The 141,884-nt window shown below is 45.4% G+C and overlaps 1 protein-coding gene across 5 annotated transcripts; it reads left to right on the top strand.

Annotated features, from left to right (window-relative positions):
* Positions 1-20,549: 20,549 nt before the first annotated feature.
* LOC141148874 (conserved oligomeric Golgi complex subunit 7-like) lies at positions 20,550-116,996 on the top strand. 5 transcript variants are annotated; one of them, XM_073636697.1, is made up of 8 exons: positions 20,550-20,838; positions 59,700-59,813; positions 61,708-61,724; positions 66,519-66,702; positions 81,176-81,316; positions 86,690-86,804; positions 102,099-102,222; positions 116,663-116,996. In XM_073636697.1, the coding sequence occupies exons 4-6, from the start codon at positions 66,580-66,582 to the stop codon at positions 86,756-86,758; spliced, it is 333 nt and encodes a 110-aa protein (XP_073492798.1). In that variant the 5' UTR covers positions 20,550-20,838; positions 59,700-59,813; positions 61,708-61,724; positions 66,519-66,579; the 3' UTR covers positions 86,759-86,804; positions 102,099-102,222; positions 116,663-116,996. The 5 variants fall into 5 exon arrangements, 4 of the variants coding, with proteins under 4 accessions (XP_073492798.1, XP_073492799.1, XP_073492801.1 ...); XM_073636698.1 differs by lacking the exon at positions 61,708-61,724; XM_073636700.1 differs by lacking the exon at positions 86,690-86,804.
* Positions 116,997-141,884: the final 24,888 nt, after the last annotated feature.

Below are 141,884 nucleotides of genomic sequence, written 5' to 3'. Positions count from 1 at the left end.
GATCTCTCTTTCTCTCTTTGTTTAGTGTCACCATCCCCCACACAGTTAGAAAGTACACATAGGGAACACATTTAACCCTTTGATTGCCCCTGATGTTAACCCCTTCCCTGTCAGTGTCATTTATACTGTGACAGTGCGTTTTTTTACCGCTGATCACTGTATTGGTGTCACTGGTCCCCAAAAAGTGTCACTTAGTGTTCAATTTGTCCACCGCAAGGTCATATTGGTTTTGGGGAGACCGTTAATTCCCTGTGCTGGGTGAGACTGTTATCAGCAGTCACAACTTTTTGGTAAGCAGGTTACCTTACAGTTTGGGTGTTGACTGAATACATGTCAGATTTTTTGGGAAGATTGGTGTCACAACTTTTCTCTCCTGCAATTCATCTTTTCCCCTTTGGAGGTTAACTTTGCACAGACTTTCACTGATCATTATTTTAATGGGACGCTGCTTTCGTTTTCTTTTTTCTTTTTCAAATATTTTTTCTTTTTTTTTAATATTAAAACCTTTTTTGCTTTTTACATATTAACTTTTTTCAAATAAATCTATTGTATTGATTATTCAATGTTTTATCACGTGTTGATATAATAATTAATTTCACATCATATCTAGCGATGCACTCACTCTGCTATTTATTCCGCTAAAAATGACTGATTGCCACCATTACTAGTCTTCCTTTCTCTCTCTCTCTTTATTTTTCTCTCTCTTTCTCCCTTTCTTTCTTTCTTTCTTTCTTTCTTTCTTTCTTTCTTTCTTTCTTTCTTTCTTTCTTTCTTTCTTTCTTTCTTTCTTTCTTTCTCTCTTTCTTTCTCTCTTTCTTTCTCTCTTTCTTTCTTTCTCTCTTTCTCTCTCTCTCTCTCCCTCTCTTTCTCTCTCTCTCTCTTTCTCTCTCTCTCTCTCTCTCTCTTTCTCTCTCTTTCTCTCTTTCTTTTTCTCTCTCTCTCTCTCTCTTTCTCTTTCTTTCTCTCGTTCTCCCTCTCTCTCTCTCCCCCCTCTCTCTCTCCTTTTGGTTTTTCCAATAAAAAAAAAAAAAACTTTATTAAAAGAACGTATACGGTACAAATACTTAGCATAGAAATATAAGGAGAGCACATACTGTACACATTGTGAATAAAGGCCATATATTCTCCAAGCATTGCACATTGAAGCTCATACATTATTATCATGCAGTAGACATACTATAGTGGAAGTTACATACAGTTATGAATCATAAGAGCAGGTCAAGTACGTAGAGGTAGTTAGATAATAACTTTGTGAATTGTAATAAGAGGTATTTGGTCAAGTGCAGGTTTCCCCATCGGATAACCATCTGTCCCATATTTTGGTATATTTAAGTGGGCACCTTCTGTGTGTATGGACCAGTTTCTTATATGGGAGGGTATCATTAATCTCCTTTTTCCAACACTTGAGCAAGGCCTGCATCCAAGTCCGGCCACTGTTTTCCATGCTGTTTTTCCTGGCCAGGAAAAGCATTTCATGCAAGAAAGTGGCAAGGTACTTGTCAATGTCCAGGTCTGGAAGTAGCCCAAGCAGACATAGTTTAGGCTCTAGGGCGATGTTTGAATAATCAGTAGAATAATAGTAGAAAGAGCCAGGTGCTGAGGCACATAACAGACACGTTGGGTTACGGGTAGGTTGGTATTGGACAATTCTCTGGGGAGTTAGGTATGCCCTATGTAATATATATATAATTGGGTTAAGCAGTCTGACAATTTGGGAAGACCGTTTTGACGTTATCTAAGATTTCCTCCCAATCAGTATCTTCCATAGCTCCAAGGTCAGATTCCCATCTAACGCTTTCTCTCTTTTTCTGTCTTTCTGCTTTTTTCTTTCTTTTTCTCTCTCTCTTTATCTTTCTTTTTCTCTCTCTCTTTATCTTTCTTTTTCTCTCCCTCTTTCTCTTTTTCTCTTTCTCGCTCTCTCTTTCTCTTTCTTTTTTCAGATGCTGATTAACAAGCTACAGGCTTGGGAACCAGCACTACTCGTTCATATAGGCAATGCACTGTCTTCTCATCCCAATGTGGTACAAGCAGGCAGAACCCACATGAGGCTGACAACTCTGAATTCAGGAGCATTACAGCAGCGTTGTCATCTCATCACAGGAAGCTGCATGAGTTGGACTTACTTGGCAGAAACTTACAGTTCCTTACAGTTAGTACACTAATGCCCCGTACAAATGATCGGACTTTCCGACAACAAAACTGTGGAATTTTGTTTGAAGGATGTTGGCTCCAACTTGTCTTGCATACATACGGTCACACAAATGTTGGCCAACAATGACAAACGTGGTGACGTACAAGATGTACGGGAGCCGATAAAAAGGAAGTTCAATAGTGGTGATATCACCATTACGAACGCTAGTTTTACAAGACCAAGCGCTTCCGGCTCGTACTTGATTTCGAGCATGCCTGGACTTTTGTGTGACGGACTTGTGTACACACGATTGGAAAGTCCGACAACAAAACTTTGTTGGCGGAAAATTTGAGAACCTGCTAGCCAACATTTGTTGTCGGAAATTCCGAAAACAAATGTTCAAAGAAGCATAAACACGGTCGGACTTTCCGCCAACAAGCTCACATCCAACATTTGTTGTTGGAAAATCTGATCGTGTGTACGGGGCATTACAGTTTGCTGCTGCAGCACATATTTTAAATATGTGATGTTTCATGCATAATGGCTTCCTCAGAGCACAAAGATCTGCTACACATGGATGTGCCTTATGGCTCACTATTTCTACAGCTACTCCATCATGCCTGAATTATAGTCCCTTAAAAACTAAAAGGCAACCCAGCCACATCTGTTAAAGCAGTAAAAGGTAGACCTGTTTCTTAGCATTATTCCTACTTCTCTTTATTGATCTTGGTCAGAGGATGAACAAAGTGTGTTGCTTAATTTTGCCTCTTAAGCCAATTGTTTTCCTTTTAAAATTGTACATGTAAAACACAGTGCCATAAAATGTTATTGCAGCAGATAAGATTGGAAATGTAGACTTATCCAGAAGTCTGTGGTTAGTCCTGGGGGCAGGGAAGGCACTTGGAAATATAATGCATGTGTGACAAAGCCTGTGCTTCGCTCCACTGCTTCCAAACATAGCTCAGTCTTGATGTGACCAAACGATAAGTTTTATGACCTGTCCACTGGGCACTTGCAGTTTGAACCTACTTTCTTAATTGATATTTCTTTTTCCTATCTGATGTAACTTCACGTTCCCATGGCCTATTTAGTTTGATACTCATTACCTTGCAGCACACTTTAAGTGCCATGTCCCACACACTCCGTGAATGTGGCTATTTTTGAGGCCTTGGCTGATCCTTGAGAGAATGCAGTTTCTCAGCTCAGTAGAAATTTGTGACCACACTGTCCAACCAGCATATCTAACTAAACCAGAGATGGCCTAATGTAGAATGGTGCCGCAGTCAAAGTAGCAGCTTTGGCCTCCTCATTATTTGGCATTAATAAGAATTGCAGTAGGCAAAAAGAATCTCCCTTTTTGCATTGTCTTTACTAGCAAGGCCTGGCCTCATCAGACACCAACTACCTACATATACATCATTCCTTGTGAAGGGATAGGTAGCTTTGACCAGTTGCATTTATTCACCTGGTTTATTGCAGGAGTATGAATGTCTATTACAGAGGTCTTCAAACTTCCTAAACAAAGAGCCAATTTACTGCCCTTTAGACTTTAGTGGAGGCCAGACTGTGGCCAGTGGGAGTAGTAAATGGTATCAGTGGGAAAAAAAAATCGCACCCCATCGATGGTATCAGTGGGAAGAATAGTGTCCCATCTTTGGTGTCAGTGGAAGAATTGTGCCTAATCATTGGTGTCAATAGAAGGAATAGTACCCCACTTTTGGTGTCAGTGGAACAATAGTGCCTCATCATTGGTGTCAGTGGGAGGAATAGTGCCTCGTATCTGTGTGCCAGGCAGAGGCAGCTCCTCAATTAGGCAAATTAGGCTGTCGCCTAAGGCCTCGGACTCACAGGGGCCTCGCAACTATCTAATTTGCCTAATTAAAGAGCTTGAGATGGGTAGAAATAGCAGCGCCCAGGTGGCTGGAGGACGGGGTGAGTAGCAGAGCTCCCGCCTCTACTGCACTAGCTGCTCTGTATCACATTCCCTGCCTGTGTGCTCGGCCGGTGATCACAGGCTAATCCTTCCCCATGCAGCACCGCATGGCCCAGAGTCATCCCCAGCCAGAGCTCCGCCCCCCAAGTCGGCTGCATCCATTCAGGAGCACTGTACACTTGTCCTGTGCAAAGTTTAACCACACCGGTGTAGCCGTATGAGAGCCGGAGGACACCGCATGCTTGTCTGCCAGCCCCCCTTCTCCCATCATACACAGATCTTCCTCACCTCGGAGATATGCTGATTGCCCTGTCTGTGCTACTGGAGGAAGTCCAGGCAGCCATGAAGCGTGCCCTTGCAGACTTGCTCAAGGTGAGTGAGACTCCATATCCCCCACAGACAATTCCATACCCCACTCCATCCCCCCATCTCCCATGGGGACCCCCATCTTAGCTAGGGACAGGGACCCCATCTCACCTAGGGACAGGGACCCCATCTCACCTAGGGACAGAGACCCCATCTCACCTAGGGACAGAGACCCCCATATCACCTTGGGACAGGGACTCTCATCTCACCTAAGGACAGGGACCCCTTCTCGCCTGGGGACAGGGACCCCATCATACCTGTGGACAGGGACCCCTATCTCACCTGGGGACAGGGACCCCATCTCACCTGGGGACAGGGACCCCCATCTTACCTTGGGACAGAGACACCCTACTTCCCTGGGGACAGGGACCCTTCTCACCTAGGGACAGGGACCCCTTCTCCCCTAGGGACAGGGACTCCTTCTCACCTTCTCACCTAGGTACAGCATTGATAGAGACAGAGCATTGACCCCCACTGAGAAAGAGGACACTGACACCAGCACCAAGACAGAGTGCACTGAGAAAAAGTGCCCTGACACCAGCACTGAGAGCACACTGACGCCAGTGCTCAGAGAGTGCACTGACACCTGCATTGAGATAGAGGACACTGAAACCAGAACTTTAAGGCTGTTAATATATGCAATTTATGCAGTTCATTTTTATCGCTTGAATTATTTTTTCCATTAGGGGCGTGAGTGGGGCCTCATGTCTATGTTATGCCTAAGGCCTCACAAAGTCTAGAGCCGCCTCTGGTGCCAGGGGCCGGATAAAGACAAGCAAAGGGCTGCATTTGGCCCCTGGGCCCAATTTTGGAGACCACTGGTCTATAATAATGGACAGTGAGCACTTTCTTCATACAACTGCACATGGGAATGCATTATATTTCTTTCTTAATTACACCCTACCACTTTGCCTAGGCAGCACAAAGTGACAGTATCTCTGTAAAGAGAACCTTGACCCCCTTAGGGATCATGTATCCAGGCATTGTTTTTTTAACGTTTGACGTGCATTTGAAATGCCATCGGACTCAGGTAGCAGATTCCGAATGACTACAATAGAGTAGTTCAGAGGCTGTTTGTCCTGTTTTGCATTGTGTTTCTGTGGAGGCAGCATTTTCTTTTGGAGGTGTGTTTGAAATACAGGCACAGCATTTTCTTGTCAAAACTGTATTCTGCTTCCCAACACATGCCCTTGAATAGAAAAGACTGAGTTTGGCAAAGGAGCCCCTCTACTTTAGCACTTATACTCCCTTGCTTGCGCTTCCTCGCCACTCCTTCCTCCATCAGGGCCATCTTAATAACACCATGGGTCCCTGGGCATTGTGATGCACTAGGGCCCCGACCAGGGAGATGGTGACCTGTGGCATGCTATGTGCATGGTGACAAGGAGAGGGTGTGGCTAAATAATGCTACATGTTGGGTGTGGCTTTTGAGTCTGATTAGAAACAAAAAATACACATAACCAGGGAATTATGCCAAATTAAATTCACCCCCAATACACACTGTCCCACCTTCTCTACACACTGCCCCCCCACCTCATATACACTGACCCTCTGCATACACTGACTCTTTTTCCCCGTACACACTGCTCCCTCTCCTTTTTGAAACTATCCCCTTCCCTGTACACACTGCCCCTCTCTCATAAATGCCTCTCCCAGCCTATCAGCGGCCTGTATTTATGTATGGCTGTACACAGTATGGGGGGGGGGGGCAGGAAGGCACAGTACAGAGGGGTTGGGGGTCACAGTAAAGGGAAGGTCAGGAGGGTACAGTATAGGGTGTAGTAATGAATAGTGGCAGGTTTGGGTAGTATAGGCGGTATAATGGAAGGTTTGGGTAGTATAGGGTGGTATAGTGGAAGGTTTGGGTAATATAGGTGGTATAGTGGGAGATTTGGGTAGTATAGGGTGGTATAGTGGAAGGTTTGGGTAGTATAGGGCAATATATTAGCAGGTATGGGTATTATAGGGTGGTATAGTGTCAGATGTGAGTAGCATAGGGTGGTATAGTGTCAGATGTGAGTAGCATAGGGTGGTATAGTGTCAGATGTGAGTAGCATAGGGTGGTATAGTGTCAGATGTGAGTAGCATAGGGTGGTATAGTGTCAGATGTGAGTAGCATAGGGTGGTATAGTGTCAGATGTGAGTAGTGTAGGGTGGTATAGTGTCAGATGTGAGTAGTATAGGGTGGTATAGTGTCAGATGTGAGTAGTATAGGGTGGTATAGTGTCAGATGTGAGTAGTATACGGTGGTATAGTGTCAGATGTGAGAAGTATAGGGTGGTATAGTGTCAGATGTGAGTAATATAGGGTGGTATAGTGTCAGATGTGAGTAGTATAGGGTGGTATAGTGTCAGATGTGGGTAGTATAGGATGGTTTAGTGTCAGATGTGAGTAGTATAGGGTGGTATAGTGTCAGATGTGAGTAGTATAGGGTTATATAGTGTCAGATGTAAGTAGTATAGGATTGTATAGTTGCAGATGTGAGTAGTATAGGGTGGTATAGTGTCAGATGTGAGTAGTATAGGGTGGTATAGTGTCAGATGTGAGTAGTATAGGGTGGTATAGTGTCAGTGGCAGATGTGAGTAGTATAGGGTGGTATAGTGTTAGTGGCAGATGTGAGTAGTATAGGGTGGCATAGTGGCTGCAGCCCCCTCCCCCCCGAAAGACAAGTGTAACATGTAGCATCTCACAGTGCCTTGTGATCTTTACGCCTCATGCACACCGGTGTTTTTTTTACTGCTTCCTAAACTTTTAGGATCTTTTAGTGGCAGGGGTGTTTACAAGCAGGAAAAAAAACCCAGGGCCAGTGTGTCAAGGAGCAGCAGCGTTTTGGCAGAAAAAATGCTTGACACGTGTAAATGTGGCGCTTGATAAATGTCTAATGCTTTTACAAGCGTTTAGGCACGTTTACAGGCGTTTAGTGCTTGAGTGTTAATTCATTTCAATGACCAGAATTAATTATTATTCTGGCCAATAAAATGAAGTAACGCCCATGTGCTTGACGCCTGTAAATGCATTGGACACTTTTACAAGTTTCAGGCTTTTTTCTGCCCTGAGGATACTACCAAGATTAGGAGCATTTTTTAGAAATCCTGTGTGCATTCGGTATTATAGCTTTAGGATAATCATCCACACAGGACAGCATGGTGCTCTATGACTTTGTCAAAGTGTGTCACACGTCTGTCGGGTGCTGACTTTGTTCATTTATAGCTGTGTTACAGATTGTACCCCACACTACATCCACAGAAAAGTCAGCACCCAACAGCCATGTGACCACACTTTGACAAAGTCATAGAGCACCATGCTGTCATGTGTGGATGATTATCCTGAAGCTATAAGATGTTAAAAGGCTCTGTGAGGACTTTGGGTGATTCTTTTAGGATATCACAACGGGTGTGACAGCTCACTCACTGTGTGCTGCCCAGTGCCTGCCGCGCTACCCGCCGCCAACGCCGCTCCGCTCATATTCGTTTTACCGCTCCCTCTGTGCCAGCTCCCTCACATCAGTCCCAACACCTGTGAGAGTAGAGCAGCTGCAGCACTTTACAGATCACTCCGCCAAACATCGATACCAGGGAAGAAAGATAGTAGCCGGCCGCAGGGCCGGATTAAGAGCATTATGGGCCCGGTACTGAGGATTTTGGTGGGCCTTGTTATGAAAATAAATAAATGAAAACACAAACATTTTTTGTTAAAACAAATTAAATTAAAGAGAGAGAGGGGTTGAGGGGGGCGGGGGGGGGGGGGGGTGATAGAGAGAGAGAGGGGGTGAAAGAGAGAGAGGGGTGAGAAAAAAGGGGAGTAGAGAGAGGGTAAAAGAGAGAGAGGGGAGACAGAGGGTGGTAGGATAGAGGGGATGAAGGGGGTGAGAGAGAGAGAGAGAGAGACTCTCCCACCATGTAATGTCCTGTGCCATGCAGTGCCCACCATGTAATGTGTTGCGCCCACCATGTAATGTGCTGTGCCATGCAGTGCCTACCATGTCATGCGCAGTGCCCACCATGTCATGTGCTGTACCATGCAGTGCCCACCATGTCATGTGCTGTACCATGCAGTGCCCACCATGTCATGTGCTGTGCCCACCATGTCATTTGCTGTGTTACGCCCACCATGTCATGTGCTGCGCCATGCAGTGCCTACCATGTAATGTGCTGTACACACCATGTCATGTGCCATGCAGTACCCACAATGGAGCATGCTGTGCAGTGCCCACCATTTAGTGTCCTGTGCCCACCATGTAATATGCTGTGCTGTCTTATGAAGTGCCCACCATGCCATGTGCTGTGCCATGCAGACTGCAGTGCCCACCATGTCATGTAGTGTCGTGCAGTGCCCACCATGTCATGTGCAGTACCCACTATATAATATGCTGTGCCCACCATATAATGTGCTGTGCCCACTTTTAATGTGCAGTACCCACCAGGTAATGTGCTCAGCTGTGCCTGCCATCTCATGTGATGTGCTCACCATGTGCATGTGCTGTGTCTTGCCCACCATGTAATGTGCTGTGTTGTGCAGTACCAACCATGTCATGTGCAATGTCAACTGTGTAATGTCCTGTGCCCACCATGTAATGTGCTGTGCCATGCTCACCATTGAACGTGCTGTGCAGTACCCACTGTCATGTGTTGTGCCCACCATGTAATGTGATATGCTTTGCCTTGCCCGCCATGTAATGTGCTACAGTTGCAATAAAAAGTATGTGAACCCTTTTGGAATGATATGGATTTCTGCACAAATTGGTCATAAAATGTGATCTGATCTTCATCTAAGTCACAACAATAGACAATCACAGTCTGCTTAAACTAATAACACACAAGGAATCAAATGTTATCATGTTTTTATTGAACACACCATGTAAACATTCACAGTGAAGGTGGAAAAAGTATGTGAACCCCTAGACTAATGAGATCTCCAAGAGCTAATTGGAGTGAGGTGTCAGCAAACTGGAGTCCAATCAATGAGATGAGATTGAGGTGTTAGTTACAGGTGCCCTGCCCTATAAAAAAAAACACACATCAGTTCTGGGTTTGCTTTTCACAAGAAGCATTGCCTGATGTGAATGATGCCTCGCATAAAAGAGCTCTCAGAAGACCTACGATTAAGAATTGTTGACTTGCATAAAGCTGGAAAGGGTTATAAAAGTATCTCCAAAAGCTTTGCTGTTCATCAGTCCACAGTAAGACAAATTGTCTATAAATGGAGAAAGTTCAGCACTGCTGCTACTCTCCCTAGGAGTGGGCGTCCTGTAAAGATGACTGCAAGAGCACAGCGCAGACTGCTCACTGAGGTGAAGAAGAATCCTACAGTGTCAGTTAAAGACTTACAAAAGTCTCTGGCATATGCTAACATTCCTGTTAGCGAATCTATGATACGTAAAACACTAAACAAGAATGGATTTCATGGGAGGATACCACAGAGGAAGCCACTGCTGTCCAAAAAAAACATTGCTGCATGTTTACAGTTTGCACAAGAGCACCTGGATGTTCCACAGCAGTACTGGCAAAATATTCTGTGGACAGATGAAACCAAAGTTGAGTTGTTTGGAAGAAACACACAACACTATGTGTGAAGAAAAAGAGGCACAGCACACCAACATCAAAACCTCATCCCAACTGTGAAGTATGGTGGTGGGGGCATCATGGTTTGGGGCTGCTTTGCTGCATCAGGGCCTGGACGGATTGCTATCATCGAACGAAAAATTAATTCCCAAGTATATCAAGACATTTTGCAGGAGAACTTAAGGCCATCTGTCCACCAGCTGAAGCTCAACAGAAGATGAGTGTTACAACAGGACAACGACCCAAAGCATAGAAGTAAATCAACAACAGAATGGCTTAAATACACCTTCTGGAGTGGCCCAGTCATAGTCCTGACCTCAACCCGATTGAGATGCTGTGGCATGACCTCAAGAAAGCGATTCACACCAGACATCTCAAGAATATTGCTGAACTGAAACAGGTCTGTAAAGAGGAATGGTTCAAGATTTACTCCTGACCGTTGTGCACGTCTGATCTGCAACTACAGGAAACGTTTGATTGAAGTTATTGCTGCCAAAGGAGGTTCAACCAGTTATTAAATCCAAGGGTTCACATTCTTTTTCCACCTGCACTGTGAATGTTTACATGGTGTGTTCAATAAAAACATGGTACATTTAATTCTTTGTGTGTTGTTAGTTTACGCAGACTGTGATTGTCTATTGTTGTGACTTAGATGAAGATCAGATCACATTTTATGACCAATTTGTGCAGAAATCCATATCATTCCAAAAGGGTTCACATACTTTTTATTGCAACTGTAGCACATTACATGGTGGGCAGGGCAAAGCACATCACATTACATGGTGGGCACAACACATGACAGTGGGCACTGCACAGCACGTTCAATGGTGAGCATGGCACAGCACATTACATGGTGGGCACAGGACATTACACAGTTGGCATTGCACATGACATGGTTGGTACTGCACAACACAGCACATTACATGGTGGGCAAGACACAGCAAATGCACATGGTGAGCACAGCACCTTATATGGTGGGCACATCACATGAGATGGCGGGCACAGCTGAGCACATTACCTGGTGAGCACTGCACTTTAAAAGTGGGCACTGCACAGCACATTATATGGTGGGCACAGCATATTATATAGTGGGTACTGCACATGACATGGTGGGCACTGCACGACACCACATGACATGGTGGGCATTGCATGGCACAGCACATGACATGGTGGGCGCTGCATAAGACAGCACAGCACATTACATGGTGGGCACAGGACACTAAATGGTGGGCACTGCACAGCATGCTCCATTGTGGGTACTGCATGGCACATGACATGGTGTGTACAGCACATTATATGGTAGGCACTGCATGGCGCAGCACATGACATGGTGGGCGTAACACAGCAAATGACATGGTGGGCACAGCACATGACATGGTGGGCACTGCATGGTACTTCACATGACATGGTAGGCACTGCATGGCACAGCACATTACATGGTGGGCACTGCATGGCACAGGACATTACATGGTGGGCACACCACATTACATGGTGGGCACTGCATGAAATAGCACATTACATGGTGGGCAATGCACATGGCATAGTGGGCACTGCACATGACATGGTAGGAACTGCACATGACATAGTGGGCACTGCATATGACATAGTGGGCACTCCATGGCACAGCACTTGACATAGTGGGCACAAGAGAGCACATTACATGGGGGGGGCAGCAGTCTGTCCCCTAGCACAATCATTACACCCCCCAGGTCAGTTTCTACACAATCCTCCCTCCCTAAAAAGGATGAGCTCAGGTGTGTTCGCAAGCCACACGAGCAGAGCCCGCCAGGAAGTCAGCACTACACCGCGCTAATCACAGGCAGTGAGACATTTCCCGATCTCTGCAGCCGCGCATCGGGTCAATGTCTCACTGCTTGTGATTAGCGCTGTGCTGTGCCGATTTCCTGGCGGGCTCTGCACATGCGGCTTACGAACACGCCTGAGCTCATCCTTACTCCCTAAAAGGATAACTAACCTCATTTCAACAGCATGGGAGATTTCCTTCCCCCCGGGCTCCTGCTGGCTAGGATGACATCAGCTCCCCTCCCCTGTGGGAGTAGAACAGATCCTGTGATAGGAGACATCGGCAGAGACAAAGGGAGGGGCCTGGAGCTGCAGCTCCAATAGCTCTGCAGCCAGTAACTCTAGAGCATGCGGCTGGGCAAAAATGAAAAAATAATCCCTCAGCTCCCACCTTCTGGGCCCCTCTATTTGAACTGATGGGGCCCAGAAAATATATATTTATTCACCCCTTGAGCAAGAAGGTGCTTGGGAAGGAGCAGTACATGTTTACAAGGGGACAGGTAAAGTGCAGGGGCCCCCATGCAGCTGGGGCCCCTGGGCAGTGCCCAGGGGTGCCCGCTCATTAAGACGGCCCTATCCTCCATCACAGACACAACTAAAATCCGCATTGCTGCTTTGGTCATGTGGTAATGTTTAGCAATTAGCTGCTAGATTCAAGCAATCACAGGTCATATGGCCCACCATTCATGGAAGTTGCATGGAGGCAGGGCTGGTGCTACTGAAGTAGGAACGGGGGTCAGTTTATATGGCCATGGTTATGTGTGCAGTAAGGCTGATTTAGAATTTCAGCTAAGAAGCCATTCCTGTATATACTATGCTAAGAACAGTTTATGAGGTCTGTAAAATATGTTACAGGCTGTGGTTAAAGACACTGAATTCACCCTTTCACCCCCCCTTAACACAGACACCTGGGTTTAGCACACTGACGTACACTTTCCTTTAAGTTAGCAAATGTCAAGCTGATTAGTAAGTAAGATAAGGAAACCGCAAACGCAAGAATCTGCAAACTGCAAGAGTACAAAAGGAATTTGCTTTGCTAACTGCTTTGCACCCATAAGAGTAGGTTAACTGCTTACAAGGGTTAAGAGGTTAAAAATGTCTTATAACGGAAATGTATTGTCTGTACGCTTGTGACGTAATGTAATGGAAGTTATATGTACAACTGAATGGTCTGTATCGGGAGCTCTTGGCGTGTAGACATTAGTCGGGCCAGGAGTGTCCATTCTGGCTAGCTAGAAGAATGGAATAAAAAATCTCGCATACCAGAAGTTCATTATTGTCCAGCAGTCATTACTGTTATTCTTCTACTTCATTTGGTGCATTGGCCGTATTGGGGAATATCGGTGTGACCTGTTGAGGCAGGTGGCACTGTTTTCCACCAGACCTACAAGGAATGGTCCGAGAGGCCAGCCCTGTGGGTTATATCGTAGTCTCAAAAGGCGCCTTCTAGAACTGTTATCTAGGAGACTGCGCTGTGTCCCATTTGGTGGCCTGCTGTGGACGACCTTCGTAGCGTCAAAAGGACCTGGGAATCCGAGCAGTAGATAGCTGGAGCTCCAACGGGAACAGGTGAGAGCTTTTTACTTTTGGTTTTGGGATAACTGTCAGACAGCCAGTCGGCCTCTCGACGGATCGAGAGAAGGGAAGCCTGATCACCTTCCGAGAAGAGACCTCCGTTTAGATGATTGTGCATCTTTCGGACGAATTCTCAGTCAGTCAGTAATTTTTGGGTGGGAGTGTCTGGTATGATTGATGTGTGTATGAGACATCACTTTGTGGTGAAGTGACCGTGTCCTCTTTTAAGTGCGTTTTCTGGCTGGGAGACCACGTCCAGGCCACTGACCGAGGGAAGCGTTGTCTATTGTCCCTACCTGTGTCGAGGATTCAGACCCCTTACTGAATTCTCATCATTTACCCTACCCTCTGTGTCTGTCTTGGTGTCTGTTAGGTTATAAGAATGGGTGGGAAACATAGTGTTGAATCTCCCCTACAAACCATGATCTCCAACTTTAAGAAGGGATTTTCTAAGAACTGTAATTTAAAACTTAGTCCTGAGAAATTGATAGCATTGTGTGAGAAAGATTGGCCCCGTTATGGAACGCGGTGGCCCCCACAGGGAACCTTTGACCTGGAGACCATTGACAGATTATTTGAGAATATTAGGTCAGACTCACAGAAATATGACCAGATCCCGTACATAGACTGTTGGAGAAAAGTTATAGACAGAGACCCGCAGTGGATACAAGCCGCAAAAGAGGAACAGTGCAGAATTATGGTTATGACAAGAGTAGTGCCACTGACAAAACAAACAAACCATATATATTCTCAACCCGAAGAGACAGATCAGCCTCCCCCGTATGTAGATGAACGGACCTCAGATAGAGACAGGTCAGAGCCATGTCCAAATGCCCCGTCCAGTAGACAAGAGGACTCAAGTTGTTGTCCACCTACATCAGATTCAGTCAGTATTTCAATGCCAAATCTCAGTAAATATACTCCTGACCGTCACACTCTGAGTATGAGTAGGACAGAAATAGGGAACTCAGTAGTAGTCAATGGGCTCCCTAATCAAGTGTTCACTTCCACTCCGAGAAATCCCGATATGAATGGCCGAACTCTTGCCCCGTCCTTCAACATACCTCTGCAAATGCCCCTAAGAGAACAAGCGGTGGGGGGATCCCAGACTCTAGTTTACACTCCATTTACCACAACAGATTTACTGAACTGGAAGACCCATAACCCTGCTTACTCTGAGAAGCCCCAAGCTATGACAGATTTACTCCGGTCAATAATTCAGACCCATAATCCTACTTGGTCTGACTGTCAGCAACTCCTACTGACCCTTTTTAATACTGAGGAGAGACATAGAATTAACCAAGCAGCGCATAAATATATGGAAGAATTGGGGAAGAATCAATGTGACCCACCGGCATGGCTTGGGGACCATTATCCGCGAACAGATCCCCAGTGGGACCCAAATGATAAAGGGGATATGGATAAACTTCACCTTTACCGGACAGCAATTATAGAGGGGATGAAGTCAGCCGGCAAGAGACCCACAAATCTCTCTAAAACTAGTGAGGTCCTCCAACAACCCAATGAAAGTCCAGGACAGTTCTATGAGCGACTGTGTGAAGCTTTCAGACTGTATACCCCCTTTGATCCAGAGGCAGATGATAATAAGAATTTGGTAAATACAGCATTTGTCAGCCAGTCGACAAGAGACATTAAAAGAAAATTGCAAAAGCAGGAGGGATTTGCAGGAATGAACATTTCCCAACTGTTGGACATAGCCACAAAAGTGTTTGTGAATAGGGACATAGAGACGAGGCGAGAAGATGACCGAAGAATGAAAAAGAAAGTTGAATTACTAGCTGAAGCGTTGTCTGAAAAAGCTCAAAGAAACAAGGAGCGCTCCAATGGAGGTTCAAAGGGAGGAAGGGGAAATTATGTGCAGAAGTTAGGGAAGAATCAGTGTGCATATTGCAAAAAGGAGGGACACTGGCAGCAAGACTGCCCCCAAAAGGGACCTAGGAGAGGGGGACCAGACCCAACGAGAAGAGAAATACGGGGAGGACAAGTCCAGAATGGACGCTATGAGAGGAACAGGCAGGAAGATACCGACTTTGTGGGGTTGGCAGGCTCAGTGTATCCCGATGAAGAACAATACTGACGCCAATCGGGCCCCATCCCATTAGGCCCCCAAGAACCAGTAGTGACCGCTAATGTAGGGGGCTTCAAGACCACCTTTATGATTGACACGGGGGCCCAACACAGTGTAATGACCCAACAAATAGCCCCCCTCTCCGACAAACAGATTACCGTTATTGGAGCCACGGGAAATAAAGTAAAAAGACCCTTCCTAACAGAAAGACTTTGCAGTTTGGGAGGGCATCAGGTCCAACATCAATTTCTATACATGCCGGATTGTCCTATTCCTTTGTTGGGCAGAGACTTGCTTGCTAAACTCAGAGCACACATATACTTCCAATCCGACGGTCAGGCTATTCTAAAATTGCCCCATCCCTCTGAAGCTCGTATTATGGTCATCAGTGTACCGAAGGAGGAGGAATGGAGGATGTTTGCCCTTTCGGAAGAACCACTTCCTACCCCTAGGGGACTACAAGACATTCCGGGAGTATGGGCGGAAGGTAATCCACCTGGATTAGCCAGACATATTCCCCCAATACTTATTGAATTAAAACCAGGAGCCGCTCCAGTCAGCCTGAAACAGTACCCAGTCCCTCGAAAAGCCCTAATAGGAATACAAAAGTACTTAAACAAATTTCTACACTATGGAATTCTGAAACCTTGTCAGTCTCCTTGGAATACACCTTTACTCCCAGTACAGAAACCCGGAACAGCAGATTATCGTCCTGTGCAGGACCTCCGAGCGGTCAATCAGGCTGTGATGACCATCCACCCAGCGGTCCCGAACCCTTACAACCTATTGGGATTAATACCGGGGGAGGCCACTTATTTCACAGTTCTGGACTTAAAAGATGCCTTCTTCTGTCTCAGAGTAGCAGAACAATCCCAGCGTATTTTTGCGTTCCAGTGGGAGGATCCGGAGACGGGGGGGAAAGAGCAACTGACATGGACACGTTTACCACAAGGATTCAAAAATTCTCCCACACTATTCGGAACTGCCCTGACCCAAGACCTGAAATCTTTCAAGTCTGACCCTGAGAATAGAGTCCTACTCCAGTATGTGGATGACCTATTGATCGCCGCCAAGAATAGAGAAGAGTGCCTTCAAGCTACTAATGAACTGTTACAATTACTGTGGGAGGCGGGTTATAAGGTGTCCCGAAGAAAAGCGCAGTTATGTCAAGAGACTGTGAAGTACCTGGGATTCAGAGTATCACAAGGACAGAGACAATTGGGAGAAGGCAGGAAAGAAGCTGTTTGTCAGATTCCCACCCCAACTACCAGACGGCAAGTACGTGAATTCCTGGGGGCGGCAGGATTCTGCCGGATCTGGATACCAGACTTTGCCACAAAAGCCAGACCCCTCTATGAATCCACAAAGGGGGGAGAAAAGGAACCCTTCAAATGGGGAGAACAGCAAAACAGAGCGTTTCAAGACATTAAGGTCTCCCTAATGCAGGCTCCTGCGCTGGGATTGCCGGATAGCCAAAAAGTCTTCTATTTGTATGTTAGTGAAAAACAAGGAACTAATTTACGTGCCCATGTGTATCAGAATAGACTTGCCTTAGACTATCTGTTAGCTACTGAGGGTGGTGTCTGTGGAAAATTTAATCTGAGTAATTGTTGTTTAGAAGTGGACAACACAGGAAAAGTAGTTGAGGAAATCACGGGTAGAATGAAAAAGTTAGCTCATGTGCCAGTCCAAACATGGGATGGTTTCAACGCTGGTAGCTGGTACGGGGATTGGGGTTTCCCCAGTGCATATGGGGTGAAGGCTATATTGGGGATCGTTGTAGTAATACTTGTAGCATGTCTGCTGCTACCCTGTCTGATTCCCCTTGGGACTAGAATGATCCAGAGTTTCATTGAGGCCACCGTAGAAAGAAAGGCTGCGACCCATATTATGGCTATGTGGAAATACCAGCCATTAACTCCCCAAGACTCAATAAAAAAAATCTCAGTAACATTGGGCTCTAATCCATTAGAAAGCAGAACGGTATGTTATTTAATGATGCTTAATCTCGCTCATATTAATCGCTATGATTATGATCAAAGGGGGGAATGAAGTAGGAACGGGGGTCAGTTTATATGGCCATGGTTATGTGTGCAGTAAGGCTGATTTAGAATTTCAGCTAAGAAGCCATTCCTGTATATACTATGCTAAGAACAGTTTATGAGGTCTGTAAAATATGTTACAGGCTGTGGTTAAAGACACTGAATTCACCCTTTCACCCCCCCTTAACACAGACACCTGGGTTTAGCACACTGACGTACACTTTCCTATAAGTTAGCAAATGTCAAGCTGATTAGTAAGTAAGATAAGGAAACCGCAAACGCAAGAATCTGCAAACTGCAAGAGTACAAAAGGAATTTGCTTTGCTAACTGCTTTGCACCCATAAGAGTAGGTTAACTGCTTACAAGGGTTAAGAGGTTAAAAATGTCTTATAACGGAAATGTATTGTCTGTACGCTTGTGACGTAATGTAATGGAAGTTATATGTACAACTGAATGGTCTGTATCGGGAGCTCTTGGCGTGTAGACATTAGTCGGGCCAGGAGTGTCCATTCTGGCTAGCTAGAAGAATGGAATAAAAAATCTCGCATACCAGAAGTTCATTATTGTCCAGCAGTCATTACCAATATCCTACCTGCTACCTCACTACCACTAGGCAAACTAGGCAGCCGCCTAGGGCACACTGCTGCCTAGGGTCGCCCAGCCACTGGTTTCCATCCGTGTCTGCAGGCTGCAGCATGTAACTAACTCAGTTTCAGGCAGCTGCTCCATCTGACCGGTAGTGTAATTAGAGGTGCAGCGCAGCACTGGAGCCAGCACTAGAGGAAGCAAAGCCGATGCTTCCTGTATAGTGGTGCCTTCTGTCACATGGGCAGGGCAAAGAGGGTGGAGTCAGGGGTGGAGCCAATGGGGGTGGCAAAATTAGGTTTCGCCTAGAGTGTCAAAAATCCTTGCACCAGCCCTGCATGGAGGTGTCACTGACTGTAATAAAGGAAGAAGCAGTGAGGGAAAGTAGGCAACTTAAGTATAAGGCTCCGTTCACATATATGTTCATTTTATGTGTTTTGAACCGTATCCAATTCGCATGACATGTGACTAAAACTGGCTTTCTATGGAGCTAGTTCACATATGTGGTGCAGCGGCTGTGCGAATTTGCTGCAAGTTTTAAAAGATTCCTGTGCGTTTTCTGAGCACTGCGATTCAGATGCAAATTTCAGGCTCATTGCCTTCTATGGGAATGCATTTGAATCGCACACCAGATCAGTTTTGAACACAAATTTAATCCGAAAAACAAACTGTGTGCGCCCCCCCCAATCCATACCTGGCCCTTTTGGGTCTGGTACGCATTTTAAGGGGAACCCCACGTCAAAATGAAAAAAAAAAGTCCATACCAGATCCTTATCAGAGTATGCAGCCGGGCAAGCCAGGAAAAGAGGGGGGGTGGGGGCGAGTGAGCGCCCTCTCAACTGAATCATACCAGGCCACATGCCCCGGTTGGTGACGTAACAAGGGGGTGGTGCCACCAGGTGATGTCACTGGGTGGCCCCGCCATTTAGCTATTTAAGAACTAAGGATATGGATTTGGGGGGGACCTCATGTGTTTTATTTTATTTTTTGGTGTGGGGTTCCCCTGAAAGGGCCTGGTATAGATTGGGAAGGGGACCCCCATGCGTTTTTTTTTTTTTACATTTAGCCGTCAATGGGGAACCCCGCTGGCAGCAGATGAGTCATCTGATTTGGCGTCCAGCTTCCCGGCCCGCTCCTTAAAGAGGAACTGCAGTCTGTTCACATAATTTGTAATAAAAACATTTTTGCCATTCTGAAGCTTCCCTCCAACCACTTTGCATATTATTTTATATATACTGTGATTCTGTACTTGCCAAATATGCTGCAGAAATCTCCATCCACTGAGATGGGCTGCAACCATTTTAACTGTGAGCAGCTGAAGCTGCTGCCTGTTCACTTCCTGGATTTACACAGAGACACAGAGGCACATCTCCAGCTCTGCAGCTCTCATTGGCCCTCTTATGACTCATCCCCCCTCCCTTCCTGGCAAACTTTAACTAGAGTGAGAGAGAGAGAGCTGTGCATGATGTCATAAGCCTAGGCTAATGACCTGACAAGAAACAGGAAGTGGGCTGTATAAGGTATTTACTGTCAGAAAAAAAAAATGTTTTACTATCCAAAGTTAAAACAACAAGGGCAGAAGATTTAATAGATGGAAAGATGAAAAAATGATCTGTTCTGCTTTAACAACCTGCTAATGTTAAAGACACCGGTGGCCACCGGCTCCAAAAATTTGCATCTGAAATGTATCAAAATCACATCTGAACCGCTGCTTTGGAAATTCACTGTGAAAAAAGGGGAAATTTGCACTGGACATCTGTGAATGTAGCCTAATGCGTCGTACACACGATCGGATTGTTGGCCAACAAAACCGTGGCCTTTTCTCCGAAGGGCGTTGGCCCAAACTTGTCTTGCATACACACGGCCACATAATTGTTGGCCAAAAAATATGAACGTAGTGACATACTACGTGGTTTTTCAGCTCTTTAGCGCCACCCTTTGGGCTCCTTCTGCTAATTTCGTGTTAGTAGAGGTTTGGTGAGTGTTGATTTGCGCTTTTCTTTTCGCATTTTTCATTTAGCGCTTTTTAGTTTGCGCTTTTCATTTCGTGCTTTTCAGTTTGTTTCTGAACGGCCATTCGTCAACCAGACATGTTACGGAATCGGAGGAAATAACGTGTTATGTATTTTTGGCCTTGGAGTTATTGCTTTGACATTATTTTTTTGGTTGAATAATGATTTGATTTGGTATATTTTCTATATTTTTGGATGCATAGAATGCACTTTTTGGTTAAGTTCTATTGGCAGGTAGCATATCTAATTTTATTTGTTTTCTATTTTAATGTGCAATAAAATAAATTGTGTAGAATAATTCTTGGCTGTGTGTTTTACTTCAAATGACAGTTTGGGAGTAGGCAGTTACATTTAAAAATATACAATGTAAAATTAACAAGGGACACCAACATAGTTGTATCTTTGATCTTAACCACTTTGCGCCCGCGCTATAGCCAACAGACAGCTACAGCGCAGACGCCAATTGCTGGAAGGGCGTCCCTGGACATCCTCCTGTTTACTTCCGCAATGCGAGCTCCCCCGGGCGCGCATCAGTGAAATTCTGTGCTGGCTGTGTTCCTTGGACACAGCCAGTCACAGATCACTGTAAATGGCCAATCACAGTGGCCGTTTACAGCACGATCGGAGCTTCCAATGAGAGATGATCTCATATGTAAACATATGAGATCATCTCTCATCACCGTCTCTCCTTCCTCACACAGAGACAGCGTGTGAGGAGGGAGAGCTACTGGCTGCAGCGGTGAGTGTCAGGAAAAAAAAAAACTGAAAATAAAGTGACCACAGTACCTGTCAGTGCCATCTGTCCCCGCTGCCATCTGTCCCCGCTGCCATCTGTCCCCATTGCCATCTGTCAGTGCCATCTGTCCCCACTGCCATCTGTCCCCACTGTCATCTGTCAGTGCTATCTGCCCCCACTGCCATCTGTCCCCACTGTCATCTGTCAGTGCCATCTGTCCCCACTGCCATCTGTCAGTGCCATCTGTCCCCACTGCCATCTGTCCCCACTGCCATCTGTCAGTGCCATCTGTCCCCACTGCCATCTGTCCCTACTGTCATCTGTCCCCACTGCCATCTGTCAGTGCCATCTGTCCCCACTGCCATATGTCCCCACTGCCATCTGTCAGTGCCATCTGTCCCCACTGCCATCTGTCCCCACTGCCATCTGTCATTGTCATCTGTCCCCACTGCCATCTGTCCCATCTGCCACCTGTCAGTGCCATCTGTCCCCAGTGCCACGTATAAGTGCCATCTGTCATCAGTGCCACATATTAGTACCATCTGTCATCAGTGCCACATATCAGTGCCATCTATCATCAGTGCCACCTGTCAGTGTCACGTGCCATCTGTTATCAGTGTCACGTGTCATCAGTGCCATGTATCAGTGCCATCTGTCATCAGTGTCACGTGTCATCAGTGCCACGTATTAGTGCCATCTGTCATCAGTGCCACGTATTAGTGTTATCTGTCATCAGTGCCACGTATTAGTGCCCTTTGTCATCAGTGCCACGTATTAGTGCCATCTGTCATCATTGTCACGTATCATCAGTGCCACGTATTAGTGCCATCTGTCATCAGTGCCACATATTAGTGCCATCTGTCATCAGTGTCACGTGTCATCAGTGCCACGTATTAGTGCCATCTGTCATCAGTGCCACATATTAGTGCCATCTGTCATCAGTGTCACATGTCATTAGTGCCACGTATTAGTGCCATCTGTCATCAGTGCCACATCAGTGTCACGTGTCATTGTCCTAGTGCTCCAGGGCCTTCAAAAGTGTAATAGGTAGTCAACAAGTTAGATGTGTAATTTATTCTCCTAGAACACCTGATGGTGTTCCCTGCTAGGGATGAGCCGAACACCCCCGGTTCGGTTCGCACCAGAACCTGCGAACGGACCGATAATTTGCGCAAACTTTAGAACCCCATTGAAATCTATGGGACTCGAACGTTCGAAATCAAAAGTGTTAATTTTAAAGGCTAATTTGCATGGTATTGTCCTAAAAAGTGCTTGGGAACTCGGGTCTTGCCCCAGGGGACTTGTATCAATGCAAAAAAAAGTTTTAAAAATGGACGTTTTTTCGGGAGCAGTGATTTTAATGATGCTTAAAGTGAAAAAAAAAAAGTGAAATATTCCTTTAAATATCGTACCTGGTGGATCTCTATAGTATGCCTGTAAAGTGGCGCATGTTTCCCGTGCTTAGACCAGTCCCTGCACAAAATTACATTTTTAAAGGAATAAAAGTCATTTAAAACTGCTTACAGCTTTAATGTAATGTCCGGTCCCGGTAATATGGATGAAAATCAGTGAGACAAATGGCATGGGTACCCCCCAGTCCATTACCAGGCCCTTTGGGTCTTGTATGGATATTAAGGAAAACCCCGCACCCAAACTAAAAAAAGGAAAGACGTGGGGCCCCATTCCCTCATGAAAGGGACTGTAGGTTTGTTGTTAAGTAGAATCTGTTTGTAATTTTGAACTGCTACATTTTTAAAGTGTAGCTCCAGCCAAAAAATCTATTTTTAAGCTGCTTGGAAAACATAGGGAAGGGTTATCACCCCTGTGACATTAGTTTTGCTGTCTGTGCTCCTCTTCAGAAGATTTCACCTCACTTTCTGTCCCAATGACAAATGTTTTTTGACAATTTGGGGTTTTTAGTGAAACAAGGATTGGTGATAAAACATCAGTGGAAAGGAGACACGTTTTTCCCATATTAACTCTTACAGGAAAGAATTTCCCTTCCAAGGGGTAGATTTAATCTCAGTTCCTGTTGTCTCCTTCCGTTTGCAAGTAGGAGTTGTTTGTAAGTTGGATGATTGAAAGTAGGGGCCTGCCTTATATACTCTGCAGAAATTGGGGCCCTGCTGTGAAATATTAGATCAAGAATTGTAATTACATGCCCCTGTTGAACAGGGTCAGAAAAATTGGGCCTTTGGTGGTGGTGCTGGTGCCAGAACACTGTAAGTCCTCACAGTTACTCTTGGTGGGCGCAGAAACGGGCCCTGCTGTGAAATATTAGATCAAGAATTGTAATTACATGTCCCTGTTGAACAGGGGCAGAAAAATTGGGCCTTAGGCACTGGTGCCACAACACTGCAACCCCTCACAGATACTCTAGTTGGAGCACAGGAATGAGCCCTCCTGTAAAATATTGCATCAAAAATTGTAATTACACGCCCCTGCTAAACAGGGGATAAAAAATTGGGCCTTAGGCACTGGTGCTGGTGCCACAACACTGCAACCCCTCACAGATACTCTAGTTCAGTGGTTCTCAACCTCTGTAGTGCCGTGACCCCTTGATAAAATTTCCCAAGTTGTGGAGACCCCTAATCGTAAAATTAGTTTCATAGCGTGGGTTATCAGCTCCCAAGGCAAGGCAAGTAATTTGCGTCCCTAACCCATGGTCATTTAGCGCTCCCTTCCGCTCATACAGTATTAAAACCCCTTATCGTACATTTTAGGATGTACCACTCTTTCTCTTTGACCTCCTTTCTTTCCCTTTTACCTCTCTCTATCCTAAATTCTTGATTTTTTTCCCCCCCATCCCTCTTTCTAGCCGTATTTCTTGTTCTTTCTCTTATTCTTTCTCTCCCTTTTTCTTTGTTTTGCCCCCCTCTTTTCCTCTCCCTTCCATGTATTCTCTATTTTTATTCCTTCTCTTACTCCGTGGTGGGGGGGGGAGGGGAATGGGATGAGTGGCAGTGCTGGCGGGGAGTTCTGATCAGCCAATTTAGGTGATCTTGATCAAGGTCATCTGCTGATCTGAGAACTGTAGTGGGGACTTTAATGGCAACTATAATCACAGGTAGTGCTACTCACTGCGTCTCCGGCTTCACTGTGTCTCCAACTTTGTGGTGTCTCGTAGCAGTGACACCTATGCCGAAATCTGGGCTGGGAGAGCAGTACGGGCTTCAGGAACAGCCAAGAAATTGGTGACCCCTGGCAAATCATCATTTGACCCCCGAGGGGGTCCCGACCCCCAGGTTGAGAACCACTGCTCTAGTTGGAGCTCAGGAACGAGCCCTACTGCAGAGTATTGCATCAAAAATTGTAATTACACGCCCCTGTTAAACAGGGGCTGAAAAATTGGGCCTTAGGCACTGATGCCACAACACTGCTACCCCTCACAGATACTCTAATTGGAGCACAGGAACGAGCCCTGCTGCAAAGTATTGCATCAAAAATTGTAATTACACGCCCCTGTTAAAGAGGGGCTGAAAAATTGGGCCTTAGGCACTGGTACTGGTGCCACAACACTGCAACCCCTCACAGATACTCTAGTTGAGTGCAGCAACGAACCCTCCTTGCAAAATATTGCATAAAAAATTGTAATTACACGCCCCTGTTAAACAGGGGCTGAAAAATTGGGCCTTAGCCACTGGTGGCGGTGCCCAGAACAAAAAATATTCTTACAAGCTATCAGCATGATCATTGAGGAGGAAGATGATAGTCACTCAGCATAACAGGATAGTCACTCAGCATCAGCATAGGCAGTCTTGAAGGGATCTGACATTTCAAAAAAAATTATTCGGTTACATCAGCATCAGGTGCTGGCGTGGGGAAAAAAAACACAAGCTCTCCTGACCCTGCCCTGGTGCCATAGTCGCACAGGTACTCATTGATGGCCCTCTGCTGCGTGTGCAGCTGCTGCAGCATGGCCAACATTGAGTTCCACCTGGTGGGCATGTCACAGATTAGGGGGTTCTTGGGCAGGTTAAATTCCTTTTGGAGGTCAGCCAGCCAAGCACTGGCATTATATGACCGGCGGAAATGCACACAGACTTTCCTGGCCTGCCTCAGGACATCCTGTAAGCCCGGGTACCTGCCCAAGAACCGCTGCACCACCAAGTTAAGGACGTGAGCCAAACAGGGCACATGGGTCATTTGTCCCTGTCAGAGGGCTGAGAGGAGGTTGGTGCCATTGTCGCAAACCACCATTCCTGCCTTAAGTTGGCGTGGCGTCAACCACCTCTGAACCTGCCCCTGCAGAGCTGACAGAACCTCTGCCCCAGTGTGGCTCCTGTCCCCCAAGCACACCAGCTCAAGCACCATATGGCATCTTTTGGCCTGCGTACTTGCGTAGCCACTTGAACGCCTACGGAGCACCGCTGGTTCCGAGGACAAAGCACAGGAAGAGGCCATGGAGGAAGAAGAAGAGGAGGGGGTGGAGGAGAGAGGTGTGTCAGAATCACCAGTAGCAGCATTTTGGAGGCGTGGTGGCTGAACAACCTCCAACACTACTGCACCTTGTCCTGCATCCTTCCCAGCTGCCAGCAGAGTCACCCAATGCGCTGTGAAACTTAGGTAACGTCCCTCTCGATGCCTGCTGGACCGTGAGTCAGCGGTAATATGCACCTTACCACTGACTGCCCTGTCCAGCGAGGCATGGACATTGCCTTTCACATGCTGGTAGAGAGCCGGAATCGCCTTCCGTGAGAAAAAGTGGCGTTTGGGTACCTGCCACTGAGGAACTGCACATTCTACAAACTCACGGAAAGGGGCAGAGTCTACTAACTGAAAAGGTAGCAGTTGAAGTGCTAGCAATTTTGCCAAGCTAGCATTCAACCGCTGGGCATGTGGATGGCTGGGAGCAAACTTCTTTCGGCGGTGCAGCAGCTGGGGCAGGGAAATTTGCCTGGTACAATCTGACGTCGGTGTACCGATAGCTGATTGCCCACAAGTACTTGGCTGTGACACACCTAATTCTACACCTTCATTCCTCTCAGTGCAGGTCTCAGAGAGGACTGAAGGTATAGTGGGGTTGGAGATCTCAGCTGAGCAGGGAGCAAGGAGAGGTCCTCTTTGTTCTTTGGTGTGGGTCTTTTAGGTATGCTTGCCAATGAACTGCATGGCAGGTCAACATATGTCTTGTCAAGCATGTGGTGCCCAAGCGGGAGATGTTTTGGCCACGCGAGATACACTTGAGACATATGTTGCAAATAGCAGCGGTGCGATCTGATGCACTCGTCTCAAAAAAAGGCCCACACCAAAGAACTTTTGGAATAACGCGTGGAAACAGCAGCACCCTGCACATGCAGAGCTTTGTGGTGTGATGCAGTCAGTGTGCTGCCCTTAAGCTGGCCCCTGGAGGGCATCCTGCCTCATTGGTGATGTGCCTCCTCCTCTTCCTCCTCCTCTCTCCTATCAGGCACCCACGTGGAGTCAGTGACCTCATCATCCCCTCCCTCCTCATCACTGGAGCAAACCTGGCAGTATGCTGCAGCGGGGGCAACATGACTGCCAGATTGCTGTCCTTCTTGGGCACCCCCTCTGTCTGGGCTCACGTTACTGCCTTCCTCTAGCTGAGTACCATCATCAGAGCCTTCAGAAAGCTGGGCATCCTCCTGGAGCATGTACCCAACACTGTGTTCAAACAGTTCGGGGGACTCCTCAGGATGACATGGTGGGGCTAGGGAAGGAGTGACTCCATTGATTCCATTGAGCCAAGGGAAGAGGCTGGGTTGGCAGCTGCTTTGCCAGACAAAGTACCCTGAGCATGGGTGAGAGAGGATGAGGAGGATGAGGACTGCTTGGTCATCCACTCGACCAAGTCTTCTGCATGTTGCGGCTCAACACGGCCAGCTGCCGAAAAAAAGGCCAAGCGTGTCCCATGGCCACGTGCTGATGAGGATGCGCCGTTTCCTTGACCAGCACTATTGCCTCTAGACACAAATCCTGCTTGCCCTCTTTTATTGGCTTGTGACTGTCTGCCTCTCCTTGTTGGCCTTCCAGACATACTAATGGCCTACAGTGAGATGTAGCTGCACTAAGCTGGGATATATATATGTACTGATACTGCAGCTAGCAAAATCAACTGCCTGCCTGTAGTATTATTAGTATGAGAACACCACCAATCTTCTACAGTTAGCTTTAGCTGAACACTGTGCAGAGGTCGCACTACACTAACTTGTAGCTTTAGCTAAACACTGTGCAGAGGTCGCACTACACTAACTCGTGGCTTTAGCTGAACACTGTGCAGATGACGCACTACACTAACTCGTAGCTTTAGCTGAATACTGTGCAGAGGTCGCACTACACTAACTCGTAGCTTTAGCTGAACACTGTGCAGAGGACACACTACACTAACGTTTAAATAATGTAGCTGCCTGCGGTAGTGATAGGATCAGGAAAACACCACCAACCTTCTACAGGTAGCTTTAGATGAACACTGTGCAGAGGTCGCACTACACTAACTTGTATCTTTAGCTGAACACTGTGCAGAGGTCGCACTACACTAACTTGTATCTTTAGCTGAACACTGTGCAGAGGCTGCACTACACTAACTTGTAGCTTTAGCTGAATACTGTGCAGAGGTCACACTACACTAACTTGTAGCTTTAGCTGAACACTGTGCAGTGGTCGCACTACACTAACTCGTAGATTTAGCTGAACACTGTGCAGAGGACGCACTACACTAACTTGTGAATAATGTAGCTGCCTGCGGTAGTGATAGGATCAGGAAAACACCACCAACCTTCTACAGGTAGCTTTAGCTGAACACTGTGCAGAGCTCGCACTACACTAACTAGTATCTTTAGCTGAACACTGTGCAGAGGTCGCACTACACTAACTTGTATCTTTAGCTGAACACTGTGCAGAGGCTGCACTACACTAACTTGTAGCTTTAGCTGAACACTGTGCAGAGGTCGCACTACAATAACTTGTAGCTTTAGCTGAACACTGTGCAGAGGTCGCATTACACTAACTTGTAGCTTTAGCTAAACACTGTGCAGAGGTCGCATTACACTAACTCATGGCTTTAGCTGAACACTGTGCAGAGGACGCACTACACTAACTCGTAGCTTTAGCTGAACACTGTGCAGAGGTCGCACTACACTAACTCGTAGCTTTAGCGGAACACTGTGCAGAGGACGCACTACACTAACTTGTAACTTTAGCTGAACACTGTGCAGAGGTCGCACTACACTAACTCGTAGCTTTAGCTGAACACTGTGCAGAGGACGCACTACACTAACGTTTAAATAATGTAGCTGCCTGCGGTAGTGATAGGATCAGGAAAACACCACCAACCTTCTACAGGTAGCTTTAGCTGAACACCGTGCAGAGGTCGCACTACACTAATTATATCTTTAGCTGAACACTGTGCAGAGGTCGCACTACACTAACTTGAATCTTTAGCTGAACACTGTGCAGAGGCTGCACTACACTAACTTGTAGCTTTAGCTGAATACTGTGCAGAGGTCACACTACACTAACTTGTAGCTTTAGCTGAACACCGTGCAGAGGTCGCACTACACTAACTTGTATCTTTAGCTGAACACTGTGCAGAGGTCGCACTACACTAACTTGTATCTTTAGCTGAACACTGTGCAGAGGCTGCACTACACTAACTTGTAGCTTTAGCTGAATACTGTGCAGAGGTCACACTACACTAACTTGTAGCTTTAGCTGAACACTGTGCAGAGGTCGCACTACACTAACTTGTAGCTTTAGCTGAACACTGTGCAGAGGACGCACTACACTAACTTGTGAATAATGTAGCTGCCTGCGGTAGTGATAGGATCAGAAAAACACCACCAATCTTCTGCAGGTAGCTTTAGCTGAACACTGCGCAGAGGTTGTACTACACTAACTTGTAGCTTTAGCTGAACACTTTGCACAGGTCACACTACACTAACTGGTAGCTTTAGCTGAACACTGTGAAGAGGTCACACTACACTAACTTGTAGCTTTAGCTGAACACTGTGCAGAGGTCGCACTACACTAACTTGTAGCTTTAGCTGAACACTGTGCAGAGGTCGCACTACACTAACTCGTAGCTTTAGCTGGACACTGTGCAGAGGCCGCACTACACTAACTCGTAGCTTTAGCTGAACACTGTGCAGAGGTCACACTACACTAACTTGTATCTTTAGCTGAACACTGTGCAGAGGTCGCACTACACTAACTTGTAGCTTTAGCTGAACACTGTGCAGAGGTCGCACTACACTAACTTGTAGCTTTAGCTGAACACTGTGCAGAGGTCGCACTACACTAACTCGTAGCTTTAGCTGAACACTGTGCAGAGGACGCACTACACTAACTTGTGAATAATGTAGCTGCCTGCGGTAGTGATAGGATCAGGAAAACACCACCAACCTTCTACAGGTAGCTTTAGCTGAACACTGCAGAGCTCGCACTACACTAACTAGTATCTTTAGCTGAACACTGTGCAGAGGTTGCACTACACTAACTTGTAGCTTTAGCTGAACACTGTGCAGAGGTTGCACTACAATAACTTGTAGCTTTAGCTGAACACTGTGCAGAGGTCGCATTACACTAACTTGTAGCTTTAGCTAAACACTGTGCAGAGGTCGCACTACACTAACTCGTGGCTTTAGCTGAACACTGTGCAGAGGACGCACTACACTAACTCGTAGCTTTAGCTGAACACTGTGCAGAGGTCGCACTACACTAACTCGTAGCTTTAGCGGAACACTGTGCAGAGGACGCACTACACTAACTTGTAGCTTTAGCTGAACACTGTGCAGAGGTCGCACTACACTAACGTTTAAATAATGTAGCTGCCTGCGGTAGTGATAGCATCAGGAAAACACCACCAACCTTCTACAGGTAGCTTTAGCTGAACACCGTGCAGAGGTCGCACTACACTAACTTGTATCTTTAGCTGAACACTGTGCAGAGGTCGCACTACACTAACTTGTATCTTTAGCTGAACACTGTGCAGAGGCTGCACTACACTAACTTGTAGCTTTAGCTGAATACTGTGCAGAGGTCACACTACACTAACTTGTAGCTTTAGCTGAACACTGTGCAGAGGTCGCACTACACTAACTTGTAGCTTTAGCTGAACACTGTGCAGAGGACGCACTACACTAACTTGTGAATAATGTAGCTGCCTGCGGTAGTGATAGGATCAGAAAAACACCACCAATCTTCTGCAGGTAGCTTTAGCTGAACACTGTGCAGAGGTTGCACTACACTAACTTGTAGCTTTAGCTGAACACTTTGCACAGGTCACACTACACTAACTGGTAGCTTTAGCTGAACACTGTGAAGAGGTCGCACTACACTAACTTGTAGCTTTAGCTGAACACTGTGCAGAGGTCGCACTACACTAACTTGTAGCTTTAGCTGAACACTGTGCAGAGGTCGCACTACACTAAGTCGTAGCTTTAGCTGAACACTGTGCAGAGGCCGCACTACACTAACTCGTAGCTTTAGCTGAACACTGTGCAGAGGTCGCACTACACTAACTTGTATCTTTAGCTGAACACTGTGCAAAGGGCGCACTACACTAACTTGTAGCTTTAGCTGAACACTGTGCAGAGGTCGCACTACAATAACTTGTAGCTTTATCTGAACACTGTGCAGAGGTCGCACTACACTAACTCGTAGCTTTAGCTGAACACTGTGCAGAGGTCGCAATACACTAACTCGTAGCTTTAGCTGAACACTGTGCAGAGGTCCCAATACACTAACTTGTAGCTTTAGCTGAACACTGTGCAGAGGTCGCATTACACTAACTTGTAGCTTTAGCTGAACACTGTGCAGAGGTCGCACTACACTAACTTGTAGCTTTAGCTGAACTCTGTGCAGAGGTCGCACTACACTAACTTGTAGCTTTAGCTGAACACTGTGCAGAGGCTGCACTACACTAACTTGTAGCTTTAGCTGAATACTGTGCAGAGGTCACACTACACTAACTTGTAGCTTTAGCTGAACACTGTGCAGAGGTCGCACTACACTAACTTGTAGCTTTAGCTGAACACTGTGCAGAGGACGCACTACACTAACTTGTGAATAATGTAGCTGCCTGCGGTAGTGATAGGATCAGAAAAACACCACCAATCTTCTGCAGGTAGCTTTAGCTGAACACTGTGCAGAGGTTGCACTACACTAACTTGTAGCTTTAGCTGAACACTTTGCACAGGTCACACTACACTAACTGGTAGCTTTAGCTGAACACTGTGAAGAGGTCGCACTACACTAACTTGTAGCTTTAGCTGAACACTATGCAGAGGTCGCACTACACTAACTTGTAGCTTTAGCTGAACACTGTGCAGAGGTCGCACTACACTAACTCGTAGCTTTAGCTGAACACTGTGCAGAGGCCGCACTACACTAACTCGTAGCTTTAGCTGAACACTGTGCAGAGGTCGCACTACACTAACTTGTATCTTTAGCTGAACACTGTGCAAAGGGCGCACTACACTAACTTGTAGCTTTAGCTGAACACTGTGCAGAGGTCGCACTACACTAACTTGTAGCTTTAGCTGAACACTGTGCAGAGGTCGCACTACACTAACTCATAGCTTTAGCTGAACACTGTGCAGAGGTCGCAATACACTAACTCGTAGCTTTAGCTGAACACTGTGCAGAGGTCACAATACACTAACTTGTAGCTTTAGCTGAAAACTGTGCAGAGGTCGCATTAAACTAACTTGTAGCTTTAGCTGAACACTGTGCAGAGGTCGCACTACACTAACTTGTAGCTTTAGCTGAACTCTGTGCAGAGGTCGCACTACACTAACTTGTAGCTTTAGCTGAACACTGTGCAGAGGTTGCACTACACTAACTTGTAAATAATGTAGCTGCCTGCAGTAGTGATAGGTCAGAAAAACACCACCAATCTTCTACAGGTAGCTTTAGCTGAACACTGTGCAGAGGATGCACTACACTAACTGTAAATACTGTAGCTGCCTGACTGTGGTACTAATAGGATCAGAAGAACACCAGCAATTTTCTTCAGGTAGCTGTAAATACTGTAACAACACCTGCCTGCCTGCCTGTCAGTAGAAAGTGAATAACAAGAACAGATCTAGCTAAACTGAATACAGTATATATATATATATATATATATATATATATATATATATATATATATATATACAACACCTGGGATGCATATATATACACAATACACTGTAAGTGCAGCTAACTGACTGACTGTCCTGCCTAATCTATCTAACTTAAATCAAATGACACTGTCTCTCAACGCCGGAACACACTACACAGGGCCGCCGTGCAGGTGGCCTTATATAGCGTGGGGCGTGTACTAAACCCCCTGAGCCATAATTGGCCAAAGCCACCCTGGCTTTGGCCAATTACAGCTCTCTGTACGGACGGCGCTGTGATTGGCCAAGCATGCGGGTCATAGTGCATGCTTGGCCAATCATCAGCCAGCAATGCAAATGCACTGCGATGCCACAGTGAATTATTGGCCAGACGATGTTCGAGTCGAACATGGGTTCGACTTGAACACGAAGCTCATCCCTATTCCCTGCATGTTGGGCCTCTCTATGTGGCCAGGCTGTGAAAAAGTCTTACACATGTGGTATCGTAATACTCAGGAGGAGTAGCAGAATGTATTTTGGGGTGTCATTTGTGGTATACACATGCCATGTGAGAGAAATAACCTATTACAATGACAATTTTGGGGGGGGGGGGGGAATCTTCATTTTGCAAAGAATTGTGGGAAAAAATGACAACATCAAAAACCTCACCATGCATCTTACTAAATACCTTGGAATGTCTACTTTCAAAAAAGGGGTAATTTGGGGGGTATTTGTACGTTCCTGGCTTGTTCGGGTCGCAAGAAATGAGATAGGCCGCCAGTACATTAGGTGTGATCAATTTTTTTATGATTTGCACCACAGCTTGTAGACTCTATAACTTTCACAAAGACCAAATAATATCCAGTAATTTGGGTTATTTTTACCAAGGATATGTAGCAGTATAAATTGTGGCCAAAATGTATGAAGAAAAATTAATAATTTGCAAAATTTTATCACAGAAACAAAGAAAAATGCGGGTTTTTTTCAAAATTTTCGTTTTTTTTTTCATTTATAGCGCAAAAAATAAAAAACCCAGAGGTGATCAAATACCACCAAAAGAAAGCTCTATTTGTATGAAAAAAAGGACAAAAAATTAATTTAGGTACAGTATTACATGACTGAGTAATTGTCATTCAAAGTGTGAGAGCACTGAAAGCTGAAAATTGGTCTGGGCAGGAGGGGGGTTTAAGTACCCAGTTGTCAAGTGGTTAAAAACTACGGGATAATGGTGTTGTGGTAACTTGCCCAAATTAATTTAAAAAAAAAAAAAAAGCATAACAATATTATTCTTGATATCACTAGAAAAAATAAGCCTTTGAAAATTTGTTTGCAATAACTCCATCAGTATCACCAGCAAAGCAGCTTCATTATTAGAGAATGTGCGCTGCATTTGGAGATTTCATAATTTGCCACGTCACGAATGTTAATTCTCCATTACGAACGTTAGTTTACAAGAGCGACTGCTTCTGGCTCGTCCTTGCTTCCGAGCATGCGTGTTTGTACTTCGGACTTTTGTCCGACGGACTTGTGTACACGCGATCGGAACGTCCGACAACACACATTTGTCCGCGGAAAATTTGAAAACCTGCTAGCCAACATTTGTTGGCGGAAAGTCCGACAACAATTGTCTGATGGAGCATACACATGGTCGGATTTACCGCCAACAGCCTGTCATCGAACATTTCCCGTCGGAAAGTCCGATTGTGCTAAGGCTTTAGACTCTCGGGGAATGATGGAGTACCCTTTACAGAGACACTGTCATTTTGTCCTGCGTGGGCAAGGTGACAGTGTCTATTTGAAAAGTGGGCACTTTTCTTTATTGTTGGCCTAGGACTAATTAACAGCTTCAGATCCGGGCCATTGCCAAATGACGGCAACAGCGCGGATCTAAATTGCCGGGACGACGTCTATTGACGTCGTCCCGTGCATGAGCGGCCTGCGCGCCCCCTGCAGGGCGCGCGCGGCGCGCTCGGTGATCAGCGAGTCTATGAGACTCGCCTGATCACAGATCAGAGTAAGGGGTTGGTCCCGACCCCTTACCACATGATCAGCTGTCAGCCAATGACAGCTGATCATGTGATGTAAACAGAGCCGGTAATCGGCTATTTTTCCTCCTCGCGCTGACAGCGCGAGGAGGAAAAAAAAAAACCCGATCACCGGCGGCCGTGATCGGGACATCAGTCCCGATAATGGCGATCTTCTAACACAAGGCAATAGGCAGCAGTGCTGCCTACCAGTGCCCACCAGCGTCACCCATCAGTGCCCACAGTGCCAACAATCAGCGCCACCCATCAGTGCCCACAGTGCTACCCATCAGTGCCCACAGCGCCACCCATCAGTGCCCACAGTGCCACCCATCAGTACCACCCATCAGTGCCACCCATCAGCACCCACATCAGTGCAACCTATCAGTGCCCATCAGTGTCACCTACCAGTGCCCATAAGTGCCCATCAGTGCCACCCATCAGTGCCCCCCCATCCGTGGTACCTATCCGTGCCACCCATCTGTGCCACCCATCCGTGCCACCCATTCGTGCCACCCATTCGTGCCACCCATCCGTGCCACCCATCCGTGCCACCCATCTGTGCCACCCATCCGTGCCACCCATCCATGGCCATCAGTGCCGCCTTATCTGTCCCCATCAGTGCCGCCTTATCTGTCCCCATCAGTGCCGCCTTAACTGTGCCTATCAGTGCCGCCTTAACTGTGCCCATCAGTGCCGCCTTATCTGTGCCTATCCGTGCCCATCAGTGCAGCCTATCAGTGCCCACCAGTGCTGCCTCATCAGCGCATATCAATGAAGGAGAAAAATTACCTGTTTGCAAAATTTTATAACAAACTATTAAACATGATTTTTTTTTTTCAAAAATGTCCATCTTTTTTTGTTTGTTTAGCAAAAAATAAAAATCCCAGATGTGATCAAATACCACCAAAAGAAAGCTCTATTTGTGGGAAAAAAATGATAAAAATTTCATTTGAGTACAGTGTTGTATGACCGCGCAATTGTCATTCAAAGTGCGACAGTGCTGAAAGCTCAAAATTGGTCTGGGCAGGAGGGGGGTTGAAGTGCCCAGTAAGCAAGTGGTTAAACATATCCCAGCAGTCAGGAAGCAGTTTTGCTAATCGCCTTCCCTGATGTCTGGATGGCCACTAGAGGGACCTTTTACAACATAAATTGATGGAAGTTTTTGCAATGTTTACTTAAAAGCAGTAACTCAAAATGCTTATATAATGTAAATGCCCTCGTCCCTTTTCAAAGTCAAAGGGTCTAATAAAATATACTTGAGACTACGCTTTACCTAGCTTCCATTGTAAAATAAGCAATCTTTAAGCACTTGAGCTGCGGATGATTTTACCGCCCTTCGTGACCAGGCCATTTTTTGCAGTTTGGCACTGCACTATTTTAACTGCTGATTGCGAGGTCATTCATGAAATATATAATTATAATAATAATTTTTTTCACACAGAGCTTTCTTTTGATGGTATTTGATCACCACTGGGTTTTTAATTTGTTGCAATATAAATGAAAAAAACATTTTGAAAAAAAGAACCCAATATTTTCTACTATAAAACCTATCCAATAAACATTTAAAAAAAAAATTTCTTTATACATTTTGGCCAAAATGTATTCTGCTACATGTCTTTGGTAAAAAAAAAAAAAAAAAAATCTCAATAAGTGTATATTAATTGGTTTGCATGATTTATTTATTTTATACTAGTAATGGTGGCGATCAGCGACTTATAGTGGGTCTGTGATACTAGGAAACTACCACTGACATCTCCAGTGACACTAAGCCCAGGTTCACACTAGTGCGATCACAGACATCTCATGTGATTCGCACCCGCAGACATGCGATGTCTGTGAGATGCGAGTTCAGCCCTAAAGTTGGGCTGAACTCGCATTAGATTCACACAGAATAAAGAACAGGGACTTGTTTTTCCCCACACTAGAATCGTATAACATGGGTGTTCTCACCTATGCGATCCGATTCTTGTGCAAGTTCACAGTTCGCACTGCGATATGTGACCCGATCTGGGGGTGTCAATAACAAAGTAATGACACCCGCAGTGGTTCGCAGAAGGTGTGAACTGCCTGCGGGAGAGGAGTGGTGCGGGAACCAGCGCTGTAATCGCCCTGGTTCCCGCATCGCATCAGTGTGAACCTAGGCTGTTACAGTGATCAGTGCTAAAAATATACGCGGTCACTTTACTAATGACACTGGCTGTAAAGGCATACCTCCCAACTTTTTGAGATGGGAATGAGGGACACCTATCAGCAAAAGTATGCAGGCATAGGACACACCCCTTGCCACGCCCCCTTAAGGGAGAATTGTGCAAAAAACAAGATTGGTTAAATCCACAAGTGCTTTTTTTACCACTACTATTCCTTTATATTGGCTTTTGGAATTTACAAATGCAGCAATTTAAAAATCAGATGAAAGATTTAGTGTTGGAAAACACTTTTATATACATCTATATAGATCAAACCAAAGTGAGGGACAAATGAGGAGGAATGAGGGACAGAGGGATATTGCTCCAAATCAGGGACAGTCCCTCGAAATCAGGGACAGTTGGGAGCCATGGTAAAGGGGTCATCGGGGGCAATCAAGGGGTTAAATGTTTAGTGTGTTTACTGTGTGGTGCTTTACTAAGCAATGTGCCGGGTTTTTTCTCCCTGCTTTGCATGGCAAAAAAATGGGAATCTCTGTTGTATGAGGAGAGCCCTGTGTTATTTACCGACACAGAGCTCTCTTCTGTCATTCGCTGAGCCAACCCGCTGAGTGACAGCATGACAGCACAGTCCTCCGTTCTGCGCCCGCATGCAGGAGTAGACCTGGAAAAAAGCTGCGATATACAGCTAAGTGATTGTGCCTGTATGAGCACACCTGACGCAGTAAATGTACTTTAGCCAGTAACACTCTTTATGTTTACTGCATTGTTCTTTCATAATTCACCTTTTCCCTTTTTATGAGGTCAGGTCTAGAAGATTGCAATCTGCATTGCAGGAATGTAAGGGAGATATACATCTCTTTTGCCCTTCACACTTCAGCTTCTAGAGCCATAAATATATTACAGGTGGCTTCCTTTTCTTGAATGCTGGATGTATTCTACATCTGTTGGCTGTGAGACAGAGAGCTCATTCTGAGTTGATCATGAAAGTCGTGTGGCAGAATGCAGGCAGTTGAATATACTGCTTATGTGAAAGTGGACCTGTCATTGCTTACAAAAGTAAAAGCACTTTGGACTCAAAAAAATATGTAGTCTTTTCATTCAGAAGTAACCAGTGATAAAGCTGGTGAGGAATGAGGTACAGGCTATGTGGTGTTAAGTTCTCCTTTTATAAAAAAAAAAAAAAAAAAAATCACATCTTTTTGCAGGTAAAAAATGTGCATTTATTATTTTTCTACACTGGAGCCTGTAAAGCATTGCACCCGCGATTAGCAGATCATGGGTGCAATGGCAGGATCCTGCAGGCTCTCAGTACACTGTCTGCCCGTACCTCTAATACTGGCAGACAGTTACTAAATTTCAGGAAGATTAATGAACTATAAGAACACACACCAGCACTCATTGAAAACCACAAGCCGTCGGCTGGGGTAGGTGACGGTACTTGTAGTTTATTCATTCACAGAAAACTGTGAATGAGTGAATGATGTGGTTGTGTGGGCAGAGCCTTGCATGGTCACGCTGATTTTGACAGCGGATGCAAGGAGAGGAACCTCCGCCCACTATAACAGGGGGGGGGGGGGGGGTGCGGAGAAAGGAGGCTGGAGCTTGAACATGTTCCACCCTAAATATTTTGGAAACATGTAACATGTTCCACAGGTGAAATTAGCCTTTAAATTCAGAATCATGGTCAATCTGGTAGTGTCATAGGTCCCTCCGCTTGTTGTCCAGTGGCAGTAATGCTGTCCTTATTACTACACTGAACGGCACTTATGTAATGACATATAGGACATATAGGTACCTTACATTTCAGCAGTATTGTGAGCGTGGGAAGGGTGTCCATGACAGCCTGGTCTCACCCGAGGTGGGTTGAATGATCATCATCATTAACCCTGGAAGAGGAGCACCAACTAGCAGATCAGTGGACCGCAGTGTTGATTCAAAGGTGGGTATCGCATTCAAAGCTGCATTTTTTATTTTTATCTCTACCAATCTTTTTTTTTTTTTTTTTTTTTTTTTTAAAGCAAGAACAATGACTTTGGGAGTCACACATTTTCCAAAGGATCTGGTTTGTTTTGTTCCCTAAAACCTCCCTTTTCATATAAGATCCTCTCCAGTTAGATTCCACTCCACAACACATTTAGATAAACCTGTGAAATCTAAATGATGAACCTTTTTTAAAAGTTTAATAATAATCTTTACCATTATGTATTATAACTATCCTCCCTTATTCAAGCTTTTAACTCTCCTTTTCTGAAACCTCATTCAGTGGAACCCTAGGGTTCTTCCAGAGGTTACTAGGGGTTCCTTGAGCAATGAGCAGCTTCTGCTGAGTAACCACTGACAATGATTTTTTTAGATATCTGTAATGCCGCATATACACAATCGGAATTTCAGTCCGCAAAAGACTGATGAGAGTATTTCGTCGGAAAATGTGACCGTGTGTATGCTCCATCGGTCTTTTGCTGGCAGAATTCCAGCCAGCAAAAGATTGAGAGCATGCTCTCAATTTTTCGGTTGGGAAAAGTTCCTATCCGAAAATGCGATCGTCTGTGGCAATTCCAACGTGCAAAATTCCTACGCATGCTCGGAAATAATTTGACGCATGCTCGGAAGCATTGAACTTCATTTTCTCGACTCGTCGTAGTGTTTTACGTCACCGCGTCTTTGGCGGTCGTAAGTTCAGCAAATTTTTGCATGACCGTGTGTATGCAAGGTAGACTTGAGCGGAAACCCTTCAGAAAAGCCGTCATATCTTTTTCCGACGAGAAGTCTGATCGTGTGTACGCGGCATAAGGGGGAAATTTTTCCCACTGACCACAAATGTAATGTGCATTTTTCCCAGTGATTATCACACAAATGTGCTGTGAGCTGTACATATAGTAATCATTAGCAGGGGTTCCCTGAGCCCAGCAAATTATTTCAAGGGTTCCTACATGTTATAAAAAGTTTAGAAAAGCTGGTCTAATGGTTCTTTCCATGTGCAGCGATCTTCAGGGATACTGCAGAACGTAATTACCAAATATCCTTTAATGTGCAACAAACTATAAATTAATTATCTCTCTTCAGTTTGGGAGAGACTTACCTAAAATATGCACAGATTTAGAGTTTTTTTTTAAGTTTGTGCCATTTTGTACAATCATAACCACAACATATAACAATCTTTGGAGTCTTGCCGTCATTCGAGTGTTGTTTGCGTGTATCATCCATCATTTCAGGTGAATTTATTGTTGTCACAGGTATTTAAGAAACCTCATGTAGTTGTGACGGTTCTGTTGATCCAGACACTAGCTGCCATGGTACTGTCTAATCCTGTGTGTCTCAATACAGCTATGGAGTAGACCAACCCAGTCACTTGGCTAAAGCTCTGGAGGTGGCCATGCTGCCCAGCATAGATAAGTTCTCCTTCCTACCTGACTGGTAGATGCTCTTTTACTTCTGTTATGTTCCTTTCAACCACCATTAGTGAAAGCAAAGCTGTAGGTGATCTCCACACCATAGCTCCAATGGTGACCCTAGGGGGGGGGGGCAGAGGGGGCCCTGACCCCCCCAACCTTATGCTGTGCCCCACCATGTGCCCCCCAAAAAAAAAAAAATTTTTTTTTTTTACAAAAAATCAATGTCTAAGAGGGAGAGAGTCCCCCGTCAGCTCCTGCGGGTGATTCCTCCCCCCTCCCCTGCTCGCTGACACTGCATAATGCGAGCGTTCACACAACCACGGCCACCCGATCTGCTCCTTCACCTGCATCCTCATTGGCAGGGAGAAGAGCGAGTTGCAGGAAGGACTCCACTAGGACTCTCAGTTACTGAAAAAACAGACTGATTTCTCCTGTCCTTAGGACAGGAGGACCAGCCTGTAAATTCCAAGAGATGCCAGACCAGCGCTGTCAATAGCAGGGGCAGGACAGCAAGAGGAGGCTGGGGAACCCCACAGTGGCAGAACACCAGGGCCCGGAGGCAAGACAACCTTTGCAACCCTGATAGTTCTCCCACTGCTTTGGATCCTTTTATTTTCTTGATATGCTGGTGACATATATCTCTTGTTTTCTGCCACCCTGGGGGACCCCAATACAGTAGGAAGGGAGCTCACTGCAGAACATGTGAAAGGGCCCGTTGTGGGGTCGTAGTAAAGGGCCCCAGGATATATATATATATATATATATATATATATATATACATTTTATAGTTGCCCCCCTACTTTTGTCCCTGTCCCCCCATGTGCCCCCCCTAAATTTGAAAGCTGGAGACGCCACTGCATAGCTCACATAGGGCTGTGGACTCTGCGTTGATTGACCCAATGCTGATACATGGTGTCACGGAACGTCCCACACGCCGCTTGAGTGCTTCCGTCAGTATACCGCTTCCTAAGTTCTGGAACACGAGCCCAATGGATCTGGCTATAGGAACCCCCAAGAACTAGACAACACAAGTCTTGGAGTACATCAGAACTAACTCTTTATTTGAGATCTCACACACATTTATACAGCAGGCTGACTCAAAGCTAACCTAATTAACATGAGCTAATTTACTAAAAAATTTACCCAGACCAGATGACAAACTTGTGGGCACCGAGCTTTACACAGTAGTATAAACACAATAGCTGGAGCTAATTACAATTAACAATACATTACCATAAACATCAACACAGGGTTAATTAGAACAAACAACAATGAGTTGAATACCCTTAGAACCTAGACTAAACTCATTTACATTAAACACATTATAGCTGACATCAGACAGGTGAGTGGAGTTGATGACATTAGCATCTTCTTACAGTATGAGCCCCAACAGTATGGCTCAGTCACTATTGCTACTATGGCAAATACAGGGTCCCCAGAGTCTGTGTGTTTTGGGGGGACATGGAGCTGAATCCAAAGTAACACCAACCCCAGGGTCCCCAGGCATACAGCTCACAGAGAGCACCATTCCCCCAAATGCCAGGGCCCATAATCTGTTGGCAAGAGGCTAGCGTTCAGTCCCCTCCAATAGCCTCTGTCTCGGGTGAGTCTGTCACATTTCTCCCCCATCAAAGGTTGACTAACAAGGTCCCAGACCTCCACCTGGTCTGGGCATGCGTTAGTCAGGCAGAGTGAACTCACATAGTCTTCCCGCATGATCTCCATTCTTGGCTGCAAGGAATAGTTGACCTCAGTAGGTGTGGGGCAGAGGTCATTTACTCTCTGTCTGGCTGCCAGGGCTTCAGCTGGATTGTTTTTAACATTGCTGGGCTCGGTCTGCTGCTGGGCAGAGGGGCCGATCACCCCAGCTTCCTGAAGCTGTAGAGAGACACTAGGTGCTAGGCAGAGGCCAGCGGTGCTCTGCCCTGTTGCCAGCGATTCAGCTGGGAGTAGCAGCTCCACTACATCAGCTTGTCGTTGGAGAGAGGGGCCAACTGCCCCGGCTCCCTGGAACTCCACAGTTGTTGCCGGTGCTGGGAAGAGGTTGGTAGCACTCTGCTCTGTTGCCAGCACTTCTGCTGGGGACTCCGCATCCTCCGCTCCAGCTAACCGTTGGGGCAGGAGGCTGGCTTCCTCCACTCCCAAACTGTGTAGTTGCCATTGGAAAAGGGAGCCAGCTGCTTCCTTTTCCATTCCCTCATCTGGCTGCTGGGACGACATGTCGATGGTACTGTCTCCCAGGTGCACGGATCTTTGCTGGGGAGGAAAGTCCGCTTCCTCCACCCTGGCCAACTGTTGGGGAGGGACAACACACACCTCCTCTCCCTTCTCCCCCTGTATCTGCTGCTGGGAAGTGATTGCCACCGTCTCACCCTGAGCCTCCGAAACTGCCACAGGTGTGGGGCAGAGGTCTTGGACCCTCTGTCCGGTTGCCAGCACTTCTGCTGGGGGTTTGCTAGGTGGTTCCTCCTCTACAGAAACGTCTTTTAAATCCCCAGTCTCTGGAATTGGTAAAAGTGTGGGACAGAGGTCTTGGACCCTCTGTTCAGTTACCAGATCTTCAGCTGGAGAAGTTTGTTTTAACTCCATAGATGCTACTGGCAGAAAATCACATGTCCCTGTCAGTGTTGTGGGAGAAAGGCCGACTACCTCTTCTCTCAAGAAGGCCGAAGCCACTGTTGGTGCTGGGCAGAACACAGTGAACTTTGGCCCTGATAGCAGCTCTTCTGCTGGAGGCTCATCAGGTTGTTCTTCCTCAGCAGAAAAGTCTATCAAATCCCATGTCTCTGCAACTGATGTCTGGGGATAGAGGTTCACCATCTCCTGTCCATGGAACCCAGAAGATGCTATCATTTCTGGGCAGAGGTTAGCAGAGCTCTGCCCTGTTGTCAGCACTTCAGGTTTGGGGACGGCAATCTCCGGATTTTCCACTGCCGATTCTCTGGCATGCTGCTGAACTTGTTCTAGCAGTTTCCTGTATGCCCTTTCCAGATGCTGTTCCTTCCTTAGCAAATGGTCCAGATCAGGTTTGAGCTCTGAGACCCCTGCAAGACCGAGCATAGACTCTCTATATTCTCTCAGGTCCTCAAGGTCAGGTTCCCCTTCATCGCCAAACATAAAATGATCTGTAAGGCTCTCCCACAGCAATCCAGGGCCGCCAAAGTCATATCCCTCCGGAGAGCATTCTGTTGTCTCCCCTAAATATCTCTCCTCTGCGTGCCATTGCAGAGCCCGATAACGATTGTCCAGCTCTATCTCCTGCTGGACCAGCCTGTCCAACTCAGTCACCCATTGCTCCTGGGGTCGCTCTCCCAGGAATGCCATCCGCAATGCCCGTTGGTCACTGGCCCGTTGCTCTTGGGTTGGAAAGCACTTGCCCTGTTTTATACCAGCGAGCTGGAGGGCTCCGATCCAGAGCCCCACCCGAATCTGCTGCCTGAGCTCCAGGTATTCATCCTTAGACACAGTCCTGGTGTATGTTGAAAGGATGATCCGCAGCAGCCCTGGGAACTCTGATGCCAGGTCCATATTTCCGCTGGGGTGACTGAAGTCTGCTATGCTGATCTTGGATCCAGTTGGAGGTTTGGATGTCCCAGACTGCAGGAAGCTTTCCCGCTGCTTGCCACCAATGTCACAGAACGTCCCACACTCCGCTTGAGTGCTTCCGTCAGTATACCGCTTCCTAAGTTCTGGAACACGAGCCCAATGGATCTGGCTATAGGAACCCCCAAGAACTAGACAACACCAGTCTTGGAGTACATCAGAACTAACTCTTTATTTGAGATCTCACACACATTTATACAGCAGGCTGACTCAAAGCTAACCTAATTAACATGAGCTAATTTACTAAAAAATTTACCCAGACCAGATGACAAACTTGTGGGCACCGAGCTTTACACAGTAGTATAAACACAATAGCTGGAGCTAATTACAATTAACAATACATTACCATAAACATCAACACAGGGTTAATTAGAACAAACAACAATGAGTTGAATACCCTTAGAACCTAGACTAAACTCATTTACATTAAACACATTATAGCTGACATCAGACAGGTGAGTGGAGTTGATGACATTAGCATCTTCTTACAGTATGAGCCCCAACAGTATGGCTCAGTCACTATTGCTACTATGGCAAATACAGGGTCCCCAGAGTCTGTGTGTTTTGGGGGGACATGGAGCTGAATCCAAAGTAACACCAACCCCAGGGTCCCCAGGCACACAGCTCACAGAGAGCACCATTCCCCCAAATGCCAGGGCCCATAATCTGTTGGCAAGAGGCTAGTGTTCAGTCCCCTCCAATAGCCTCTGTCTCAGTTGAGTCTGTCACACATGGGTGAGCCTTTTTTCCTTTGGCTCCCAGTACTCAAAGGAGAGGCGGAGGAGTGAGAGAAAGGTAAGTATATGCTGCAAGAGATGGGTTTTGGGGTAGGTCTCAAATGAGGCAGCAAAGCCTTGCTCCTCTTCTAAGATGAGTGTGACCACCACAGAGACAGAACACAGTACAAGGCATGCTACCTTCATCCTAGGGATAAGATCAGCTGCAGGTAGCCTAGATACAATGCTGGTGACTAGTCCTTTGCCCTCAGCTTGCCTTTTTTTTGGGCACAGCGCCACAGTACAAATCTTGTTTAAGAACATTGGCAAACTTCAACTGGAAATGTTTAGAAATCCCATACATGTTGATGGTTCTTAGGAATGACTCATATATCCCTAATAGAGTAAACTCTATACTGACTTTCATATTTTTATGGTTTTCTCCAGTCGGGTGGTTAAAGTGAGTTTTTGTTTATTGCATCAGTGCAATTAGTCCTTTTGTTCCATTAGCTTCATGCTCCGCTTCTCCTTTAAGCACCTTGTTCTTTGCTCTCCAACATTCGCATAGAAAGTTGGTCTGTAGTGTTGGCTGAAGTCCATTGCATGAGGTGCTGGTCTTTTCATTACTTTGTAGGCACTTGGCTCTACCCCCCCGCCATGTCGTTAACACCTGTGTCATTTGAGGCCATAGCTATATTAAAACTAGCAAGGAACTAATGATTGATTTCTTGTACAAAGGGTAAAGTCACCTTAGTGGTAGACATAATATAGACATGTATGTACAGGGGAAGAAAAATGCTATTTGTAAATAGCATTGATTACTTGTCCTGCTTCTAGTCAGCTTCTTCAGGCTATTGAAGTATTTATGCCTTGAAGGAAACGTATTTTAAGGCAGGGCTCACACTATTGCGAATTGGATGTGAGTTCCTCGCATCCAATTCACAATAGGAGATTTTGACTGGCTCTCTATGGAGCCGGTTCACATATCTCCATATCTCCAGTGCGAATTTGCACAGGAGTCCTGTGTGTCTTTTGGTCCATTTCAGGTCCAAAAATTCAGGCTGAAATCAGATCTGAAACAGTGAACGGGGACGCACCGGACTCCTGCTGGGAGCCGCATGCAACGATAATGTGAACCCAGCCTATAGCTTTTGAAAGAAAAGGATAAATGCCTTCTGTTTGCCTACAAAGGTAGACTGTTTTATGATTTACAGCCTGCAGATCACCAATGAAACAACAAAAACATAGCAACAAAGACAGGAGTTTTTATGGTGCAAGAATTCAAGCAAAATGCTAAAAAATATTGCTCTAACCTTAGTTAAAAAGCTCACATACTGTATAAAAACAAATGCTATTCTAAAAACACTGACCATATAAAACGAGAAAGAAATCCATATGCCATAATTTCACAAAGATTTTTGGGGTTGATTTACTAAAATTAGAGTGCAAAATCTGGTATAGTTCTGCATGATAGCCAATCAGCTTCTGACTTCAGCTTGTTCAAGTAAGCTTTGACAAAAAAAACAGGAAGCTAATTGGTTTCTATGAAAAGCTTCACCAAATTGTGCATTCTGTTAAAAAAATGGCATTTGTCTTTTTTTTTTTTTCTTCTTTTTTTATATGGATAGCTTTTTTAGAATAACATATCCATACCTCCCAACTTTTTGAAATGGGAATGAGGGACACCTATCAGCAAAAGTATACAGGCATAGGACACACCCCTGTCCATGCCCCCTTAAAGGAAAATTATACAAAGCAACAAGATTGGTTAAACCCACGAGTGCTTTTTTTACCACTACTATTCCTTTATATTGGCTTTTGGAATTTACAAATGCAGCAATTTAGAAATCAGATGAAAGGTTTAGTGCTGGATAACACTTTTTGATAGATAAAAAGCGCATTTTATATACATCTACATAGATCAGACCAAAATGAGGGACAAATTAGGAAGAAAGAGGGACATTGCTCCAAAGCAGAGACAGTCCCTCGAAATCAGGGACAGTTGGGAGGTATGACATATCTTTTGTATATGTGACTGTAGCACTGGTAGATTTTCAATCTACTGCTGATAGGTAAATTTAGTGCGTTATCTGTTCATACATATTAAGATTTGCCTCTGCTCCAGCTTGGCTGAGTTGCATGTAGTTTCACACTGTGCCTGTGGGTGTCGTTGTTACCATGGGTCGGTGTTGAAAAGGCAACACGCTGAAGCGTATGAGTGCTCCTCTGTCCCGGAGATAACTCGGTGGAGGTGGTCCTCCGAGTTGCATTCTGGGGAAGGGTATTTATGGGACAGACGCCATGTTTTAGGGTTTGTTTTGTTCCACCTGCTGGCCCTCCTGGCGGACAGGTATGTGCTAGGAGTACTACCTCGTGGTCCTCCGTCTGGGAGGCCCACGTAGCTGCAGTCTGTGGGTGGGCCCAGAAGCCTGTCTGGGGCCTACCACAGCGGCAGATGAATGGTCCTGGGCTGTCTGTCCTAGAGGGAAGATGCTGGACAACTGAGAAGATCCCAGGGGAGGACCCGTCATGGAAGGATCATGCAGAGTGCTGGTCTGGAGAGGGGCCTGGTGACTCAGTTGGAGGACGCATCCTAAAGTAACCCTACCGCATAGTACTGCTGGGTCAGTTTAAAGGTACTAGTGCTGTGTTTGCTGTTCATCTTAAACCATTACATCCTGTGGCAGAGGATCGTACGGGTATTGTTCCGATCAAGTCTGTGGCAGAGACTTTTGTTCGTGCTGCGTACTGGCTGCTAGGTTAGTGAGAGAAACCTATCCAGGTGGGCAAAGATTCAACTCTAAAGAGATAGTACATTCATCTACAAGTTCTAAATTCCTAGTGCTACACCAAGAAAAGGTATTTGAACTTCCCTGCAACTCTCCTTCTACCTCTTTCCTGCTACTTCCTTCGGTTTATGTTTATTAAAGCATTGGAAAAGATACTCAAGTGTCCGGTGCCTACATCGTATGGTGATAAACTTAACGGGACCCTAGACCCGGTTCTGGTGAAATAGAGGTAGCGAAGGTGACGGTAACAGCCCGCAGTAAACCAGCAGCTCCACCGAGAGTTAGTGCTACATGAGCTTTTTAAAATAAAGCAATATTTTAATAACCATTTGGTTTGAAATCATCATACCCTAAAAAGTCCCATCTTTGTTGCCATATTTTTGTTGTTTCATAGGTTACTGGGATTTGGGTACAAACATGTAACTATATTAGCCAATCCATACAGTTTCATAAATTCATTGCTGCAGCAATCCAATTTTCACAGGTGAGCTGAGGCTGTGCGAACTCTGAGCCCTTACCTGAAACCAGCAATGCTGATGGGTTGGTTGTTAGAGGAGATTCTTCAATAGAAACTTATACAGCTCTGTGAGTGTCTGTCGCAGCACCCCTATCAACAGCCAGTCTTTCTACAGCTCATTTTAGACTGATGCCCCGTACACACGAGCGGATTTACTATGCAAGTTTTTTCCGACGGAATTCCACTCAAGTTTACCTTACATACACACGGTCACACAAAAGTTCTCGGAACTTTCGACAACTTTCGTCAAGAACGCGGTGACGACGAGCCGAGAAAATGAAGTTCAATGCTTCCGAGCATGCGTAGGAATTTTGCGCGTCGGAATTTGTACAGACGAACCATTAGACCAGCTTTTCTAAACTTTTTATAACATGTAGGAACCCTTGAAAAAATTTCCTGGGCTCAGGGAACCCCTGCTAATGATTACTATATGTACAGCTCACAGCACATTTGTGTGATGGTCACTGGGAAAAACGCACATTACATTTGTGGTCAGTGGTAAAAATCTCCCCCTTATGCCGCGTACACACAATCGGACTTCTCGTCGGAAAAAGATATGACGGCTTTTCCGACGGCATTCCACTCAAGTTTGCCTTGCATACACAAGGTCACGCAAAAATTTGCTGAACTTACGACCGCCAAGAACGCGGTGACGTAAAACACTACGACGAGCCAAGAAAATGAAGTTCAATGCTTCCGAGCATGCGTCGAATTATTTCCGAGCATGCGTAGGAATTTTGCACGTCGGAATTGCCACAGACGATCGCATTTACGGATAGGAACTTTTCCCGACCGAAAAATAGAGAACATGCTCCCAATCTTTTGCTGGCTGGAATTCCGCCAACAAAAGACTGATGGAGCATACACACGGTCGCATTTTCTGACAAAAAGCTCTCACCTGAGTTTTGCTATAGGAATTTTTGACCGTGTGTACGCGGAATGAGACTCAAGCTTTATACAGTCCTGTAATAGTGGCAGTAGATGGTTAAGTGTTTCTTGGAAATGGTGAGTGGCAAGACTCCTGCCCTTCCTTAAACCCACAGGTATTCATCCCTGTAAGTCTTACAACTTAGTTAATGGGTAGACATAGTACAGTTCTAATAATTGACCTCATAATGGGCCTCAAAGTATGGATATTCCAGCAAGCTGCCAAAAATCTTCTGACCTTCACCACCTAGGATCCACCTGACTAGCCCAAGTTTTCTGTTGGGATCATTAAATAGAGGTTGGGCTCAGAGATTTATGGCCAGTCGGCAAGTAGGGTTAAGCCTGGTACACACGATCGGATTTTCGGCAGGGAATTGTGTGATGACAGACTGTTTTCCTAAAATCCAACCGTTAGTACGCTCCATCGGACAATTGTTGTCCAACTTTCTGACAACAAATGTTGGACGGCAGGCGAGTAAATTCTCGGCGGATAACGGTCTGTTGTCAGATTCTCGTATCGTGTGTACACAAGTCTGTCACACAAAAGTCCAAAGTACAAACACGCATGCTCGGAATCAATGCTCAACAAAAACGATATTAGCAAAAGGTGCCCAAAGGGTGGCGCTCAAGAGCTGAAATTCCACGTAGTACGTCACTACATTCGTGTTTGTTGGCCGACAATTGTGTACCGTTTGTATGCAAGACAAAATCAAGGTAAACGCCCTTCGGACAAAAGTCTGACACTTTGTTGGCCAACAATCCGATTGTGTGTACTAGGCTTTAGGGCCACTGCACCACATTGCCTGACCCCAAGTGCAGAGTATGAACTAAGCAATACTGTGGCTGCCTGTTTTTTTCTGTTTCTTCTTACCAGCAGAAAAAGCCAGCTGTGAACAGAATGCTGCCCTAAAAACAGATTGGATTGAATGTGCATTTAAAGTAGGGCATAGTAGTTCAAAGAAACATGATACATCACCCATTCTGGCCGTTTTTAGCTACCTCAAGTTGTGAACTCATGAAAGGCTTGATGGGAAACATTGATTGGGCAAGTAAAAAAAAAAAAAAAACATTTCACAATCCCCCGTACTATTTTGCGATAAGTTGCCTCAAAAGGTTCTGCCTGAGCCTCCTTAATTCCCCCCTTCAGTTAACATACATCTACTAGTTTATCAAGCAAATGGAAAAAGTCAGTTGGTTGCTGCAGGAAGCAGTCCTATTTTCTTATAATTTAAGATCCCTAATATTCTCACATTCTTTGCCTCCACCTGATCTTTTTTGCTGACATTAGCAATTTTTACAAGGCTTTTACTAAATGCGTTGCCTGAATTACAACATATGTCTGCAGTAAGTGAATGGGTGTGCATGAGTCACATTTTCAGCAGATTTATATTAGCAGTAGCAGATTAGAAAGATATAATTAACTAAAACAGCTTCAAAGAAAAAGGTTCATGAACTATACAGGAAAGTGATGCTTTAGATAACACAGCTATAAGCACTGCACTCATTCAGGCATGAAAAAGGGCAAACATGATTAGACTTCTAACTTTAAACTGAAACTGAATATAAATATATTAAAGGGCACAAGAGCCTTGCTGATTTTTTTTCTAAACACAGCCATAACAGGGGCGGATCCAGGAGGGGCAATGGGGCAATTGCGGGTGAATAAGTGGGCGGGCAGGCATCGCCGCGAGTGAGAGACAGCGGGCGGCTCCGTGGGTGGACCGGGTGGCTCGGTTGGTGAGCAGCTGTGCGGCTTGGTGACAGTGTGTGAGCGGGCTGCTGGCCAATCAGGGAGCCGGTGGGCGGGGGAGCAGAGAGATGACATCATCTCTCACCACCCAGCGCCTGCCCATAGACAGGCATGATGTGACCGCCCTTCAGCAGAGCCAGATCATCCACATTGCAACCTAGGTAGGAGCCTAGGGCTAAGTGGATATTCAGGGGGCGCAAATGCAACCTTCTTTCTTATGCAGTAAACAGGGTGGATAAAAAGTGAACTTGACTGTCAATTCACAAGGGAGAATAGTGAATACACTTGGTGTTTGATGGGGTGGGCCATACCGGTTCGGACAATGCAAATGGTGTGACTCTTTGTGTCTTTTGCATTCCTTATCAATATCAATCAAAGGGATGCAAGGCAAAGCTGTTACCTTGCCTAGAGCCCCTTTCTGCCTTAAAGTGGAAGTCCATGCAAAATCTAAAATCCCTGCATCTATAGACACCAGGGATTTAACACTAACCTCACTATCCCTGTAAATAATAAACTACTATACATGCCTTTTTAGAAGCCGTATAAATCGCGTATAATAAAAATACCGATCCGCTCCAACCGGATCTCATGCTGAGCAGTCAGCTGTGGCTTCTCTGTCTAGGCAGGTGCAGAGGAGACGGAGGACAACGGAAACCCCATAGTAACTTTATGGACGACTCCATAGATGACTCTATGTCACTTCCCATTCATTTCACAGCCGTTGTTGTCCATGTCCTCTGCAGAGCTTCCTGCCCTGGAGATCGGGTTGGAGCGGGTCAGATCGGCTTCCAAAAAGGTATGTATACTCATCTTTTCCTTACAGGGATAGAGAGGTTAGCGTTAGATCCCTGGTGTGTATAGATGCAGGGATTTTAGATTTTGCATGGACTTCAACTTTAATCTGTCGCTGTCCTCTGACACCTGTGTTGGTCCATGCACCGGCTACCATTGTTGATTAAGTCTTCAAAAAGCTTTGCACAATTCACACACCTCCAGCGTGGGTTTATAGAGGGTTACAAAAGCAAGTTTTTTAACTTATCTCATTTGTATTCTCCCCAGTGAGCCTTGGCTGTGTGGTCTGCTCCATTGGGTATTCCAAAAATACATGTGGCTTGTGAGATTGTCATCTTAATGTCCATATGTGTATGCAACAATTTGCACTGTTACTCTGAGCTCCTACTGCAGAGAACGGGGCTTTTCTGTGCATAAAATGGTTTATCTCTGTGAATGAAGGGGATTGTCTTTCAATAACAGTGTAGTTTGGCACAGGCTTTTACACAGATATTACTGCTCAATAAATCCATTCCCATGTTGGTCAATGTGTGACCCTGTGCTAAGCCATCTATAGATACTTTCTTTGTAGTGATAAGCTCTGAACAATGGGCACTTCTTATTTGATCTAATTTCCCACTTTAACACATATCTCGGCAGTGTGTGAACTGTCATGTCTGCCAACTGGCTGTATCCAGAGCGGCAGTTATCTCATTGATTTGCTAAATTTGGGGTTGGACCTCAGTATATATTTTCTTCATACCTCTTAAAGTGATACTAAACACACACTGTTTAATTTACATAATCCCTTCTTTTCTGTATATGGATGATGGCACAGTAATTAAAACATCTAAGTACCTTTTTCCTAAACAATATACAACAGTCACATGACCCAGATCTTTCCCAGCCTGTCTGCAGGGAAACATAAGCAGGGGGAGCTTCTAGTCCTCTGCTGCTGGTCACATGTTCAAAAAAAAACCCAGCATTTGGAATACAGAGTAAAAATAATATCAATAAACTGTTTTAAATTGGCATACAAATATAAATTTGAAATGAAATCTTATTTTTTTTTGTGGTAATAACATGGTGTCATCAGATTTCCGCCAGGCACAGGCTGTGTCTCACCCCTCTATAGTCATATGGGCTGCTCAGATATGATAGGGAAGAAATGCTCAGCATAGAAACTCACTGAAAACTGAGCATGTGCAGAGTTTCCACTACAGCTGCAAAATCCCCAGCTGAATTGGGGACATGGACAGAAGGGGGAGACAGAGAGCAGCAGGATCAACCAGTTTTTTCACAGAATACAGAAAATGAATCTCGTAGTGACTGAGAGAGTATGAACAGCATGCAATACAGCATTTACTGATAGTTTTTTATGATGTGGGTTTAGTGCTTACCACACATGCTTTAATAGAGCAGTTCCCTTTTAGATCTAGCAACAATATGTAGTGCAAGGGCCTGACTGGATACAGATTGATTGGATAGTTTTGGTAGGTCCTTATATTACATAGTTTTGTTAAATCTGCTGCAGTGGGTTCCAAGTGGTGTATAAACAAATCAACACACTGACTTTTTGACATGCACAGTCTCTGTGTGCTGGCATAATAGGGAAGCTGGCAAATATTCAGGTTTAAAGAGAAAAAAGAAAAAAGGAGGGAGCACCGACCTAGTGCATTACCAATATAAAAGTTTTAATAAAAATATAAAAGCAATGGTACTACTCACAAACAAGCATAAGTAAAGGCTTTTCTTAATAATAATAACGTGGCTTAGTTGGGTAGTGGTCACCTGGGGTGTGGACATATGGATGCATATATTGGGGCACACAGGAGGGAGGAGCCACAGACTGCCTAGGCTCTGAAGAAAGAGGTACGCCCTGGAAACGCATCAGCCGTCTGGGGTACCATCTGATACCTCCTGTCATCAGGTCTTGTCTGCAGGTGCGAAGGGATGCAGGTGCGAAGAAAAGCCTTTACTTATGCTTGTTTGTGAGTAGTACCATTGCTTTCATATTTTTAATAAAACTTTTATATTGGTAATGCACTAGGTCGGTGCGCCCTCCTTTTTTCTTTTTTTTTTCCTTTTTTCTCTTTAGTTGTATGAATACCCATTGTTCTGAGGAGGGCTGCAAGATTCTAGACTTTGCCTTAAACCCAAGAGTGGATCATACCACCCGCGTACAGCAAAACACCAGAGCACAGGAGATTATTGTTTTGATGAAATATTCAGATTTAGCAGGTCAACCCTGTGTACGAGGAAAAGCAACCCAGCAGATGCACACTCACTGGCACTTGAGTCCATTTAAAGCGGAGTTCCACCAAAAAAAAAAAAAAAATAAAGTCAGCAGCTATAATACTGCAGCTGCTGACTTTTATTATATGGACACTTACCTGCCCAGTGTGCCCGCGATGTCCTCACCTGAAGCCGATCTGTCCCTCAGCTCCTGGGTGGAGGTGTCGGCATCTTCGGTAAGGGAATCAGGAAGTGAAGCCTTGCGACTTCACAGCCTGGTTCCCTACTGCGCATGAGTGAGTCGCGCTGCCTAATCTCACTGGTCCCTGCTGTCTTCTGGGACCTGTGTCTCCCAGAAGACAGCGGGGGGGATGGTGGAGGGGCTGGACATGGCGTAGATAGGCGCGGATACTGCGGTGATCTATGCCCGGAAGTGGGAGCAAATACCTGGATTATACAGGTATCTGTTCCCCCCTCCCCCCTGAAAGGTGCCAAATGTGACACCGGAGGGGAGGAGGAATCCGAAAAGCAGAAGTTCCATTTTTGGGCGGAACTCCGCTTAAGTGCTTATTTTTAATTTATCAATCAAAACTTTAGCAGAGAGAGCGTTTACCCTCAAATATAAACCTCATACAAGAGCTGACGAGATATTTTATCTCAGTTTGCTGAGTGTTGTACAGAAGTACACTATATGGCCAGAGGATTATGCACATCCAACCATCACATATATAAGAGCTTGTTAGATACAGTATCCCATTGCAAAGCCCTATATATTAATGTGGAGTTGATCCTCTTTTTGTAGCTAGAACAGCCTTCACTCTTCTGGAGAGGCTTTCCACCAAATATAGGCATGTATCTTCTGTGGAAATTTGTGTCCATTCAGAGAAAAAAAAAATAAGGTTGTAAGTTTAGATACTGATGTTGGAGAAAAAGACCTGGCTCACAATTAGCATTTGAATCCTACCCAAAAGTGTTCAATAAGGTTAATGTTAAGGCTTTGTGTAGGGCACTTAAAGTTTTCCTAAACCCAGAACAGTAAAATGAGTCTGTATATGCAGTAAAGCATGCTTTTTATACTCACTGTGGAACCTAAGGGGTTAATCCACTGCTTTGTGTAAAAAGGCTGTTTGATCCTGTCTTCTCTGATTCTCCCCTCCTTCTGCCTACCCCTGATTATTTCCTGATAACGCAGAGTTACTGGAGTCAGGTTGCACATGCTCAGTTTGGTATGTATTGCTAGAGAGGGGTTTTTTTTTCTTTTTTCTTGGGAGAGTGCATGTGATCAGCACAGGGCCAAGCAGCATTGTCCATACAGAGGGTCAGGAGTCTTGCCGTCTCATAGCACAGTCAGAAAACGCCTCCTCCAAGCTTTAACCAGTGCTTAGCTGGACACGGATAGAAGTCACAATACTGTTATAGACTGCTAAAGAGAAAAAGTATTTAGCCATTTATATTTACTAAAAAAATTGCATTTCCATGTTCTGTGTACTGTGGGAGACCAGCTATAGTGAATAGAGGGTCCTGGGTTTAGTAACACTTTAAGTTCCTCCACACTAAACTCTTCAAACCATCTCAAACTATAGTCATACTGGAACAGAAAAGGACTATACTGTTACTGCAATGCTGGAAGATTACAGCTGGCAAAAAATATCTGTTTGCTGTAGCATTAACAGTACCTATTCTTGAAAACGATGAAACTCCACATAGGAAAAGGAAATTCACATACATTTGACCATATACATAGGTGGGTGTGATGGTCGTGTGTGTATGTATGTATATATATATATATATATATATATATATACAGTATAAGAAATGACACTTTGCTACAATGTAAAGTAGTGAGTGTACAGCTTGTATAAAAGTGTAAATTTGCTGTCCCCTCAAAATAACTCAACACACAGCCATTAATGTGTAAACCGCTGGCAACAAAAGTGAGTACACCTCTAAGTGAAAATGTCCAAATTGGGTCCAGTTAGCCATTTTCCCTCCCCGGTGTCATGTGATTCGTTAGTGTTACAAGGTCTCAGGTGTGTTAAATTAGGTGTTATCGCTCTCACTCTCACATACTGGTCACTGCAAGTTCAACATGGCACCTCATGGTAAAGAACTCTCTGAGGATCTGAAAAAAAGAATTGTTGCTCTACATAATGATGGCCTAGGCTAAAAGAAAATTGCCAAGACTCTGAAACTGAGCTGCAGCACAATTGCCTAGACCATACAGTGGTTTAACAAGACAGGTTCCACTCAGAACAGGCCTCGCCATGGTTGACCAAAGAAGTTGAGTGCACATTCTCAGCATCATGTCCAGAGGTTGTCTTTGGGAAATAGACGTATGAGTGCTGCCAGCATTGCTGCAGAGGTTGAAGGGGTGGGGGGGTCAGCCTGTCAGTGCTCAGACCATACGCTGCACACTGCATCAAATTGGTCTGTATGGCTGTTGTCCCAGAAGGAAGCCTCTTCTAAAGATAATGCACAAGAAAGCCCACAAATAGTTTGCTGAAGACAAGCAGACTAAGGACATGGATTACTAGAACCATGTCCTGTGGTCTGATGAGACCAAAATAAATTTATTTGGTTCAGATGGTGTCAAGCATGTGTGGCGGCAACCAGGTGAGGAGTACAAAGACAAGTGTGTCCTGCCTACAGTCAAGCATGGTGGTGGGAGTGTCATGGTCTGGGGCTGCATGAGTGGGGAGCTACAGTTCATTGAGAGAACCATGAATGCCAACTTGTACTGTGACATACTGAAGCAGAGCATGATCCCCTCTCTTCGGAGACTGGGCCGCAGGGCAGTACTCCAATATAACGATTCCAAACACACCTCCAAGACTACCACTGCCTTACTAAAGAATCTGAGGGTAAAGGTGATGGACTGGCCAAGCATGTCTCTCCCTATTGAGCATCTGAGGGGCATCCTCAGATGGAAGGTGGAGGAGCACAAGGTCTCTAACATCCAGCAGCTCCGTGATGTCGTCATGGAGGAGTGGAAGAGGACTCCAGTGGCAACTTGTGAAGCTCTGATGAACTCCATGCCCAAGAGGCTTAAGGCAATGCTGGAAAATAATGGTGGTCACAAAAAGTATTGACATTTTGGGCCCAATTTGGACATTTTGACTTAGAGTTGTACTCACTTTTGTTGCCAGCAGTTTAGACATTAATGGCTGTGTGTTGAGTTACTTTGAGGGGACAGAGAATTTCAATTTTTCTACAAACTGTGCACTCACTACTTTACATTGCAGAAAAGTGTCATGTGTCATTTCTTCAGATTTGTCACATAAAAAGATATAATAAAATATTTACAAAAATGTGAGGGGTGTACTCACTTTTGTGAGATACTGTGTGTGTGTGTGTATATATATATATATATATATATATATATATATATCTATATCTATATCATACCGCCTACCCCCACCCCGCTCCACTCCGCCCAACCCCGCCGGTCTACCGGTCTGTTACGGAAAGGGGCGGGGGGTGGGCGGTAGTTCTGTTGTAACCATGTGGCCGGTGCAGACACTATTTAGTTTCCCCTTGGCCTTCTGTAATGGTGGCGGAGACACCACTGGGAAACCTGATGTAAGGGGGGCTCCGCTCGGACATCTGATGTAAGGGGGAGCTCCGCTGGGGACACCTGATGTAAGGGGGGGCTCCGCTGGGGACATCTGATGTAAGGGGGCTCCGCTGGGGACACCCGATGTAAGGGGGGGCTCTGCTGGGGACATCTGATGTAAGGAGCCCCCCTTTCATCAGATGTCCCAGCGGAGCCCCTCCTTACATCAGATGTCCCCGGGGGTATGTAAGGGGGGGCACCGCTGGGGACATCTGATGTAAGGAAGGGCTCCGCTGGGACATCTGATGTAAGGGGGGGCTCCACTGCGGTCATCTGGTGTAAAGGGGGGCACCACTAGGGACATCTGATGTAAGGCGGGGCTCTGCTGGGGACTCCTGATTTAAGGGGGGGCTCCGCTGGGGAATTCTGATGTAAGGAGGGGCTCCGCTGGGACATCTGATGTAAGGGGGGCTCCCTTGGGGACATCTAATGTAAGGGGGGCTTCGCTGGGGACATCTGATGTAAGCGGGGCTCCACTGGGGACAGCTGATGTAAGGGGGGGGCTCCGCTGGGGACATCTGATGTAAGGGGGGCTCCGCTGGGGACAGCTGATGTAAGGGGGGGCTCCGCTGGGGACATCTGATGTAAGGGGGGCTCCGCTGGGGACACCTGATGTAAGGGGGCTCTGCTGGGGACACCTGATGTAAGGACGGACTCTGCTGGGGGCATCTGATGGCATCTGGTGGCAGGTGACATGCTCAGGGGTCCCGCTGATTCTGGAATATGGTGAGTTGAATGATTTCATTTTATATTACAATGTAATAATAGTAATAATGCACTTCAATCATCCTGACACCACAACAACCATAGTGCTGGGATGATTGAAGTGCTAACACCAGGTGTTTGGAGTATCTTTATCTGCTGCTTTGTTAAAATTTGGACTACACATTTCTGTTGTGGTGTAGGATCTGGGGCTGCTGTCCCTCCAACCCTCTTTCCTTCCTTCTCTCTCCTTCCCTCCTTCTTTCCTTCTTTCTCCCTCTCTCCCTCTCTCCCTCCCTCCTTCCTTCCCTGCCTCCCTCTTTTCCCCTTTCTTTCTTCATCTCTCATTCATCTCAGACTCTAACCACACCCCCATGTTAACCATGCCCATATAAGCCATGCCCACTATTTATGTAAACCACGCCCATTTTTTGGTGCTACGCGGGCCACAGTTTTCTTTCTTTACTATGGCACGCCTACAAATGCATTTCCCGCCCCTAATTATAATAAGACTCCGCCTACAGCCACAAAAGTGTCCCTATACATTTTTTTACAATGTTGGCAACTATGCTTGTGACATGTGACTTTACCAACCCAGAAAGTTAATGGAGCCCTTTGCAGTTGGCTTGCGTTGAGTGAGGTCAGATTGAGCATTCACAAAGGATTGCTGTTGTAGTCAGCTTATCTACTGTGATCATTACAAGACCATTTTATGGTGTGATACTCCTCTGTTAGATTCCCCATCATTAAAATTATGTAACTGTGGAATCCACTTGTGACAATGGCACTTTTGTTGGGATCTTGTGAAAAGGGGCAAAGCTACAAACTGCTTTGCATAACAAGGAAGCAAAGTGTGAAGTGGTTGTATTTCATGTTTTCAACAGCTGCCTATTTTAAGCAATATGCCAACTTATGCCGCGTACACACGAGCAGACTTTTCAACGAACTAGGTCCGACAGTCTTTCCGACGGACTTTGCAGCGTAGGTCCGCAGGACTTTCAAACGAACGGACTTGGACACACACGATCACACCAAAGTCCGACGGATTTGTACGTGATGACGTACGACTGGACTAAAATAAGGAAGTTGATAGTCAGTAGCCAATAGCTGACCTAGCGTCGGTTTTAGTCTGTCGGACTAGCATACAGACGAGCAGATTTTTCGACCGGACTCAAGTCCATCAGAAAGATTTGAAACATGTTTTATTTCTAGGTCCGTTGGACTTTTGGGAATAAAAAGTCCGCTGGAGCCCACACACGATCTAATTGACCAACGGAGTCCAGTCCGCCGGACCAAGTCTGACGGAAAGTCCGCTCGTGTGTACGCGGCACAACAATTAGAACCGGTGCTACCTACAGTCAGGTAGATCTTACTCTAGACATTTATGTGTTTTAGGAACATTGGGAGGTTCTAGAATGTGTCCAAGAACTCTCACACTCAGTATCTCGGCTCTTCAGCCTGGCTTCAGGCGCTGTTGAGCGTTGTATCAAACTGACAGATGGCCTTGGAGTCTATGGTCTCCTGCAGGCACTACAAGCTTTATTTAAAAAGTGAATATGACTTTTCCTTGGAACATCTTCCATATACAAAGACTCTGCATTATTGTACTTACCCCTTTATAAGATTTATATATATGTGTGTGTGTGTGTGTAAAAGATCTGGTGCAGCTCTGCATAAAACCAATCGGCTTCCATACTTTTTTGTCAAAGCTTAATTGAACAGGCTGAAGTTAGAAGGTGATTGGCTACCATGCACAGCACTAGATTTTTATTTATTAGAAGCCAGTCTTAGTAAATCAATCTCACAGTGTTATACACAACACCTAAAACGAGAACAGTATCATGTTTTGTTTTTTTTCTTCGTATACTCAGGTTCATGAAAGATTTCTTTGTATACTCAGGTTCATGAAAGATTTCCTTTAAAGCAAAACTTATCAACCACAGTGATTTGTAAGTTAGCCACTAGAAAGAGGAGGCACTCAATTTGCACAGCTCTACCTCTTTAACAGCTGTAGTTGTCACTGCCCCCCCTATCCACCTTGTCCATATGGAGAATGCCTTGCATTCATTGAAAAAATACAAGGCATTCTCTGCAGGGCATCAGTACAAAGTGAGTAACCCTCTGTGGTCAGTGTGTACCTAGGCAGTCGCTCGGCACAAGGCCTGGAAGATCGCAGTGATCACTGTACTAGCAGCGACTATTACAGAGGATATCGGCTTCTCCAGCCATGCCTCAAGTATGAGATATGCATATTTTCATTGGTCCAAGATGGACCAATGTAACTATGCAATTAAGGTCATACCAGGAGTTCAGTTTCAAACAAAATGCTAACATATGCAATGTCTGTTACATCAGCACATTGTCCCAGGCAGTGTAGCAATTGGCTCCTTTACAGGACGGCTGTCATGCCAGAATAAATCAGGTGCGGTTAACTTATTGGGGGATATCATTATCAGCATTTACTGGCATATCTGTTATTAAACAAAGGCAAAACCCAGCTTTGCTTACATTGCTGGCAAGCCCACTGCATTTGGTGCTGCTTGACATACAGGTGTGTAAGAAGCGCCGCGTCATGGATTTGCTCCAGCGCCTTTCATTTGTTCTCTGTTTCCCAGATATGTGTCAGATTTCACAAACACGCTACAGTCAATAAGGAAGAAGTACAAACTGAACAATGTGCCCTCTAATTCCATATTCCTGGAAGACTGGGCAGCCTTCCAAAAAGTCAGGTAAATGTTCCTTGGGCATAGACTTGTGTAAGTGGTTGGTGGGGTATATAGTGCAAAGATTGCATTCTTTCTGGATTAAGTTGTCAAGTTAAAAAAACAATGAATGTGAAGATAATGCTGTGGATAAACAAAAAATACTGGAAAGGAACAGGAGACATGAGACACTTATCAATGAAATAACCTAATTTCTGTTTGAGCCTTTGTAGAAAGAAGCCTGACGTTCCTTTACTTCTTATTCTTCTCTCGTATTCTCCTTGCTTTTCCTCTCCGCTCATGTCTGCTCTACCTTTCTCTAGTATTAACTCTCCTCTCATCCCTTACTTTCTGTACTCTTGTATCACCACTCTTCTTCTTTCTCTCGTTTTTTTCCATATTACATCTCTTCTCATATCTCTTTTCCCCTTGTATCTCTTCTCCTTCTCTCTCTTATCTCTTCTTTTCACATATTTTTCCTCTGCTTGTGTACCATTTATCCTCTCCTCTCGCATCTCATCCCTTATATAACCTCTCCTCCTCCACCCTCCTCCCTCCTCATCCTCATCCCCCTCATCCTCATCCTCCCATCTTAAAAAGTAAGTAAACCCCATGGGTTTTAGTTCCTTGCAAAATAAAAGCATAATATGCTAGTATGCATCGCATACTAGCACATTATGCACCACTTACCTGCAAACGAAGCCTGTGATGAGTCATCAGCTGTCAGTGGGACACCCGTATGTAAAAAAACATTGCAGGCAAAAGAAAAGTGTGAAAAACAGCGTAGGGGTTCCCCCCCAATCCATACCAGGCCCTTATCTGAGCATGCAGCCTGTCAGGTCAGAAAAATGGGGGGGTGAGCCAGTGCAACTCCCCCCCCCCCCAAACCACACCAGGCCACATGCCATCAACATGGCTTTGGGGCGCCCTCCATGTTGAGGACATGTGGCCTGGTATTGTTCAGGAGAGGGGGGTGCTCGTTCCCCCCCCCCCCTTTTCTGACCTAGCAGGCTGCATGCTCTGCTAAGGGTCTGGTATGGATTTTGGGGGGGACCCCATGCAGTTTTTTTTTTTTTTTTTTTGCCATGGGTTCTCTTTTAAAAGCCATACCAGACCTTAAAGTCATGATATGGATTGGGGAGGACCACACTCTGTTTTTTTTTTTGGCAGTTTTTGTTGTCAGCAATTGTTTTTACATTTTATGCTGGTGCACAATCTGTTTTTGTATTCTAGTGTTTCTTCTGGGCTTTCCCAGCCTTTAGGAGGCTGCACAGTTTTGCCAATATTGGAGTAGCTGAAGATCCGTGGCCTACCAATGCCAAAGCGTTCCTTTAAAGCACAGGAGGTTGTTCTTTTGATCTGCATAGATGTACACCAGGCCTAAAAGAGAAACTAGGGCAATTGTTCTGTACTTTTCTCTTTCAAATTGTAGAGCATAGTAAATGTTACAGTGTACAGTGTCCTTCATTCCCAGAACTTTTCGCTGAACATTTGAAATTTCCCATCTAGCTGACCGTGCAAATTAAAGTATATCTAAAGCCAAAACTTGTTTTTTTCATTTTGGATAGAGTAGCAGAGCGTTTAAACAGCTGTCATTTTTTCATTTTCTTCTCTTTTTTTTTTAAATAATTTGTGTCTGGTTGGGAAATTATCCCTTCTCTTCCTATTTTACAGACTCTCTCACTTTCATTCCCAGTGACATTGGTGATAAGGACATTTTAGAGAGTGTGAATCCCTCTAACAGGGACATAAAAAGTGATAAAAATCTGACAGAGGTTGTAAATTCACAAGACAATGAAAAAAAGTTTTGCCTTTTAGTTATATTTTAATTGTTTACGTTTTAAGAAAAAAGCAAATGCTCAGTGTCCCTTTTCTTTTTTTTATATATTGTCCTGATTATTGTCCTTTGTTCCGTTTCCAGGATCATAGCTACTTGTGGTGAGTTGTTAAGACAATGTGGTGACTTAGAACAACAGTTGGCAAGTGGGTGAGCAAAGCATTCATAACTCAGTCATGACAGACACTACTCCCAGGCTACACTCAGTACACCACAAGGCATTTACAGTTGGTGCTGCATACTTGGACAGCTATCACCACTATGGCCCAGAACTCATGCTTCAATGTGTTTTTGGGAATCAAGCTTTACTTCACACTCAGTGTCAGGTAGAACATGGATCCCAATAAACACCATATCCCGATTAGTTGACATATGTTTTTGTTCCTTGTGCTTCCTGGTCAAAACTTTCATGATCATATTATTTAATCTTGGAAAAAATCTTTCCAGGGGCTTTATACCCAGGGATTTTTGTACAGACTGAGTCCCCGAGATGGGACATCATTCTGGCTTTCATATATACATTGAAATTGGGCACTGGTCTTATGTCTAATATATACATTACATATTGATTAATTTGCCTCAATATTTAGTGACTGCCTTGTCCTTTGTACCATATTCAGCTTTGTAGAGCCTCAGCTCTTTCTGAGCTGTCATTCAGAAAACATATAGGTCATTGTTGCTGCCCAACATGGATCATAAAGATCTTCTTGGGTAGAGATCATGTTTAGTCCAATTACCTATGAGTATTCATATTTCCACGACAGCTGAATCATTTGTTACTTTCCTACAACCTTAACAGATACACAGTATATTTAAGGATATTCATTGTCCACTTGTATATGTGCCAAAATGCGTTTTTTGTTTAGTCATTGTTTTTTTGAGTGTTTGTGAACAGTCTCAATGTTCCAGTGCAATTCTACATATGCCACAATACAGTTTTGTTTAGCCAATGTTGTCTCAAGTATTTGTGAACAGTCTTGATGTTCTAGTGCTTTTCTACATGTGCCATAATGTGGTTTTGTTTAGTCAATATTGTTTCAAGTATTTGTTAGCAGTCTTGAAGTTCTAGTGCTTTTCTACCAATGCATTGTGCACCTGCCCTATTTCTGTGGTAGTTTTTTGTTTACCTCTTCCTCCTTTGAGGGTCACAGTAAGTCACTCATCTTCAGGTTATACTGCTGTAGCGCCCGCATTTTTGCTCAATAATTTAATGCTATGTTATTCTATGTACAGTGTTATAGTTTAGTATATAGCACCATCTAGCAGTCAAAATGTGGAATGGACTTCATTTTATTTCTTTATTCAAGAATGATACAGGAAGTGATTGATTATTTACTTTTGTCAAGAATTGACCTACCCAGGATGCCAAGTGTTCTTACCCAGCAACACTCATGGACTGAACTGCATGCTGGGTAAACTATAAAAGGCCCTGGCGCGGGCATCTTAGGTCTCTTGGGAACGCGTGGCCTGCCTGTGAAGACCTGTGTAGAGGTCTCCAGAGGAGCGCGGCCTACACCCATTGCGGAGCGACCCGATCAGGATCCTGCTGCATATCAGTGAGCTGGACAGACAGTGAGGCAGAACTGGGAAGGATCCAGTGAAGCCTGTCAGAGCCATCTGAGGGTCCCAGGACATCTCGCAGAGTGGAGCGGAGTGGCGTAGCAGTGTCGACCGGCTGGAAACAGGAACTCGGGCACCGGAGCAGAATTGTTATACCCTGCAGACCTGAGAGGGCTGCTGCCCAAAGTTTCATTGACGCACCTTTACACATTTGCATCTGTGGCACAGTGCAGCTAGGACCTGTAGTCCCACAGAGGAGATTCAAAGAATTAAGGACCGAGTTTAATATAGGCCTCAAGCCTGCTCTTCACTACAAGTCTGACACTGTGTTATACAAAGTTACTAGCACCGGAGACAGTTGCAGTGCTGCCGCACCACAACGATAGTTTAACATTCAATTTGCTCTGACCCTGGTTGTGTTAACCACTGGATTACAATTTAACCTACACATAGCTAGCAAAAGACAGAAGAAGGACTGCCGCTTTTAACGCAAGGCCTTGCATTTTATTGTTCTTTAGAGTTATTGTAATATAAAGCAGTGGGGGCTCCCTAGGGATTGTACTATGCTTTATTAAAATAGCAATTGTCTCTTTTACACAAACAGAGCGTACTGAGAGTGGGACAGTGCCCATAGTGAAGTCAGTTTCACTCTGCCATGGGTCCCATTTTATAGACGCATTTCTAAGAGGTTAATTTAAACAACTTTTATTTGTGTAGTACTGTTGTGAACTAAATCTGTTGGCTGTCACACTACGTTGGTCTGACAGTACAACTGCTGTAATCACTATCTTGAAGCAGATATAGTAAAATCTTATACTTGTTTAAGTACTATTGTGTGGAGTGCTGTTTCCTTTGAATTGCTGACCAGGTGGAGAGCTGGAGGTCAAAGGTAAAGACAAAAGGTATATTACATATTGTGGAATTGTCTTTACGTTCCTGCTGCACACTAACATTACACCACAGCTGTGTCAAGGGGACTGAGTCAAATTAAGGGGGCGTGATAGCAGAGTACAGGCCAAATCAAAGAGCAGCTTCTTCAGGGGTCAGTGCTACACTGCTGTCCACAGGAGTATTGGACAAACAGAAAAACTGTAGGCCAACCCAGGACAACCCCTTTTACTACCAGCATGCCATGTTTTTTGCTAGTGTTCTCACAGGATGGACGTTAGTTTTGCTGTAACAGGTACCCCCAGCTTACACCAGCTCCCATGCTGCTTGCAGCGCACCCACTGATGCGGGCAAAATCTACAGCCTGGAATTATCTTGCCCTCTAATCTTAGTCTATCCTATCTTCAGACACTTCTCTTGCTCTGTTGACTGTGGCCTGCTCCTTTTGCCTTTCTGGTGGCCCAAAACACCTAGTTATTTACTGACTCTGACCTCAGAGGCCACAAGTTCGCTCCTGCTGCAGATTCTGTATCTGATAATAAGCCATCAACCTCTAGGTCTCTGTCTGATGCTGAGTCACTCTTGTTCTTCCTGGATGAGTTTGTCTCTGAGGGCTCGCAGTCTTCTGCAATTACTCTTAAATAAAAAAAAAACATTTTCAGGTCTTATTTATGTGGTATGCCCCACTCTCAAACTAAAGCATCAGTGTCTTGCTTCTACCAGTGCTATCCCCAGTCTTGGTTCTTTAGAGCCCCTAGAGCCACAAAGACTTCCCTGATGCTGTTCCAAGTTATCCTCTGTGGAGATTACAAACACCCTGGCAAGATGTTTGCTTCCCCCAAACACTTGGCCTTTTGTCTGTGTCTGTTTTAAGAGGACTTTTTACCTTAACAAGGCAACCACCATTGAAGGATGCACTAGTTTTAAGGACCAAACTGATATGTGGATGGAAGCTCACTCCTAGAGCTCTGTTCTCGCTGGCAGGTTCCATCTGAACTATGACCTTGCTTTGTCAAACCCTAGCTCGTTGGGCAAAGTCCCAAGGCATCTTGTTACTCCTGTGGTTGATCCCATGAACATAGAACATTTTGAGTAAATGGTTGAAGCTTTAAGTTGTGTTTGTGGTGCGACCTTGAGATTTCCTGTCTCAACTCCTGCATTCTTATGTATTGTCAATACATGTGCAGAGGGCACTTTGGTTAAAGTGTTGGACTGCAGAACCTGCATCTAAAATGCATCTGATCTGCATGCATTTCAAGGGGCCACATCTCTTCACATCTGCTCTGGATGCCATTATCAAGGGCACTACTTGTAGCTAGATCACCAATCTTTTTCAGTAAAGGAAGCCTAAGCCACAAACCTGGAAGACTCATTCCTTGCTGGCAGTTAAGAAAAGTCCTTCTCTGTTCACCACTCCAGCAACATCCACATTCAATCCCCTCAAAGTTGGCTCCTAGTCCACCCACAAGGTCTGATGCTCAAAGTCTGACAAGCCTGAAGGCTTCCAAAGTTGGGGGATGTTTGTTAACATTTGTGGACACTTGGACACCTCAGATTGAGGAGCTTCCAATTCCCTCCTCAGTTTCTCATGTTCAGCCTTCCTTTGCGATGGCACAGATTAACAGATTTCTTTCTAGCCCTCTCGGGTCTTCTGGATCAAGGGAGTTTTACTCCAATGTGTTCACAGTTCCCAAACCCAAGGGTGGCATCTGGTCCATCTTGGATCTCAAGGTGGCGAATGTCTTCATTCAGGCTCCAAAATTCCACATGCGATCAAACAGGTCTATCATCACCTTACTTCACCAGGAAGGCTTCCTTTTTTTGTTGTGGGTCCCCTGCACTTTCAGTGAATAGCCCTGGCATTCAGGCTTTCACCTTCACATGCTTGGTGTTCACCAGGGTGCTGGCCCCACTACTAGCCCTGCTGAGCTCCCATGGATTCCCCCCACTATCTTGACATCCCCCACAACTAGGGAAGTCCTTTCTTCCTGTATTTTGGAAGATCTCTCTGACAGCCTATTTGGCTAAAGAGGAGTCCTGGGCACCCTGTCCATGTAGGAGATTTGAATGTCAGAGACATCTTTTCTCCTGATCAACATCTCAGTTGTTTAGTTGAATTGTTTGTCTCTGCCTGATTGGACCTACCTATTGGAGGGTCATCCAATTAAAATTTAGGTGGAAAATACCACAGCAGTGGCATGCATCAACCATCAGGGAGGGAAGTAGATCCTGTCCTGGGCAGAGCTTCATGTTTCATTCTACTTTAATAGACTTAAGAAGCTGTTATGTGATTTAAATTTACAGCCTTTACCAAACTCTAAAATAGCAGTTTTGGGAGGACTGACCCTTTAACTTGAAATCCATTTCCATTTCCACTTTTTGTGTTCTTGATGCTAAATAAATGTATATTTTAACATTTAAAAAATCTGTTCATTTGTGTGTTCTAGGATACTGACCACAGCTGGAAAACAATTGTCTGAATCCTACAGCCCTCGCCGCCTTTCCAGCATGCAGGAGACAAGCAGCGCAGAGCACAAGAGCAGCAAAAACCCCTGGCAGGAGTACAATTACCTCCATAAGGGCAACCTGGCAGAGTATGGAAGCCTAATAGAGACATTGTACATGCTGAAGGTTAGCTATACCCTTCCCTCTATGCTGTCCCAAATAACGCAGCCTTTGCTTATCGCTGTTTACTCATCAATGGCAGGAACACTAAATTCTGACTAATGCAGACAATGGCTCCCTGATCGCAGCATTTAGTGAACTTGCTTACGAAACATGATATGTCATGGTACAGAGGAATTCATTACAGAAGTCCTTTTAATTAATCTAAACTCAAACAATTATGTTGTCGCTCAAAATCACTTAACATTAAAATGTAATCGTTTTAGTTTATGTATCTTGCTTTCAATTAAATAATACCAGCAAGACGTATCCATAGACACTTCCTGTTTACTCATCAAAGCCAGGAACACTAATATCTGACTTATGCAGACAATAGTTCTGATCAGTGTTCAGAGAGCTTGCTTACATAATACAAAATGTCATGGTACACTTCATTCAACATCTGTTCTCCTGCCATATCAGCTTTCATTGAAATCTACCCATTCATACTGTTTCCCTGCCAGGTATCATATCATAGCAGAATGTCAAATATGCTCTTAGTCCTTCCAGCACTGGAGTCTTGGGTCCCACTTCTACTATGGTGCCATTTTCTCTGTGCAGCGGTATGCTATGCCCAATTCATGAGACTTCCAGGCAAGTTTAGGAATATTGTTTTCTCCCCTTTTTCTGTTTTCCTGAGTTCTTTATTAGAATTGGAGTAGTTATATCAAAGACAGTACCCCTCACTTACCCCTAGACTTTTATCCTCAGACTACATTTTGTTTTAAGGAATAAGTACATCTGGAGGAATCCTTATGCAGGAACATCATTTCTGGCTGGCTGTCTCTTGATTCCTTCTTGTCCAATTTTTTTTTTTCTGTTTCTCAGATACATTCGGTAACCACTGAGGATATTAGAGCCTTTCTGAACCATTAAAACTATATTAGTATTACATAGAGCCCTAGCTGTTTTATCTAAGTGTGAGCAAAATTATTTTTTTGTTTTTTTAACTACTTAAGGACCAGGCCTATTTTTTCAAACTTTTCTTTTTAATAAATCTGTAAAAATGTCAACAATTCTGTGTTTTTCTGTCAATATGGGGTGCTGTGTGTACATTAATGAGGAAAAAAATGAACTTAAATGATTTTAGCAAATGGCTGCAATATAACAAAGAGTGAAACTGAATACTTTCTGTCCCCACTGTATGTCAGTAGTACATTGTATATCCCTGTATGTTGTGGTCGTTCAGGTGCTTATCTAATAGTTTTTTGAAACTATAGTATATAGTCCCTTATCATCCCCTCCAAGAGCTTGCATACTATTGATGTTAGGCTAACTGGTCTGTAATTCCCAGGAATGTATTTTACGCCCTTTTTAAATATTGGTGCTGCATTGGCTTTTCTCCAATCAGCTGGTACCATTCCAGTCAGTAGACTGTCAGAAAAAATTAGGTACAATGGTCTGGCAATGACTTGACTGAGTTCCCCAAGTACCCTCGGGTGCAAGCCATCTGGTCCCGGTGATTTATTAATGTTAAGTTTCCCAAGTCTAATTTTAATTCTGTCCTCTGTTAACCAGGGAGGTGCTTCCCGTGCTTCCCGTGACGTGTCATGAGGATAAACACTGCTGTTTTGGTTACTGAAGCACCCCGATTCCCTCGTGAAGACTGAGGAGAAGAATAAATTCAATACCTTTGCCATCTCCCCATTGTAACCAGATGACCTTCCTCATTCTTTATGGGGCCAATATGGTCTGTCCTCCCTTTTTTACTGTTTACATACTTTCTTGGGATTTTTTTTTTGCTTTCCTCCGCTATGTGTCTTTCTTGTTCTATCTTTGCTGCCCTAATTGCATCCTTACATTTCTTGTTGCATTCCTTATAAAGTCTGAATGCTGATGATGATCCCTGAGCTTTGTATTTTTTAAAGGCCTTCTCCTTTGCTTTTATCTGCATTTTTACATTGGAGTTAAGCCATCCAGGACTTTTGTTCGCTCTTTTAAATGTATTAACCAATAGGATGCATTGGCTAATGCCCTTATTTAATATGCTCTTGAAGCAAACCCATCTCTCCTTTGTGTTCTTTGTTCCTAAGATTTTATCCCAGTTCATGCCTTTTAGCAAGGTTTGTAGTTTAGGGAGGTTGGCTCTTTTGAAATTCAGTGTCTTTGTATTCCCCTTCTGTTTCTTATTTGTGTGATTAAGGGCCGGTTCACACTGGTGCGATGTCAGAGATTGGATGTGATTCGCAACTTGCTGCAGTGAAAATCACATGCGATCTCTGTGCGATGCGATTTCAGCCATAAAGATCGTATGGCTGAATTTGCATTGAACTTGCACAGGACCCTTTTTTTTGTCTGCAGCAGAATCAGATCGCATGGGTGTTCACACCCATGCAATCTAATTCCTGTCCAAGATTGCAGATCGCACTGCGATATGCGAACTGATTTGGGGGTGTCATTAACTTTTTCCTGACACTCCCAGCAGTTCGCATAGGGCAGTGTGAACTGCCGCCGGGAAACATGCGATGCGGGAACCCTCAGTGGATTTGCAGGGTTCCCGCATCACAGCAGTGTGAACCGGCCATTATACTGAAGCCAATTGACCTGTGATCGCTGTTTCCTAAATTGCCACATCCGTCATCAGGTCTGTATTGTTGGTAATCAGTAGATCCAGTAACTTTATTTCTATTTGGTGCATCTACCATCTGAACCATGAAATAGCCCTGCAAGACATCTAGGAACTGGCGAGCCTTAGACAAATGTGTGGTTCCCTCCACGCCCAGTCTTTGTCTGGATAATTAAAATCCCCCAATTATGATAAAACTTGCCATCCTTACTGCTAATCCAAATTGTGATAGGAGATCCGTCTCACCCTCAACCCTCAGGTTAGTGGGCCTATAGCATATTTCCAGTATTATTTTGCCCTTAGCTTCATCCCTTTGGAGCTCTACCCATAAGGATTCCACCTCCTCGCTAGCTCCCTTAGTGATGTCATCTCACACATTCACTTGTACATTATTCTTGATATATAAGCATACTCCTCCCCCTTTTTTACTCTCTCTATCCCTGCGATAAAGGGTATACCCTTGAATGGTTGCCAGCCAATCATGAGAGCTGTTGAACCAGGTCTCTGAAATTCCAACAAAATCCAAATCCTCCTTGTATTGTGAAAGATAATGTTACGCCAAGTAAATTGATACCCAACATGTCATGTTTCAAAATTGCGCCCAAACTTTGGCCCCTAAAAATCTCCATAGGCGACGTTTAAAAATTTCTACAGGTTACCAGTTTTGAGTTACAAAGGAGGTTTTTTGATAGCATTATTGCTCTCACTCTAACGATCGCGGCAATACCTCACATGTGTGGTTTGAAAACCATTAACATATGCGGGGGGGACTTGCGTAAGCATTCGCTTCTGTGCATGAAAACGGCAGGATGGGGCACTTTAATTTTTTTTATTATTTATTTTACTTTTTATTTCTTATTTTTCACTGTCCCTTTAAAAAGCAATTTTTGGATCACTTTTATTCCTATTACAAGGAATGTAAACATCCCTTGTAATAGAAAAAGAGCATGACAGGACCTCTTTAATGTAAGATCTGGGGTTAAAAAGACCTCAAATCCCACATTTACACTTAAGTGCAATAAAAAAATGTCCCCTTTAAGGCCTTTGGGTGGAAGTGACGTTTGATGTTGCTTCCGTCCTCCGTCATTCAGTCGAGTGGGGGCCATCATTCCCAGTCATCCCTTGCAGCCTTTGAAGGGAAAGGATTGGATCATCTCCGATCATCTCCGCCGCTAACGGCGGCTCAGGCGCAGAGGCCACCTTTAATCTTAAAGAGGACCTCCCGCAGTTTTCAGAAAATAGCTATCTGCTGCCATAACCCCGGTATTCTACGTCACAATACCGACTTATAATGACAGCGGGTGGTCCGGAAGTGGCTAATAATACGAGGGGAGGCCAATAAGTTACCCTCAACATTATCTAGATGGGTTTAGGATCTGAAATTTTGCAGGTTTATAGGTGGATATCCTAGTAATATGCCTGACAATTTTTGTTTTTGTAGGTCACGGGGAATTATAGTTAGAGCCAAGAGAAATGGAGTAGGTGTCATGCAGGACAGAGCCATGATTAGTGGCTGAATGTTGCACCCTAGCCTTTTTGGGGGTGGGTGATGAAGCATGTTTCCGTGTTTTACTAATTTCTTTAGTTTTAGGATCATATAGATATACCCAGCTTTCATTCATGGTCACTAATCTGTTTAAAAAGTCCTCCTCGTCTTTGTGGTACAGGTCCAAAATGCTTTGTGCACATTCCACTCGTTGCTGTTTTTGGAATCACGGCTCAGTATTCAACTTTGTCCGGCATGACACCTACTCCATTTCTCTTGGCTCTATATATAATTCACCACGACCTACAAAAACAAAAATTGGCATGCATATTACTAAGATATCCACCTATAAACCTGATAAATGTCAGATCCCAAGCACATTTAGATCATGGTGGGGGGAAATAACTTATTGGCCTCCTCTGCACTTTTACTATGAGATTGGACCCTTCAGCTTACCATAGCCTAGAACAAAACCAAAGAAAACTTGAAAACATTCTCTTCAACTAAAATTATGGATATGCATTTGTAGTGGACAGAGCAAAAGGGGTAAAGCTGAACACCAAGCATAAAAGCTTTTCTTGAAATATATATATATATATATATATATATATATATATATATATATATATATATATATATACCAAAGAAGGAAACAAAAATAAGGTACTTTTAAGGTGCCACACATTACCCCTGGAAAGGGACTTACAATCCATTTACCTTTTATACAGTGATAGAAAAAAGCCTCTCAATCCCAAGGGAAGGTATGGAAAGAGGTATACTCAGATGTTTCCCACCTCTCTGCACAGCACACAACCATCCAAATTCCTGTAAAGCAAGCATATTCCTTTTATATAATTTTTTAAATTCACTTGTAACTTTAAATACCTATTGGTTAATGAGAGGTGTGGCTTTGGTAGCAGAGAATACCACCCTGGGGATAGCCTGGGGTTTGCTGGGAATTCGGGGCTATACAGGGCTGGACTGGCCTACCAGGATAGGAGATTTCCCTGTGGGCCACTTGCCCTGTGGGCCGCTTTTGCCTGGCTGATCCTGGGTGGGTGCACAGGCTGCCTCTGAAGGGAAGGGGGAATGAGCACTGCCAGAGAGCGGGGATCCCCTGCTTGCCCGGTGCGGCCGCAGTGACATACGAAGTCCCACCTTCTGGACCAGCTCCTATGATGGACATCACACTGGCCAGATGTTGGGACATGTGACGTTCTTCATAGGAGCTGGTCCAGGAGGCAAAACTTAGTGTAACAGTGGCCACTCTGGGTAAGCGGTAGATCTCCTCTCCCAATGCACTGGCAAGGCTGCGCTGATGGGCACTGGTGAGACTGAGCTGAAGAGAACTGATCAGGCTGCATTGATGGGCACAGTTAAGACTGAGCTGCTCTGACCTGCTCCTGAAAATTATAGCTGACTGGCCATCATGTTGATCCTGTGGCTTCAGTACCTTGTGAGTTACGGACCAGAGACAACTGTGCAACAAGGGAGTCCAGAGTGAAGTCAGAGCTCCTGAACTGCATATGTGCTGCCCCAACAGGACAAGAATTTATATATATTGTTTTCCTAACCATTTTTCTATGGACTTTTATGTTTAGTTTACATACTGCCATCTAGTGACCCTTTGTGGTGACCAGTGGAAACGAGTACAACACCTCGCCAACTGCTTCTGGAATTGTTGGAAGATGGAAAATCTTTCTACTCTGCAAGGACGCAGGAAATGGCAATGCCTGAACCCTAACATACAAGTTGGAGATCTTGTTCTGCTTAAGGACCAGCAAGCTGAAAGAATTGAATGGCCCATGGGACTTATTGTAAAGAGTGTTCCTAGTGATGACGGTAAGGTACGCAAGGTGGAGGTGAAGGTTTCAAGACAAGGGACTGTAAAGACCTTCATCAGACCTATCACGGAACTTATTCTGCTCTTACCCTTTGGAGAATGAACTTGTTTGCCTACGCTGCTGGATCCTACCTGTGACTTCAAGAAGAAAGTATCTTGGACTTAAGTTGACATATCTTGAAGCCTTGAATTAATAGTTGTTGTTTTGCATTATATGCATGTTCTTTATGTCTTTCAGGTCTTCAAGACATCAAGCAAATTACACTATTGTTATTTGCAGTTGTATCACTACCGTTCTGATATATATAGTGACATTTGCCAATGCCAGACGGGGAGTGTGCTGCCCCAACAGGGCATAGAATTTATATATATTGTTTTCCTAACCATTTTTCTATGGACTTTTATGTTTAGTTTACATACTGCCATCTAGTGACCCTTTGTGGTAATGCACTTGTCTCTCAAGTTTATTTTTCCCTTATGTTATGACACACTTCCTTTGACTGTAATGCTCCACCCTTCTTCCTGTGTTTGTACTTCCTGTGTCATCTGTGCAGTTAAAAGCCACATGTAGCAGGGCAAATTTATTCTCCACTGTAAGCTACAGACAATATCATCTTTTGACCGCACAATACCACAACCTGTTCATCTGTGTCATAAACCAGATGTGACCAGAACTGTGTGACTGCGACAGAGTGAACCAGACATAAATAGGTGAAAGTAAGTTTATTTAAGGAAAATGCATATGTGAACACACCACAAATACAAGTGGACAACCAAACAATCAGTGATATAAAACCAACCAGCATACGTAGCAAGAGGGAGTACCAGAATCATAGTCAAGCCAGGCCGGGGTCATAAACAGGGAATCAGTAGCTGGGAAGGGAGATAAACAGGACAAGAGAGGATGGATGGATACAGGAGGGACGGGTCAGGTAAAAGGCTCAGAGTCCAGGGTTCAGGTAACAGACAGGAAACAGGATCAACTGGTTCCAGGAATCAGGGTTCAGGTTCGGGTTCAGGTTACAGGATCAGGCTACAGGATCAGGGTAACAGGATGCAGATCAGGGCTCAAGGACAATACCAGGGCAACATAAGTGTGCAATTGCTGGGTATTTATACTGCAGCTCTGCTAATTAACTTCAGGTGACACCTGTCTGCAGAGGGGAATACCTGCTCCATACTGCCAGGATCCATCCGCTGGTGGACGCCAGTACTGCGGCCCAAAGATGACATAACATTAACAGGGAAAAGCTCTCCTGACAGTTCCAAACTGCCAGGAGACACCTGCTGGTGGACCTCAGTACTGCATGCCGAATAACAGATATTACCAGCGGATGGAACATTTCCTGACAGTACCCCCCCTCAAAGGAGCGGCCTCCGGACGCTCCAACTGGTTGTAATTGTCCATAGTCTATGGCATCAAGCAGAACAACAGATGGGGGTACATCAGGCTGGGCCACAGGCACTTCAGGCGGGGCATCAGGCACCTCAGGGCAGGCAGCGGGCACATCAGGCCAGACAGTGGGCTCCGGGTCCTGGAGCTGGGCAGCAGGCTCATCGGACTTTGACAGCGGGTACCGAGACATCAGACCAGGCAGCAGGTACTGGACCCTCAATCTGGACAGCGGGCACAGGCATTGGCTGAGTAGCAGACACTGGCATGACAGGCTGGGCAGCAGACGGTGGCACAACAGGCTGGGCAGCAGACGGTGGCACAACAGGCTGGGCAGCAGGTGGCACAACAGGCTGGGCAGCAGGTGGCACAACAGGCTGGGCAGCAGGTGGCACATCAGGCTGGGCAGCAGGCATGGGCACTTCAAGCTGGGCAGCAGGCATGGGCACTTCAAGCTGGGCAGCAGGCATGGGCACTTCAAGCTCGGCAGCGGGCTCATCAGGCTGGGCAGCGGGCTCATCAAGCTGGGCAGCGGGCTCATCAATCTGGGCAGCGGGCTCATCAAGCTGGAGAGCAGGCACTGGCATTTCCGGCTGGAACACTGGCACCGAGACATCAGGCTGGGATGCAGGCACCGAGACGTCAGGCTGGGAGGCAGGCACCGAAACGTCAGGCTGGGAGGCAGGCACCGAAACGTCAGGCTGGGAGGCAGGCACCGAAACGTCAGGCTGGGAGGCAGGCACAAAAAACGTCAGGCTGGGACGCAGGCACCGAGACGTCAGGCTGGGAGGCAGGCACAAAAAACGTCAGGCTGGGACGCAGGCACCGAGACGTCAGGCTGGGAGGCAGGCACCGAGACGTCAGGCTGGGAGGCAGGCACCGAGACGTCAGGCTGGGAGGCAGGCACGAGACGTCAGGCTGGGAGGCAGGCACCGAGACGTCAGGCTGGGAGGCAGGCACCGAGACGTCAGGCTGGGAGGCAGGCACTGAGGCTTCAGGCTGGAAGGCAGGCACAGAGACGTCAGGCTGGAAGGCAGGCACTGAGAGGTCAGGCTGGAAGGCAGGCACCGATACATCAGGCTTTAAGGCAGGCACCGAGACATCAGGCTGGAAGGCAGGCACCGATACATCAGGCTGGAAGGCAGGCACATCTGACTGGAAGGTAGGCACGTCAGGCTGGAAGGCAGGTACATCAGGCTGGAAGGCAGGCACCGAGACATCAGGCTGGAAGGCAGACACTGGGATGTCAGACTGGGTTGGATTAGCTGGTGCGGAGGCAGGTTGGGTTACTGGCAGGATTGTCTTGGTTGGAAAAAACTTTCGTTTTTTCTTTGGCTTAGCCACTGAAGCTCTGTAGGTGAGGGGTGCAGCAGACTAGAAAGGAGGATTGGGATATGGCAGAGAAGAGGTAACAGTAGGGGAAGTTCCTGTGGGTTTGTAGGCAGCTGAGAAGAGGCAGGTGGGTTGAATGCAGGATAGGTACAGGGAGCAGAGACCGGATATGAGTATTTGGTTGGCAGCAGCGTATACTGAGCTGCAACTGAGGTTGACATGGGTGATGGGGAAACATACATTTGGGTAGGCTGGTGTTTGGTGGCAGAGGTGGTTTGTTTGGCTGGAGCTGCTTGCATCATGTCAGACCATGCTGAAAGTATAGGTTGTACAAACTGTGCTTTTAAAGCTCCCTGTCTAACAAAAGACTGAGCAGACACAATGCACTCCGCAATCACCTGTGGGGAACAGGCTGAGTAGTGCTCACAAAAATCGGCTGGATCATCTTCAAAAAGCCACACTAGGGATACAACATGATTCAAATCAAAAGGAGGAGTGAAAACATCACGGCCCTCTGGAATACAGGGCAGGGTCAGCTCAGTACAGATCTTGATCAAAAGCTGCACCTCTTCAAACAATATATAACCCTGATCGACCAGTGAGTGAGCCAAACGTATAGTGGCAAACAACTGGTCACTAGACCATCCTTTCAAAGCCTGGCGGCAATAATCACCACTTTCAGATGCCAGCAGAGAAAAATAAATAACCTCATCGGCATTCACGTTTGCAACCAACTGAATCAAAATGGTTCCCCTGTGCAGCCACTTCTGGTCAGGGATGGCCCTGATATTCTGTCATAAACCAGATGTGACCAGAACTGTGTGACTGCGACAGAGTGAACCAGACATAAATAGGTGAAAGTAAGTTTATTTAAGGAAAATGCATATGTGAACACACCACAAATACAAGTGGACAACCAAACAATCAGTGATATAAAACCAACCAGCATATGTAGCAAGAGGGAGTACCAGAATCGTAGTCAAGCCAGGCCGGGGTCATAAACAGGGAATCAGTAGCTGGGAAGGGAGATAAACAGGACAAGAGAGGATGGATGGATACAGGAGGGACGGGTCAGGTAAAAGGCTCAGGGTCCAGGGTTCAGGTAACAGACAGGAAACAGGATCAACAGGTTCCAGGAATCAGGAATCAGGTTCGGGTTCAGGTTCAGGCTACAGGATCAGGCTACAGGATCAGGGTAACAGGATGCAGATCAGGGCTCAAGGACAATACAAGGGCAACATAAGTGTGCAATCGCTGGGTATTTATACTGCAGCTCTGCTAATTAACTTCAGGTGACACCTGTCTGCAGAGGGGAATACCTGCTCCATACTGCCAGGATCCATCCGCTGGTGGACGTCAGTACTGCGGCCCAAAGATGACATAACATTAACAGGGAAAAGCTCTCCTGACAGTTTCAAACTGCCAGGAGACACCTGCTGGTGGACCTCAGTACTGCATGCCGAATAACAGATATTACCAGCGGATGGAAAATTTCCTGACAATCTGTTTGTATCATGTCATCTGCTGTAATCTGATGTTTGGAATAAAGCATCTGTGGATGGAAATCGGTATTGGTGAGTTCAAGCTATCTGATGAGGATTGTCCTCAGTGATTATATCTGCTTATACAGGCCAGGCATAGAGGTCTCACAAGGGATAAATCGCTTCACAACAATCTGAGTCAGAATAGCATATTTATTCTGGATCCGGGATTTATAAAAAAAGGCGTTTAGCCATGGTGCAAATCCCTACGGCAAGAATCTACTGATTCCAGCTCCTGGGTTGACAGAACAGTCTGGATAGCTGAGGACACCAAGCCTGTACTTTGTGCATCCTGACGCGATCAACACATGTAATCGATAGCTGTGTGAACAGTCACAAATAGCTGCGGCCGTTGACAGCCTGTCATTCAAGTGTACAGGCTTTGCGACCAGACACAGGTGTCAGTCCCAGCGGCAGGAATCAGTAGATTTGACAAGAGTGTTAACAGCATTTTCAGGAGGATTTCAGCAGTAGATGCCCACATATTCTATCTCATGACATGTAGCTTGCAGGCAGTATTAGGTATGGGAAGTATCCATTCACTAAATGAGATCTGTTTTGATCTGTTATGTACTGTGAATAAAGAGCTTTTGACCTGGAAAGATATTTTATTTATTTCCTTAGCAGTGTGCAGCAATCTCCCATAGAAACAACTAATGTGACATTTAGATGGTGTTTGGCTTTCTACTTCTTATCATTGATGCCCATATCTATAGAACAGTAAGAAAACTGTAAATATTATATTTTTTATAGCTCAGAAGAATACAATTCTCACCAGTCTATAAATAGGACAGTATGTATATTTTTTTGCAATAACAAGTATAATATCCCTGGAGGCTAGGACAGAGAGCAAGAACAACGTGTTCTGTTTGGCGCAGACACAAGCCATGGCTCTCATGAATAGCTGGCAAAATATGCCATCCATCGACTCCAGTTCACATTCATGCCATGCTTCAGCTATGCCCGTGTCCTTGAATCTTCTCAAATCAGGGAATATTGCCAGGATGTCCTCCTCATCACTCAGCATTGTTTTTGAGGCTGCCTTAGTGCAGGTTTCCATATGTACTTAAGGGATTAAAACGGAAAGCATGAATGATTGTAGGAAACATAGAACACAAACGAAGCATACATAATACACATACCTTTATAAAATAATACATTTGTATATTCTGGGTTAATGCAAGCCTGTTCCCAAAGGTTTACTTAAAGCTGTGCAAACCGTGTTGTTGGGAGTGATAAATAATAACATAAGGGCTGAAGTATTTACCATTCCTGAATAAGATCATGCTTCATTATCCTTCCAGTGCTGTTCATTTGACTAAAGCCTGGGCATTTGGTCACCTGACTGATATTTACGACAGTGGTGAACAGCATGCTCTCCAGGAAAGTTTTTCTTCTTGTACTCTTATGCCCTGTACACACGATAGGATTGTGTGAAAATGTGTGATAGGACCTTGTTGTCGGAAATTCCGACCGTTCCATCACACATTTTCCATAGGAATTTCCGACACACAAAGTTTGAGAGCAGGCTATAAAATTTTCCGACAACAAAACCCGATCGGTTAAATTCCGATCGTGTGTACACAAATCTGACGCACAAAGTGCCACGCATGCTCAGAATAAATTAAGAGACGAAAGCTATTGGCCACTGCCCCGTTTATAGTCCTGACGTACGTGTTTTACGTGACTGTGTTCAGAACGATCGGATTTTCCAACAACTTTGTGTGATCGTGTGTATGCAAGACAAGTTTGAGCCAACATCCGTTGGAAAAAATCCATGGATTTTCTTGTTGGAATGTCCGATCAATGTCCGACCGTGTGTACAGGGCATTATAATTAGTCTATCTGTACATTCAGCCGTCCTTAAATAAATATTTAAAAAAAAAAGAGGGGTTGAATGATATGTTTGATTTCCTTTCTATCTGTACATTCAGCAATCCTTAAATAAAGATTTAAAAAAAAAAAAAAAATTAGTCTATAAGTCCAACTTTTATTTTTTCAGTTTTGGATAGTATTTGAAAAGGTTAATACACTGTTAGTTTTTTTTCAGCCAGATTGATGGAGGAATTCCCCCACCCTGTTACACTATATTCTGATATCCGCACCCCCAGCTGTCAGAATACACTGCAGCGCTGCAGCCTCTGATTCAGTAAAATTTTCCAACATATCTGTTTGACAGAAGTCAACCAAAAAATTGAGTTCTGTCAAGCTGAGACTGCCATACACTGAGTGATATTCCAATTTCAATCAGCGTGTGGCAGTCCTTGGACCCTCCATCAAGTTGTACTGCCTGTGTCCCCATTGGTGACATGCCTGCCGGCATTTGTACAGGTGACCATTGTTTTTGGTAAGGAGAACTCTTCCAATGATGACACATTTTGGGAGATTTCCTATAATTTCTTGTTCTGTTTTTAGAACATGAGGTAAGGGAAAATCTTCATAATAGCACACAGACTGCAATAAATACCCTGACAAGGGTATAAACCCTTCCCTACTTCATCCAAAACAACATAAGAGAAGTTCAGGTCTAAAAAAATCAAATAAAAAAAATATACTCAATTAGGTGGATGCAGCGTCGATCCGATGCTGCATCTGTCCCCCACTGGCTCTAAGACCGAGAACTGAGAGATCAAACATCGCTGATCGCTCAGCTCTCAGTCTTCAGGCTGCAAAGAGCTGGTGACTGTCAGTCACCGGCTTTCTGCTCTGCCCCGCCAGAGCTTACTGGAGTGCTGGGCTGTGGAGGGGTTGGGAGTGGCTGGCTCAGGATCTCAGCGGATCGCTAAGAAGCTGAGCCAGCTGCCGGTCCAGACATCTGGGTGTATCCCAAACATATGGTTGAGATCTTTTTAGAGTCTGAACTGGCTCTGTGATGTCAACCGACAGCCGGCTTTACTTGCTGTCAGCTGGTCACAGGAGTGTAGAATGAACTGCACTCCTGCGATCCCTAGGAGAAGTATAACCAAAAAAGCTTTGGCTATACTTTTCTTTTAAAAAACTTTGGCTATACATATGCCTTTAAGCTGTTCATACACGGAGCAACCCTCCAGCTTGATCTGCAAATCGAAGGAGGCAGGCAAAAAATTGTCAGGCTGAATAGCACCTGCATCAAATTATATACAACCACTGTTTAGGTATTTTGGCATTTATCGATGCCAGCTGTCACAATACAATCGCCGGCAGGGAATATTCATTTATTTATCCATGGCTAGGGAAATCAGTAGATTTCATTTGTTCAGCCCACGGGGCTGAAAGAAAGAAAATCTTACCAGCCATCTTAAGAATTGATCTACTTTAATTGACAAACAGCTGATCTCACTGCCATTAAATTATGTGTTTCAGTATATGGAAGAGTATATAGACCATTGACAGCTGACTCCCCCTCTGTAGATGTGAACAATACAATGTAATTTCCACAATTATACAAACACACATTAGGGATGATCTAAGTGGAAGTCAATTAACCTAGCATTATATAGATTTAATAGAACCACTCTACCCTGCTGGAGCAAGCATAGCACGCTCCACATACAAGACAAAAGCACTCATTTACTTGCTTAGCAAAATTAACAAGAATACAGTATTTCACAACTCACATATGTTCAACAATACACCAGTCTTCTCTGAGAACAAGAACCTCAGCAGTACAAAGAAAACTGGAAATATAGAAGAATACAGTCATACCTCGGATTGTGAGTAACGCGGTTAACGAGCATTTCGCAATATTTCGCAATTATTTTTTTTAAATCCTGACTCGGTTTGCTAGCGTTGTCCTGCAAAGCGAGCTGGATTCAAGCCTCTGCGGTCTGCAGTACCTTATTTGGCCAGAGGTGCAAGGGAGCCGGTGACACGGGGAGCCGCTGACACTCGGAGCCGCTCGGAAACACTCAGTAACTGAGTGTTTCCGAGCCTCTCCGATTGTTTCTGAGTGCATCCAAGCAGCTCCGAGCGGTTTTCGAGTGTTTCCGAGTGTCTCCGATGCCCCCCCCACCTCTGGCCAAATGCGGTACTGCATACAATAGAAGTCACTATGGAATGAATTATCTGAGTTTCCATCGACTTCTATGGGAAACCTTGCTTTGATATACGAGTGCTCTGGATTACAAGCATTCTTCTGGAATGAATTATGCTCATAATCCAAGGTACCACTGTATAGCAGAACCATATAATTTGTTTTTATCTTTTGCTTTTACATGTTTTTTTAAACAGGTCCATGTATTAATAATAACAAGTAAGATGTAGCATGGATCATTGATTCTTTTTCATGCATCTCTTTCAGGAGAAAGGAGCAATCAATGCGGGTCTTCTTTCCTCCACCCGCTCAGCTCTAACCCGCCAAAACCAGGTAGCTCACCAGCTAGCCTTCAATTCTGTTTTCTTGAGGATAAAACAACAACTCTTGTGGGTGCCCAAGATGGAGGTAAGTTCTACCCCAGTTCTAGATGCTGCTTCTCTCCGCATCTAGGTGAAGGCCCTTTAGCACTTACACACATGTGGTAATGCATGGTTCTTACCAATGTTACTGTGTGGGTTTATGAAAGTCTTTGTTTTAAATTCATGTTCATTGTGCTTTTTAAACACACTTTAAAAAGTGTAATAAAATGCGTAAAATATGGTTTTTGCATTTATGATTCTAAATTTATAGAGTCTGCTTTAAATGGACATTTCAGTATATTTACAAGTCTGGCCTGGTTCACACGGAGAGTACTATAGTGTAAGCCCATCGGGAGCAATGTTTACTCACGCGGGGATGCACGGGTGCTCTGTACACGCAGTACCATTGATGTCAAATAGGACGCAGTGACTGCACAGACAGATGTTGCTCCCAATCTGACATTGGTGCAAGTGTACAGCCCTGAATGCTGACAGTGTGCGTTCAGGACCGTGCATCCTTGCAGATGTCAGATTGGGAGCAGGGTCTGTGTCCTTGCAGCTGCTGAGTCCCAAAGGATATAAATGGTACTGCACGAATACATTCCTCCAATGCCGTGAAATACAGCAACCATGAAATGGAAAAAAAAAAGAAAAAAATTGCTTTAATCAATAAAAAAAAGCAGTTTTTGTGTGCCAGTGACTTTGCCTAGACCCAAATGATGGCATTAGTCTGCTGCAGGCAAGACAAAGTCACAAGGTGAGAGGCTGCAGCAGGGACTAATCTGTGTAAAAAAATTGTATTTCCAGTGCTGCCCCCACAAATGTTCTCTCATTCATTACATTGCACTGCTCTTCTGAGTCCAGCGCTACCATTTCCTGTGAGCCCCCTGGGAGCATGTTATCACAGCGCTCTGGGCTCACAGTACTGCTGTGCAGGAAATGGTTAGGTATTTGTAAAGAAATGCTTAAGAGGACAGGAAGGGGTTTGGACCTTAAGGCAGAACTTTTTTTATCTTAATGCATTCTATGCATTAAGATAAAAAAAACCTTCTGTGTGTAGCAGCCTCCCCAGCACCCCCCTAATTACCTACCTGAGGCCCTTCCCTCTCCAGCGATGTCCACGATACCTTCAGCCATTCAGGACACTCCTCCTCCTGATTGGCTGAGACAAAGCAGTGGCGCTATTGGCTCCCGCACTGTGAATCAAAGTCAGTCAGCCAATCAGGGGAGAGAGGGGACGAGGCCAGGTCAGGGCTCCTTGTCTAAATGGATACACGGAGCTCTAACTCAGCTTGGGTGCCCCCTGTAGCAAGCTGCTGGCTGAGGGGCATTCGAAGGGGCTAGGAGCAGCAAAGCGGGATCCGATAGGAGGAGGATCCAGGCTGCTCTGTGCAAAACCAACTGCACAGAGGAGGTAAGTATAATATGTTTGTTATTTATTTGTCATTTTTTTAAACGAGCCTTTACAATTACTTTAAACTCTTTTTTTCCAAATCTCTTCTTTTATATATATATATATATATATATATATATATATATATATATATATATATATATATATATATATTTTTTTTTTTTTTTCCTCTCAGAATACAGTCAGCAGTGCTGAGGCCCTGTCATAATTGTTATAGCATGGTGTTCAGTGTACTTGGTATACATTGTAAAACTGTGTGTTTACTGTGAAAATAAAAGAAAGGTACCACAGACATTAACGTACATGTCACATTTATTTGAAGCTTTAACTAGCACTCATATTTACTTATGGGAAAGTTCTCATAACTTGGCAGATTCCAAGTTCAAATTTACTCCATTACACAAGTTTATTCCAGTAAAATGTATGCTTCCCAAACCTAAGATTGTGAAAGTGGTGGTTTCCATACTGACAATGGCCAGGAAGCTTGAAGCTGTTCTGTCTACTTTTGGGAAATAATTACCAAGTGGCTTTGCCAACATCTAGAAGAGGAGTTTCAGCCCCCGATACATGGTTCAGCCCCTGTCCAGCACCCCCCCCCCCCCCAACTTTTATAGCAGTAGCATTTCCCAACCATTGTAAGGGGAAGAAAAAAAAAACTTAAAAAATTTAATTAAAAACGTGTTGGATCTTAGCTTGGTAGAAATTATTGTTTGCTGGTTTCTATACAAAATAAAGCTGCACGGCGCTGCCTGAAAAGCCATCAGGTAGATTACGTAGCTTGTGCATGGTTAGAAAGAACGAATCTGGACTTTGGGTAGATGAAAGGAGTTGGATTAATGATAATAGCAGTGTTTCCCAAACATTGGTAAGCTGTGTACTATTACCACAACCTTTGTAGTTTAGGAGCGCCACCTGTTTTGTTAAGTTCCAGTATATATGATCTGCTGGCTAGCAGTTGCTAGCCAGCAGAAGCTGAATTCCCTTGTTAAATGGACCCGAACAGCATGTGTACAAAAAAAAAAAAAAAAAAAAAAGCAGAGGGAAAAGACTAGTAACTAATTGTGCCTATAGACTCTCTGAAATTGGTCTTTTCCCCATTACTGACATACTATGACTTGTTCCACACAGTTTCTCTGTCCATCTTAGTAGAGGCAGGGCTTTGCTTTCTCATGTCAGATGTGCCCCTTAATGACTAGTGAAGAAATAACCACAAAGCACAGATCCACAGAATGAATGAAGCAGAAGCAGTGAGGTGCTTGCCTGCAATTTCCTAAGTTACAACTTCCTCTCCTGAAAGGAGAACCATAAGCTTGCACAGTAGTGACATTGTCAAATCCTCATTCCAAATGAGACTGGCAGTCAGAGGCAGCATTTCTTTAGATGATCTCACAGTGTAGATATACTGATATGAGTCAAACCATGCATAGGATTTTGTTATCATTTTACTATCACTTCTTTCACCAATGATTCTTAAATTTTCAGAGCTGGGGGTTTGAAGAGTCAGGAGAAACACTGACAGAAGATTTACCCACATTCAGCCTTACTCTACTCGAGTATATAAGTAATGTAAGTGGTGCTATATACTACCAATGGCCAGACACTAATAAACTAATTACATTACCATTGCTGTTTTATACTTGGCAACTTGAAAGGGTTGTGCCTCTCTAAACGATATGTAGATTTTTTTAAAGGAATTGTCCATGTTAAACTGATGCTTCCATTTTTGATAAAAAATAAATGAAAATGAAAATCCACCAGCAGGCTCTCAGCTCTCGTGGATACTAGTTGAGGCCTTGGCAGTTTAGATCCCAGGTTTGCATGTCTGCCTCTGATCTTTGCTAGATTGTTTCATACTCCTTGATGGATTTTTAATGTATTTAGTATGATCGATAATGAAATGAGGGTGTGGTAAGAATACCCAGGGTCGAGTGGAAAACACCCCAACACTTCTAGGCAAGTGGGAACAGTGGCAAAAACTATGGTGGGGATATTTCAAAATCTGAAAAGAAATGTGAACACCACTCAGAGGATAATCAGACCACAACCCGAAGCAGACGCTCGCCCCGGCTCACCACCGTCAACGACCAGTATGAAGAACAAGAGGATGGCAGCACACCACAATCAGAGGGGTAATGCTCAAATATACTTTATTGTAGCCACAATGCCAGATATATCACAGGAGCATGACTTGTTTGTTGATACATTTCACAACAGAAGTATGGCCTCAACACAAATCATTTAAATGCACAGCTGAAAAGAGAGGCACCTGAAAGGGCTTGGGTTGATTGGCTGACTAATAAAACACTTTAAACACACGATAAAAACATTGAACAAGATCAATCATTACGTGTTTTTAGACCAAAAAAAGAAAAATAATAACACTATTGGGAATGTCACATCTAGAAACATACCAAAAAATTATTTGAAGGAAAGGAAAAAGAAAAGAAAAAATCATCAAAATTATAATCCAATAAAAACAAAAACAGACCAATAAAAAAGAAATAAAGGCAAAAAGTAAGTACAATAGGCCGCCATCATTGAAATCACAGAGACCGAACATGATACAACCTTGGAATAATATCACTATGTAACCAAAACAAAAAAACAAAATAAACAAAAATAATAAAGTATCCAAGGTGTATCACTTTTTTTGTTCTGTATAGATATTTGTGACGTGCTTTTGTATATGTGTTAGAAAAAAAAACTTTAAACGCAATAAAAAGTATTTGATTGCAAAAAAAAAGTTACGAATAGAATCGGCATAGCAAAACCTGGAATGAGGAGCAGCGAGACCTCCTTGATCCTTCCCTAATGGAGATCTAGATAAACTAAGTCTTGCTGTTTTATTACGCCATATCAGAGCTGTAAACTGGCAATCTATTTGGGAGAACCATTTGCATGGTATCCAAATAGGAGAATTATGAAATACATATAAAAGCTAAGGAGCACACACCATTTTAATGAAATTACCCTGCCAACCACTGATAAAAGGAGTTTAACCAAGCCAAACATTTAGAGCAGAATTTGCGTAATAAGGGTATCCAATTCATCTCCATATATTAAATGGGGTTTGATGTGACCTGTATGCCTAAGTAATGAAATGAGGAAACTACATGTACTAAATTGGCACAAGCAGGTAGGGGAGTAGGAAGTGCAGCCAGCGGCATGAGGACCAATTTGTTCCAATTAATGGAGAAACCTGAGAATGCCCCAAAGTCGTCAATAAGTCATAAAATTTTGTAAGGACCTTTGAGTATCCCCTATGTATATTAGCGTGTCATCTGCATATAGAAGATCTTCTTATGGGCCACATAGAAACACAGTGATACTCAAGGACGTACGGACATGAGCAGTCAGGGGCTCCAATGCAAGTCCAAACAGGAGGGGTGACAGAGGGCACCCCTGCCGAGTGCCCCTATGTAGCGGGAACAGATCCAACGGCTCCCTAGTCACCCAAACTCTCACAGACAGGGCTACACATAGAATCTGGATCCACTTAATGAAACTAGAGCCCAAGCCAAATCGTGACAATACTTCCCATAAATAGAGCCATTCAATGGCATCTAGTGAAAAAATGGCTCTATTACCTGGGTTATCTACCGGTACCAGCATGTTAAGGAATAACATAGGATCTTGTAGGGATGAACCCTGACTAGTTTACGGACTACTTTCACTAGTCTAGTTGCCAGCACCGTGGCCAGGAGCTTAACATCAGACGTAAGGAGAGAAATTGGGTGAAAGGAGTCGGGCAATAGTGTATCCTTTCCTGGTTTCAGCAAAACGATAACTGCCTCATTGATACTCAGGTAGCTTATGTATATGCACAAACAATTACGTGCTGTAGAACATATTTTTTTAAAGGTAAACATAATCCTATTTAATACTTATTTTTAGTGTTAAATGTACATATTTTTAAAGGAACAATTTAACTGATTTATAACATAAAACCCTTTTCTATGTTTTGATAGAATACTTCTAGTCACTTTTGGTTCCTTGTGATTTTAGATTGGTCAGTACCTCATGCCCCTCCCCCTGCATCTGGAGCCATTTGTAACCCCAGAAGACTTAGTATAGAAGCTAGCATTGCAAGCTGGAAAGCTGCCCTATCCTCCAGAGCAAGGTGAGTTAAGCCTCGTACACACGATCGGATTGTTGGCCAACAAAACCGTGGACTTTTGTCCAAAGGGCGTTGGCCCAAACTTGTCTTGCATGCACACGGCCACACAATTGTTGGCCAGCAATCACGAACATAGTGACGTACTACATGGTTTTTCAGCTCTTTAGCGCCACCCTTTGGGCTCCTCCTGCTAATTTCATGTTAGTAGAAGTTTCGTGAGTGTTGATTCGCGCTTTTCATTTCGCGCTTTTCATTTCATATTTTTCAGTTTGTTTCTGAACACAGACATGTTGCAGATTTGTAGGAGATAACGTGTTATTATCGGCCTTGGAGTTATTGCTTTGACATTATTTTTTTGGTTGAATAATGATTTGATTTGGTATATTTTCTATATTTTTGGATGCATAGAATGCACTTTTTGGTTAAGTTCTATTGGCAGGTAGCATGTCTAATTTTATTTGTTTTCTTTTTTTAATGCGCAATACAAAAAATTGTGTAGAATAATACTTGGCTATGTGCTTTACTTCAAATGACAGTTTGGGAATAGGCAGTTACATGTAAAAAAATACAATGTAAAATTGACAAGGGACACCAACATAGTTGTATCTTTGATCTTAAAAACTACAGGATAATGGTGTTGTGGTAACTTGCCCAAATAAAAAAAAAAAACATAATATTATTCTTGATATCACTAGAAAAAAAAGCCTTTGAAAATTTGTTTGCAATAACTCCATCAGTATTACCAGCAAAGCAGCTTCATTATTATCCCATTAAAGAAGAAGAGAATGTGAACTGCATTTTGAGATTTCATAATCTGCCGCGTCATGAATGTTATTTCTCCATTACGAACGCTAGTTTACAAGACTGCCCGCTTCTGGCTCGTCCTTGCCTCTGAGCATGCGTGTTTGTACTTTGGACTTTTGTCGGACGGACTTGTGTACACACGCTCGGGAAATCCAACAACACACATTTGTCCGCTTTGGGAAAATCTGATTGTGTGTACGAGGCGAGAGAGAGGAGAACAGCACCATGAAAATCTTTCTTTAGATCAGTTCCCTGGCTTTTTGACAGATATGTTTATGTCCAAAAAACTAAAAGGAAAAATTTCCATCAGCATAATGATGTCATGTTATCCTATATGTACCATTGTAACCTACAGTGGGGACGGAAAGTATTCAGACCTCCTTAAGTTTTTCACTCTTTGTTATATTGCAGCCATTTGCTAAAATCATTAAAGTTCATTTTTTTCCTCATTAATGTACAAACAGAACCCCGTATTGACATAAAAACACAGAATTGTTGACATTTTTGCAGATTTATTATTAAAGAAAAACTGATACATCACATGGTCTTAAGTATTCAGACCCTTTGCTGTGACACTCACTCACTTAACTCAGGTGCTGTCCATTTCAGAGAACTATGTTAGCTAGTGAAGAAGGATACCTACTTAAAGGTCTTTTGGCCCTACTTCTCCTGTGAGTCACAGAAGAGCGCTTATTTCTGCACTCCTGTGACCTGTATTCAGCCGTTAGTGGGCTAAAGTCTGCTGACGTCACTTTCCTGGTGCAGACTCTTTATCGTTGGAATCCACCCAGATGCCTGGACCTGCACTGCTGAGAGCCTGAGCCAGCTACTCCTGTCCCCTCCACAGCCTGGCACTCCAGTGAGCACTGAAGGGGCAGAGCAGAGAGTCGGTGACTGACAGTCACCAGCTCTCTGTTGACTGAAGACCAAGATCTGAGCAATCAGCAGTCTTTGATCGTTCAGTTCTGGGTCTTTTTTTTTTTTTTTAATCCTGCACTTCTCTTTTAAGTGTTAGGGTTTGATAAAGTTTGGGTTCAGACCAAAGGCGACAGCCCTTCTTTTTAACTTGGAATTAAAGCCCTGTTCCAAGAACTAGCATTGGCAGATTATAAAAGAAAAAGTGGTTCTGAGCTATGGACTAGAATGTATCTCTTGTAGCTACTGCCTCCACTTAGGCCAACTGCCAAAGATAGATGGCAACATATAAGAGAGGAGGAGGTAGGTGAATTTGGTTATGCTAATAGTACCTGTGCTAAAATTGTGTCACAATATATATCATAAGAAAACACAGCAATGTGACAAAGTACTAAATGCAAGTGACAAGTGATCCAAATAAATTAAAGTGGTTATTAAGCCACTTTATAATCTATACACAGTTCCCTCTGTTATAAAGCCTCCTATGCTACAGTGTATGTTCTTTGTAAAGAGATGCCTATTTCTACCTGAATTCACAGCGCCGATCGGCGGTCATGTGACTCCTTGAGGCTCCCTCTCCCGATCTGACAGCTTGAGCGGGAGGGGCCAAGAATCCCCCCACTGACGTCAGTCGGGGAGGAGGGGAGCCTTGAGGAGTCACGTGACTGCCGATCGGCGCTGTGAATTCAGGTAGAGATAGGCATCTTTTTACAAAGAACATACACTCCAGCATAAGAGGCTTTATAACAGAGTGGATTGTGTGCATTGTCTAAAGGTATTCCAGCAGCAGGAGGTGGGGGGCAAGATTGGTAAGAGCTGACAGGCAGGGAGGGGAGAGTGGAGGAGGACACAGGAGACAAAGAGCAGGGCTACGGGTGACGGAGGCACGTAAACTGACCACGGTGTCAGGGCTCAGCAGCCATGATATACTGTGGTCAGTTTATAGGGGGAGGGTAGAAACTGTCAGGATCAGCCAGGTTTTTAGGTGATACAGGGGACCAAATTACACCGCACAAGCATTGTGCTGTATAACATGCTTTAAAGGAGCAGGATCCATTTCTTTTTTTTATGTTAACAAACACTTTAATTAGTAATCCTCCATTGCAACTACAATATACCAAAGTGCCGCTGTGCAAATAATAATGTTAAAGTGCTACATAATGAAGACAATTGCTATGACAAATACATCAATTAGTGATCCTGTGTACAGTCCATCCACGCTTCAATAAAAACAACAAATAATAATTCAAGTTCATAAAAGTTAAATAGAGAATAGGGATGAGCTTCGAGTTCGAGTCGAACCCATATCCGACTCAAACATCGCCTGTTCGATCGTCTGTCGGATTGCAAATGTTATGGGCCATTCACGCCAAATTTGAGTGCCACGTCATGGCCCATAATTCACTGCAGCATCGCAGTGCATTGCTGGCTGATGATTGGCCAAGCATGCACTATGACCCGTATGCTTGGCCAATCACAGCGCTGTCTGTACAGAGAGCCATAATTGGACAAATTGGCAGCCTTGTGTAGTGTGTTGCAGCGGAGAGAGATAGACAGAGAGACAGTGTCATTTAATTTACGTTAGATAGAGTAGGCAGGCGAGTCAGTTAGCTGCACTTACAGTGTATTGTGTATATATATGCATCCTAGGTATTGTGTGTATATATATATATATATATATATATATATATATATATATATATATACTGTATTCAGTTTAGCTAGATCCGTTCCTGTTATTCTCTTCCTACTGACAGGCAAGCAGGTGTTTTTACAGTATTTACCGTTAGTGTACTATGTCCTTTGCACAGTGTGCACCTAAAGCTACCTGAAGAAGATTGCTGGTGTTCTTCTGATCCTATTAGTGCCACAGGCAGGCAGCTACAGTATTTACAGTTAGTGTACTGTGTCCTCTGCACAGTGTGCACCTAAAGCTACCTGAAGAAAATTGTTGGCGTTCTTCTGATTCTATTAGTACCACAGGCAGGCAGCTACAGTATTTACAGTAAGTGTACTGTGTCCTCTGTACAGTGTGCACCTAAAGCTACCTGAAGAAAATTGCTGGTGTTCTTCTGATCCTATTAGTACCACAGGCAGGCAGCTGCAGTATTTACAGTAAGTGTACTGTGTCCTCTGCACAGTGTGCACCTAAAGCTACCTGAAGACAATTGCTGTTGTTCTGATCCTATTAATACTACAGGCAGGCAGCTGCAGTATTTGCAGTTAGTGTACTGTGTCCTCTGCACAGTGTGCACCTAAAGCTACCTGAAGAAAATTGCTGGTGTTCTTCTGATCCTATTAGTACCACAGGAAGGCAACTGCAGTATTTACAGTTCGTGTACTGTGTCCTCTGCACAGTGTGCACCTAAAGCTACCTGCAGAAAATTGCTGGCGTTCTTCTGATCCTATTAGTACCACAGGCAGGCATCTGCAGTATTTACAGTTAGTGTACTGTGTCCTCTGCACAGTGTGCACCTAAAGCTACCTGAAGAAAATTGGTGGTGTTCTTCTGATCTTATTAGTACCACAGGCAGGCAGCTGCAGTATTTACAGTTAGTGTACTGTGTCCTCTGCACAGTGTGCACCTAAAGCTACCTGAAGACAATTACTGTTGTTCTGATCCTATTAATACCACAGGCAGGCAGCTGCAGTATTTATAGTTAGTGTACTGTGTCCTCTGCACAGTGTGCACCTAAAGCTACCTGAAGAAAATTGCTGGTGTTCTTCTGATCCTATTAGTACAACAGGCAGGCAGCTGCAGTATTTACAGTTAGTGTACCGTGTCCTCTGCTCAGTGGGCACCTAAAGCTACCTGATGAAAATTGCTGGTGTTCTTCTGATCCTATTAGTACCAAAGGCAGGCAGCTGCAGTATTTACAGTTAGTGTACTGTGCCCTCTGCACAGTGTGCACCTAAAGCTACCTGAAGACAATTGCTGTTGTTCTGATCCTATTAATACCACAGGCAGGCAGCTGCAGTATTTACAGTTAGTGTACTGTGTCCTCTGCACAGTGTGCACCTAAAGCTACCTGAAGAAAATTGCTGGTGTTCTTCTGATCCTAATAATACCACAGGCAGACAGCTGCAGTATTTACAGTTAGTGTACTGTGTCCTCTGCACAGTGTGCACCTAGAGCTACCTGAATACAATTGCTTTTGTTCTGATCCTATTAATACCACAGGCAGGCAGCTGCAGTATTTACAGTTATTGTACTGTGTCTTCTGCACAGTCTGCACCTAAAGCTACCAGAAGATAACTGCTGGTGTTCTCATACTAATAATACTACAGGCAGGCAGTTGATTCTGCTAGCTGCAGTATCAGTATATATATACATCCCAGCTTTGTGCAGCTACATCTCACTGCAAGCCATTAGTATGTCTGGAAGGCCAACCAGGAGAGGCAGACAGTCACAAGCCAATAAAAGAGGGCAAGCAGCGCTCTGTGTCTAGAGGAAACAATGCTGGTCGTGGAGACGGTGCATCCTCATCAGCACGTGGCTGTGGGACACGCTTGTCCTTTTTTTTCGGCAGCTGGCCGTGTTGAGCCGCAAAATGCGGAAGACTTGGTAGAGTGGATGACCAAGCCGTCCTCATCCTCCTCATCCTCTCTCACCCAGGCTCAGGGTACTTTGTCTGGCAAAGCAGCTGCCAAAACGGCCTCTTCCCTTGGCTCAATGGCATTAGTCACTCCTTCCCTATCCCCACCATGTCCTCCTGAGGAGTCCCCCGAACTGTTTGACCACAGTGTTGGGTGCATGCTCCAGGAGGATGCCCAGCGTTTTGAAGGCTCCGATGATGGTACCCAGCTAGAGGAAGGCAGTAAAATGAGCCCAGAGAGAGGGGGTGCCCAAGAAGGACAGCAATCTGGCAGTCATGTTCCCCCAGCTGCAGCATACTGCCAGGTTTGCTCCAGTGATGAGGAGGGAAGAGGATGATGAGGTCACTGACTCCACGTGGGTGCCTGATAGGAGAAAGGACGAGGAGGCACATCTCCAACGAGGCAGAATGCCCCTCAGGGGCCAGCTTAAGGGCAGCACACTGACTGCATCACACTGCAGAGCTCCGCATGTGCAGGGTGCTGCTGTCTGCTCGTTAATCCAAAAGTTCTTTGGTGTGGGCCTTTTTTGAGACGAGTGCATCAGATTCCACCGCTGCTATTTGCAACATATGTCTCAAGCGTATCTCACGTGGCCAAAACATCACCCGCTTGGGCACCACATGCTTGACCAGACATATGTCGACCTGCCATGCAGTTCATTGGCAAGCGTACCTAAAAGACCCACACCAAAGAACAAAGTGGACTTCTCCTTGCTCCTCATCAGCTGGCATCTCCAACCCCACTATACCTTCAGTCCTCTATGAAACCTGCAGTGAGAGGAATGATGGTGTAGAATTAGGTGTGTCACAGCCAAGTACTGGCGGGCAATCTGCTATCGGCACACCGATGTCAGATAGTACTAGGCAAATTTCGCTCCCCCAGCTGCTGCACCGCCGAAGGAAGCTCATTTCCAGCCATCCGCATACCCAGCTGTTGAATGCTAGCCGTGCTTCCGTGAGTTTGTGGAATGTGCGGTTCCTTAGTGGCAGGTTCCCAAACGCCACTTTTTCTCACGGAAGGCGATACCGGCATGTGGAAGGCAATGTCTTGGCCTCGCTGGACAGGGCGGTCAGCGGTAAGGTGCATATTACCGCTGACTCATGGTCCGGCAGGCATGGACAGGGACGTTGCCTATCTTTCACCACGCACTGGGTGACTCTTATGGCAGCTGGGAAGGATGCAGGACAGGGTGCAGTAGTGTTGGAGGTTGTTCAATGGCACCAACCTCCTCTCCGTCCTCCGACAGGGACAACTGACCCATGTGCCCTGTTTGGCTCACGTCCTTAACTTGGTGATGCAGCGGTTCTTGGGCAGGTACTCGGGCTTACAGGATGTCCTGAGGCAGGCCAGGAAAGTCTGTGTGCATTTCCGCAGGTCATATAAAGCCAGTGTTCGGCTGGCTGACCTCCAAAAGGAATTTAACCTGCACAAGAACCGCCTAATCTGTGACATGCCCACCAGGTGGAACTCAAAGTTGGCCATGTTGCAGTGGCTGCACACGCAGCAGAGGGCCATCAATGAGTACCTATGCGACTATGGCACCAGGACAGGGTCAGGGGACCTTGTTTTTTTTTCCCCACGCCAGTGGGCTATGATTAGGGATGCATGCACTGTCCTGTCACCATTTGAGGAGGCCATGAGGATGGTGAGCAGTGACAGTGCATGCATCAGTGACACTGTCCCTCTTGTCCACCTGTTGGAGCACACACTGCGTGGAATAATGGACAGGGCACTTGAGGCAGAACAGAGGGAGGAAGAGGAGGACTTCCTTACCTCTCAAGGCCCCCTTTATCCAGACAGTGTTCCTGCGTGCACGCTGATCCCACAGGAAGAGGATGAGGAGGAGGAGGAGGAGGATTGTGTCAGCATGGAGGTGGAGCTTGGCACTCAGCATCAGCAGCAGTCTTCAAGGGATCATTTACAGTCCGAAGAAACCCATGGACTTGTACGTGGCTAGGAGGAGGTGGCTGCGGATCATGTCGTCCTTAGTGACCCAGAGGACTCCGGACCGAATGCCTCAGCAAACCTACGCCGCATGGCCTCCCTGATCCTGCATGGCCTCCCTGATCCTGCAAAGCCTGCGGAAGGATCCTCGTATTTGTGGTATCAGGGGGAGGGATCATTACTGGCTGGCAACCCTCCTTGATTCACATTACAAGGGTAAGGTTGCGGACCTTATCTTGCCATCGCAGAGGGAGCAGAGGATGAAATATCTTCGGGAGGCCTTGCAGAAAGGTTTGTGCAACGCGTTTCCAGAGCCTGGGAGGTTACAATTTCCTGGTCCTCCTGGACAACGTGTTACTGAGGCTTCGGTTAGTAACAGAAGGAGAGGTGACCGATGTGTTCAGACAATTTTTTAGTCCGCAGCTCCAAGGTCTGATCGGTTCCAGCAACCATCGCCAGCGTCTGATTCACATGGTGCAGGATTACCTAGGGGCAAGATCAGACTTGGACACCTTTCCCACCGAAAATCCTCTGGGTTACTGGGTCTTGAGGATGGATCACTGGCCAGAGCTTGCACAGTATGCAATTTAGCTACTGGCCTGTCCTGCATCCAGCGTTCTTTCAGAACGCACATTCACTGCTGCTGGAGGCTTTGTAACCAATCACAGGGTGCACCTGTCCACCGAATTGGTCGAGCCGGCTGACCTTCATAAAAATGAATCAGTCTTGGATCACCAGCTACCAAGCACCTGATGATGTAACCAACTGATTTTTTTTTTTAATGTGAGATCCCTTCAAGACTGCCTATGCTGATGCAGAGTGACTATCCTGTTATGCTGAGTGACAATCCTCTTCCTCCTCAATTTTCATGCTGATAGCTTGTAAGAACATTTTTGTTTCTGGGCACCTCTACCAGTGGCCAAGGCCCAATTTTTCTGCCCCTGTTTAACAGGGATGTGTAATTACAATTTTTGATGCAATACTTTGCAGCAGGGCTCATTCCTGCGCTCCAACTATAGTATCCGTGAGGGGTTGCAGTGTTGTGGCACCAGCACCAGTGCCCAAGGCCCAATTTTTCAGCCCCTGTTTAACAGGGGCGTATAATTACAATTTCTGCTGCAATACTTTGCAGCAGGGCTCATTCCTGTGCTCCAACTATAGCATCTGTGAGGGGTTGCAGTGTGGTGGCAGCAGTGGCTAAGGCCCAATTTTTCTGCCCCTGTTTAACAGGGGCGTGTAATTACAATTTTTGATTCAATACTTTGTAGCAGGGCTCATTCCTGCTCTCCAACTAGAGTATCTGTGAGGGGTTGCAGTGTTGTGGCACCAGCAGCACCACCACCACCACCAAAGGCCCAATTTTTCTACCACTGTTCAACAATGGCATGTAATTACAATTCTTGATCTAATATTTCACAGCAGGGCCCGTTCCTGCGCCCACCAAGAGTAACTGTGTGGGCTTACAGTGTTGTGGCAACACCAACACCTAAGGCCCCAATTTCTGCAGTATATAGGGCAGGCCCCTACTTTCAAACATCCAACTTACAAACGACTCCTACTTGCAAACGGAAGGAGACAACAGGAAGTGAGATGAAAGCTACCCATAGGAAGGGAAATTCTCTCCTGTAAGAGTTAATATGGGAAAAACGTGTCTCCTCTTCACTGATGCTTTATCACCAATCCTTGTTTCACTAAAACCCCCAAATTTTCATAAAACATTTGTCATTGGGACAGAAAGTGAGGTGAAATCTTCTGAAGAGGTGCACAGACAGCAAAACAAATGTTAGAGGGGTGATAACCCTTCCCTATGTTTTCCAAAAAGCTTAAAAATAGATACACTTTAAAAATGTACCAGTTCAAAATTACAAACAGATTCTACTTAACAACAAACCTACAGTCCCTGTCTTGTTTGCACCACCTGTATACTGCTGTTCAGAGTATATAGGGCCCTGTTCTAAGCACGGGAAACACGCGCTACTTTACAGGCATACTATAGACACCCCCCAGGTATGATATTTAAAAGAATATTTCACTTTTTTTTCCACTTTAAGCATCATTAAAATCACTGCTCCCGAAAATACGTCAGTTTTTAAAACTTTTTTTTGCATTGATACATGTCCCCTGGGGCAGGACTCGGGTCCCCAAACCCATTTTAAGACAATAACTTGCATATTAGCCTTTAAAATTAGCACTTTTGATTTTGAACGTTCATAGACTTTAATGGGGTTCTAAAGTTCGCTCGAACTTTCGGTCCGTTCGCAGGTTCTGGTGCGAACCGAATCAGGGGGTGTATGGCTCATCCATAATAGAGAATATGGTGAAATTGGTGCTGTCAAGGTGCATGCACTCGGGCAGGGACCCCTTCTCATCTGGGGACAAGGACCCCTTCTCATCTGGGGACAGGGACCCCATCACACCTGGGGACAGGGACCCTTTCTCACCTGGGGACAGGGACCCCTTCTGACCTCTGGGGGCAGGGACCCCTTTTCACCTCTTGGGACAGGGACCCTATCGCCCCTAGGGACAGGGACCCTATCACCCAGGGACAGGGACCACATCACCCCTGGGTACTGAGACCCCTTCTCCCCTGGGGACAGGAACCCCATGACCCCTCGGGACGGGAACCCCATTTTCAGACCATGCTGGCTGGCAGGGCTGGTGTCAGCCACCCTTGGGTGCCAGGATGGGGGAGGGGCAGGAAAATCCAAATCCCCAGCCACACGCTCCCTCAGGGTGAACTGGCTTTGTATTACTGATGCACTTTTAAAGTGAGGTAAACCTGTACTGTTATTATTACTATGTTAGGATATTATCTTATTTATTAGCAGGTGAATGTGGCCCTCCATGCATTCACATACATTGAATCCAGCCCTTAAGTGGAAAAAGGTTGCTGACCCCTGCTATAGATGTTCACTAATTAATTACTATAATTTATTTGAAGCACTTGTTACTTGCACTTAGCACTTTGTCACATTGCTGTGTTTTCTTATGTTATATATTGTGACACATTATAGTACAGGCAGAGGCGTCGCTAGGGGGTGGCTATTGGGGCTATAGCCCCAAATCTGGGGCCCATAGCCCAGAGTCTCTTGCCGCAGGGTCCCTGCCTAACCAGCGGGTCACAGCCGTTGCTGCTGCGGCAGGCGGGATGGCTGCATGAGACAGGCGGAGGAGAGGAAAGAAGTGAGTGGGCGCACAAGCAGAAATTACATCTCTTTCCACCCGCTCCACATCAGCGTGCTTCGCAGCCGGGCCTCTTCAATGTGGGAGCAAGGTGCAGCGGAGATCATGTGCTTCCTGTCATCGGTGGAGCTCCACTTTGCAGCCAGACCCCCTTGCTTCAATGTCGGAGGTGTGACGGGGAGCAGTGAGATGACATCATCTCTCACTGCCCGCCCCGCATCACCGCTCTCCTGCCCTCACTAATTGGACCAGCCTGCCACCAATGTAGCGTCAATGCACATTTGGTGGCACTGGCTGGCATGGCAAGTGACAATGCACATCAGTTGCAAAGTGACAACCCACATCTGGTACCAGGTGACGTGGCAAGTGACAATCTGCAAATGGTGGCAGGTGACGTGGCAAGTGACAATCTGCAAATGGTGGCGTGTGACGTGGCAAATGACAATCCACATCTGCTGCAAGGGCAAAGTGGCAAGCGACAATTCACATCTGGGGGCAGGTGACGGTGGCAAGTGACACGCTGCATCTGGTGGCAGGAGATAGGGCAAGTGACACGTCCAGGGCTCCCACTGATTCTGCATTATGGTGAGTTGAACCACTTCACTATATATTAGAATGTAACAATAGATACAATGCGCTTCAATCACCCTGACATCATATCAATCATGGTGCCATGATGATTGAAGCGCCAACACCAGCCATTGTCAGAGAAATATGGTATACCACCGGCGTGCCCCCCCCCCGTAGGCCTGCAAAAAGGTTGGTGACTGCTGCTATGGGCTCTAGCCCCAGATCTTTTGCAGACCTAGCAACGCCCCTGAGTACAGGTACTATTAGCAGCGCCAAATCCACCTACCCCCTTATCTCTGATAGCATTCGCAGATTGTTGGAGCCAAAAACAATGCACTAAAATCTTCAAAACTTTAAAGTACACAATGATTTATGTAGCAGTTATCAAACTTTTAGCATTTTTTTTAAAGCTGGAATCTTTCTTTGAAGACTTTCATCTGCCAAGTTGTTTCAGAATGTTAAACACACAGGCTGAATATTGCATACACCCAGAAAACAGGCACATCCTAATCAAATATTAATTCTTCTCAGGCTAACCTAATGCCCTGTCTGCAAATTTGTTATCTTTACTTTTTTCTCTCCAAAATAGTTTAACTATAGTGAATACAGTGATAGGAGACAAGTACTTTGTCTTGGGAGAAATATGGGTGCTAAAATTGTTGACCGGAAACACTAGGTGCCTGGCTGACATACAGAATCTATCATTTTTCAAATGATAGAGTCAAAAACCTGCAGCAAATATTTAGTCAAAGTGAAAATAACATAGTGAAGTCAAACTGAAAATATAATTCCTCATTTGTATGCCTGTTACATGTCTGTCAATACAAATTCTGAAATGTTATATAAGGATCCCAACCAGGCAACTGGCATTTTTAGGAGTGGCTTTTGCAGCCTACCTATATCCTAAACATTGGTCTCCATTAAAGAGAATGTGTAGCCCCCAATTCACCCATTTATAACAATTATTATTTTCCATATCAATTGTTCTTCTCAGCTATAACAGACAATGAGAGCTGAATATAGAATCACTAAATATAATGTCACATAGCTGAAAATTATAATTGTTTTGACCAATAGCATGTATTTTATTTTAGTAAATTAACAAAGAATTCCAGGTATGGATATTTTCACATAGTTACTTCGGTCCAGGATGGACCAATATAACTATGCCTGCACCATACCTGTGTGATCCCGTTAACCAGTTTGGCTCTAGAGCAATTTTTTTTATTTTTCGCTTACATGTAAAAATCTGAATTTTTGGCAATAAAATTATTTAAACCCCCAGAACATTATAATTTCTGAAAGCAGAGGCCCTGTAGATGTGATAGTTGCAAATTTTTGTTTCACATGATATTTATTTATGATAACTATTTATTAAATGCAAATTTACAGGAAAAAATATAATAACATAAAATTTTATTGCAAAGCCACACCATATTGTACCAATTTTTGGTTAAAATATAAAAGATGAGGTTGCATCAAGTAAATAGATTCCAAACATTCCATGTCTTAAAATTGCGTGCGCCCGCAATATTGCCAAAAACGATGGTGCCCAAAAATCCCCATAGATGACACTTTAAAAGCCTTTACAGCTCATCAGTTTAGCGTTAGCTAGTAGCTCTTGTGCTAGAATTATTCACTCACTCTGGTGTTCACGGCGATATGTCACATGTGTGGTGCGACCGCGGTTTACATGCATGTACACAGCCTGGGCTTGCATTTCCTTTTGTGCAGGTGTGTGGGGCTATGGGGGTTTTCGGCATTTTTAATTTTTTTTTAATATATTCAATTTTAATTATTTATTTACTTTTTTCTTTTATTTTTATAATTTTACTTGATTGCTATCACAAGGGGTTAATAAATCCCTATCTGATAGCATTAGGCAGGTGACAGGTACTCTTTATGGAGACATTAAGGGTCTAACAGACCCCAATGTCTCTCCTGCCCTTCACACCATCTATCAAGCACACATCGACTTGGTTAGAAGTGTCCCCTGGCTGTGCTGGCCAGGAAAGGGTGCATCTGAAAAAAGAAGTGGCATCACTTCTGGTTTCACTGTTTGCAAGTGAGATGGAGGCATGAATTTGCCTCGGTCTCACTGCAATCTCTCTCCCCAGCCGGCGGATGTGTTCCTGGGCTCCGGTGAGTGCAGGACAGCCGGGAACCACGGAAAGAGGGGGGACCACTGCAGCCATCAGTTTGTGATTAAGGGTTCACTCTTTGGATGTTCATAGTATGTCCAAAGAGCTCAATTGGTTAAAAGCTGGAAACCCCTGTAGTAGACTTCTACTACAGTAATCTCAACTAGTTCTGAGTCCTGTGCCCAGTGATTGCCCTGCTGCATTGTGAATACAAGAGGTCGGCTGCTTGGCACGGGCGCCATTCAGAGAATGCTTTGCATTTTTCTTTACTCCCAGCTGATCTGCACCCTCCTCATTTAGGTACAGTCCGTCCCTTCTATAGTACTGGTGATCGACTGAGAAATCAGCCCAGTCCTCCAGGAACCCAAACCCCTCTTTACTACAACCGCTCCTCAGCCACTTGGCTACTTCCCTAATCTCACTCTGCCTTTCTGGTGTGGCTCGATGTACCGGTAGTATTCCTGAGAGTACTACCTTGGAGGTCCTTTTCCTCAATTTAGCTCCCAAGTCCCTAAAATTGTTCTTTAGGGCACTCCATTTGCCTCTGACTTTGTCATTGGTGCCAACATGCACCATGACATCCGGGTCTTTCCCAGCCCCTTCCAGTAATCTGTCCACAAGATCCGTGATGTGCCGAACCCGAGCGCCCGGTAGACAACATACAGTTCGGCGCTTCAGGTCTTTGTTACAGATTGCCCTCTCTGTCCTTCTAAGAATTGAGTCCCCTACCACCAGAATCTGTCTTTCCTTTCCCTTTGCTCCCCCCCCCCACTCTTACCGGAGGAGTTCTTCCCCTGGCAGCTAGGAGAGTGCCTCGGCACCAGCAGTGCTGGTCTCTGACTGGTTTCACCAATGTTACTCAATGGAGCGTAGTTATTGGGATGCTCCAGCCCTGGATCGGCCTCCCTGGAACTTCCCCCTCTACCCTTCTTGACTGTCACCCCTCTACTCTTTGCTAGTGCCTGCACCTCTTTGTCGCCACCCGCCTCTGTGCTGGCCCCTGCCGGCACCTGCCGTGTACGTTCCTGGCTCTCCTTTAGTATGGAGGGACTTCTCAGTGCTGACAGTTGCTTCCCCAGATTCAGAACCTGGGCTTCCAGGGAAACAATGTGCTTACATTTTGCACAGCAGTATTCGCCCTCGATTGGATGATCAAGGAACGCATACATGTCGCAAGATATACACCGAGTCGCATCTCCACACCCGCCGGGCATTGTACCTACTAATTTAATGAGGATTGGGGATTATACCCTGTCCAAAATTACCTAACAACTTACTTCCTAACACTAATACTCAACAAGACAATACACAGTTACTCAACAAGACAATATACAGGTACTCAACAAGACAATACACAGGTACTCGCAGACTCATGCGCAGACCCACGTGACCATATGCACACACAATACACAAATATACACAATTACTAACGATCCACACACACTACTCAGACAACACTCAGCTATTCACAATACACAGGTTGGCCCACCCTTTGCAGCTATAACAGCTTCAACTCTTCTGGGAAGGCTGTCCACAAAGTTTAGGAGTGTGTCTATGGGAATGTTTGACCATTCTTCCAGAAGCGCATTTGTGAGGTCAGGCACTGATGTTGGATGAGAAGGCCTGGCTCGCAGTCTCCGCTCTAAGTCATCCCAAAGGTGTTCTATCAGGTTGAGGTCAGAACTCTGTGCAGGCCAGTCAAGTTCCTCTGCCCCAAACTCGCTCATCCATGTCTTTATGGACCTTGCTTTGTGCACTGGTGCTCAGTCATGTTGGAACAGGAAGGGACTATCCCCATACTGTTCCCACAAAGTTCAATATTGAACCCTACGGACTAAGACTGGGATGCCATTAAAGATCGTGTGTGTAAAGGCAGGCGTCTCAATACTTTTGACAATATAGTGTATCTCTACATCTAGCGATCAAATATGACGGTCTTCATATACATATATCTTCAGAAAATATGGAATGCACACTGATGAGATTTAATTGTAGTCAGCCAAACTTTTTTCAAGTCTATGTCTAAAGAACACTATAGTTCCTCTTTAACACATCTTGATGAAATTATTTATATAAAATGTATGTATATCGAAAAAACAATGATACTCTTGCCAAACCTTATTTGTGTGTCTGTGTGTTTCAGGAGAGGAGATGCCAGAACTAGACAACATGACTGATTATTGGCTGGGATCAGACTTACTGTGACGTCATCCTGCAGATCCCAACGGTCACACCACAATCGAGCAAACAGCTGGCAACTGATATAGGTGAACCTGCACAAATCACTGTGTCCCATTGAACTAACAGACAATATTCATACTTGGATGAGTCAGCTGTGTGACTCAGAGCTTAATGATAACCTTGTGTTACAGAACAAAAAGTCTGAGTTCTATGAAATGCATATGTATGCTCAGGCTTTCTTTAGCTTTTCCCATGACATTGCATTTTTAACACCCAGAATATATTTTTGAGTGTGATACAAGGACAGTGAAAGTACTTGGAATACCTTATGACATGATTAGTCTGGATAAGAAGTCTAACTAAAAAAATAAATTGTGCTATTTTCTTATAGGTACAGTAATACCTTGGATTACGAGCATAATTCGTTCCAGAAGCATGCTTGTAATCCAAAGCACTCGTATATCAAAGCGAGTTTCCCCATAAGAAATCATGGAAACTCAGATGATTTGTTCCACAACCAGAGGCCGGGGGTGCTGGAGACACTCAGAGACACTCGAGAACGGTTGACACTTTCGGGTGTACCCGTATTTAAGGTATAAGACCATGTTACAGTGTTACCATATTAAAATAATGCACCTGCCTGCACCCCCCAATCCCTCATTGTAACAGCAGAAGGGGGATCCTCTCCCCGCACCCGATGTCACAATTTGAAACCAGCGCGGCTGTGCGGAGATACACAGATATCTGTGAATTAATTAAATACAAGTACCGCCTGCCATTGTGGCAGATGGCTTATAGCTGTCAATGAACTGCAAGGGTGCTGGTGAGCGCTCTCATAGTTCATTGATTCTTCCTGGGCTTCAGTAACTGTCTGCCCAAATGGGAGGTATGGGCAGTCTGCAGGAGCCTAATATTGCACCCGCAATCTACTGATCGCGGATGCAATACTTTACAGGCTGCATTATAAAAAGTAGTAAATGCTAATTATTTTAACTTTTTTTTTTTCACCAAAGGTAAACTTATTCTTTAACCACCTCAAAAAGACGGCTATGTGAGCCCGCGCTGTAGCCGTCTTTTTGAGGTGGTTAAAGAATAAGTTTACCTTTGGTGAAAAAAAAAGTTAAAACCACCTCAAAAAGACGGCTACAGTGCGGGCTCACATTGCCGGGAGGGCGTCTATGGATGTCTGCCTGTGATCGCTCTGCTTGCGTGCCCCCTGCGGCGCGCATCGGCACGGATCTGTGATCTATGTGTCCTTTGGACACAGCTGCTGATAGATCCGGGTAAAGAGCCAATCACAGAGCTCTTTACCATGTGACCAGCTGTGTCCAATCACAGCTGATCACAGTTTAAACAGGATTTGCCGGTTATCGGCAGTCCTCTCCTTACGCTGACAGCGTGTAAAGAGAGGAGAGACGATAACCGGCAAATCTGCATGGGATATCTACACCAATTATCAGTGCAGCCCCAACAGTATCTGACCGCGGGATGGTGACTGAGGTTATCTCTATCCCTGCTGAAGCATATTAGGAAAATGCTGTCTGTCTGACACGCCGACATGGTTCAGTACCTTTTATGTGGGTGTGCTACCGGTTTATTTGATATTAAAACTGTTACAGAGAGCACTATATCTCCTTTGTTTATTTCCATATACTCTTGGATGAGACTATGCAGTAGGGATGAGCTTCGTGTTTAAGTCGAACCCATGTTCGACTCAAACATCGTCTGTTCGCCCGTTCGCCGAATTGCGAACGATATGGGCCGTTCGCACCAAATTCGTGTGGCGCGTCACGGCCCATAATTCACTGCGGCATTGAAGTGCATTGCTGGCTGATGATTGGCCAAGCATGACCCGCATGCTTGGCCAATCACAGCGCCGTCTGAACAGAGAGCCATAATTGGCCAAAGCCAAGGAGGCTTTGGCCAATTATGGCTCAGGGGATTTAGTACACGCCCCACACTATATAAGGCCGCCTGCACGGCGGCCCTGTGTAGTCTGTGTTCCGGCGTTGAAAGAGATAGACAAAGAGACAGTGTCATTTGATTTAAGTTAGATAGATTAGGCAGGACAGTCAGTGAGTTAGCTGCACTTACAGTGTATTGTGTATATATATGCATCCCAGGTGTTGTGTATATATATATATATATATATATATACACTGTATTCAGTTTAGCTAGATCCGTTCCTGTTATCTTCCTACTGACAGGCAGGCTTGTCTTGTTACAGTATTTACAGCTACCTGAAGATAATTGCTGGTGTTCTTTTGATCCTATTAGTACCACAGTCAGGCAGCTAGACTATTTACAGTTAGTGTAGTGTGTCCTCCTCACAGTGTTCAGTTAAAGCTACAAGTTAGTTTAGTGTGACCTCTGCACAGTGTTCAGCTAAAACTACAAGTTAGTGTAGTGCGACCTCCTCACAGTGTTCAGCTAAAGCTACAAGTTAGTTTAGTGTGACCTCTGCACAGTGTTCAGCTAAAGCTACAAGTTAGGGTAGTGCATCCTCCTCACAGTGTTCAGCTAAAGCTACAAGTTAGTGTAGTGTGTCCTCCTCACAGTGTTCAGCTAAAACTACAAGTTAGTGTAGTGCGACCTCTGCACAGCGTTCAGCTAAAGCTACAAGTTAGTGTAGTGCGTCCTCTGAACAGTGTTCAGCTAAAGCTACAAGTTAGTGTAGTACGTCCTCCTCACAGTGTTCAGCTAAAACTACAAGTTAGTGTAGTGCGAGCGCTGCACAGTGTTCAGCTAAAGCTCCCTGTAGAAGGTTGGTGGTGTTTTCCTGATCCTATCACTACCGCAGGCAGCTAAATAAGCTACAAGTTAGTTTTTTGCGAGCTCTGCACAGTGTTCACCTAAAGTTACCTGTAGAAGGTTGTTGGTGTTTTCCTGATCCTATCACTACTGCAGGCAGCTAAATAAGCTGCAAGTTAGTGTAATGCGTCCTCCTCACAGTGTTCAGCTAAAACTACAAGTTAGTGTAGTGCACAGTGTTCAGCTAAAGCTACAAGTTAGGGTAGTGCGTCCTCCTCACCGTGTTCAGCTAAAGCTACAAGTTAGTGTAGTGCGTCCTCCTCACAGTGTTCAGCTAAAACTACAAGTTAGTGTAGTGCGACCTCTGCACAGTGTTCAGCTAAAGGTACAAGTTAGTGTAGTGCGTCCTCCTCACAGTGTTCAGCTAAAACTACAAGTTAGTGTAGTGCGACCTCTGCACAGTGTTCAGCTAAAGCTACAAGTTAGTGTAGTGCGTCCTCCTCACAGTGTTCAGCTAAAACTACAAGTTAGTGTAGTGCGACCTCTGCACAGTGTTCAGCTAAAGCTACAAGTTAGTGTAGTGTGTCCTCCTCACAGTGTTCAGCTAAAACTACAAGTTAGTGTAGTGCAACCTCTGCACAGTGTTCAGCTAAAGCTACAAGTTAGAAGGTTGCTGGTGTTTTCCTGATCCTATCACTACCGCAGGCAGCTAAATAAGCTACAAGTTAGTTTTTTTGCGAGCTCTGCACAGTGTTCAGCTAAAACTACAAGTTAGTGTAGTGCGAGCTCTGCACAGTGTTCAGCTAAAGCTACCTGTAGAAGGTTGGTGGTGTTTTCCTGATCCTATCACTACCGCAGGCAGCTAAATAAGCTACAAGTTAGTTTTTTGCGAGCTCTGCACAGTGTTCAGCTAAAGCTACCTGTAGAAGGTTGGTGGTGTTCTCATACTAAAGGCAGGCAGTTGATTTTGCTAGCTGCAGTATCAGTATATATATATATCCCAGGTTAGTGCAGCTACAGGCCATTAGTATGTCTGAAAGGCCAACAAGGAGAGGCAGTCACAAGCCAATAAAAGAGGGCAAGCAGGCTCTGTGTCTAGAGGTAACAGTGCTGGTCGTGGAGACGGTGCATCCTCATCAGCACGTGGCCGTGGGATACTCTTGGCCTTTTTTTCGGCAGCTGGCCGTGTTGAGCCGCAACATGCGGAAGACTTGATCGAGTGGATGGCCAAGCCGTCCTCATCCTCCTCATCCTCTCTCACTCATGCTCAGGGTACTTTGTCTGGCAAAGCAGCTGCCAATGTGGCCTCTTCCCTCGGCTCAATGGCATCAGTGACTCCTTCCCTAGCCCCACCATTTCCTCCTGAGGAGTCCCTCGAACTGTTTGACCACAGTGTTGGGTACATGCTCCAGGAGGATGCCCAGCATTTAGAAGGCTCTGATGATGATACTGAGCTAGATGAAGGCAGTAACGTGAGCACGGACAGAGGGGGTGCCCAAGAAGGACAGCAATCTGGCAGTCATGCTCCCCCTGCTGCAGCATACTGCCAGGTTTGCTCCAGTGATGAGGAGGGAGGGGATGATGAGGTCACTGACTCAACGTGGGTGCCTGATAGAAGAGAGGAGGAGGAGGCACATTACCAACGAGGCAGGATGCCCTCCAGGGGCCAGCCTAAGGGCAGCACACTGACGGCATCACACCCCAAAGCTCCGCATGTGCAGGGCGCTGCTGTCTCTGCACGTTATTCCAAAAGTTCTTTGGTGTGGGCCTTTTTTGAGAAGAGTGCATCAAATCGCACCGCTGCTATTTGCAACATATGTCTCAAGCGTATCTCGCGTGGCCAAAACATCTCCCGTTTGGGCACCACATGCTTGACCAGACATATGTTGATCTGCCATGCAGTTCGTTGGCAAGCGTATCTAAAAGACCCACACCAAAGAACAAAGAGGACCTCTCCTTGCTCCTCATCAGCTGAGATCTCCAACCCCACTATACCTTCAGTCCTCTCTGAGACCTGCACTGAGAGGAATGAAGGTGTAGAATTAGGTATGTCACAGCCAAGTACTTGTGGGCAATCTGCTTTCGGTACACAGACGTCAGATTGCAGCAGGCAAATTTCCCTGCCCCAGCTGCTGCACCGCCGAAAGAAGTTCGCTCCCAGCCATCCACATGCCCAGCGGTTGAATGCTAGCTTGGCAAAATTGCTAGCACTTCAACTGCTGCCTTTTCAGTTGGTAGACTCTGCCCCCTTCCGTGAGTTTGTGGAATGTGCGTTTCCTCAGTGGCAGGTACCCAAACGCCACATTTTCTCACGGAAGGCGATTCCGGCTCTCTACCGGCATGTGGAAGGCAATGTCCATGCCTCGCTGGACAGGGTGGTCAGCGTTAAGGTGCATATTACCGCTGACTCATGATCCAGCAGGGATGGACAGGGACGTTACCTAAGTTTCACCGCGCATTGGGTGACTCTGCTGGCAGCTGGGAAGGATGCAGGACAAGGTGCAGTAGTGTTGGAGGATGTTCCGCCACCACGCCTCCAAAATGCCACTACTAATGATTGTGACACACCTCTCTCCTCCACCCCCTCCTCTTCTTCTTTCTCCATGGCCTCTTCCTGTGCTTTGTCCTCAGAACCAGCAGTGCTCCGTAGCCGTTCAAGGGGCTACGCAAGTATGCAGGCCAAAAGATGCCATGCGATGCTTGGGGGACAGGAGCCACACTAGGGCAGAGGTTCTGTCAGCTCTGCAGGGGCAGGTTCAGAGGTGGTTGATGCCACGCCAACTTAAGGCAGGAATGGTGGTTTGCGACAATGGCACCAACCTCCTCTCTGCCCTCCGACAGGGACAAATGACCCATGTGCCCTGTTTGGCTCACGTCCTTAACTTGGTGGTGCAGCGGTTCTTGGGCAGGTACCCGGGCTTACAGGATGTCCTGAGGCAGGCCAGGAAAGTCTGTGTGCATTTCCGACGGTCATATAATGCCAGTGCTTGGCTGGCAGACCTCCAAAAGGAGTTTAACCTGCCCAAGAACCGCTTAATCTGTGACATGCCCACCAGGTGGAAACTCAACGTTGGCCATTCTGCAGCGGCTGCACATGCAGCAGAGGGCCATCAATGAGTACATGTGCGACTATGGCACCAGGACAGGGTCAGGGGAGCTTGGTTTTTTCCCCATGCCAGTGGGCCATGATCAGGGATGCATGCACTGTCCTGTCACCATTTGAGGAGGCCACGAGGATGGTGAGCAGTGACAGTGCATGCATCAGTGACACTGTCCCCCTTGTCCACCTGTTGGAGCACACGCTGCGTGGAATAATGGACAGGGCACTTGAGGCAGAACAGAGGCAGGAAGAGGAGGACTTCCTTAGCTCTCAAGGCCCCCTTTATCCAGACAGTGTTCCTGCGTGCCCAGCCGATCACACAGGAAGAGGACGAGGAGGATTGTGTCAGTATGGAGGTGGAGCCTGGCACTCAGCATCAGTAGCAGTCTTTAAGGTATCAGTCCCAAGAAACCCATGGACTTGTATGTGGCTGGGATGAGGTGGCTGCCGACCATGTCGTCCTTAGTGACCCAGAGGACTCCGGACCGAATGCCTCAGCAAACCTACGCTGCATGGCCTCCCTGATCCTGCAAAGCCTGCGTAAGGATCCTCGTATTCGTGGTATCAAGGAGAAGGACTGGTTGGCTGGCAACCCTTCTTGATCCACGTTACAAGGGTAAGGTTGCGGACCTTATCTTGCCGTCGCAGAGGGAGCAGAGGATGAAACATCTTCGGGAGGCCTTGCAGAAAGGTCTGTGCAACGCATTCCCAGAGACTGGGAGGTTACAAACTCCTGTTTCTGGACAACGTGTTGCTGAGGCTTCGGTCAGTCAAAGAAGGAGCGTGGAGAAGGTGGCCGTCTGACTGATGCGTTCAGACAATTTTTTAGTCCGCAGCCCCAAGGTATGATCGGTTCCAGCAACCATCGCCAGCGTCTGTTTTACATGGTGCAGGAATACCTAGGGGCAAGATCTGACTTGGACACCTTTCCCACCGAAAATCCTCTGGGTTACTGGGTCTTGAGGATGGATCACTGGCCAGAGCTTGCACAGTATGCAATTGAGCTACTGGCCTGTCCTGCCTCCAGCGTTCTTTCGGAACGCACATTCAGTGCTGCTGGAGGCTTTGTAACCGATCACAGGGTGCGTCTGTCCACCGACTTGGTCGATCGACTGACCTTCATAAAAATGAATCAGTCTTGGATCACCACCAGCTACCAAGCACCTGATGCTGATGTAACCGAATAATTTTTTTTGAAATCTCAGATCCCTTCAAAGACTGCCTATGCTGATGCTGAGTGACTATCCTGAGTAATTATCCTCTTCCTCCTCAATGATCACGCTGATAGCTTGTAAGAACATTTTTGGTTCTGGGCGCCTCCACCAGTGCCTAAGGCCCAATTTTTCTGCCCCTGTTTAACAGGGGCATGTAATTACAATTTTTGATGCAATACTTTGCAGCAGGGCTCGTTCCTGCGTTTCAAAGAGTATCTGTGAGGGGTTGCAGTGTTGTGGCACCAGCACCAGTGCCAAAGACCCAATTTTTCAGCCCCTGTTTAACAGGGGCATGTAATTACAATTCTTGATCTAATATTTCACAGCAGGGCCCGTTTCTGCGCACACCAAGAGTGAGTGAGGACTTACAGTGTTGTGGCACCAGCACCACCACCAAAGGCCCAATTTTTCTGCCCCTGTTCAACAGGGGCATGTAATTACAATTCTTGATCTAATATTTCACAGCAGGGCCCTGTGAGGGCTTACAGTGTTGTGGCCACAACAACACCTAAGGCCCAAATTTCTGCTGAGTATATAGGGCAGGCCCCTACTTTCAAACATCCAACTTACAAACGACTCCTACTTACAAACGGAAGGAGACAACAGGAAGTGAGATGAAATCTACCCCAGGAAGGGAAATTCTCTCCTGTAAGAGTTAATATGGGAAAAACATTTCTCCTTTCCACTGATGCTTTATCACCAATCCTTGTTTCACAAAAAAAAACAAATTTTCAAAAAACATTTGTCATTGGGACAAAAAGTGAGGTGAAATCTTCTGAAGAGGAGCACAGACAGCAAAACAAATGTCACAGGGGTGATAACCCTTCCCTATGTTTTCCAAAAAGCTTAAAATAGATTTTTTGGCTGGAGCTAAACACGTTAAAAATGTACCAGTTCAAAATTACAAACAGATTCTACTTAACAACAAACCTACAGTCCCTGCCTTGTTTGCACCGCCTGTATACTGCTGTTCAGAGTACAGAGCCTGTATACTGCTATTTCTTTTTTTAATTTGGGTGCGGGGTTCCCCTTAATATCCATACAAGATCCAAAGGGCCTGGTAATGGACTGGGGGGTACCCATGCCGTTTGTCTCACTGATTTTCATTCATATTGCCAGGACCCGACATTACATTAAAGCCGCAAGCAGTTTTAAATGACTTTTTTCCTTTAAAAATGACATTTTGTGCAGGGACTGTTCTAAGCATGGGAAACTTTTTTTTTTTTTACTTTAAGCATCATTAAAATCACTGCTCCCGAAAAAACGGCCGTTTTTAAAAGTTTTTTTCGCATTGATACATGTCCCCTGGGGCAGGACCCGGGTCCCCAAACCCTTTTTAGGACAATACCATGCAAATTAGCCTTTAAAATGAGCACTTTTGATTTTGAACGTTCGAGTCCCATAGATGTCAATGGGGTTCTAACGTTCGTGCAAATTTTCGGTCCGCTCTGGTGCGAACCCAACCGGGAGTGTTCGGCTCATCCCTACTATGCAGCAAGGAAAGGAGGTATAGGAGAGGAGTGAAAGCATTTACCTGAATTTATCCCCACTTGGGAACTGCTTACTTGGACCCACTAGTAAAACAGGGGTCTGAGTATAAGGTGAGCTGCCATCCATTTATTGGTGGAGGATATTTATGAACACTACTGTATTATTGATCATAGAGGTGGAGGATAACAGCATTCTTTGACTATCGAACCCATGAACATGTACTATCACTAGTTTGAGGATCACAGCATTTTTTCTTTTTCTTTTTTTTTTCTTTTTTTTTTTTGTAGTTTCTTGTGTTATCTGATTTTGGGCACATGAATTGCTGAGATATCACTTGTTTGTTTTGTTTAGTCTTAAATTCACGGTCAATTCATTCTGTGTGTAGCTATTTTTTGCTCTTGAGGATTTCATGATACATTGTATATTTATACACATTCACATATCAGTACAGCCTCACCCGTGCCACCTTATGAGTGCCCATCAGTGAAGGAGAGAAATTACTTATTTAGAAACTGTTATGACAGAAACTAAAAATATTTGTTATTTTTTAATTTGTTTAGCAAAAAATAAAAAACACAGTGGTGATTAAATACCACCAAAAGAAAGCTCACTTGGTCTCAAAAAATGTATAAAACTTTAGTTTGGGTACAGTGTTGCATGACCACATAATTTCATTCAAAGTGTGACAGCGCTAAAAACTGAAAATTGGCCTGGGCAGGAAGGGGGTGAAAGTGCCCGGCAGGGGCGTTGCTAGGGGGTGGCTATTGGGGCTATAGCCCCGAATCTGGGGCCCATAGCCCCGAGTCTCTCCTCCTACATCTCTCTCCGCCTGCTCCACATCAGCGCTCTTCACAGCCTGGCCTCTTCAATCTAGGAGCGAGGAGCGGTGAGCAGCAGAGAGATGACATCATCATCTCTCTCTGCCCGCCACACATCAGCGTTCTTCCTCTCTCACAGCACGGTGGAGTGGAGGTCACAAGCTTCCTGTCATTGTGGAGCTTTGCAGCCGGACACTCTTGCTTCAATGTCGGAGTTGCGGCGGGGAGCAGTGACATGACATCATCTCTCACTGCCCGCCCCACTTCACCTCTCTCCTGCTCTCACTAATTGGACCAGTGCTGTCAGCCTGCCACCAGTGCAGCATCAATGCACATTTGGTGGCACTGGCTGGCATGGCAAGTGACAATCCACATCAGTTGGCAAATGACAACCCACATCTGGTGATGTGGCAAGTGACAATCTTCAAATGGTGGACAGAGATGTGGCAATCTGCAAATGCTGGCAGGATATGTGGCAAGTGACAATCGGCAAATGCTGGCAGGTGACGTGGCAAGTGGCAATCTGCAAATGGTGGTAGGAGACGTGGCAAGTGACAATCCACATCTGCTTCCAGGTGAAAGTGGCAAGTGACAATCCACATCTGGTGCCAGGCGACATGGCAAGTGACAATCCACTTCTAGTGGCAGGTGATGGTGGTAAGTAACACACTGCATCTGGTGATAGGCGACCGTGGCAAGTGACACGCTGCATCTGGTGGCAGGAGATGTGGCAAGTGACACGCCCAGGGCTCCCACTGATTCTGCAGTATAGTGAGTTGAACCACTTCATTATATATTAGAATGTAACAATAGAAATAATGCACTACAATCACCCTGACAGCATATCAACCATGGTGCCATGATGATTGAAGCGCTAACACCATCCATTGCCGTGAAAAATTGCTTACCGCTAGTCCCCCCCACAGGCATGCAAAAAGGTTCGTGACCGCTGCTATGGGCTCTAGCCCTAGATCTTTTGCAAACTTAGCAACGCCCCTGGTGCCTGATATTGAAGTGGGTAAATAATCAGGATAATAAATTATGACACTGCCCGAAGTGCTCGCTTTTAAATTCAATCAAAATTGCTGCAATGCCTACATGATTTGTTAACTGGATACAGAGTGAAACTCACAGTACACAAAAATACATAAAGCGTAAAAATCAAGAAGGGGCAATCTTTGTTATTTCTGTCACAGTGGGGGAGCTTTACTAAAACTGGTGCAGCCGTGTATAGTAACCAATCAGCTTCTAAGTATTAGTGTCAAAGCTTAATTGTACAAGCTGGAGCTAGAAGCGGCTTGGTAACTATACACAAGTGCACCAGTTTTAGTAAATCTCCCCCATGTGTCCTGTTAGAAAATGGGGGAAAAAAACTTGTCACCTGAACATAGAGTATGTATGCCTCGTTGAAATAAAGCAAGGATTTGTCGGATGTTGGTCAACATGACTTAAGATGGGTGATAGCTGGCCACAGTGGATCAATAAGTGTCTCTGCATGTTCTTTAGCTGTTCTTTTCTTGAGGGAAGATCCGGTACAGTCAGTAGGAAGGAGCATGTAGTAAGGTCGATTAGAAAAGCCCATTCATTCATGATTTCAGCCATAGCAAAAAGTGATACTGGCCTTAAAGCTGAACTACGCCCACCTAAGCTGCCACCTTACCCCCTGTTTGATCAGTTGCCGTGGTGCTGCACATGTGATCAGTTATGACACCAGCCGTTTGATTGCTTGACCGTTCAGTTGAGAGCACCAGCAACTGTGGCAGTTATTATTCACAGCTAGCCTTGAATGTAAGAGTACTTTTACACTGGGGCGGTGCCAGCATTAGCGGTAAAGCGCCGCTAGTTTTATCGGCGCTTTACTGCTGTTATAGTGGCGCTTTTCGGCCGCTAGCAGGGCACTTTTAACACCCGCTAGCTGCCGGAGAAAGGGTTAAAAGCGCCCGTGTTGCGGCACTGCCGAAGTGCTTTGCAGGCGCTGTGGCAGCGCTGCCCATTCATTTCAATGGGCAGGGCGTTTTGAGAGCGCTGTATACACGGCTCCTCCACCTCCCCAAAGATGCTGCTTGCAGGACTTTTTTCCCATCCTGCAAGTGCACTGCCTCCAGTGTGAAAGCACTCAGGCTTTCACACTGGGGAGGCATGCAAGGCGCTTTTCAGGCGCTATTTTTAGTGCTAAAACGCCTGAAAAGCACCCCAGTATGGAAGGGGTCTAACTGTTTTGGCTTTAAGAATTGGAGGTGTGCACAGCAAACATTACACACTGACTCATGTGGGGAACAGCAGAATCCTAATTATAGTATTGATATATTAATAAATACTTCACTGGTAATTGCAAGATATATTTGAACATATATCACTACAAAATAGTACATGTTAACTCACTTTGAAAGGAATTCAGCATCTAATAACACTAATAACTCCGCTTATGTAAGTGTCTGGATTCTCCAGATATGAACAGGTCACTATTAGTTATACTATTCTATTAAAGATATAAGTAAATGTAATCAACCTAGTTTGATAATAGTCCTTATTATATATTACTAATTAAAGTAACTTTGTACGAGGTAATAATGCAGCAGGTGCATAGCTGACGCAATAAGTCACTAGGTGCTACTTTGTTTGTGCCTCCTACCATCCTGATCCACATCTTCAACGCCTTTAAAATTCCTGTGTTTAATGCCCCGTACACACGGTCGGATTTTCCGACGGAAAATGTGCGATAGGACCTTGGTGTCGGAAATTCCGACCGTGTGTACGCTCCATCACACATTTTCCATCGGATTTTCCGACACACAAAGTTTGAGAGCAGGATATAAAATTTTCCGACAACAAAATCCGTTGTCGGAAATTCCGATCGTGTGTACACAAATCCGACGGACAAAGTGCCACGCATGCTCAGGATAAATAAAGAGATGAAAACTATTGGCCACTGCCCCGTTTATAGTCCCGACGTACATGTTTTACGTCACCGTGTTTAGAACGATCGGATTTTCCGACAACTTTGTGTGACCGTGTGTATGCAAGACAAGTTTGAGCCAACATCCGTCGGAAAAAATCCTAGGATTTTGTTGTCGGAATGTCCGAACAAAGTCCAACCGTGTATACGGGGCATAAGAATGTTGAAATTGGCACAGGACTAGGAACATTCCCCACTTTCTTTACATAACCGCACTGAGTCCTGGTGATTGGCTGCTCAGTGTTGGAAAGGGGCTTGGGTGTCACATGTGCCCAATATCTGTAAGTATTGTGTCTTTTGGGGGGCAATAGTGTCAAGAAAGCACAGAAAGACTTGACATGTTTTGATGCCTGCTATAATCTAGAACAGAAAAATGAATACTTTAATAGTTATTAGTGACTAGAGGGTGTAACATGAAGGTAAACTATTTTCCTTCTCAGCTTTTGAGGGACAGGAGAAGTCATAATTCCTCAGTTTTTCTGCTGCCCACAGGAGGATTTGACAGTGGCAAACAGAAAAACTATAGGCCAGCCTAGGAGGACTCCTCCCACTACCAGCATGCCTCAGTTTTTTGCTAGAATCCAATTAGGATGGATGTCTCTTCTTCAGCTCTACTAAAGACTAACGTATAATTTTTACTAGTAATTTTGTTTTAATCAAGACTCTCTGCACTGCTGCTGGAGGCTTCCCTCAGATTGGCAGCTATCTGGTCAATCATTCTCAAACTGGCTTTTAGACTTTACTTTATTCGAACCCTGCTGGACTGGTGTTTGAGCAGATAGGCTGGAAGTGGCATTTCAGGTACTGGGTTTCGTAAGTGGCCTTTTCCAGACCCAATTCTAGTTTAGGTGGTTGTTGAGCGCTTTCATTGTCCAGAATTGTTGGTATTGCCACTGCGCTTTCCCTTTCTCTGAATACTATAGTTAGTAGACTGGTCAGGTCTAAAACCATGTCCCTCTGCTCCGTGGAGAGTCATGTGCATTCTGCATTCTTCCTCATCATACAATGTCAGTGAAGCATCTCCTCACTGCTGCTCCTGCTGGCAGAGAGCCATGTAAAGCTTTGATCTTTGATCCATTACTGCTGCCCGCCTACAGTGACTTTGGTCACATATGTTGCTGACCCTCTCCTGCTAGCAGCTGTCTGGGTTCTGTGAGTACTTTAGGCCTTGCCTTTTACTGTGAGCCCATACATTGCCTGACTACGCTGAGACTGCAACATGGGTGATCCACTAAAGGGTAAGGGTTGCATGCAGCAAGCCTTATGGTGTTGCCATTGTCTGCAGCGTGGAGTCAGGCTGTCATTTGATGCTAGAGACACTCCACTCCTCTGGATCAGCCTTGGTTTTGTTGAGTGTGGCTAGGTATTCGGCTCTCTTTGATTGGGTTTTTACCATGGTCATCCAAAACATTATGACCCATATTACACAGGTTTCTGCTGACTCTGATCACAGAGGCAACAAACGCACTCATGAGCCCACTTCAGCAGCCATTATATTTGGTGTTACCCAATGCCTTAGTGGTTTCTGAGACATCAACCACAGAGTGCTCCTTCAGAAAGAGCGATTCCCTTTTTGTCATTCCAGATGGGCCTCACAAGAGGTCAGAGCCCCTTTCTAGGTGGCACAGACAGACCATTCGAGTTTGTTCTCTCAAAGATCAAGTTCCCTCTGTTGAGGCTCACTCTACCTAAGCTGCAAGTACTTCTTGGGCTTTTAGACTTACTCCCAGATTTGCAAGGCTGCCACTTGGTTCTCTGTTCACAGGTTCTCTAAGTTCCACAGGTGAATGCTTCAGCCTCAGTTTACTGGGAGGTTTTTTCCACTCAAACAAACATTCCTATTGGCGTTTGCTGTATTGCCCAACCTCAGTAGGGCAGCTTCTGGATGTCCTGAAGGTTACAGACTTCCTGTGTCCTTCATTGAACAAAAACAAAATCACATTTTTTTCTTGAGCCCATTGAGGGACACAGGTCCCATCTCTGTGTTTATAATCATGCTTAGCTATTGCTTTTCTACAAAACTGAGGCACGCTGGTAGTAGGAGGGGTTTTCCTTTACTGGTCTACAGTTTTGTTTGTTTGCAAGGGTCCAGTTCTCCTGTAGGCAGCTGTATGACTGAAGGTTTATGACTTCCTGTGTCCATTGGAGTATAAATATCCTATTTCCTAACATTGTAACCTTTTATGTTTTATTTAGATTATCTAATTAATGTAATGGACGCACTGGGTTTACATCCCACCCGCACTTTGCAAAACATCGTCACACTGATGAAAACCAAGCCTGGAGACTATAGGCAAGCTACAAAGGCCTTACCCAGGAAACTGTCATCCTCCATCGCAGCCATGAGAAGCATCGAGTACTGATAGAAATTCCACCTTTCACAATATACTGCCCTCTGTGTCCAGGTTATCATGATGTTCTTGGATTTTATTTTCAGAAGGTTTATTTTAAATGTGATGAACAATTGTAGTGTGCAATGTCACCTGTCTGATCAGATGATCTAAAATTCTTCAAGCTTTACTGCCAATAAATAACATTTTTATTAGATCTCGTGTTCATTTACATCATAGGAAGTAAAAGCTGGGAGCAGATTTTTCACTTTATGACTTACAAGAATTGTGCTTGGTAGAGAAGCTGTTTAGGTAATGACTAGTGAGGAATATGCTTGGTGGAGAAGTTATTCAGTGCATAAAGCTCATTCCCCAAATGCAGTTAGCATTTAGGAGTAAATCTGGAGATCATACAAAACAATGAAAGTGGGACTCCAGGAAAACTGCTAAATACCACTGCAGTTCATCCATAGGAACTGTCAAATGATTTATACTTCACACCCCTAATTATCTACCGAAGGTCTAGTACAAGGGTGTCAAACTAAATTTAATTGCAGGCCACATCAGCATTATAGTTGCTCTCAAAGGGCTGGTTGTGTCTGTAAAATTAGATGTCCAGAACACCCCACTCCCCCTTACATAAGATGTCAAGAGCCCCCCCACCATCAGAAGTCAAGAGTCCCCCACCATCCCTTACATCACAGTGTACCCCCCTTTACCTTGCGCTGCTGCCAGGAAAAAGCTGGGGGCAGTGCTAAAAAGCAGAAAGTGCAGGGTCTGGAGGAGGACCAGAGGAGGGTTCCAGTCAGCTGCCGGATTCTGCTGAATGCTGGTACCAGGGGAGGTGGAGGCGAAGGGGTGCTGTGGCTGCATAGAGAAGCACAGGATCCGGTAGCACAGGGTCTCTGCTTCTGACTGGTGAGACAAGGTGGAGGCACAGATGAAGGGGGTGCTGCAGATGCAGGAGAGGTGCGAGGGCCACAAAAAAAGGCCTGGGCCCTCAGGCCTTGTGTTTGACACATGTGGTCTAATAATTCACACTTCTCTGCACCGCCAGGCAGATGATACCATTATTGACTGTTCTGTCATTGCAGATTTTATGTCACTTGTCTGCTTATCAGACAGTGAATCAGTGATACAGATTCATTGTTCAGTGAACAGAAAGGTGACACAGGGAGCTGTAAAGATAGTAAATAGGGGTTTTACCTGGATGGGTGTGTGGGGTGGGCGAAATGTGTGAATCACAAGTTTGACAAAATATGATTATATCTTTTGGCAGGTGTAACAACCGAAGATACAGTATATACAGTATCTCACAAAAGTGAGTACACCCCTCACATTTTTGTAAATATTTTATTACATCTTTTCATGTGACAACACTGAAGAAATTACACTTTGCTACAATGTAAAGTAGTGAGTGTACATCTTGTATAACAGTGTACATTTGCTGTTCCCTCAAAATAGCTCAACACACAGCCATTAATGTCTAAACCACTGGCAACAAAAGTGAGTACACCCCACCCCTCAGTGAAAATATCTAAACTGGGACCAAAGTGACAATATTTTATGTGGCCACCATTATTTTCCAGCACTGCCTCAACCCTCTTGGACATGGAGCTCACCAGAGCTTCACAGGTTGCCACTGGGGTCCTCTTCCACTCCTCAATGATGACATCGCGGAGCTGGTGCATGTTAGAGACCTTGCGCTCCTCCACCTTCCTTTTGAGGATGCCCCGCAGATGCTCAAAAGGGTTTAGGTCTGGAGACATGCTTGGCCAGTCCATCACCTTTACCCGCAGCTTGCTTAGCAAGGCAGTGGTCATCTTGGAGGTGCGTTTGGGGCCATTATCATGTTGAAATACTGCCCTGCAACCCAGTCTCTGAAGGGAGGAGATCATGCTCTGCTTCAGTATGTCACAGTACATGTTGGCATTCATGGTTCCCTCAATGAACTGTAGCTCCCCAGTGTTGCCCCAGACCATGACACTCCCACCACCATCCTTGACTGTAGGCAAGACACACTTGTCTTTGTACTCCTCACCTGGTTGCCACCACACACGCTTGGCACCATCTGAAACAAATACGTTTATCTTGGTCTCATCAGACCACAGGACATGGTTCCAGTAATTCATGTTCTTAGCTTGGATTAGTTTTAGTCTGCTTGTCTTCAGCAAACTGTTTGCGGGCTTACTTGTGCATCATCTTTAGAAGAGGATTCCTTCTGGGACGACAGCCATGCAGACCAATTTGATGCAGTGTGCAGCTTATGGTCTGAGCATTGACAGGCTGACCCCCCCACCCCTTCAACCTCTGCAGCGATGTTAACAGCACTCATACGTCTATTTCCCAAAGCCAACCACTGGTATGACGCTGAGCACGTGCACTCAACTCCTTTGGTCGACCATGGCGAGGCCTGTTCTGAGTGGAACCTGTCCTGTTAAACCACTGTATGGTCTTGGCCACCGTGCTGCAGCTCAGTTTCAGGGTCTAGGCAATCTTCTTATAGCCTAGGCAATCTTTATGTAGAGCAACAATTCTTTTTTTCAGATCCTCAGAGAGTTCTTTGCCACAAGGTGCCATGTTGAACTTCCAGTGACCAGTATGAGAGATTGAGAGCGATAACACCAAATCTAACACACCTGCTCCCCGTTCACACCTGAGACCTTGTAACACTAACGAGTCACATGACACCGGGGAGGGAAAATGGCTAATTGGGCCCAATTTGGACATTTTCACTTAGGGATGTACTCACTTTTGTTGTCAGCGGTTTGGACATTAATGGCTGTGTGTTGAGTTATTTTGAGGAGACAGCAAATTTACACTGTTATACAAGCTGTACACTTACTACTTTACATTGTAGCCAAATGTCATTTCTTTGGTGTTGTCACATGAAAAGATATAATAAAATATTTACAAAAATGTGAGGGGTGTACTCCCTTTTGTGAGATACTGTAGATATGTAAGTGTATATATGGGTCCTCCATATATGTATTGCCTACTATGTACTAAGAAAGCAAATATTTTACTCTTTTTCCCCTTCCATCTGTAGGTGTTGCCCATTGCAGGCAATCGAATTGCATGTTTTCATTTTCCAGTGTTGGATACAAATAAAGGTAAACCGGACTGGTACTTTAGTTAAATGCCCCCATTTTTAATTTGCCACAGTTATAATTGTTTGCTCTCACTATGGGGCTCACATATGTAAACTGTGCTAACAGGAACATTTCTTGTTATCCATAACCATTTGGCTTCCAACTGTAATTTCTGCAGTATGCAGGGGGAAATACAGCAAGACTGGAAAATGTTTTAGAGGGTAAATGGAATATAGCTGTGTAATCTGAATTTTCCTTTTAACCTCAATCATACCTTTTTATGCTTTCATGATCATATCCGGCAGCTATGAGTGAAGGTTAAATGTTACCTATCTGTAGTCACTGAAACAATAGCTCAAACTTAACTAAACAAACAATGTGACATGAGGACTACTAATAAAGACACTGTTAGACATTCTTTCTGCTTTTTACAAGCTTGTCATATTCTCTATTAAAACTAACAGGTGGAAGAATGAGTAAGCTCTACACAAGCTGTTCAGATCATGCAAGGAACACAGTTCCTGCCATTGCCATGCCATTTGGCTACAGTAAAAGACAGATAGGAGAACAGAGCCCCACTAGAAATGTTTTTCTTGCCCAAGATGTAGGGGAACAGATCAAAGAAGTGGGAGTGATGACATGTAACTACCGTCTGTTTTACAGAGGTGCTAATTCCAGTATTTAAAGTGATTGTAAAGGCAGAAGGTTTTTTTTATCCTAATGCATTCTATGTAGAGATGGGGCTGTGTGTCTGAATAGACACCGGGAGCTGTGGCTCGGCTCAGGTGTCCCCATAGCAAGCTGCTTGCTGTGGGGGCACTCAACAGGAGGGAGAGGCCAAGAATGTTGAAGAGGGGGGGGGCGTGGCCGGGATGTGAGACTGAACAGACGTGCTGACTGAGCTCTGCTGGCAAGGCATCCGAATTTAGATCCGCGTTTGGGTAGATATAATACTTAGGTGGCCCAAAAGCCCCTGTATGCCTGCTAGAACTCCCGTGGGCCCAAAAAGGGGCAAAAAACTGAAATTTCCTCCCGGAATTGTGGAAGAAGCGACTCAGGCCTTTGATCGGCAGCACACGCCAGCGTGCCTATGCAATATGGCGTCACAAACTGACCAAGGGGAGCAGTCACAGGCCGCTATACCTGGTATTCCGGAGGTGATGGCGGCTATAACGAATTGCCAAACAGCGCTCACATCTAAAATAGAAGCTGTACAGCTGGACTTGGGATGAATGCGTCAAGACTTAGACAAGATCCGGTCCAGAATAACGGTTGCAGAGCAGCGTGTGGGTGCAGTCGAGGATACCGTGACTGACCACGAGGCCTCTATCAGATCTCTTCAAACAAAAGTGCGGGCGCTTGAATATTGGGCGGAGGACGCCGAAAACCGTAGTCGCAGGAACAACCTCCGTATAGTTGGATTACCGGAGGGAGTGGAGGGGCAAAACCCGACCGGATTCACGGAAGACCTGCTACGATCGGTGCTCCAGGCAGCTCGACTCTCCCCTTACTTTACGGTAGAGAGGGCACACAGAGTACCCCCGAGGCCGGGGCCGGAGAGTGCCACCCCCCGCACGTTTATCCTAAAGCTGATGAACTTTCAGGACAGGGATGAGTTGTTGCGGGCGGCCCGGGAAGCAGGAGATATCCCATATCGCAATGTTAAACTTATGATGTTTCTGGATTATACATTGGAGACACAACGCCAGCGTTGTTTATTTGATGCGGTGAAAGCACGGCTCAGAGTGAAAGGAATTCGATATAGTATTCTGTTCCCAGCAAAGCTACGAGTCGTGGACGGGGAAACAGTGCGGATCTTCACAAACCCCAAAGATGCTGGCGCCTGGCTGGAGACTCTGCCACCGTAATGATTGCCTCTCCTAAGTTTACCTAAGTTGGTCTAAAGTGACTTGCAAGTATTACACTGAAGAGGTAAGATGGCTGTGTTCCGGGTTACCTTGAAATGTTTGAGTTTCCTTACTGGGACCCCCTTGATTTGAATCCTGAACTGTAGTCGCAGAACTGCAGGAATAACTTGGGCTCTATACAATTGTCCTGTTGGACTGCCTTAGAAGACACTACCTTATCCAGTAACTCTATTCAGCAGATTATAATTTTTGGGTTTTTCTTTTCACCCACTTTTTTCTCCTTTTGTTTTGAACTGCCACCAATGATGTTAAGGCTTAATCGGGCACACGCCTCCCGAGCATTATATCTCTGCTACTAGTTACTGTTTGGGATCATGTGCTACACACAGTTGGAGGTGCACGGGGGGGGGGGGGGGTATTGGATGGCCGTTGCCATCAGAACGGGAACTGTTAAATTTTAATTTCTATGTTTTATTGTTTTTGGTTGGTCTTTAGATTATCTCTACAATATGTGATGGAGGAGTATCTGCGGGTGCGTATCAGCCATGCCGTCTAGTTGTAGTGGTGACAAGGGCACGAAGCGTGGCGTGGTGCTGCACACCCATAGATGGTGCTAGAATTCAGTGGTACATTGTGATTATATATATTTATGGTTCTATGGGGAATATGGCTAACTTTACTGTGCTATCGTGGAACGTTAGAGGCCTCAACTCTGCCATCAAAAGATCTCTAGTACTTAAATATATTCAGCAACATAATCCCAAGATTTGTATTTTACAGGAAACCCACTTGGTGGGAGCTAAGATTATGGGGTTAAAGAAGGCCTGGGTCTGTGCACATTACCATGCCACGTATTCTAACTATGCCAGGGGAGTGAGTGTGTTAGTGCACAGATCCCTAGCCTTCCAGCTTATAACAGTTAAAACCGATCCTGGGGGGAGGTATGTTATTGTCCATGCACTTATTGGGGGGACACCCTATATAATAGTGGGAATATATCTGCCCCCACCTGCTGATGTCACCTTACTTCATTCCCTTATGCATACTATTACACAATATGAGGTTAATAAAGTGTTATGTGTAGGTGACTTTAATTCAGTCATGTCAAACAATAGTTCATGCTGCCTCCCCTGCTCACACTGGACTAGCCCAATGGGCATCCACCTTTGCTCTGACGGATCTCTGGCGTCACTTCCACCCCTCCGATGCCCAGTTCACTTGCCTATCCACTACGTACCGGACGCTGTCCCGTATAGACCTGGCCTTTGCTTCCCATTGCCTATTAAGAGAGGTGGCATCCACCGAGATTCTTTCTAGAGGCATTTCAGATCATGCCCCTCTGCTGATTACGATCTGGACGGGTTCGCCTGGGGGTCCGGGGGTGTGGAGGCTATCCAAATATTGGATTTGTGACACAGAGATCCAGGAAGTAATACCTGAGGCACTGTATCATTTTTGGATAAATAATGCTGAAACTGCAGACCCACTCACACTTTGGGAGGCCTTTAAGGCTTGCACTAGGGGGGAATACATAAATAAAATAGCGCACAAAAGGAGGACATTGGTGCAGACTCTGAGGCAGCTTGAAAACCAGGCTCAGGACACCGAAAAAGAATATATACACACCCCTAGCCCGGAGAAGTATGCTTCCTGGCAATGTGCTCTTAAGGAACTATCCTTACTGCGGGTGGATCTCACCAAAAAGTCTATGCTAGTGAGTGCTCAGAGGGTGTTCGAATATGGCGATAAGAATGGTAGGCTCTTGGCTTGGTTGGCCAAGGGTCAGTTCGCGTCCACTCATGTAGGCAGGTTGAGGAGTGGGGATGGTACAATTTTGACCACGCCCGAAATGATTGGGAATAGGTTCTTGGAATTTTACCAGGACCTATACTCAACCACAGTGACCTACACTGACAAAGAATTGACTGACTACCTTGACCAGATCCCAATTCCTACAATTGACCCAGACAAAAGAACATCTCTGGAAAAGGACATAACGTTAGAGGAGGTGCAAAAGGCCATGAGCTGTATGCAATCTGGTAAGGCCCCCGGACCTGACAGCTTGCCCATAGAATTTTATTTGACTCATCAAGAGCTACTGGCCCCCAGAGTGACTTCTCTCCTCTCACAATTTGCTGAGTTAGGCTCTCTGCCGGACTCTATGTCCGAGGCGATGGTGGTTCTGGTGCCCAAACCCGGTAGGGACCCTGAAGAATGTTCCTCGTATAGGCCCATATCTCTGATAAATGCAGACGCCAAGCTTCTGGCTAGAATTCTGGCTCTTAGATTGGCTACGGTGATAGAGGACCTGGTTCACCAAGACCAGACGGGGTTCATGCCGGGTAAGGGCACGGATATCAATATTCGCAGATTGTATCTGAATCTAGACACGACCCATGACAACAGTGGAACTAGAGTCATAGCCTCCCTCGACGCAGAGAAAGCGTTTGACTCCGTGGAATGGGAGTACCTCTGGGAGGTCCTGCGGCCTTTTGGTCTTGGCCCTAGGTTTCTTCATTGGCTGGGTTTACTTTATAAATCCCCCAGGGCTAGGATTTGCATTAATGATACAATATCTGATTATTTTCTCCTTCAGAGGGGCACCAGACAGGGGTGTCCGTTATCACCCAGCCTGTTCGCTCTGGCCCTTGAGCCACTAGCCATTCTGATTCGGGAATCCTGCGTCATTCAAGGTCTTAGGATTGGCCCTGTGGAGGAGAAAATTTCCTTATATGCAGACGACGCCTTATTATATCTGCATGATGCTGAGGGCTCTCTGCAGGCGGCACTAGAAACCTTCAATGTGTTTGGGCGCTTTTCTGGGGTTAAGATTAATTGGTCCAAGTCGGTCATATTCCCGATAGATCCCCGAGCCCGAGAGGTGGCGTCACAGACTCCGTTGCTCTGGGTTGAGGAGTTTAAGTATTTGGGAATCCGGGTAACTAGGGATCTCCAGGCTTTCAGGGGCCTTAACCTCCAACCTATTGTCAAGAAACTTAAGGAACACTGCCTCAGATGGAGGGATTTACCGCTCAATCTCATGGGCCGTATTAATGTGATAAAAATGCTATACCTACCTCCATTTAACTACATATTCCGCAACTGCCCGGTGTGGCTGCCCGGCTCTTTCTTTAGAGACTTAGACTCGTGCATAAGTTCATTTTTATGGCGAGGGTCTTCCCCAAGACTTGCTAAGACGACATTACAGCTCCCGGTACAGTTTGGGGGCCTTGCACTACCTAACTGGCAGGTGTATTACTGGGCAGCGATATTAGTAACGGTGAGATGGTGGTTTGAGCAATCACGGACGAATGCGGCCGTGTGCCTGGAAGCTGCGATCCTAGGCTCTTTTAAGGAACTGGGTAATCTGGTTTACAGAGGACCTCAGGCATATCCTTCCCTTCCAGGTTCTACTAAAACAACCCTCAAAACCTGGTCAGCAGCGAGGAAAAGATTCCTCCAGCCTCACCAACACTCTCCGTTTTGCCCACTGTGGGGTAACCCCACGCTCCCTCATCTTAGGACTATTCCAGACCCGCAGTTATGGGCTCGATATGGGATTAAAGTTCTACAAGACATCATCAAGACGGGGGTATTGCTTTCCTTTCAGGATCTGACGGAAAGATACGGACTTGCAGGAAACATGCTTTTCAGGTACTATCAATTACGGCATGCCATAAGGGCTCAATTCCCCGGACTTATTAGATTAAAAATAGACCCTGTGGAAGGTATTCTTGCTCAAGAAACCCTAACAAAGACAATATCTACATTATACCTCACAATACTGGGAGTGGACTCGCCTAAAATAGATAGGTTATGGGAACAGTGGCAGGTTGACGTTCCTAGCTTGGACAGGGAGGCGTGGGAGGAGTGCTTTGAGGTGGGATATAAACTGGTGATATCATCTAGAGATAAATTGCTGCAAACTAAATTTATGCACCGTATATATTACACGCCTCAGAGGCTGCACCGGATCTATCCTCATAGATCACCGAACTGCCCTCGATGTCAAGCCCCAGAAAGTACATATATACACATGTTCTGGACGTGTCCCTTAGTGGTGTCATTTTGGACCAGGGTCTTTGAAAGTATTAATATTCAACTTTAGCTTACACTACCTGTATCGCCGGAATTAGCCCTATTAGGTATTCATGAAGACGACCAGAGACCCAGGTATACGAAGATCCTGGTTTCACTCCTACTTTTCTACGCTAAAAAAGAAGTTCTAAGGAAATGGGCGTCCCCCTTGCCTCCGAGGGTGGAGTCCTGGGACTCATCTATTAATGCAGTACTTCCTTTGTATAAGATGACATATTTAAATAGGGGATGCCCACAGAAGTTTGACCGGATCTGGTTGCCTTGGGTTGAGCAATTCTAACTTATAGCTAAGCAGGAATGGAGGATACTCTCTGAAATGGGGATGTGCTTATCGGTTCTCCCATGCCTCTCCTCCCTTTATTGTTTAGTGTGAAAGTATTCATTTCAATTCTGCTACTGAAGAGTTTATGTGAGAAGAGCAGTCTGAATACGATATAGAAATTTATACACCTTTTCATTTTTTCATTTTTATAGTCTTTGTTTTCTTGTATATATACTAATTTGTATCTGTACACAACCAATGTTTGGCTGCCAATTGTAATATGGTGTCATCTCAATAAAGACCAACCTTGTTGTTAAGAATGTCGAAGAGCAACCCAAGATCTGGGCTGCTCTGTGCAAATCCACTGCACAGAGTAGGGAAGTATAACATGTTTGTTATTTTTAACTAAAAAAAAAAAAAAAAAAAACAAGACTTTAATGTTAGCTACCCTATCTCCTACTAACTGCTCCCTAGCTGAAGATGCTGGCCCTCTCTGTGTAAGGCAGAGGCAGTAATTGGCAGCTCAGGCAATGATAGCCAATCAGAAGCAGTGGGTGCCCAGTTGGCTTTATGCTGTTGAGAGAAAAGGTTGTTGGTGTATTTTCAGGTGGTATTGGTTGGGGGTGGGTGAGATAATGAGTTGGATCCACTATAAAGAAAATCTGTTGTGAGATGATCAAGTGAGGCCCGGAACGAAAAGAAGAAGAAGAGAATAGTGTAGGGCCGGGCATGACAGTGTGTCGAGTGACACACACAGGGTTAAGCTGGCCAGGTCTGGTGGGGTGGAGACAACAGGAAACTTTGGGGGTGCGGCCATATAAGAGGAGGGGTGGAGCTGGGACGGGGTCAGTGGAGCAGGAAGAGACACAAGGAGGCAGATTTTCTCTGCTCCTCTACAGCAATGGCCGACATCGACCTGATACTCGCACGGTTGCGGCAGGCAGCAGCGTCCAGGGGACCAGAGTGGCTCCGCAGCCAAGTCGCTGGGATAATAGAAGATGAAGCAAGCGGATCGGCGAGCGGAGGTGAGGGGACTGCCCGTGCGCGGAAGTCGCGGCCGCCGGCGCGGTATTCGCCTGGACCCGATGGACGTACGGGTCGCCAGGCACGCAGTCCCAGGGGGGAGCAGTCAGCCCCTCCAGCTAAAAGGAGCCAGACGATGCTGGATGCTAGGCCCGGGCAGAACACACGCCGCGGCCGCGGCGCGGTGGGCGGGGCTACGGGTCAAGATGGCGCCGGTTCACTGAAGATGGGATCCAGGCGTGCGGAACGCGCGAACCCCCCAGCAGCTTCGTACGAGCCGAGGGGGGAGGACAGCAACGCGAGAGGAGCTGCAGCAGCGACCAGGGCGGTGAGGAGAAGCGGTGCTGACACCGCAGGCGGCAATCGGTCACCTGGCGGGGAGAGGGACCTCCGGAGGGGCGGACGGAGGACTGAGCAGGCCGGCCCGGTATCAGCCAATCTAGGGCGGCGTGGGATCCAGGATGGAAGCAGAATGGCAGAGGTCGGACGAGTCACGTCTCCGCGGGTGCAGACGGCCTCCAGGAGGGATGCGCCTGGGGGGCTCACCACGCCGGCAAGCCCACCCCAAGGGGACCGGTCCACAGACGAGGAGCTGGAAGACGGTGAGGTGGATGCACACCAGCAGGATATGACGGTGGAAACCAGACCAGCGGCTGTCGGGAGGTCTCCGGGTCAGCCCGGTAAGTCCAGTGACAATGTAGATTTTACAAATGCTTTACAAAACTTATGGGGTGTAGTCAACGCAGGTACGGCAGGGGCAGTAGCCCGACCAACACTGGTGTCGCAGGGCCATGACCACCAAGTGGCGGGGCAAGGATCCGCCAGTTCGGGGTCAGGGGGACAACTGAGGGAGCTGTTGGAAGGCCTGAGGGCGCTAGTGGGACGTTTTGGGGAACAACCTCCCCAGGCGGCCGCAAGCGTAGTTCCGCAAGGATCTGGCGGGGGTGTGTTAGCTGGTGGGGAGGTGGAACTTTCCACGGGGAGGTCTGCTGATAAGACCCCGGAGTCGGGGGGTGCAAAAGAGAAGCCGGGGGAAAAAGGGGCAACAGGGGAGGCGGGTAGGTCGGATATAGTCAGGATTGCAGACGCAGCGAGATGCGAGGTGTATGTCTGCTTTGAGGGCCCGCTGGGTGCACATCTGAAACAGGAGGTTCGGGAAAAGATACAAAAAGGGGAATACGTGGAAATATTTTCCTTGTTGCCGTTGGAGAAGTTTAACCTGGACAGGGTTAAGCCTGATGACTCTAAAAAAGAAGACGAGGAGAAGAGGAGATACAGGTTAATTCCGTGGACGTTTGTCAATTGGCTACAAGCGTTCGCTATCATGGCCAGCGTCATTGGCAAAAAGAATCCGGAGCACTGCTCTGGATTGTTTTGTTATATGGATTCTATTGGGGAAGCACACAGAGTTTATGGCGGAACGGCTTGGCTGCGATATGACGAGCAGTTCCGGCAACGCAGAGCGGTCCGTCCGGCCCTGCGTTGGGACCATAAGGACATCAGCCTTTGGATGAGACTTATGTCCTCGGCTAGGGCCTCGCCTCAGTTTTTTCAAGGGGGGGCCGGGGGTGCACACTCCTCAGGACTACCGGCCGGGAAAAGATGGGGGGTGTGTTGGCAATACAACGAAGGACACTGTAAGTTTGGGGGATCATGCAAATTCAAGCATGAATGTTCAGGGTGTGGGGGAGCTCACACACTGGCCAGATGCTTCAAAAAAGGGAAACGTACCGGGGAGTCTGCTAACAAGAGGGATGACGCCGGTGAAGGTGGAAAGGATGCTGCCTTTCCTAAGTAAGTATCCAGATAAGGAAGCGGCATCGCTGATTACCGTAGGTTTTCGAGAGGGGTTCAAAATACCATGTGCCTTGGAGGTGGTTCCCCCTATGGCACGGAACTTAAAATCAGCGTTGAAACACCCAGGGGTGGTGGGAGAAAAATTGGCAAAAGAAGTGTCATTAGGCCGCATGGGAGGGCCATTCGCGGATAAGCCGTTACCGGATTTGGTGGTGTCCCCACTGGGAGTGGTGCCCAAAAAAGAAGTGAATAAGTTCTGATTGATTCACCATTTATCCTTTCCAAAAGGGGGCTCGGTCAATGATTTCATTGACCCTGATGCCTGTGCGGTGTCCTATACTTCTTTTGACGCGGCGGTGCGGTGGGTTAAGAGGTATGGACAGGGGGCACTCATGGCAAAATCTGACATAGAAGCGGCGTTTCGGCTACTTCCAGTACATCCGGAAAGCTTTAGGCTGCTGGGTTGCCACTGGCAAGAACAGTTTTACGTCGATAAATGTTTGCCCATGGGATGCTCCATCTCTTGCGCCATGTTTGAGGCATTCAGTTCCTTCTTGGAGTGGGTAGTCAGGGATGTGTCGGGACTGGACTCGGTTATCCATTACTTGGATGACTTCCTGTGTATAGGTCCTCCTTCCTCCAGTGTGTGTGCGATTTTATTGTCAACGTTGCAGCACATTGCGGGAAGGTTCGGAGTGCCACTGGCAGCCGAAAAGACGGAAGGCCCGACAACCGAAATTAGTTTTCTGGGTATAGTAATTGACTCCATAGCAATGGAATGCAGATTGCCGCACGGAAAGTTAGTGGATTTACAGAAGGAGATCCAGGAGATTCATGGAAGGCGGAAGGTGCAGTTGCGGACACTGCAGTCGTTGCTAGGTAAGCTAAATTTCGCTTGTAGGATCATACCCATGGGTAGGGTGTTTTGTCGGAGGCTATCGGCAGCCACGGCGGGAGCAAAAGCCCCTACTCATTTTGTCAGGCTGTCGCGGGAACACCGGGAGGACCTGAAGGTATGGTATCAATTTCTGTCGGAGTACAACGGAAGATCAGTGTGGATGTCGGGTCCGGTAAGTAACTTCGATGTGGAACTGGTTACGGACGCGGCGGGTTCTACAGGTTATGGGGCATATTTTCAAGGGCAATGGAGCGCGGGACCGTGGCCACAATCATGGGTGAAAGCGGGGTTTCTTCGGAACCTGGTACTGCTGGAACTATTTCCAGTGGTGTTGGCTATGGAGTTGTGGGGGCGGTCCTGCCAGAATTTAAAGTTGAGAATTAACTGTGACAACATGGGGGTTGTGCAGGTGGTCAATCGCATGTCAGCGTCTTCCCAACCTGTCATTAGGCTAATGCGACAGTTGGTATTGCGGTGCTTGCAATTGAATACCTTTATATATGCTGTACACATACCAGGGATTGACAATACACTGGCTGATTCGCTGTCTCGCTTTCAGTGGGACAAGTTCAGGGAATTAGCCCCGACAGCAGAAAAGGAAGGGATTCCCTGCCCGGAGTGGATCTGGGAGCTGGCATTGGAGTCGCCGCAGGATGGATCCAGCAGTCAGTGAGTAGGTCCACTTGGATGGCATATATGAAGGTATGGAGAGAATGGGAGGGTTTACTGCAAGAAGCTGGTGTGGACAAGGATGGGACCGAGGTGAGATTGCTGGGTTTGTATTTTGTGTCCAGAAATATGGAAAACGGGGTGGCGGTGTCTTCTATTGAAAAGAAGATGGCGGCCTTGTCATTCCTTTTCAAGCTGCAGAAAGGGGAGGATTGGACTAAAGATTTTTGGGTTAGACAAGCCATCAAAGGGTACAAGAGAGGTCAAGGGCGGAAAGATAAAAGAAGGCCTGTTACTTTTACAAACCTGGTGTCCATTTGTGGGCAGTTAGGGTCAGTTTGTTCTTCCAGTTATGAATGTTCGCTGTTCAGGGCAGCCTTTTCGTTAGCATTTTTTGGGGCGTTCAGAATCGGGGAACTGGTGAGCCCGGCACGGGGGGAGGCAGGTGGCATTCTGGTGCAGGACGTTTGGTCGCACGGGGATAAGGTGTGTTTGAGACTGCGAAGGTCAAAAACCGATCAGGCGGGGAAGGGGGTGGACGTATGGTTGTACGCTCTGCTGGGATCCACGGTGTGCCCAGTAAGGGCGGTCGAGGAACTGGCGCAGGTAAGGCCAAGGGGGGAAGGGCCATTTTTGCGGCATGAAGACGGGTCTTACTTATCAAAATTTCAATTTGTAGCGGTGTTTAGAAAATGTTTGATGGAGTTAGGTTTGGATGGGAAGGCTTACGCTTCACACTCCTTTCGCATTGGGGCGGCTACTGAAGCTGCCAGATGTGGGTTGGATGAGGCAGCCGTGAGGAGGATCGGCAGATGGGAATCGAGAAGGTTCCGCACCTACGTCCGACCTCAAATGATATTAGAATAAAAAAAAAAAAAAAAAACTGGGTTGGCTGGTATTATGGTCCAGGTAGGTGGGACTTGTGTTAAGTTTTTCAAAAAAAAAAAAAAAATGAATGGATGAGGTTACCGTGGTTGTGGTTTTTCATTACAGGGGGCTGTGCTCCACGCCTCGTATGGATTCTTGGGCACTCCTATGTGTGTTGGGGGGCCAGGAGAGGTGATGCGAGACCGGACGGGAGACAGCTGGGAATATCGAGGAGAGAGGCGTACATCAGGTGGCTGGGGAGACCGGGTATGATGTGGGGTAGAGTGGTCACGGAAGTGGAGCGTTATGCGTGGTTGGACAGACCACCTCATGTGTTAGTAATTCATGCAGGAGGGAACGATTTAGGGGTACGCACGGTAAGAGACATACTAGCAAGCGTTAAGGCGGATTTGCTATACATCCGCACGGTTTTTCCCGATACTCTGCTGGTATGGTCTGACATAGTGGCACGTACCACCTGGCGGATGGCAAGGTCGGTGGAACGGCTGAACAAGGCACGCATTCGCATTAACGAAGTAGTGGGGAGGTTTTTGGTGAAACAAGGGGGCATGGTGATAAGGCACAGAGAGCTGGAAATTAATGTAGGCCTTTACTTACGTAGGGATGGTGTTCACCTCACGGACGTGGGAATCGATTTGTGGACCATGGGGCTGCAAGAGGGAATCCAAAGGGCACTGAGTGTGTGGAGGGGCCCTTAAGGATAAGGTTTCATCCTTTCGGGCTGTGGCTGTGTTTTTCTGTTGGTCGGTGACGGTAGCGGTAAACAAAGGTGGTAAAAAGGGGTGGGGGGTCATCGTTAGTATGGCCCCTCCGGTGTATTCCAGAAATGGAATACCGGTATGGTTACACTGCGGGCAAGGGGTTGTCTCCGAGCGGTACAGCTGGAGGCCTATCAAGTTGGAAATGGTTCCCGCATGTATGGTTTGATTGTGGTAAAAGGGTGTAGCGCCGTCATTGACCAACAGATTGAAGTTAATAACATGTTGTTTGCACTGAAGTTATGTTATTTATATATTTAAGGTTATTGGAGTTATTTATTCGGTTTGTTTAATAAATAGGCTGTTGTGGCCATTTTATACTCCAATAGATTGGTGTGGTCTCGTTAATTTAAATAAAGGTAATTGGGGTTGGAGATAAAATGGTATAGCAGTATGGGGTGAATAAGTGGGTACATCTGGAATACACTTGTCAAGTGAGGCCCGGAACGAAAAGAAGAAGAAGAGAATAGTGTAGGGCCGGGCATGACAGTGTGTCGAGTGACACACACAGGGTTAAGCTGGCCAGGTCTGGTGGGGTGGAGACAACAGGAAACTTTGGGGGTGCGGCCATATAAGAGGAGGGGTGGAGCTTGGACGGGGTCAGTGGAGCAGGAAGAGACACGAGGAGGCAGATTTTCCCACCCTCCCTCCCTATTAGATTTGTTGTTAGGGTGTTTAACGTGTGTGTTTATTTTTCAGATTCGAAGGAAGTGGTCGTCACGACAGCTGTGGTTTGGCTGTGTTTTTCTGTTGGTCGGTGACGGTAGCGGTAAACAAAGGTGGTAAAAAGGGGTGGGGGGTCATCGTTAGTATGGCCCCTCCGGTGTATTCCAGAAATGGAATACCGGTATGGTTACACTGCGGGCAAGGGGTTGTCTCCGAGCGGTACAGCTGGAGGCCTATCAAGTTGGAAATGGTTCCCGCATGTATGGTTTGATTGTGGTAAAAGGGTGTAGCGCCGTCATTGACCAACAGATTGAAGTTAATAACATGTTGTTTGCACTGAAGTTATGTTATTTATATATTTAAGGTTATTGGAGTTATTTATTCGGTTTGTTTAATAAATAGGCTGTTGTGGCCATTTTATACTCCAATAGATTGGTGTGGTCTCGTTAATTTAAATAAAGGTAATTGGGGTTGGAGATAAAATGGTATAGCAGTATGGGGTGAATAAGTGGGTACATCTGGAATACACTTGTCATGGAGGCTACTTTTGCTGACCATGCATTTTAAAAACTGTTGTCCTGCAGATGCATTAGCTTCAGTGTTTTTAAGATCCTGACCTGGAAGGGGTATAGAGATCAGGAATTCTGACATTTTTCTATCTCAATTACATGCATAATTCTGGTCTGTATCTCAAAAAGTATTACACAAGACACATCTACAGTAGGCAACAAACATTTTTAAAAAGGAAGCTACCAATGGCAACCTGCATACTTTTCTCATTACAGAGTTACTTTAAAAAGACAGTGCTACATTTTTCAATATTCTAGTTGAGGCCCAAACAGGTTGTGCTGCATCGTTTTATCCCAAGCCCTAGTTTATAGATGCTGTGGGTTCCATATCTCATAATAACATTGGCCAAAAGCTCTGTAACATCTGGGTGTTATGTGGAATAAATGACTGGAATTCCAGTCTTCATCTGTGCTATACACCAGTAGGTTTGGCTGCACAGTTTGCCCATGGAAGATTGATTTGCATTGCTGAGCCCATTATCCTACAATGAGGAATAAAACCCTTTTGTTTTAGTTGATTTGTGAAGAAAATAAAACATAAAGATACCTGGTTTTAAGAAGGCATCATTGTACTTCAGCTTGATTATACTGAACTATGGAACCAGAAAATGTTCCCTTTGTCCAAAATGTCGGTGGAAATGACACTGAACACTACAATCTGTACACTGTCAAAGAATTAATAGAGATCATAGAGCAGGGCATGATTGGGAGGATTCTAAAGAGGCTGTGGGACACAGATCTCAGCAGAGCAGGGAAGGTATTTTGGTCATCAATGGGGGCTGGTGCTCAAAATTTTTTTTGGGGGGGCGCAAACAAACTGAAACATTCTGAAAAAAAACCCATCAACTTCAGCCTCACGGCACCATCAATCGCAGCCACTGTGCCATCAAATGCAGCCACTGTGCCCATCAATTGCCGCCACTGTACCCTCAAACGCAGCCACTGTACCATTAAACGCAGCCACTGTGCCATCAAACGCAGCCACTGTGCCCATCAATTGCCGCCACTGTGCCATCAAACGCAGCCTCTGTACCCATCAAACGCAGCCACTGTGCGATATTAAAAGCTCTAACTGTGCCATCAAATGCTGCCACTGTGCCCCATCAAATACAGCTACTGTGCTCATGTTATGCAGCCACTGTGCCCATCTTATACAGCCACTGTGCCTATCTTATGCAGCCACTGTGCCCCATCAAATGCAGCCACTGTGCAGCATTGAATGCAGCCACTGTGCCCATCATATGCAGCCTCACTGTGCCCCATCAAATGCAGCCTCACTGTGCCCCATAAGATGCACCCTCACTGTGCCCCATCATATGCAGCCTCACTGTGCCCCAACATATGCAGCCTCACTGTGCCCCAACATATGCAGCCAGAGAAAAAAGGAAAAAACCCCCTTAAGGAGTGGGACTTTGAAAGTGACTGGAGACAGCAAGCGTAGATAAAATTGTTATATAAATTTATTGAAGTACAAAAAAAAGGATAAAATTGAATTCATGTGGAATATACAAATCCAAGTAGAACATTTAAATAAATACATATATACAAAATGGCTCTGTATGAACCCCGACGATCGTTTTTGGCTTGTGCCCTTCTTCAGGGAATTTTACAAACATATGGAGCCAAATGTATCATTAAAGGTTCTGCAAGGTATCCCACATGATAAAAATGCTGTGCGACTAATCAAAAAGAAACGCTCTCCCCACTATAGAAACCGAACATCCAGTATGTATCAGCGAGGGTCCTCACAAAGTATCCCACAGCTGTGACGGCTCACTCCGCGGTAGGACATACACATACTCCAGACTTTACACCTGTAGCAGGTAAACCCCATGAATTATGGGACTATTTTGATCCCTTTTTTCCTATATGGGATGTATGTTTGGTTTATAGTGGACTTTCTTTCCCTTTTCCGAACTGCCCAGTATATATATTTTTGATACAATTTTGGGTTTGCGATTGGCTCCCTGTGGGGATACTTTGTGAGGACCCTCGCTGATACATACTGGATGCTCTGTTTTTATAGTGGGGAGAACGTTTATTTTTGATTAGTCGCACACCATTTTTATCATGTGGGATACCTTGCAGAACCTTTAATGATACATTTGGCTATATATGTCTGTAAATCCCTGAAGATGTAATCATCCGATCGAGGGTGAATACTGCTGTGCAAAATATAAGTACATTGTTTCCCTGGAAGCCCAGGTTCTGATTCGGGGGAAGCAACTGTCAGTGCTGTGAAGTCCCTCCATACTAAAGGAGAGCCAGGAATGTACACGGCAGGTACCGGCAGGGGCCAGCACAGACGTGGAGACAAAGATGTGCAGGCACTAGGAAAGAGTAGATGGGTGACAGTCAGGAAGGGTAGAAGGGTAGTGCCAGGGAGGCCGATCCAGGGCTGGAGCATCCCAATAAGTACGCTCCATTGAGTGACCTTGGTGAAACCAGTCAGGAACCAGCACTGCCGGAGCTGAGGGACTCTCCTAGCTGCTGGGGGAAGAACTCCTCCAGTGAGAGTGGGGGGGATCGAAGGGAAAGGAAAAACAGATTCTGGTGGTAGGGGACTCAGTTCTTAGAAGGACAGAGGGTGCAATCTGTAACAAAGACCTGAAGCGCTGAACTGTATGTTGTCTACCGGGCGCTTGGGTTCGGCACATCACGGATCTGGTGGACAGATTAGGCAGATGGAGTGTCCTAAAGAACGATTTTAGGGACTTGGGAGCTAAATTGAGGAAAAGGACCTCCAAGGTAGTATTCTCAGGAATACTACTGGTACATTGAGCCACACCAGAAAGACAGAGGGAGATTAGTGAAGTAAACAAGTGGCTGAAGAGCTAGTGTCGTAAGGAGGGGTTTGGGTTCCTGGAGGACTGGGCTGACCTCTCAGTTGATCACCAGTACTATAGAAGGGACAGACTGCACCTAAATGAGGAGGGTGCAGATAAGCTGGGAGTATAGATGGCCAAAAAGTTAGATAGGTTTTTAAACTAGGCGACAGGGGGATGGGGCCAGAGGTAGCGATAGTCAGAGCAGAACATGTTCCAGAGGGTAGTATTGGGGTCATTAGTGGTAGGTTGACTAAAGCAGATAAACCCAAGGTAAGTATAGTAACAAGTCCTAGTTGCAATCTTGGAACAACCAATAAGAGGATAGTATGCGACCTGTCTAAACTACGTGGCATGTTCACCAATGCCAGGAGCCTGGCGGACAAGGTAGGTGAACTAGAGATACTGTTGTACAAGGAGGATTTGGATTTTGTGGGAATTTCAGAGACCTGGTTCAACAGCTCTCATGATTGGCTGGCAACCATTCAAATGTATACCTTTTATGGCAGAGATAGAGAGGGTAAAAAACGGGGGAGGGGTATGCTATATATCAAGAATAATGTACAAGTGCATGTGAGAGACGACATCACTAAGGGAGCTAGGGAGGAGGTGGAATCCTTATGGGTAGAGCTCCAAAGGGATGAAGCTAAGGGGAAAATTATTACTGGGAGTATGCTATAGGCCCCCTAACCTGAGGGAGGAGGGGCAGATGGATCTCCTATCACAATTTGGATTAGCAGCAAGGATGGGAAGCGTTATCATAATGGGGGATTTTAATTATCCAGACATAGACTGGGCGGAGGGAACCACGCATTCGTCTAAGGCTCTCCAGTTCCTAAATGTCTTGCAGGACAATTCCATGGTTCAGATGGTAGACACACCAACTAGAAATAAAGAGTTACTGGATCTACTGATTACCAACAATACAGACCTGATCACGGATGTGGAAATACGGGGCAGTTTAGGAAATTGGTCAATTGGCTCCAGTATAAGTCACACAAATAGGCACATCACGGATCTGGTGGACAGATTAGGCAGATGGAGTGTCCTAAAGAACGATTTTAGGGACTTGGGAGCTAAATTGAGGAAAAGGACCTCCAAGGTAGTATTCTCAGGAATACTACTGGTACATTGAGCCACACCAGAAAGACAGAGGGAGATTAGTGAAGTAAACAAGTGGCTGAAGAGCTAGTGTCGTAAGGAGGGGTTTGGGTTCCTGGAGGACTGGGCTGACCTCTCAGTTGATCACCAGTACTATAGAAGGGACAGACTGCACCTAAATGAGGAGGGTGCAGATAAGCTGGGAGTATAGATGGCCAAAAAGTTAGATGGGTTTTTAAACTAGGCGACAGGGGGATGGGGCCAGAGGTAGCGATAGTCAGAGCAGAACATGTTCCAGAGGGTAGTATTGGGGTCATTAGTGGTAGGTTGACTAAAGCAGATAAACCCAAGGTAAGTATAGTAACAAGTCCTAGTTGCAATCTTGGAACAACCAATAAGAGGATAGTATGCGACCTGTCTAAACTACGTGGCATGTTCACTAATGCCAGGAGCCTGGCGGACAAGGTAGGTGAACTAGAGATACTGTTGTACAAGGAGGATTTGGATTTTGTGGGAATTTCAGAGACCTGGTTCAACAGCTCTCATGATTGGCTGGCAAACATTCAAATGTATACCTTTTATGGCAGAGATAGAGAGGGTAAAAAACGGGGGAGGGGTATGCTATATATCAAGAATAATGTACAAGTGCATGTGAGAGACGACATCACTAAGGGAGCTAGGGAGGAGGTGGAATCCTTATGGGTAGAGCTCCAAAGGGATGAAGCTAAGGGGAAAATTATTACTGGGAGTATGCTATAGGCCCCCTAACCTGAGGGAGGAGGGGCAGATGGATCTCCTATCACAATTTGGATTAGCAGCAAGGATGGGAAGCGTTATCATAATGGGGGATTTTAATTATCCAGACATAGACTGGGCGGAGGGAACCACGCATTCGTCTAAGGCTCTCCAGTTCCTAAATGTTTTGCAGGACAATTCCATGGTTCAGATGGTAGACACACCAACTAGAAATAAAGAGTTACTGGATCTACTGATTACCAACAATACAGACCTGATCACGGATGTGGAAATACGGGGCAATTTAGGAAATTGGTCAATTGGCTCCAGTATAAGTCACACAAATAGGAAACATAAGGGGAATACAAGGACACTGAATTTCAAAAGAGCCAACCTCCCTAAACTATGAACCTTGTTAGAAGGCATGAATTGGGATAAAATCTTAGGAACAAAGAACACGAAGGAGAGATGGGCTTGCTTTAAGGGCATATTAAATAAGGGCATTAGCCAATGCATCCCATTGGGTAATAAATTTAAAAGAGCGAACAAAAGTCCTGGATGGCTTAACTCCAAAAGCAAAAGAGAAGGCCTTCAAAAAATACAAGGTTGAGGGATCATCATTCAGACTTTATAAAGAATGCAACAAGAAATGTAAGGGTGCAATTAGGGTGGCTAAGATAGAACACAAATGACACAGCGGAGGAGAGCAAAAAAAATCCCCAAGAAATTGTTTAAGTATGTAAACAGTAAAAAAGGGAGGACAGACCATATTGGCCCCATAAAGAAGGTATTGAATGTATTCTTCTCCTCAGTCTTTACAAGGGAATCAGGGGGGCTTCAGTAACCAAAACTGCAGTGTTTATCCTTATGACACATCACAGGAAGCACCTCCATGGTTAACAGAGGACAGAATTAAAATAAGACTTGGGAAACTTAACATTAATAAATCACCTGGACCACATGGCTTGCACCTGAGGGTACTTAGGGAACTCAGTCAAGTAATTGCCAGACCATTGTTCCTAATTTTTACTGACAGTCTACTGACTGGAATGGTACCAGGTGATTGGAGAAAAGCCAATATTTAAAAAGGGCCCAGAATACATCCCTGGGAATTAGACCAGATAGCTTAACATCAATAGTATGCAAGCTCTTGGAGGGGATGATAAGGGACTATATACAAGATTTTAGTAACAAGAACAGTATCATTAGCAGTAATCAGCATGGATTCATGAAGAATCATTCTTGCCAAACCAATCTATTAACCTTCTATGAGGAGGTGAGTTGCCATCTAGATAAAGGAAGGCTTGTAGATGTGGTGTATCTGGATTTTGCAAAAGCATATGACACAGTTCCCCATAAACATTTACTGTGCAAAATAAGGTCCATAGGACCATAGGGTGAGTACATGGATTGAAAACTGGCTATAAGGGCGAGTTCAGAGGTGATAAATGGGGAGTACTTGGAATGGTCAGGGGTGGGTAGTGGGGTCCCCGAGGGTTCTGTGCTGGGACCAATCCTATATATTTTGTTCATAAACAACCTGTAGGATGGGGTAAACAGTTCAATCTCTGTATTTGCGGACGATACTAAGCTAAGCAGGACAATAACGTCTCAGCAGAATGGGGAAACCTTACAAAAGATCTGAACAAATTAATGGGGTGGGCAACTATATGGCAAATGAGGTTTAATGTAGAAAAATGTAAAATAATGCATTGGAAAAAATATCAATGCAATCTATACATTGGGTGGAGAACCTCTGGGGGAATCTAGGATGGAAAAGGACCTGGGGGTCCTAGTAGATGATAGGCTCAGCAATGGCATGCAATTCCAAGCTGCTGCTAACAAAGCAAACAGAATATTGGCATGCATTAAAAAGGGATCAACTCCGGAGATAAAATGATAATTCTCCCGCTTTACAAGACTCTGGTCCGGCCGCACCAAGAGTATGCTGTCCAGTTCTGGGCACCAGTCTTCAGGAAGGATGTACTGGAAATGGAGCGAGTACAAAGAAGGGCTACACAGCTAATAAAGGGTCTGGAGGATATTAGTTATGAGGAAAGGTTGCAAGCACTGAACTTATTCTCTCTGGAGAAGAGACGCTTGAGAAGGGATATGATTTCAATTTATACGTGCTATACTGGTGACCCCACAATAGGGATAAAACTTTTTTGTGAAAGGGAGTTTAACAAGACACGTGGCCACTCATTATAATTAGAAGAAAAGAGGTTTAACCTTAAACTACGTAGAGGGTTCATTACTGTAAGAGTGGCAAGGATGTGGAATTCCCTTCCACAGGCAGTGGTCTCAGCGAGGGGTATCAATAGTTTAAAAAAACTATTAGATAAGCACCTGAACGACCGCAACATACAGGGATATACAATGTAATACTGACATATAATCACACACACATAGGTTGGACTTTTTTCATCCTCGCCAATTATGTAACTATGTAAACGTGCCTCTTATTAACCCCATAATAAAGTTCAGCTGTTCTAGTAGATCTTTCCTGGCATTTTCTTAGTTGCATCCTACAGCAAAAGCTATGGTCCACAGAGAGCTTCCAAAGCATCAGAGGGATCTCATTGTTAAAAAGTATCAGCCAGGAGAAGGGTACAAAAGAATTTCCAAGGCATTAGATATACCATAGAATGCAGTGAAGCCAGTCATCATCAAGTGGAGAAAATATGGCACAACAGTGACATTACTAAGAACTTGACGTCCCTCCAAAATTGATGAAAACTGGTCAGGGAGGCTGCCAAGAGGCCTACAGCAACATTAAAGGAGCTGCAGGAATATCTGGCAAGTACTTGCCGTGTGGTACATGTGACAACAATCTCCCGTATTCTTCATAAATCTGGGCTTTGGGATAGAGTGGCAAAATGGAAGCCTTTTCTTACGAAGAAAAACATCCAAGCCCGGCTAAATTTTGTAAAAACACATCTGAAGTCTCCCAAAAGCATGTGGGAAAATGTGTTATGGTCTGATGAAACCAAGGTTTGACTTTTTGCCCATAATTCCAAAAGATATGTTAAGCGCAAAAAAAACACTGCACATCACCAAAAGAACACCATACCCACCGTGAAGCATGAGGGTGGCAGCATCGTGCTTTGGGACTGTTTTTCTTCAGCTTGAACAGGGGCCTTAGTCAAGGTTTAGGGAATTATGAACAGTTCCAAATACCAGTCAATATTGGCACAAAACCTTCAGGCTTCTGCTAGAAAGCTGAACATGAAGAGGAATGTCATCTTTCAGCATGACAACGACCCAAAGCATCCATCCAAATCAACAAGGGAATGGCTTCACCAGAAGAAGATTAAAGTTTTGGAATGGCCCAGCCAGAGCCCAGACGTGAATTCGATTGAAAATCAGTGGGGTGGGGTGCATGCGCGGAGTCTAGCAGGGCAGACATGCATTGTTAGAGCTCCACACCGCTGAGGAGAGAAGAGAAGGACAAAGCGGAGCCTGCAGGCACAAAAGGTATCCATTTGAACCTTTTTGCCCCAGGGAACAAACTTTGAAAGTTTGGGCAGGAAAAATGGTACTGGGAGGAAGCCGTGGCAGAAATAAAAATCACCTCACAAAGAGCTCACAGGCACTCACTGCAACTAAAGCAGCTCCAGTCACCTCACAATATACAGCATCAGGGCGCTCTCACAGACAGAAAATGTCACAGCAAGACTCTCCATTTGAGTCAGATACAGAACAAATCCTCTCACAAACTTCTCCACAAGCCTCCTCAGCATCCCCAGTAATATTATTACAATTTGAAAAGATGCTTCATAAGGCTTTAAAACAAACCTGAGACCAAATAACAAACAGCCTAACCAAAGAAATAAGAG

Source organism: Aquarana catesbeiana, linkage group LG06, assembly GCF_042186555.1.
Source record: "Aquarana catesbeiana isolate 2022-GZ linkage group LG06, ASM4218655v1, whole genome shotgun sequence".
NCBI lineage: Eukaryota > Metazoa > Chordata > Amphibia > Anura > Ranidae > Aquarana > Aquarana catesbeiana.
The sequence above is the reverse complement of the archived record's forward strand: the minus strand, read 5'-3'. Positions and strand labels throughout refer to the sequence as shown.

Bases quoted from the DNA above. Each gene is read 5' to 3' on its own strand.
- LOC141148874 (XM_073636699.1), top strand. From the start codon at position 66,580: ATGCAGGAGACAAGCAGCGCAGAGCACAAGAGCAGCAAAAACCCCTGG. The intron at 66,703-81,175 runs GTTAGCTATACC...CATCTCTTTCAG, and splicing joins AGACATTGTACATGCTGAAG to GAGAAAGGAGCAATCAATGC. The intron at 81,317-86,689 runs GTAAGTTCTACC...TTGTGATTTTAG, and splicing joins TGTGGGTGCCCAAGATGGAG to ATTGGTCAGTACCTCATGCC.